The sequence below is a fragment of the Dicentrarchus labrax genome, unplaced genomic scaffold (genome assembly GCF_905237075.1).
Source record: "Dicentrarchus labrax unplaced genomic scaffold, dlabrax2021, whole genome shotgun sequence".
NCBI lineage: Eukaryota > Metazoa > Chordata > Actinopteri > Moronidae > Dicentrarchus > Dicentrarchus labrax.
In genome coordinates, this window is record NW_026136722.1 from 10,510,498 (window position 1) to 10,654,676 (window position 144,179).

Consider the following 144,179-nt stretch of genomic DNA (forward strand, 5'->3'; position numbering starts at 1 on the left):
AAATGAATGACTTTTGTCTTTGCGCAAATAATGGAGCAGTTGTGATGTTAGTAGATGAGTGAATTGGTGACTTTGTTTTTTTTATGTTCTGTTGACACTTGGCAAGTATAAGTATCTATTTTCAGTAAGTGAATGTATAAATGTCAGCTACACAATACCTTATTGTTTGACATCAGCCTGTGGTGCCCCCCCAGCGAGGCTTGTAGCATCAGGCAGTCTCTGTTTCCTCTGCTGCAGAACAGTTATAGAGATGGAGACAGAGCACCTGCCCTCATGCCTGAGCACTGTTCCCAGCAGCTTGCTAATGTCAACCTGCCTGATACGCACAGCGGGGTTGGGGGATCCAAGACAGCAGCAATTTTCCACTGCATGCGAATGAGACTGGAGAGCAATCTGCTGGCCTAAGAGCCTCATAATCAGCACATCATTATCAGGAGGGGGCTGGTGTATGGGGTGGCAGGAGGGGTGAGGCAAGAGGAAATAAAAGGAAGGAGCAATGGATGACACTAAATGAGTCCCTGGTAGAAATGAGACATTGTACGCCATAGGGGGAAAGGGAGAAGTTGGTTATTTGTAGTGCAAAGGACTTGGGGGGGGGGCAGATTCACTGTGGGACTATACAAAGCACAGCATAAAAGAGACCGAGGTGAGTACATCCCACAGGCACAGAGTACCACCTGTGTTTACACTTTGAAAAGCAGCAGCAGGATTTACCTAGCTCACAGCCGCTTGGATGTTCCCTGTTAGTCAATATTACTGCTGGTCCTCAAAAACTCACAAAATCTAATGGCACACACGCAGACGTTTTAAAGGCAGAAATATTGTGACAGCTCTTTGAAGCTTACCTCGCCCTGCATGCATTTTTCAGCGAGTTCAAAAGGAGCAAGGACAACAAAGCCGATATCACAGCCCATATGTACCCTCCTCTGTTTTCAAAAGTGCCCACCATCTCTATGAGCTCAAACTTGCCTTTTTATCCTTTGTTTGGTGATAGAGGAAGCACTCGGATGGGTTGAGCATTCACAGAATGATAACAGCCTGCCTTCCTACTTGATCTCAGACTAATTTCTCAAATGTCATTAAATTGTTCAGGTGTAAGCTATTTGCTATAGTATTCTTCGGTCTACTGGTTTGGCTGTTTTTGCTTTTAACCACAGGCTTTATTGGGACCAATGCAGAATAGAAAAGATTTACCATTTACTTTTAGCTTGTGACCCAGTTAATGCTTAATCCCTGGAAGTAAAGACATCCAAAAACAGCTATTCGGAGAGATTTAGCTGTCATCAGGTAGTTTTGAAACCCAGGCGTTTGGTTTTAATGTGACAACAATCAATCATAGCTGTCCCAATAGATGCCTCCTACCACTTTCTGCCGCATGGTGGCAATAGCGTACAGAGCACTTGTCCTGGCACTGTTTGGCTCAGGTTGTGCGCCCTGCTATAGTCTATGTGCTGGTCTATTCATAAAAAAAAACTGCCCGAGTGTATTCGGTGGCCACCCATAATGACAAATCCACTACACAGTGGAGGTCGTTTTTTGAGCATGAAAGAAATCCCTTTTTAACCTCTAAAGGAAGGTGTATTGAGTATATTCACACTTTCATAAACACACACACACACACACACACACACAGACAACACGCTTGGGAGCCACAGTGCAACCTACTGCCGGCCACTTGGTAATGAAATGTGAGCAGCTGGCTTTGCTGAAGTGCCTTGCTCAAGGACAGTTAAGTGGAAAGGTATTTAGAGAACAAGGAACTGATCTTTGTTTTGAAAAGACTTACATATGACACTAACAGATTGAGGTCTGAGCTCAAGCTGCCATCTACGCATCACATGAACTTGTGTTGGACTGTGTGAAGCCAGCCTTGTTATATTCCTTTTTTTTTAATTATTATTCCTCCACTCTCTCAGTGAAATAGTCAGAGGTTATTCGGAGCAGTAAGAAAATGATGTCAATATTCCGTCTCGCACACTTGACAGCCGAGCAAATTCAATTGGACTGACTCCGCCTTATTCATGCGGGACTTGTCCACAGGCTTTTCATACTACCGGGTGCCTGTCTGCATGCCCGGTGTTCTGTAACGGAGCGAGCTCTCCCCACAATCCCCCAGTCACTCACCCCTCATCACCAGTGTGGAGCAGTCTGACGCGCAGGACCAGCAGCAGCCAGGACTCTTCCCGGGAGTGTGTGGCCACCGAGCAACATGTTCCCAGCGCGGAGACGGGGAAGGCGCACCGGGGGCTCGACGTTGGCGCCGCGGACCATGGTTACAGCTGGACGGGCGGGACAGGTCGGACAGGTGTGGGTCTCATGTTGGATTCTGCTGTCGGCGACTTATATCCTCGGCGCTCATGGTCAAGGTAGGATGCGCAACTCAGATTTTTTTTTTGAATGTTCACATAGTGTGGCCACTGTTGTATTTTTGGAAGCGAGCAGAGGAGCGCACAAGAAAGTCTGTGGCAGAGGTGAATAGGATGAAAAAGATAGGAATAAGAAAATCAAAAACTAATCTAAAATTTTTAGATGTGTGCTTTTAGAGATCTGCTCTTATTGCCAACTTTCGACCGGTCACAGCTATGCCTGACACAGCGTATAAGATTTAATCCGTCTAACAACAACGTGTGTAAACTGTCGTTTTCACCTCCACCACAATCCCCACTATAACCTCAAGGCCAGTTGCATGCCCCAAACGCCCCAGGAGCACAGCCTGCCTCTGCAACACTGGACACTAATATTTAGTGACAAATGTTGGTTGGTTCAAATGCGCATATATGATTTGTCATTGTGACTAACAGTCACTCCATACTCATTATGATTCAGTCTATTACTCTTAAGTGTTCTGTCTCTATGACTTTAAATGGTTTAGATAACATATTCACATTCATGTTAACAGTTTTACTGTTTAGTGTTTTCATTTTTTTTATTTGTAAAGGCTTGTGGTTACTAGGTTTTTTTAAGGGTCCCTGTGATCTGTAAAATGTTCTCAATCTCCAGTGAAATGTTGAGCCATCCCTCCTACCTATATATATAGCCTAGCAGAGCCAGTCATTAACTTATATGAATATGTCTATAGGAGGGCCATTATTTGAAGGCATTATTACGTTTTTCTAAATGTCCACTTTTGCTCTCTTACTCACAGGCTGTGTGAGAATAATATGCATGGTACAGAACAAATTACTCACAACATGTATGTTTCATTCACATCCACCAGAGGTGTGTGGATAAAGGCATGAACGGGATATACACTAATCATACAATTACTTGGTCTGACTTGTCACTCGTCATCTGTCAGTGGATGACCTGTTGACCAGTGAGAAGGTAATGAGCTGTAGAGTGGATGGTAGATAGAGGCAAAAAAGCCAGCGAGAGCGAACCCTTCCTGCCTACATATGTCATAATTGGAAAACCATAACTGCTAGTTGTCACAAGAACTAAAGGTAAGTTGATAAAGGGGAAATTATATTGTGTGGGCTTACTGGGCTGGAAATTTTATCAGCAGTCTGATGTATATTCACATTAAATGGTGTTTAACCTTATGCTTCAGAATTCAACCACAGGGTCGTGCTTTTTATTACACAGGGACATGCAGAACCAAAAAAGAAAGACGTGTGTTTGACATACCAATCCCTGAGGCATTTACTTCAAAAGGTCCCAAAGGAGAAAAAAAAAAAGTTGTGTATTGAATGTTGATCCATATGAGAAGTGGCTTTTCTATGCAATCACAATGCTCAGTACGCCAAAGTGCTAAAAGCAGCATAATCCCTTTGCTTGTTTGTCTTTGAACAGGTCGCATTGCTCCAAAGTGCTCCCAACCTTATCTGAAAAGAGTCTCAGGCGTGTCTTATTATGCAGGGCACAGTTCCTCTAGCTGTTATTACCATCCTTTTCTCGAGCTAACATGCCTGGAGTCTGTAAGGATCTGTTGAGCGCTTCAAGGCTACTTCACAGGGCTTTACCTTTCCTCTCCAAACAGACCTCTTTCTCATCATTGCAGTTGGTATTCAGGCCCCTTGAATGTTCCCGGCTGCGCATTAGCATTGGTGAGAGATTCACTCTTCTGTCTGCCTGCTCTTTCAATTGAGAAGGACCTCCTCTATGTCGCACAATCGCTGCTTTAGGTTCTTTAGTGAAGACGCAGTTGCAGTCTTTACGGGGGGTCCTCTCGCAAGCCAGAGAGGGCTTGTTCTTCTGAAGCAAGAAGCAGATCTCATCCTCATGGGGCATCCATGTTTGCAAATGACTGGCAGTGTAGCTGTGCCTATGCATCAAGTGAAGTGAGATGCTGTAGTCATTCCCTGGGAGCCAAGGACCTCTGAGAATGTCATAAATTAGGCGACATACATGCACAGGAGGCCCCGGCGGAACCGGAGGTGGCATGTACTTGTTTTTCTGCAGGTTCCTACTGAGGCTCCTGCTGTGTTTAATACTGCTGGCTGCTCTAGTGCACAAGAGGATACCTGATAGAGGCCATGGGGGAAACATCTCTACTGCCACAGGCTGCTCTCAGCAGGCCATTTTAAGACTCGTTTAGACCCCCTCATCGAAATACCAAGTAAATAGATGTGAGGTTTAGTGTTTCTTCACCTCTTATTAGTCTCTGTGTCTTCATCTATCTGCGTGTCTTCTGAGTGGGTGTGTTTCTATGTGATCTTGTTGGGTGCGTCTGTGAAAATGTGTGTGCTTGTTGGTGCTTACTGTATGTTCCTCCCTATTGAGCTTTAATCTAGATAGCAGCATTGACATTCTGCCAACCGGCAGCTGCTATAATTTTCTGGACGTACGTTATTATGCAGCTTGACAGCTGTCAGCCATTTCCAAATCTTTAAATCTTATGATAATCCACCATGCTTACAAAAAAGCATTTGTTTAAAACACTCTGAATCCTTGTGTGATTAAAACTCCCTGCTTTAATGCGGGCACCAGATCATAATTCATCTACATTGGTGACACACTAACGCACACGCGCATGCAAACACACCCACAGAAAGATAGAAAAATCAATGTGTACAAGATTACACAACTCCATCAAGAGAAATATAATACAGTTTTAATAGAATCAAAGGCATCTCCTAGTTCCAACAAAGAGTGATGACAAACCCGATCGTATTCGCCCACACATATAACACTACACAAATAATAGAAAGCTTAATCTGTTTTGCATGTAGCTTCACAAAAGTAGACCCACATATTCACATTGATGCCACATTGGCCTCGGGCATCTGATTTTAGACATGATACTGAATCCTGAGCCATATGTGATGAAATCATTGCATTTTGCTAACCTTAAAGCACTTGAATCACATCACAAGTCCCATATGGGGCACAGTGACGTGGGGAGTGGGAGTGCTTCTCAACTACCATACTACACACTGTGCATATTTATGACATATGTATCTCCCCGTTTGGCGAAATATAGTTAATTAAACATGTTTGCTGTTCCAGAGAGCTAACAGATGTCTGCTAAAATTTGGACTAAATGCTTGTTTTCTTCACAATGTGGCTTGTGCCCAGAAAGACCAGCTAGTGGCTTGCACAGCCTCAGGTGAAACGCGGTGGCAGCCTGACTTCCAAATCAGACTCCTTGTGTGTCTTCAGCCTCCCATGTCTGGCTGGTTGGCTGCTTTTTCTCTGGCTGCCAAATGCTGTCTACACATGTTTATTCATGTTGCCACAGGATGCTTTATTCACCAAGATGGAACATGTCACAGCTGAATTAGAAAAAAAAAACAGAACTGGCATCAACATTTGAAATAAATGAATGAAAAAAGCCTAATAGATTTTCAAAAATGGGGGAAAAAATAATGGTAATGCGCCTCAAACCAGTTAAAGGGTGACAAATGATTCTGATCTACTTCAATGTTGAAGAACAATAGGGCCACTGCACTGTCAACGTTTTTTAGCTTCAGGAGGCCTTTAATTGGCTCAGTCGAGCAGCAAAACTGTGTTTATAGTTCATAATGGAAATGTAATCAAATTAACTTGTACCACAGGGTTTTGGCATTCACCCCTTGCCCAGTAATTGCCATTTGCCCAAAGGGCTATGTTAATGGCTATTTGCATGGGGCAAAGAGTCCTATCTCCTACCGTGTGTCTGTCATGCTGCCATATTAGGGTATCTGGCTGAAATAGTTACTTACTATGCTGGAGTTTAGTTTTGCTGTTCTAGTGTTGAGAACGTATTATGTGTTACTATGATGTGAGTTTGTGTTGAATTTTATTGGATAATGTAGGCACACAGTAACCCAAACCTGTGTTTTTAATGAAAGGCTGGAGAATACAATGTATGATGAATCATGTGAAACAGACTGATTGAATTCACCAACATACAGTTCTTCTTTATCTCCCCAAATACTGTTTGGAAAAGGTAGGTTTCTCAGATTGGAGTTTTTAATAGTAGCAGCACTGACTGAGGAGGCAAGTCCTTCTTTTGGGGCTAATTTTAATCACATAGCTTGGAGTGGTTTTGTTTTCATGTCTCCTTGTTTACTGATGAGACTGAGGGGAGAAGCGCTGTAGGGGGAAACAGACGTATTCTTCACATATTAATTCTCCTGGCTAAAAGTCTAATCAATCTGACACAGGACCAGGAGGCACCTCTTCAGCTATCAAGAACAAAAAAGCAATGTCTCAGAACAGGCCCAGAGCTGGGACAGAAATTGAAAGAGGAAATGACCTTGGATACGGAGTGGGAATTGAAGTGGCACTATTTGTTTAATTTAATATAATTTTGACAAGGGAGCAAAGATGTGCATGCTGCTTCATCAAAGCATCATTCTAAGGAGCAATTTGAAAAGTGTTCAAAATGGTGTCATTACTTTCATCCAGGGAAAAGAAGGATTGTAGTGAGGCGGTATTCTTGGACCATACATCTGTCTTCAAGCCCCCAAGCTGTTCCATGTAAACATTTAAACAACACAAAGGCAACTCAAGAAAAACTGTGGTGAGAAACAATGCTTTTTACAGCATAATGTGCGTTCTGAATCTCTGCACTCATTCAACTCGCCCCCCCTGGGGACTGGTGAGTGTATTCTTGTGTTGTGAATAAAATGGCAAAAGAGGCAAAGAAGTAGAGAAATGGAGGAGAAGCTGTGGTTGGGGGGGGGACTCTTGTTTTTTCTCCCTCTCCTAGTAAAAACAACTGGTTGTACCAATCCATTTTTCTTGTACATTCACACGAATGAATTCACATTTGCTCCATTCTTCTACCAAGCCAATCACAACACTTGGCTATGCTGCTCTACCACTAGCAGCAAGTTTCCCTGGAGCAAGTTATGATGTGGAATATACACACCAATATTGATGTTTCACTCAATACAGAAACAAAGAAAAGAAAAGAAAAGAAAAGAATCAGATGAGCAACAAGCTCCATAACATATGGAACTGGAGAAGATAGGAGAAAAAAATGTTTCTTCTGTATCTTCTTCAATGGCTCATTTGACTATCATAGAAGCATTCTCCAGCTGATGAGCTTTCACCTTGCTGTTTGAAGAGAGCATCTTTTGCATAAGCACTTCACATGGAGTTGGGGTCAGGGGTCAGCAGGTTGACGGAGCTGGGTGAGTGCGGAGACTATTTCCGACCATGGCATACTTTCTGTCCATGAGCAGGGTCTCGTCTGGAAAGAAGGAGCCTCCGTGCTCTCCATCTGCAGGGCTGAGTTTGCTGCTCTGCTCAGGCTGTTCTTGGCAGCACGCCTACCAGTCCCACTAGGGGGCCTGGCGAAATGCCTCAAGCTGCATCTCAATGCCTTGTGCTCAGTATTGATTAGGACCGGAGCTGACTCTCACTCCCCATTGTCCTGTTCTTGGCCTAATGGGAATTCCATATCATGTTTGATATCACATTTGTTTCCCAACACCTGCATTCTTCCTCTTCCCCAAGATAAGCAGGGCCCAACATGAGGCCCTCCCCTTTCCTGTCACATTTTGACAGCTCTCCACCTTAACTGTAAACAAATGGCTTGCAACAGAGACACTAGGGGATGTCAGTGTGGATGTTAAAGCACGGATCATGCAAAGGCATCAACTGAGATAAATCTAAAGAAATTCCTACCAACAATCACATCCAGCAGCGCTTTTGTGTTTGCTGATAAGAAATTCCTGTCTGGTATGCATGGCAGAGTAGAGCTGGTTGTCATTGTAGTATGGCAGTGCTTTAATGTACACATATCTTTGATCACTGTCCTTGCCTCTAACATCAGCAGAGTGTCAGTTAAGAATTGTGGTGATGACAGGAGCTGACAGCAGTACGGCAGGCTTCTGCTCTATGGCTCATGTCACATCTGGATTCCCTTTCCTTGGCCCCTCAGCACCTGAAGCGCCATGAAAGCGCTTCAGGTGCAAGACTGAGAGCATATGGCGGGTATCAACTTCGAGTGAAAGCCCAGACAAAGCCTTCGTCCAACACTGCCTGCTGTCCTCTCCTAAGTTTTCATTGTCATTATATGGATAATGTAATGGAACATTACATTTTCATTTATATGCTAAGGAAATAATTGACTTGTACGATTTAAAGTACTTAATCGAAACATACGCAATGAACAAAGGCTCCAGAAAAATATTGGTGATCTGAGAGCTCGAATGCTTGAATGATACAAATTATCTAAATATACAGTACATAAGAAATCAGTACAGCGTTGCAGCTCCTATTGAAATGAGCAAATTGGCAGTATTCTCTCTGCTTCTACATTCTTACAGGATTAATATGTGCAGGGCCATGGAGAGCCGGTGTTTGACAATGAAACATGAATCTGCCAATACACATTTTGAGTCCATCATGTGTTTCTGCCTGGAATGATTTAGGATCAGTTTGGAAGAGCTCCTCCGAGGTTAAGTGGGAATTCTGTGGGGCATTGCACCTCTGAAAGCAACCAATACTGACAAGGACAAAAGAGATCCTGAGCAGATACAGATGCCTATTTATTTTAATTTCAAAGGCAGCTTGAAAGAGGAATCTAATAAAAGTTCCAATTGATCTAATGCATGTTAGCAAATGCACAAACATGCACACAGCAAAAGTGTGCATGTACACTAATACGCAAACACATTTTCTTTCTCTAACACATGCATCTGCACACACGCTCAGATTGTTTCATTACCGCTAAATGGAGCTTTCTCAAAAGACCAAACCAGTATTTGAATCCTGTTTTCGGCACAGCTAATGAAAGTGGGGCACAGCCATGGTGTCTCGTGTGAATAGACAAAATCAGAATCAGCTTTTTCAGTGTGAAGCGTCATGCTCGGATGGTCCTCTGTGCAAAATACTTTCCAATTTAACCTGTCTCTCTGCCATGTCGCAGTCACTGCCAACTGCAGTGAGGTGGTGGAGAAAGGGGAACAGAACGAGAAATGAATATTGCTATGGACATTGTGAGGATGCAATGGGGGGGGGGCACTGGGTGGGGTATTGACGGAGGAAAGAAAGGAGAGCGCTGCATCAGTGGGGTAGAGATTGCTGTGGTGTACAGTAGCACAAATCCTAAATTCTCTGCAGATCCGACGGTAGCTAGGAAACAGCTGACAGTAAAATGGGGGGATCAAAGGGATTAGTGTGCCCAGTTTGAGCCCAAACAGTAACCCTTCCACTTCTCCCACTGCCAGCCTTTTTATACATTCACCCCTGTATTTTGGTGGTATGCTCGGCCTGTTAGACACAACCCATCTCTGGTTATCCTCCCCTGAGTCTAATTTGAAATCACCCTTTTTTATACACTCTTTAGCTCTTACATACTCTCACAGACAGGATATATGTAGAAAAAGGTCACCATTTCAATTTTAGATGTAGGCTGAATGGAGACAGACACCTCGACTCTAACTCACACACAGGCTACACAAAAATACAAATGCCTACACACAAGTCATCTAGACAAAACAAAGGCACTGCATCTGAGGGGAAGAGGATGCACATGTCAGACACAATCAGTGCTGCCTTTTGTGATCTGAGTGAGATTTCCTGTCACTGGGGCTTGAGACGCAGCCTGTTTAATTCTGCAGGGGACTGCCATGTCCCAGATGCTTCGGTCACTGTCTCCTCTTGTCTCCGAGCCAGAGAGACGTACCTAAACAAACAAGCCCAAGAGTCCCCTGTTGGGGACATTGGTACTGTACTGCACCAGGAGGACTTCTGACAATGTGGGCCTCATGCATCTGGAGATGCAGCAGACATGTGAACACACTCAAGGCTGACACAGAGCTTTACCCAAGAGAGTAAAGCCAAATCGGATCTACATCACATGTGACGTACATATGATGGTTCAAAACTGATTTGTGATGCCTGACTTGAGTGAGAGCATTGCGGCAGCAACAAAGACAGGGTGCGCTGTTGTTGTTCCCCGATGTAAGCAGACTCTACATGTGGACACATAATGATGGCTGTGTGCTATTACAGAGGCTGCAGGCTAAATTTCTGTTTCATAGTTGTCAAAGCTTTCACAAATTGCTGGTCAAGCTATTTAATTTGCAAGTGGGGGGCTTTCAAAGAGTAATTTCCTTGTTCTGTAAAAGGAAATGTTTGAGCACATATCTTATTGTAGAAATGCTGGACATATTCATTGCCTGTGGGGACAGCAGAAATGGGAGAGTCAGTGGGATTATATCAGTTTAATGAAGTTGCTCTGACCGATGTTTAATTTCATGAAATTCAATTAAAAAGCTTTATTTCCATTCCACAGTAATCACTCAAGGGGTCACCGTCATTAGATTATAGAGAAGGAATTGTGAGAAGAAATGACCAATCAAAAATGTGTTCTTTGAGTGCATGCCATGCTGATCCGCTATTGTCTTTCAAATGCTTCACAGGGAACATTGTGACTCTGTAAAAGAAGAAAAGCTGCAACAGAAAACTTAACTGCTGTTAGGTAAAAGAAAAGAGTGCACGAAGGACATGACTGGGTTTGTACAATATACAACGATAGAAAGAAGTACGGCTGTTATACCTGGACAATGGACGCAATCACTGTAGCACGGCAACTACCATTCCTCTTTTATCTTCCTCTGTGGGCCCTGCTCTTGATGCTCTGATTTGATTGTTGTAGCTCCTGTTATTGCTATATATGTTAAAAATGGACCCAGCACTTTTCTTGTCCTCTCTGCATTAGTGAGGAACAGTGAAGAAGAGAAAAAGGGACAAGGTAAACGACAGAGAGAACATGTAGCCCACCAACCATCTTACAAACACAGACTGCAGAGCTGACATATGCAAACTCAAAGGGTGGCGGTGTTTAAAAGCTTTAATCACACCACTGCTCAGAGCCCAATGTGGCGTTGCACTCTGCATCATTGAAAGCTTGTTTTATTAATGTTGTCCAGAGTGAAGTACGGTGGGGTAGTGGGGTTGGGGGGGTGGATGCATTGTGCTCTTGATTTAAAGTGGGGTGGAGCAGAAACAATGGCCATGAAAAAAACATGGCATGGCTGTGAAGGCAGCCCACTTCCATTACTTTAGAAGGCACGGTGCCCAAAATGGTGCATGCTAAATTGGCTGAACGGTATACAGAGAAACATGTAAAAATGTACAGTCACATCAGTCTTACTAAAAGGGTGGGTTTCTCCCAGATATCAGTAATAGAGAAAGACTTGACTCTTTTGCACTGGTTGACTCTGTAGAATTAGTTCATCATGTGCTTTGTGTGACACATACAAGCCAATCAAGGCAAAGTGTGCTGTCTTTGAGCGAGCGGGTGAAGTTAAATCTCGTGCGAGTCTGATGCCTAATTGCTCTCATTAGCAGCCGACGTTCACACCAGTTATTCTGCACAATTAACCGGCTGCCACTAAGATGTTATGAGGCAGAATATTGCGGTGGGTCAAAGGAAAAAAGGTTGTAATTAATTCTCACTTAAATTAATGATTTCATATTTCAAAGGCTGGTACAATGGCATTTCTGTTGAGATTCCCCAAGGGGAGACCACTGATGAGTGTTTTTGTGTGTGTCGTGTGGAAATGAGGAAGTGCGCACAGTTGATGGAAATCAGGAGCCATTGTTGTTTGACAGTAGGCACCTTTGCAGTGATTGCCTGTGTTATTAATTTGTGAGATGAGAGGAGGCAGGCTCCTCCAGCCTCTGATGGTTACGCACCGCATTAAAGAACTGCTGCTATGAATGACACTCAGGGCTAATGAATATGAATACATTTATAAAAATAGGCACGGGCTCCCCTCTCAGTGCAGATTGGGAGTGACAGTCACATTGGCTGGGCATGGTTGATGAGAGAGGGAACCGCTGCCCCTGGAGATGGAAGATGTTGCAGGGATCAGACAAACAAACCGCACACACACACGCACACACACACACACACACAATCGCACACAGACATATACCTCCAGCATGATGACATTCAAAAAGGCTCCGGCATTTAAGAGTGTCACCCCTGTCATCTTGTAATACTATGTACTCACTGGACACAGACAATCTGATCTATCAAAGCATGTGTCTACATCCCTGAAATAATAATTATCCCACTATCCATCATAGCTAATTGCTCAATTTGTGTGTGATGTCACAGGGACTAGATCATTTTTTATTATGTGTGAAATTTTGAGCAGGTGGGTGGCTTGAAAGAGAACTTCTCCTACTTTTGAAAATCCACAGGTGTCATATTGTTAGTTAGTGATTTATGCCGCACAAACAACACATTTACATTGCCTGTCAACCAATTTATAGACTGTTTCCCATGGAAACAAAGTGCAGTAATTTATAGTCATTAATGCACAATTCATTACTTTCAGGTTGACTTTGGGGACACAAGGATATGTCAATTTATCTCTCTGTGGTTATAGTTTGGCATTTAAGCACAGCCATTACCTTACATGGCCATTAATAATGAACCAATGTTAAATGAAAGGCATTTGTTCATATTTTATCCAATATACAAAGAGGAATGCTTTTAGTTTACAGTTTGCTTGCTGTTTTAAAGCAGTGGCGGAAATATGCAAACTATTTTGTATTCTTGTCTAGACAAAAAAAGAATCCACTCAGTAATCTATTACTTTCGCAGTCCATCTCACATATGCTTGTTTCTCTAAAGATATATTTCATTGTTCTATTCATCAAACATCATAAGCCGGATCTAAAATAAAACCCACAGTGATCCCAACACACAGCCTTCAGAAAAACTTAGTACCACTGAGTGCGTTCGTTTTTTAACACAGATGAGAGATATGGCAAACAAGAATATGCAAATGTGTTCATCTGTTTTTCTCGGTAGGCGACAATTTTAATTGATTAATTGAAGATGTTTATTTGATTGGTTGCGGCTTAATAATCCAAGATGTTATTTGTCAAGCTGTTCAGTTTAGGTGCAACAGCATGACTGTTTCCCCCTGCTTCCATATTTCCCCCCGAAAGTTAATGTCCTTATTTTTCCAAGTTTGAAGCACAGGCGGGACCAATCCCTCAAAGATTTGTGGATGACTTTGATTGAGATAAGTGGGATACTCATTGGCTCTGACAGACGTAACCTTGGTGAGTGTTCTCTGGCAGCCACTTGAGGAGCACGGCAGACTGTGAGTGTCGGACATTGGGCTTGACTGACACTATGGTGCTAACCTTGAGCCAGGTTCCTGTAGAGCAGCGGCTCAGTATTTAAGGGCCCAGAGAAAACTCATTGAGCATCTGACTTAACTGGGTTAGACTGCACCCATGGATGCAAGCCATCAAACTGAACTAATTAACAGCTGAAACAACCTTGAAAGCTGCAGACAACAGTGTGTTAGCAGCATTTGCCCCCCCACCACTCTCATTCCCCCACCATTTTCTGGTGTCTGTGCTATGCTACTCAATTCATTTATTTTGCACTTGAACAACAGCTACTTTATAATCTTTTTTCTCCAGTTGAAATTAGGCTAGAAGTACCTTCCATCAAACTGTTCTGTTGAAAATTGGAGAGGCATAAAAGACAGATAAAAGCACTACATGCTGCCCCTGAGAAAAAACATGTTGGTTTGTGTGGTTGCAGACAGGAAGAGAGAGAGACAGAGACAGTGGATGCAAGAGCAAGCTCAGAAAAGTGCTCATCTTTCTAGGATGCTCATAAGGATGCTGCGTAAAGCAACTAGAAGGAACATTCATTTTGTGGTGATTTTGGTGGCCAATACTACTACTTACATACCTGTCTAGGAGGAAGGGGGCCAATTCAGAATCAGTTTGAATCCTTTCAAATCTCACAATTCTTTCCATCCGTTGAATGTCGACTCTATCCCTGTCCCTTTTAGCTTCCTTTTGTTCTTCAGTCAATTATTTTCTTTTTTTCTTAATTGATTGATCCTGCTCCAGTATAAGACATAACCACAAAGTAAAACTTCAAAAATTACAATTCCTCCGAGGAAAAATCTCCTGCTTCCTTTTTACTGGCTAACGTACAACTCACTGCTAAATTTTGCCCGGGAAAATGTAAACACAGGTTCTTCCCATCTGTGTGCCGTAAATCGTTTTGCCTGATTTTGTGTAGAATGGGGACCCAGTGACAAGCATTAAGGATAAAAATATAGAAATAGCTTCTCACTGATGTTCTATTTGCTTATGTAGGTCATATAGAGGCAAAGGTGTTTCACAAAGACCAGTTAAAAAGTCCTTGTAGTAACTTTAATGGAATGACTCATTTATTTACTTGCTATCCATTTGATGCCATGTCTAAGTTCATGGTGTTGCCCTAGAAAGTGAATGTCTGCGCCTTTGACTCATGTTCGCATGAATCAAAAACAGCAAAAGGGATTTACTCAAAGGGGAGACTCATCAAATTCTGTCAGATTTGAACTCTCATACCATTGAGCCCCTGGGATTCTGTTTGATTTCCTCCTGAATCAGCAAGGCTGCCATTTTCTTCAGAGGGTAGTTTGCCGTGAGCTGCTGCTGGGGGTCAGGGGCCAATTCAACGTTATTGAATAATAAATAAATAGAAATGTGTTCTGGCTGTAGTTGATCCCTGTTGTTTCTTTTCCTCTCACTTCCCTGGGCAGACACACAGCAGCTGGGGCCTTGTATTTGCTGTAATGGCCTGTATATATGCAGGGTTTCATATTTCAATCACCACCACGGCAGCAGAAATTGGTGGTTTAAGATGAAGTTGAAATTGGAAAGTGGCTATCGTGTCTGCATGAGGAAACACATTTGAATCCCAGCGGAGAAGGTGCTTGGCAGCTGCATCTGGTACGCAGGCTGACAAGTCCTTAGGAGTGGAGTTAAAGTTAGAGCCACAAGTGCTCTAGAGCCTTTCATGCCTTAGCCAAATGATTTTCCAGCGGAGGTCGCATCAGGGACATGAGATTTGAGGAAGTATTTCATAATAGCCCCATAATCAATGATTCATCACCAGAAATATTAATGAGGCATAAATGATGTATTGGACTCTGATGAGGTAGATCTACAATCACATCGTTAAATGTCACAGGGCTGTTCATTCATGGTAATAAGGTATTTGTAATAATTAATGTTTCGTGTTATTTGGCTATAAACTGTATGGAAAATGATATGCAAGTTCACATCCATCCACTTTCTTGTGGTTGTACTGTAAAATGAGTTTAAGAGTTTCACCTTTCATTTCTTGCTGTCACTTATTGCTGTTACTCACACAGTCTCTTCTCTCTGCTACATTAACTGAATATTCATTATGTGGCTAATAGTGGTGCCTTTGAAGAATGATCATATTTAATTTTCTCGCCTGAGAAGGAACAAGTCAGGAGAGGGTGTAGGAGAGGAGTGTATGAGAAAGATAAAGGGGAGGGAGTGAGAGAATTAGATCAAGCGATGAATGGAGCGACAGAGGGGCATGTAGTTTATGGACCAGCAGTGGTGGGGGGGGGGATCGAGTCTCCAGATTACAATATGATTATATCAGTCTATCTGCCTGACAACTCCTCCACCTCTCAACGCCAGTACAGTGTATGAGGGTGCCTTGCCCCCCTCCCCCTCCTGCCCCAAAGAAGAGAGTCTTTCTACTTTTTTTCCCCTTTACTCTTGGCAAGAGGGGATCAGATTATGAGAAAAAAAAAAAAAAAAAAACACTCAACCAGTGGCCACGGCGGTATTTCTTCGCTCCAGCAGCTGCAGTCCCTGGCTGCGTTTATCGCTTTATCGATTACCATCACAAGGCAGTAATTTGCCGGGACTTGCAGGGACATGATTAAAGATCCGCAAGCGATGCATGGTGGCTGAAGTTGGTGCTGGAGTGTCATGTTGATGAACACGCACTGACACACATACACAGACACTAACGTGCTGGTAAGCAGGGAGTGCTCAAGGGAGGAGGGGGGTGAGGGGTGCATTCCTGTCATAGACATCAATGGCTTTAAATCTCCTGAGCTAACCTTTTAATGCTCTCAGATCCTTATGGCTGGCTGGATAATTGATTGTGTTTGGTCTAATGGGATTAAGAGGCAGTAGTGGCCTTGGGCTGGACACAGTGGCGGTGATGGCAGCAGCGGTAGTGGATTGGAAGATGGAGAGGTTGATATAGAAGCATAGAGTGAATGAAGTGTGGACTGAATCGAGACGGAGGTGTGTGTGTGTGTGTGTGTGTGTGTGTGTGTGTGTGTGTGTGTGTGTGTGTGTGTGTGTGTGTATAAGAGTGAGAAGGAAAGAGAAAGAGTGACAGAGACAGAGAGGCATGGCAGAGACAGAGAAACGCAGCAAATTTGAAAAAGACTGAGAGGAGAGAGGATAAAAACAGGGTGGATAGATAGCTGCAGGTCTGCTTCTCAGTCCATCCCTAATTAGTTCTATGAGAAAACCGGGGAGCTGATGGTATCCCCAAGTGAAAAGCTTGTTAGCGTAAGAGATGCTATCTGCCGGCTATTGGTTTTGGTCATGTTTTGCTCACTGGGTGAGTCACTGGGTCTGCGGTGTGCAGCGAGATGAAAGCAGTGGGAAAATGAGAGTCAAGGTGGTAAGGCCCATCCCCCTCCTATCACCCGGGATAAAGCCTGTCCCATTCTAACTTATCAACAACTGCTGTGCTTTGGCTTCATCCCTTACACCAGAGCTTGTTTGAATGTGTCAGTCTAGCCCCCCTTTCTTCTCTGAATTATTTTTAACTTCCCTCCACACTTGGGATGAGATAAAAGCAGAAGTTTGTGTGGGAGAGTAGTGAGGGATGAGGCTGCGGTTAGTAAATTTTTGCTGGAGTTTTCACTGACTGCTTGTCGCCCTGTATATTGCAGCCGTGTGTCTGCAATCCCTGGTCTCTTTATGTGGCACATGGCTCTATCATGAGTGCACACGCAGCACAGAGCTGTCATTAGCAGTGCCAATTTTTAGTTTTTATGTCTACCCCCCTCTGTAGTACTACACACCAGCACCTCCCTCTCCATCTATGTTGTATACAACAAGCATCCCTCATAGAATAAGGGTTAACAGGGTCTATCATTGCTGGATTGCTGGCTCTATTCATAAGTCCAGCCAGCCAGATCATACCACAGATCCAGGTTTTGTCTCTAGTGAATAGAGAGGCTGCTGCAGCCCACCGGCCCTTTATGCTGGGCCACGTTTTCACTTGGGCTCAGAATATGCCAGGTCAGGATAACCGTTGCCATTTTGGTGGGCGGCGGAAGGCATTTTGCCAGCTTCCCGCAGTGAGAGTAGTGAAGCTAAAACGTATTATTGTGCGTATGTGTCTGTGTGTGCAGCAGTGACAGTGAGAGTGTTGGTGAATGAGAAGCAAACAGAGAAGACAGAGCACAGCAAAGAATAGAGAGAGGATATGAAAAAAGGTGGATGATAAATCTGATGTGTATAGAGGATTCTTATGCTCAGGTGGGAGTAGGAGAGAGTATGGGGGACTGCGCGGCACATGAAAAATCATCCTGTGTGTTTGCGAGTTAGAGAAAATGTGTCACTCTGACCTGGCTGTCTGCCTATTCTTGTCGAGGAGACGACAGGTGAGGGGTTGCCATGGTTACCCGGAGTAGGGGTAGGGTTGGAATGAGTGGTTTTGTGTGGTGGCCTCGCAATTTCACAGTTAGAACTTTTTTACGCCTCACATGTTCTAGTTTTGTTTAGGTGATGGGTGATATTGTAACGCCATATGGGTGCAGCAGGTGTTACTAGTAGCCGAGTGCCAGTCTGTGCACATAGTGGGTGTTAGAAAGAGCTATCAGTCAGCCCCTTTCTCGCTCCGTAGAGATTTCCCAGAGAGCTGTGTTGTCCCTACAAGGGCCAGATGCTGCCTTGGTTTGCTCTGCTGCCCTCTTTCCTCTCTTCCCTCGTTCCCAGGCCCACATCAAACACGCGCAGCCCATTTCCCCCCACAGCTCTAAATCTCTTTAATTCCATCATCTGTTGCCCATTGAGGGCAGCAATTTAGTCTTAACGCAGCATTTTAGTGTGCCATTAAAAATTCTGTGAGGTTGGTGGCCAGGCCCTGTAGCGGAGAGGTGGCCAGTCTTCAATCTGTGTCTCTGTGTCTAACCCCTGCATTGCTCTCTCCCGGGACACATCCACCATTAAGATAGTGTTTGAACAGCCTGGCCCGGACACATAGAAAATACATTACATACCCCCTACACGCCAAGCTCAGCCACTCCATCAAGATGACTGTCTACATCATCCATATATTGTGATAACCACTGAGGCCACACTATGGTGTAGTAAAAGGCTGCCTGAGTAGTTATCAGGTAGTTTCTTTTCTTTCTGCAGTTAACTGTCTTATGCATGTAGATGTTAGTCACTGTTGAGTATCTGGCAACTGTATGAGGCCTGACCTCAACCAACATCTGGATTGGGAGGTTATAAGTTCTGCTGCTTTGGTTTTATAGACAATAGTTTTATGTAATTTCCAGCAATTTCACCATTACTTTTACAGTGATTGGAAACTGTGTTCAGTTAATGACTTCCCTATCTCCCAGATGGAGTGCAACACCCACTCTCAAAACAATGACAGTACAATGACTTGCAAAATTATTCTGTCTCGCAGAATTATACCAGTATGAATTGTTTACATCATTACAGCAACAGCACTCCAGACTAACCTGAAACTCCTCGAGTAGGTGGTTTTGCCCTGTTTTGAGTCAGGGGTCTCCTGAGGTTTGGTTTCTCTGATTCACTCCTACAAATAAGGCTGAACCAGTGTTAGCCCTCTGCCACTCTGGCCAGCTACTTTCCTCCTCTAAGGTGAGATAAAGGCTATGTCCTTATCAGACCTGACATTGACACTAAGAGCGATTGGCCTGTCCTAATCAGTGGAGTACCTTGCAGCAGCAGGGAGTCCCAATGCTTGGTGCAGACTTGACCTGTCCAACTGCTCTGCTGTCCAGCTCACCTTCTGGCACCTATCGAGTTAGAGGAGGAAGATGTTTACTGTTTTTTTCTTACCAAGGTCTTTTAAATAAACTTTGAACTACTAGAAATACCAAAACCGACAAATATGATAAAACATATTTTTTTCTCTTAAAGATTTAATACAGGAAGGATATTTTATTCCCCCAAATGATTCTTTATTTGCTGATGTCAGTTCAGAAACCGTAAAAAGGCCACTGAAAAGGCACAGTCTTCTAGTAGGGTAACAATGACCAAGTGTCCTTGGAAAGAGCAGCACAACCTAGAAACGCTCACAACACAGTGAGTTGCACCATCATTAAAGATAAAATGAATCACTGTTTTATCTGTAGCACTGTATGAATCTCTTGGTCTATGTGAACATTGAAAAAAAAAAATTCTTACATGTTTATCATGCTGCATTTAGGATACATGCAGATGGTGTTTTATCCCATCCCAATCAGTATAACACAACAAAGAAGATGTTTATTGTTTAGAAAATAGATCATTCATCTGTTTGATAGGATTATTATCAGTAAATATTTCCTGTCTACCTATTTACTCTGGTATGTCATTGGCAGCCGCATGTTCCCATCTGGGAGTGTTTTTCAGCCGGTATCACACAGAGAAAGATAAACACTGGTGTTGTTTGCTGGTGAGCCGATGTCAACACCAGTGATGTCACGGATACCCATTGTAACAAACAAAACCACGAAACAATGATACAGGATTAGCTGCCCGCCGATCAGGGACAGCCCAAGGGTAGTGGAGAGATACGGGCCTGCATAGCGCTTTGGTTTAGCACATCTTGCTGACAGCTGTCTGTCCACATGTCAGCCAGTGCAACACACCTAATCCAAGGCTGCTTGTCACCTCCAACATACAGCGATGCTGACAGTAAGGAGAGCAACAACATGTGCCCCCCTTCCTTTCACCGTAGAAATGCTAGGTTCTGGATTATTTGTGGTGTGGCAGATCATCCGCAGCCCTCTCACCCACCCACTCAGCCTCAGAGGTGGATTAGAGACCTGGTAATCTGACTGTGTGTGGTGACACATGTCAACCATCAGGATATCAAGAGAGAGGAGTCTGGGTGAATTAGAAATGGCGGGGTAATCCAGGGTATTCAGACCCAGAGTCTTTCCCTTAATTCCCATACCAACCCCCAGTCCCACAGACACACATACATGTGTGTAGGCACATACATGTGTGTAAGCACATATTACACACATACGCAGACATTCCTGTACATGGGCCTGTGGGCTTCCTTGACATTACCCCCCTTGCATTACCTCCTCAGCACAAGCCCAGCCTGGGATTCCTGTCACATCTTTCCATGGGCAAGACTCACATTTTCATTACAGTGGAGCCAGTGGCGCTGCACAACCTTTTTCTCCTCTCTTCCTCTCTTCTTCTCCTCTTCATCACCGTGTCAATCATCACAATGCTGTCACTCTGGATCTGTCTCTGAACTAAGCTGTCTCTGAGCTAAGATCCAGACACACTTGAGAGACAGAGGCAGACTACTCACCCCGACGCTTCTCTCTTGAAGTTGTACCAGAATTTCACTCCTTTTTGCCTCTTGACACTTCCCAAAGTTTTTTTTTTCTTTTTCCCAGATTTTTTTTTCCTTTTTCTTTTTTTACTGATCTAATTTGCAATATTTCCACATATTAGATGAAGTCTGTACATGCGGAACAGAGTACACATGGCCAGGGAATTGAGAAGTGCAAATAATTCCCTCATGTGGAAAGGCTGCAATTAACTGGGGATGTCAGCCTTTGTAAAATATAATTGAGTTCAGGACGAAATGAACGTCTCTAATCCGGCCGACAGAGCACTGTCAATCAGCGTTCCTCGCATCCCCAAAACCAACTGTCATGCTTGTTTATGTCGGTCTCTCAACTGAATTTTTGGACACTAATGTTCTGGCAGCTGCCTCTCTTTAATGCGTGGGTGACTGGGTGACTTTGTGCATCCCCTGTGGGAATGGAAAGCTGCACTATAGGGAGAGACTGGACATCTGTTTTCTCTGGTCGAGTTGGAGATAATATTGTGAGCTCAGGCATGGTGTCAAACACCTGTGTGACTGAAGAAGCATTTTCTCCGTTACTGAGCATAAATCACCTCTTGCAACGTGCAGGATGATATCAATGGGGGATGTAGCTATTAGCATAGGTTGACTTCACCTCAATTCTAAGGGTCAAATAACAGTCAGCTGTCTCTTCACTCAATAGGCCTCTTCCTCTCCCATAGATACTGTATGTGAATTACCTTTCCCCTCATTGCCGTGCTGTGCAAGGAATCTTCAAGACATCCTCCTGAAAATGTCAACCGTTTACAGTGCTCAAATATTGCCTGTCATAGCAAAAAGACAAGTGATGACCTTAAAGTGCCTGGATAAATGAGTCCACTTAGAGAACAATCATCTTTTTTTGTCCTCTTTAATTCCTTTCCACCTGACTCTCCGACTGCGGCGGCTGCTTCGGGCTCTGATCTATGGCCTCTCTCTAATCAACCCTCTTATTGAGAGGTAAAGGGTTGGGAACACATCAGATACCTCGATGTCACTCAAAACAGGCCTCTGTGTCTTTGTCTTGTGTGTGTCACACAGTTCAGTTTTGTGTGTCTAATGATTGTCTTTCAAGGGCCTCCTCAGTGATCCCCAAAGAGTCCCAACAGGCTCCCATGGAAATGGATTAATTACAAGGCGCCTGACAAATGGCTGCCCACAGTTGCGACGGCTTTGTAAACTCTCATGGCTAATCAGCTGAAGACACAGCCTGGTCACTCAGCACGACCTCATCACCAGTCTGACACTGTAGCTGTGGCTGAAGGGCCTCTAGTCAGAGATTAATTGTGTTGAACTCTCACTGCTGTTCATCGCTAACTGGTGCTGTCATCTCAGTCCTGTCAGTAAAAGCAGTGGTTCTTCACCCCAGACACCTGTGGACCCGTTGTGATTGAGAAAAATCTCTCTGGTCCTCTTCAAACCCCTCATCTCTAAGAGTTTTGATCTCTTAGTGAAATAGATTTAGGATTGGTCGTCTGTGCGTTCACTATGAATTTCTGTATGTGTTGTGTGTGTGTGCTGTATTTTGTGCTCTGTGTTTTTTCTAGGATTGTTGAGCAGGTGAATGTTTGTTTTGCTCTCTCTGAGTGATCAAGATAAAATTTAAGTAGATGCTGTTCTCATTGTAGCCCTCTGAAGTATTGTGCCAAATGCATATGTTGTACAGCAGATACTAAAATGCGTTAACACAAACAAGTGATGTGCAAATATCCAACATGATTTCAGTAAAAGTTTTAATAACAAAAATTCTTTGTGTTCATTCCTGAAACCCACTCTAAAGTACTTTTCAATCTGTAACCTGTTTTCTCAGCAGCTTACCTACCATATGTTGGTTTTGAAACTAGTTTCTTATCCACCGCTTCAAAATTAGATACTCGTGTCGGAATATTCATTTAATATATTCAGTCGGCATTTTCTGAAATACAGAGAAATGCCTGCAGCATTGTTTATGAATTTGAATAACCCCTAAAATCAAAGAATACAGAAGGAATACAGAGCAATGCCCCGGTGTACCTCTAAGAACACCTTTGTAAGGGAGTAAATATGTATGTGTAGAGGGAAGGGGAAGTGGATCAGAGAGGGTTGGTGGGTTGTTGGGCATGCGTGATCCCCTTGACTTGGATCCAGATCCACAGGCGGAGGGCCCTGAGCCCTCAGCCAGCACATCACATAAAAGCACCAGGCTTTGCAGGATTGTAAACTGAGAGTTTATTTTTTCCTCATTTGTTTTCCTTCCTCTCAATGAGGACAGGTTTTCTACTCTTGTGAGGAGTACACAAAAGGGTCTACCATTATCACAGCCGTAATCGACCATTACAGTTTCGCTCCCATCAGAGTGCTCGTTAACGGCAGGACAAAAAGCCTCCAAAACAGCCAGCATGTCCTGGTGCAAACAACAGGGTAGTTCATCGTGCCAGCTTAAACCAACAGCTTGTAAATTGAATCCTGTGGCATACAGTCAAGTTTACAGTGTTCAGTGCAGCTTTGCCTCTACATAACCAGCCAACAGAGCCCCAAAACTGACCCTGAGGCTCAACAACACCTGGCTCTTCCCTTGTTAATCATGGGCAAAGGGCCAATCTAAACAAAAGTGTCTGTGCTTCTGCATTTCATGTCAGATGTGAAACATGCTCATACATCACAGTATTCTTGTGCCTCAAAAACTGTCCTTTTGCTTAATTTCTACAGGTTTATAGTTTATGTCAGCTGTGGTGCATTGCGCCTTTTTTTTAAGAGTTAGTCTAATTCACTGTGCTTCTCACCGTGCCTGCATCCATTTGCCGGTTTTTGTTCCCTTTGTCAAAGCATATTATTGAAGCTAATGGGCTTAGATGCCATACATGATTGGAACTGTCGGCATCTGGATAGAAATAAAGGCCAGTGGAAGATGGAGTATGTGTTTTCAAGCGTGTTTCTGTATGTATGCATTTGGGCACATTACCTGTGCGTATGTGTGCATGCGACTTTACCTACGCTTCAGGTGGCTCACTCTGGAGGCGCACTTGCGACAAATATCCAGTGGCATCAGAGAAATTATGTGCGACAGCAATCACTTTGCATTCCCAGAACTGAGCAGATGGAGCGTGCTATACAGTCAAATAAACACAATGAACGTAGCACTGGTAAAATCAAGCCAGCTATGGGGGGAAGGGGTGGAAAAATAGGAGAAAACAACATTTGGCAGGGCTTTGTTCAGGGTTGCCCACTGGGTGATGGACTTAAGGTAGAGAATTAATCTGTCGATTGAAGTAACATTTGTCCTTAACACCATGTCATCCGTTTATTTCAAACACATCTTTCCATCCCTCAATCTGCCCTTTGCTCTTCAGATATCTTCTACTTTAAGTGTGGTGTGGTCAAATGGGATTACGAGGGACTGGACCACATATGGCCTGTGCTGGTCCCCATCCCTGTTGGGGGATGTAATCCTACCACCCACCCCCTTCTGTCCTGCCTCATTATCAGATGTCCAGCATGTGTAGCAGTATTATGCCACATACCAGCACTATCAGCAACACTGTCTTGAAGAAAACTAAGTACTACTCCTAAAGTTGTTCTTTTCAGTTAACAGTCTTATTTGTCTCCCCCAAATTGTGGGTGACCGGGATGTTTGATATTCTATATTTGGTGGAATGGGGGGACAGAATGGACCTGCGAAGAGATTACATTGAGGGAAGTAGAACAACAACAATGTACGGATTACAGGCAGGATTTGTGTGAGGAACACATGATATCCTCTCTCATCCCTTTATCAGATTGGCTGTGATGGAAAGGCAGCCGTGGTCGGGGCCAGAAAGGAGTAGGTTTGGATTCATTAGGACAGAGACAGATCAGGACAGAGAGTGATGATAGCGGCTCATAATTCAATAGAAAATCATCTCACAGTCAGACGACGTGGCTGCCTGTAAAGTCCATTTTGAGAAGTGATGTTAGAATCAGCATTTTTGTAAAACAAGAGAATAAATTTGCCAGTTGGATTGGATAATTGCAGCAATCTACTATTCAACTTGACTTCATGGATTTCTATAATTAAGTCACATTACTGTATTTTAGAACAAGTGCAGTGATTTCATTGACAATAAAACTCTTTTTAAAGCACCAAGAAAGTATTTTTTAGAAGACTGTCCTCCCCTCACCTGCACCAGGTGGTTTGTTACAAAGAACCATCTGGGAAGTCTTAGTTGGAAACTGTTCGGAAAAGGACAGAAACTTTTAAAACGCAGGTGATTGCATGAACCGTCTCTCCATATAATGTTGTCAAACATACCGAAATCAGTTGGGAGAAGAGCAAAAACATATTTTCCACTGAGAAAAGCCTTCAGTGCCCGTCTTTGTTGTTCTTTCAATGAATACTCACCAGTTCTGACACAACGGATGCTAGCAGCATCTATACTAACCACCATTGTTCTTAAATAAATAGTCTTGTCTTGTTGCATTACACCTAGCACCCACCCCCATAGTTGCCACCGCAGTCAAATAGTTATTATTGTAACTAGTGCTGGGCGGTATGACCAAGTAATTTATTTTAATAGTATTCTTGGTCTGCTCCGAGTCCAAGCTGTCTCATTCATTTCAACACAAAACTAGCCATTGTAAGCCCTGCACATAGGGTTAACAGCTTATCAGCCTATTATTTACAACTGAGTTATCAGATTATGATTGTTTCTGTGGCTTTCACAGTTACACTTTTAATCTGCTCTTACCAAGGAAGTAACACATTGTGAATCATAGCTGACCTGAAAACAGCCAGTAAGTGGAGCTCCAGTGCTACAAGCTACTAATTCGGTCAGTGACAATGATGAAAGTCAGTTCACTTTGAAGATTTTGTTAATAAAGATTTGTTCATACATGTACTGGACATCTGTACCACTTGTCATTTTGGTGGTAAGTTACAAACAACATATTTTGTCATTCAAGTTGGAGAACTGGTTGCATACTGTATTTAACATTGCTATCGATTTCTTATCTTCCAGTCAGACATTGGTTTCCTTTCAGTTTTTGAGTCACACATCAACGCACTGTATTAAAAATGTCCTGTATTGAACACATTTAGTAAAACACACTCAAGGAAACTCTTGTCTACAAGGTTTGTAAGTGGGTAAAAACAGCATTAATGTAAAGCCTGGTTTATTTGTAGTTAATAAACTAAAATCCAAACACAAGAAAAAAACAACATGGTCAAAGAGAACACAAGATGGGCATTTTTCTGCAGTTAATGGAAGCCTCTGGAATCTCAGCAGTGAGGGAATTATAAGTTAACCTACACAGACAGAAAATCTATAATTTTCCACCCATGAAGCTGTACACAAACACAGAACAATCAACAATATGCCCTTTACCTATAGTTATCTGTACTGACTGAGGGGAAAATGAATAAACAGTTCACTGCCATATTTATGGTCAGTGTTCTGGAGAACCCAACTCTGACAGCATCAAACAGACAAGGCTGGGTCCATCACTAGTCAAGCTGAAACACCTTCTCTCAGTGCTGTCCTCCCACGTCTCTCTCTCCGCTCCCTCCACTTGTCTCCTCTAAATAGCCACAGTGCAGGCTCGCTCTGCATGCAATCACTGGAGAAGACAAAACTCGCTAAGGTTGACTTTATGCAGTGTAGTTCCATCCCAATGCCAGACGGAGGGAGTCGGGAAAGTGATAGACAAATGAAAGAGCAAAGAAATGAAATAGCTAGAGAAAGTGTGTGTTGGAGAGAGAGAGAGAGAGAGAGAGAGAGAGAGAAGAAAGGCAAAGAGCTGAAGGAAGAATAGAGTGAGAGGAATGGGGAAGGAAACAGATCGAACAAGAGGATGCCATGACAATTATAGGCAACAGAGCCCCTAACGTCAAAGTGGAACCCTATTTCTGGGAGCTGTCTATTCTTCCGAATGTGAGACAGTAAATACCTTGTTTCTATCTTCCCCAGACGTCATTGTGACCACCAGTGCCACAATGGAAACCCTGATGAGGAGCACATGCAATTGCTCTCTCTTAATAAAATCTCACAGTTCCCATTACACCCCGGCACAATGGGCCTCTCGCCTGGCCGCTGATTGAGTTCCTACTCTCCGGGAGCTATAATAGCAGCCAAGCCACTCCCTCTCAGCACCCTCACCCATTTTACCCTGCTTCCATCCTCTGCCTTCAGCAGCCCTCATCCACCTCCTTGCTTACTCAATGTTCACATCACCTTTTCCTCTCCTCTCATTTTTTCTCTCCATCTCTTTTTTTATTTCCCCATTTTGCTTTCCTGCCCTTGCTACATTTCCTCTCACACAGAGGAAAGAGTGATAGACATATCTCTGGCTGCTATTGGTCTGATCGATAAGTGGATATTTTAGTAGTGTTACCCCACCTTATTGATGTGAGGCACACCTTTACCAGGGCCGTTGAGACAGAGTGTGTCAAGGAGCAGTGCTGATTATGAGGGATTTTAAGGAGGTTTACTGAAAGAGTCACAAGGTGGGTTGGATTCCTTTGATGGGGGTAAAAGGGCGAGATTGTTCTCAGTAGAGGGTAAGGTTGTGGGAAAGGGGATTTATTTGGTGTAATTACGCTTTCTTCTCGAGCAGTACTTTGGCCTTAAGCATAAATACACCTTGGGGGAGAATCCACCCCAGAGCAGAAACAAAACTAATGTAGCAGTGAATGTGGAAACACCCCAACTATTCTCTGATTTAATTTTAATATTTAGTAGTTGAATGACAGGTCAGTTAATTTGATTAAAATCAATAATACTTATACAAAGTACTCAAACTCTTACAGTACAGTGTGTTTAATGCCATAAATACGAAGTTGGTGCCCCATAATGAAAGAATAGCATTAAATCTGCCTTAAGATGCACTTTCAATGTAACAGAGGAATTTAGTGAGTGGTGACCAGACCATGACCTCATCTGACTTATTTTTAAGGTGTGGTTTTAGTGTTGAAATGCAACAGTGGTTGGAACGGTTGTGTGGTTACTACAAATTAAAGGATGAGCATGAAACTCGGATTTGATTTATTAAATTCCAGTGACTCACACCCACTTTGAGGGCCTTTGCAGCACAGGCCACATCCACTTTGTAGTTGGTCAAAGTGGTAATTTCCTTTTCCTTGTTGGGCTTGTAATGATATAATCAAAACATCATATGAGCATATGTACACCAAAAACACACACATCCACACATACGGACCCAGTATACATAAATACATACACCTCAGTAAATAGACAAACACACTCACACACACACACACACACACACACACACACACACAAAGCTCCTCACAGGTGGTAACCCATTAGAGACCTTTTGATTAGCTGTTTTCAAGATGTGAGTCAGGTAAACTGAGGCACTCCCTGCTGCTGTGTGATGCTAGTAAAGGTCAGCAGCTGGTGGCTTCGCTCCTGTCTACACCACACTTACTCCCTAAGCAGAAGTCAGACACCCTGGGAGTGAAGGGAATTTTTTTTAAAAAAAGCTTGTATTCACTAGATAGCTTCATGTATGCTCCGGAGAAGACATTCAGAATTTTAAAAAGAAACCACAAATCGGATGTGCAATTTTGTGCTTTATACCACTTTTTTAGATAAGAGCATGGCTTCAGATGCCACTTTTTTTCTTGCAGGGGTGATTTCAAACTTCTTAACTTGGCAGAGTGTGTGAAAGCGAGGAGGAGAGATAGAGAAAATGAGAGATGTTCATTCTAGCACTGTCCAGACTACTGTTTAACTTCAGCGAAGCTGTTTCATGTAGGTCAGAGCTTTCTATACAGGCTTTTTCTCACTCTGATACTCCCCAGGCCTGGCATCAGCTGCTTATGTCATATTAATTTCATATGGACTAGTAGATGGGCAGCCTTTGATATACTTTATATTGATTTATATTTATCTTTTTTGTGTGTTACTTATATTTGATCCAGTTGACTGACTTGTCTATGTATGAAGGGACTGATACCATGAAGATAAGGGTGTCAGATCAGTCGGGTGCCATGCTTTATTTCCCCCTCGACAAATCCGCCGAAGTTTTCACATCTCATCCCCGCACCACGGTGACAGCCCGACAGGAGGGGTCCGGCCCGACACACTGCAACGATAGACAGCTCATGCTGACAATAATGCCACCGTTGCTCATGCTGACAAGAGCCCATCCCTTCTCTCATTTCATTGAGAAGGGATGGATGGGGGGGTGGGGGTGGGGGGCAGAGGGGAGAGAGATAGAGATGGAGGAAGGGAGAGTGGAGAGGTGGGAAAAACAGGGAAGCTGACTGGCATCCAGTCAAGGAAAAAAGAGCAATTTTTGAGCTCCAGACAGTCTGCCACCGCGATGGTAATCCTTCAGTAACACCCCTCTTCTGCTGTGTAGGTAAACTGTCAGACCGATAAACACATGCACACACACAAACACAGATTATATAAACCAGGCCTTGTACACATACGTAAGCAACTTGTGTATGTGGTAACACATTGCCCCATCATTTTGACATAGAGATCACTGTCTCTCTTTTACCAATAAAAATACAGTTACCGATATAAATTAGTCTGCACTTGTTATCATATGTCTAATTTAAGTTGAATCCAAAATCTGTCTCACCTCACATGACATAGAGGCATTGTTAACACTGATCAACTGAGGAGCTAAAAACTTGACTATACATTCATTTATTTATATGTATGCTATCCTTTCTGCAAACTTGTTGCTCACCAGTCTCTGGGATAATAATACCCATCAACTATCAAAATGCAATTTACATCAGCAAATATTGGTCTGAAATTTTGTTTTCAATTTGAACACTGACTCTGACCTCATATGGGAACAATTATTTGTGTTTAAAGAGCCTGCACATCTCATTTACACTTGTATATATGCACAGTAATGATGCCGCAGTCAGCAACATAACCTTAGATGTCGTGAAAAGCCTTAACATTGGTCAGTGTAGAGTGTGTAAGTGAAAGTAGGTTGTTTTCACCCATGTTATAAAATCCAATCCAAAAGACATATGCTTTCTTTTCCTGCACAGTGTGTGCAGAAAATATGTCAAACTCCCTCTGGTGAAAAACCTGCCAAAATCAGGAGTGATTTCATACAACGCTGAAAAGGAACCAGCCATTTGTTGTGTTAAAATGTGGGTGTGTGGCTCTTTGAGAGTAATGTGATTAAGTGCTGCACAAATAAGTTCGACTTGACTTGTCTTATTAGGGGTTGGACCTGTTAATCCAATTTTAGATGTGAGCTTACATCTGCGATTGTGGCACCAATAACTATGATTACTTTAAGCCAGAGTATGAGCCTATTTTTACAAATTGAAATGCCAGAGTCTCTCTAAGATAAGTCTAAATGTTCTCTTTGCTTTTGCTTTAGTTGTACTCAAGAACTATAAGTAAATATAAAACTGTAAATATAAAATGCATATTTTTATCCTCGACCAGCAACCTGTCCAGCCTGCCTTACACTGCTGGGAATTAATAGTCAACTTGTTAAGAGAAGAAGCAATTGTGCAAGCTTTAATTTTGTGGATGTACAAAAGGAACCAAGGAATAAGCAAGGAAAGGATTAATATAATACATAGGAATTAAAATTCAAAATGCACAAAAGAGCAGAGAGTAAGAAGTATTATTTTTACGAGGAATATTGGCGGTGTTAAACACACGTAGGACAGCACAGCAAGGCAGAACCCGAGTACTCAATATATAAACATGACATTCCCTGGTTGATATGCATTGGATTAGATCAGGGTGGATTAGAGGGATGTGGAGGCAGTTTGGTGAGAACAGATCACCTAGATTGAAGGGGAATTTCTAACACTTCTAAATGAGATATGGGCACGCATTCAGAGATAAGAAGCTGCATATGAAAATGGGTCAATTGTTCTGCAGGTTTAGCTTGTGATTAAGAAGATTACGTTCCACCAGTGAACAACAATGGCAAAGTCAGACAGCAGCCCAGTTGTACTTAGCCACTCTGTCAGCCTGGCTGATCCCTATTCTGTCCTTTCACCAGCATCCAGACTTTCATGTTTTGAGCGATGGGACTTAAGTACTGAGGCACTGCTTGTCAGGCACCAGATTTTCTGCTGGAACAGAACATAACAAAGCACAGTATAATTTGACTCATTCCCAGACCAAAGACTGTTTTGATGAAAGTTTGTGCGGGTGTGTTTCTGGTCCCACCACCTTAACGTCCATTTTTCAGAGGAGAGTGATTAGAGCCGGAGCACTTAGGCCAGAGCTAGTAGACTGCTATTGATTGATCAAACCTGGCCGTTCAGTCCTGGAGAAGAGGGAGGGTTTCCACACAATCTTCTATTCCTCCCTAATGAAAGGGAGGCAAAGCTGGCTGCCTCCTTTGATCCAGCAGGGATTAAAATACTGTTGCTTATGGAAGTTGAAAGATCGGGGCTTTCTGTCTGTCTGACGCACTACTGGGAAAGATACAGCCCTGTGACGGGGAGTCTGAGGCTGGGTCAGTTCATGCTGGGGCCAGGAGGTCTGATTCACATAGTGGCCAACAAAAGATAACTGCTCTACGATGCTTTGATCACCAGAATCATCATCTTATATATTTTCAACTTCTGTTGTCTCTCTTCTGTGGATTTTGTGAGATATGTGTTGTGCCTTTATCTGTTGTTTCTCTCTTTGTTTCTAATCTCCTTTCAGAATCATATCTGTGTTTGCTGCTATTACATGTTTCCTGTGTTTCTACAAACAGTTGTCTTTGTAATGCATCACAAGCCTTCCATTGAAGGCAACAAATATGAGGTTTTTGACAGTCTGTCTGTTTGCAACAGGGAAAGCAGGTTAGAATCAATATAAATCATTTTGATATGCACAACGATGCCTTGGACAGCTATTTGAAGGAAGTCCCGAAAACACTAATAAACTTGAAGCCACGCTCTCAATAATTAAAGCTGATTTTCTCTGAGAGAAAATATTTTTGAGGGAGCTGGTGAGGTGGAAGGCTTTGATACAGCCTAGAAGCCTTCATAAAAGTTTTAGATGCAGAGAGAGTAATTGACATTTTTCGCAAGTTGGCAGTCAGAACCACATTCGCTTTGCCAAGTGGGCCCTCAAGTTTGTGCGGTCAGTCTCTCTTCTTCCTCTCTTCTTTTCTTTCTTTCTCTCTTGTACACACATTCACACACACACACACACACACACACACACACACACACACACACACACACACTTTGTGTCCGGTGCATTTTCAGTTTGATCTGTTTCATGGATTTCTCTCACAGCTCAGTTGAAAAATTCAATTAATTGAGCCCTGCTGTGAAATATCTCTCAGGTCAGGATACAGTCGTTTTTCAGAGTGTGGACCATGCAGTATTCATATCTGTATGATGCATAGAGTGCAAAACATAAACCATCGTGGAAAAGTTGATTTATGTGTATATCTGCCTGATTTATCTGTACTGTTGCGCGCACACACACACACACATTGAGGCAGGCACTTTAGGTGATGAAGCAGTCGACCCGGTACTTTAGGTTTTCGAGCCCTGGGGCAGTGGAATGCACTGTGATATGTACAGTGACATGTGGCTCCGCTATTAGCAGTACACTTGTTGTATGCCCTTGTGAAGCCACTGTTCGTAAATCCCCCAAGCTGTTCAGAATGGTCTGTTTATGCTAAAGCTGGCTACCAAAGGGTTTTTGCGTGGCAATTTAACACACACACACACACACACACACACACACACACACACACACACACACACACACACAGTTTTTCCCCACATGTATGTTACCACAAAGGGAAGGTGGAGTTGTTAAAAGAGACGCTGATAGCCGCTGGCAGAAGCTGTAGCTCCGTCTGATTGTTCTCTCTAGGAGCGTTGTGCATGAGAGAGCGAAAACACAGCAAGTGGCATCATAGAGAGAGAGGGAGAGAGCGTCTTTCTGCTCCGTTCATCCTCTCCTTCCAACTACCTGCTCATTAGGCTGGAGACCGGGGAGCTGCGTGAGGCCTGGTAACGGCGCATATACCAGAGAAAAACTTGACATTATCGCCTATTTATCAGAAGTTGCTGAACTCGTCAATGCACTACCAAGCATCAATGCATCAATAAATCAGCAATCACTCTGGGCGGTCTTGACTTCTATAGCTTCCTGCCGCCCTGACACACTTTTATACACTCCGTTTTATTCACTTTTTATGTGCCGGGTTGATGTATTTTATCGAGCTAGTTACTACAGAACATAAACTAGGGATTACAACCTTGTGCATAAAAAAAATCTGCCCCCAGAGAGAAATGGAAGCAATCTGTTTTTAATATACCCTACTTCTCATTCTCTGCACTGCTTTCTCGCTTCACTTTCCGTCACTCAACCTGCCTTCCTTGTTGCCTGCGAATGTATGCAGAGACTGAGATACATTGTTTTTATATCCTATTATCCAGACTATTTGCCTGGCCCTTTCACCCACCCCCCACCCGCCACCCCCCGCCCTCCCCCACTTTACCTTTCTACCTGTTAAGACTTCCAGAAGCAGATGCTGTTATCTCCCAGGCTTTCAACAGCCTGTCACATCCACTAGCTTCTTCCTTCTTCAAAAGCTGTCTCCCACTACTTTTTTGCATGCACTCCCTGCGGTTCCCGATACCTGCTGGGAGGCGCAGCCAGCGATGTCAAACTTGAGGGGAAAAAAAAAAAGGAGGAACCAACACAAGGGTCAGAATGATGGAAGGAAGGAGAAAGCGTATGAGTGAAAGACGGAGGGGTGCCGCCGCAATAAGGTTGTTATTTATTTTTTTCCTTCTGTTTCCAAAGCTGACTTTATTGATTTTTCTAACCTGAAACACAGCCACAGTAGAACCTTCCATCGTCCTATAGATTGGAATTGATTGCCTTGAGGCTCTCTTGTCCTGTAAATATTTGCAAGGCTTTATTGATTCCATTAGTGGCTGGCTGCTATTTGTGACAATGGTATGGATGGTTGCTGTTGGTAAGACTAAACGAATGCTGGGAGGCCAGTGCTTTTTTCATAGCACATTAAGGTCTTGTTTCACATGTGTATTGTTGTATACAACCTGTCCTTGTAGCCATTATGAGCCAAATGGTCACCTCCTTGATTTGTGTGCCATTTTTGAAAGCAGGCTATTCAGTTGGATGATATACTAGCTCACAGCCATTTGCATTATTCCCTTTATTCATCTTCAAAGAAGGCATCGATATTTTTATTTACTGCCAGATGTCTCCGTGTATAAAGCCATACACAGAGGATGACAGAGCGGTGTTTTGTTGTAAGGTGTTAAAGGGCCTGACCCTGGATGTGAACCTCACTAGCCCAAGCTGATCTTGGCATGATGGAAAGAAAGGGAGGAGGCTGCTGCTTTAAAAGAGCTGTAGTTCCATGCTCGTAAAGTGAACTTAATGCTCATATAGGGGCTAATGATGTACAGTGTATATATACTGTGGGTGTTTCATATAATCTGAGGAAGCGAGGGGCCGGGAGAGTGCTCCTTAAGAGCACAGGGGAGAGTGAGGTGGCCCACGCACTGCTGCTCTGTTAACCCGCATCTCCTCAATCCCGCCTCCTGCATATTCTACTGTTGTCTCAGGAACACAAAGACTATTTTCAGGCGGCCAATCCACAGAAGAGTTGAGAAACTGCAGCCCTGCATGCCCCTAAAAGCCTTCATGACTTTTTAATCGGTGGCTCAGGGCTCTGCGTCCAGCGGTTAGAGAGTGGACCCCACCGCCAGAGCTCTACTCCACGGAGGGATCAAATCCCCCCCGCTTGAATCTCGGGCCTGTCAAAGCAGTCAGGCATGGAGGCAGCGGATGGGTGGCATCTGAAGGTGAGAGAGGGAAGGAAAGAGACAGAGTTGGCAGTGGAAAAGAGCAGTTTGCGGTTGAGAAGGGTTGGTTGAAGGGAGCCAGGAGGGAATGTTTGTAAAGGGAGGAAGAATTTATGTGAAACTGCTGAGAGAAGGAATAGCCCTGCACCAAAATAGCAATTTCTGAGGTGAGAAAGAGTTTGTTCAGTGGAGTTGTAAGAGAAAAGTAATGTGTGTGTGTGTGTATCTGTGCATTTGTGTGTGCATGGTGCGTTTGGGTAGCACAGCATTTGGAAGTGATGGATTGTTACAGCATACCAAACAGAGTAGGAAAGGTGGGTGGTGGATTTTATTGGAGAGCGGGAAAGGTTTTGTGATGAATAATAGTCATGAGTGAATTGGTCATTGTCAGAACCCTCCAGAGCCTATTGAATCAGCAAGGCTAGGTTTTACAATGAGCTTCAGCCATGAAGATCAGCCTGTTGGGTCGTAATAGATGGAAAGTGAGTTGATGGAGGCAGGAGGTACAATAGATGAGGCTAGCTCTCACTGCTGGAGCGGCATTTGTCTGTGGGGAAATGGGCCACAGGAGAGACCTCTGTTCCTCCCACACACTGTGCAGAGATCAGAGAGTAATATGGATGCATTTGATGATCCCGGTACAGGCACGTGCACCCACACACATGCACAGGTACATGCTCACACACATAAGACGAGACTCAGAGTAGGGTAAACATGCTGCAAGGGTAGCATGCTGGCTAATGATGCCCTGTTGACCCATCGCTAATGATCCCCCTCAACTCAGCGAGGAACATGATGGTCTTTGATCTGTATGTCATTAAGGGACTGTGGAGTGCATGCACGTACCTCTAATCTGATGAAGAATTCAAATATACATGGATGAACTCACTGGAGATACACACACACACACACACACACACACACACACACACACACACACACACACACACTTTCACAAGCCTGTATTCATATATGAACCGACACATGTAAACACCTACTGTACACTCACAATCAACTGCAGTGACTGTATAAAAAGGTCAACAAGTATGCAGACAGTTGCAGTGATACATTTTATACACACACGCACACACACACATGCACACATCCATACACACACATGCAGAAAAGCACCAAAAACCCTTGAATCCATGACAGAGATTAAACATGTCATTTGCTTGCTATGGCAAAGGAGCAGTAATAAATAAAACAGATGATTTATTAATATCCAGAGTTGTAATCCACTGCATTATATGTGTATTAAAGCACATTACTTACCACGGCATGGTGAGCGTTAAAGTGCTTCTAATAAAATTCTTAAGTGCCTACAGGCATTTCAAAGCAGCAGCCGATCTCTGAGCAGTATCTCCTCGGTGTCTCACTAATGGGACTGATGTAAATATGTTCATTTGTGAATCTTCCCTCCAATTTAGTGCTGCTCATATTGTAGATGAAGATTATCCAGGGATTATAAGCCTTGAAAAAAACGCTATTTGATGTGTATTTATGCACGGCTTATAGATGTAGTAATATGGAATTAGGTCCCATCATGGGTGGAAAATACAAACGTAAAAAAAAGTGCCACTCTTACCTCCCCCCCATCTGGCTCCCTGTCAGGTTGTCATTTAGTGATATTCATTTCCAAAAGTGGAAATTTAACAGACGTTTATGATGCAAATCACAGGCTATAACTCTATGTGGTGTGGAGAGCCGCATTAAGCCTTCAAATCACTCATGGTGTTGCTTGGGCGCCTGTAACGTTATGCCATATCTGCTTCATCGTTCGCACATATTTTAATGTGTGAGTGCAGCCAACAACAGTCAATGCCTCCGCTTTGTAGGTCCTTTGAGGCACAGAAAGTTCAGAGAATTACCAACATCATTTTTTTTTTACATTGGTGTGTTAAGAGCAGTGGTGGGAACATTTCAATAACACAGTGGGGGAAAAAATGCTCTCTGAATACATTAACCTGATGGAAGATGGTGTTCCTATTTAAATTTATGTAATTTCTAATGATAACCTCCAGGATATATGTGACATTGTGTGAAGACTAAAATTGCTGTGGTTGTAATTCCTTCTTTTTTATATATATAAAGAGCTCTTGCATATGTATAAGACCGTGTCAAAAAATAGAGCTAACCTTGGTTTTTACTTTCACAAATTCAAAACTTCTTTACAGCTTTCCATACTTCACATTGTCTGGCATATAAATAGGGACGTTTTGGGGTGCAGACAGTTGAAGGTTTGAATCCTGGAATTTCCATTTAACAAGTATCTTAATCTTTGCCTTCGAACCAAAAGGAAGAAAGCGACCTTGCCAGCATCACTGCAGCAACGCTGGGAGCACGTCTTGAGTGCAAGCTTTAGAATATAATTAGAAAAACATCATCAACCTCATGTATTAGATAGCATTGTTGGCACAGGGCTCCAAGCTGTAGTTTGTGCCAGTGTTATGATCAGTATCAAGGGGTATGGTTTGGTTTTCTTGTGGGCTTTTAAATTTATCATTAGGTGAACAGATGGCATTTTTAGAAGAAGATGGGAGATTAAATACACTGAGTTTGTTTATATGCATATAACAAATATATAATCAGGTTAAGAGGACAGATCGTCCACTTAGTGGTCTTTAGTTGTGTACTCAAATATTGAAGAGAAATATACATATCTTTAATATGTCGTTCTGATGTGGTCTGTCAGAATCAGCATCTAATTATTAATTAATTTCATTCTCAAGCGTGCATAATTTAATAGTATTCACATAGGATGTTATTATGCACACCCGATTTCAGCAAGTCGTGTTTCTCGCACTAAATCATCCTAAAGGATCATGTGGAGAGAGCACAACAATTAGTATCTCTGACTAAGAATTTTCCCTGCTTTGTTCAAGTTGCACGCTTCTCACTCAGCACCCGTTACTGTATCTGATAATTGAGATGAGCAATGTGGTGTGAAGTCATGTAAGAACCAGCCAAACGCCTCCATTAGCATAATGTCAGGGCGTTCAGATCTTTGTCTGCCTGCTGGCAGAGTGCTGGCTGTCTTCACACAATGCCACAGAGCTGTGTTCCTCCTCTGTCTTTCCTCCTGCTCTGGGGGGCCTGTGCACTTTACAAAAAGGGACAGGCAAAGGAGACTCCTCTGTCTGTGTGGATGCCTCAGAGGTCAGAGATGTGGCCTGGTGGGATGTTGGGGAGGAAGCGGGTGACTTTGAGGTTCCATCTGAAGGAAGTGATTTGGGGTGTATAGGGGTAGCTATGACACAATCACAGAGCAGGACTTGGTGCTCTAGCATGGATGATGGGAGAAAATAGTGGTCACAGGGCCTCCCTGTAATGTGGTGGAGAGAGGCAGTGATGTGACAAGCTCCATTCTGTCAGCTCTCACACTCCAGAGGTCTCAATTAGGAACAGGGACTCTGTGTTCCCACAGGCTGCCCTGCTCACAAAGGTGACGATCCTGCTACACATCAACCCAGACCTCCACCAAAATTAGAAAAAAACATCCATTCTGTCCTCCATACACGCTTCAACCCAACTCATCTATCATATCTAACTCTTTCCTGCCAAAGACCTGTTGTTGCTCACGTGTAATTGAATCTGTGTGACGTCAGTTTGAGAAACTCCTGAGATCCCAATCCTTTAGCGGATGATGCATTGACACGAAAGGAGGTGTTTGTCTTCCGCAAAACAGGTAAATAAAGCATTGGCAGCACTGATTGCTGCTCACGCCCGCGCCCAGAGGAAGGAAGTGAGACAGACAGGCAGGCCGTGTAAATGTAATGAAGGGAGATAATAATTCTTTTCTCTGTCAGCTGCTCTCTGCCATTAGCATTTACTGCCAGCCCCTGCCACTCACTGCTTGGCGCCCATGCACTCTGCCACACTGATAAGAATCACAATCACCAGCCATTCCACACGCATATATTACAATGGCAGGCGCCCCGATACCTCGCACCTAGCAAAACACTATTAGAATGCCAGTGGTATCGCTCCAATTCAGAGATTCAAAGGGATCGGCTGGGGAGAAAAGCACGGATGGGACATGGCAGTTTGAATCCATGCATTTTGTCTGATAATATTCTGGTGTCTGTATCTTAGACACACAGTCACAAACACACAAGGATGAGCGCATGCTGTCATGCACATGCATACACACACACACACACACACACACACACACACACACACACACACACACGCACACACACATACGCATACAGTCAGAGGGATAAAGGAGAACAAGGAGCAGACAGGTTTTCATAATGTCAAGAGCAAAGATGAAAAAAGTACAGCTCTATCTATATGTTAATGGTGGGAAAGATCCAAATTCTGTCTGATGCATCAAGCAATTAAATCAAGACTTGTCTGATAGCTACATCTATATGGAGCTACACACAGAGGTCCCAGGATGGACAGGCAGCACAGCATTGCAGGTGCATCTAAACATCTCCATCTCAATGCGTGTGAAATAATGTTTCCCCACCATACCATCCACTAATTAGGATCTAATTATCCAGGCATAGTGTAAACAATCACAGCAGATGGCATAGCGCGCAGTATTAACTCTAATGACCCGGGGCCCTGTGGAATTCACATTTCAGCGCGTTTGTTTATTTTCCTCCATTAGTCTTTGCCCTACTTTCTAAATTCACTTAGGCCTATTTCCAACCTTCTCATGCCTTGAGAAAAGCTGCCCGCCTCCTATTCCCAATGCTGCTCTCGTTGTTTTGTTTTTTTATTTGCTATTTCTTCCACTTACTGTCGTTTACCCATTTTATGTTGCAGTCTCTTGTTTTGGGTGTTTTTTTTTGTTTTTTCTTTGGTGTTTCTTTTTTTCAAACAATGTCAATTAGCTCTCACAAAGATCAAGTGAAAATTTGTACCTCTTTTCTCCCCCACCTACTTCCATCTCCCTTCTCCCCAGTGAAAAGAAAAGAGAGGAAAGTCAGAGAGAGACGTGTATGTGATCTGGCACACAAAAACCTTACTTCTTCTTCCAAATCGTAGAAGCTGTCTGTCACACCTGGGAAATAATACTGTGATGTCAGTCACAAACGCACTACAACGGGTGGGAAGTCTGGATCATTTCCCATTGTGTTCCACTCGTAAGCGCTCTCCAAACCTCACTTCCGTAAGAGAGAAAAACAATTTCACATATCTTGTCCTTAGAAAGTAAGATATTGCGTATTGTCTGGCTTACATTTCTAAGTTGATACATTGATCTGTTGGCAAGAATATGCTCACAGCTTTTTGCAAGACATAAACCTTATTTGAGTGCCACAAAGTCAGACGAGTATCCTTGCTTTATCGTTTACAAAAGTTTGACTATTCCTTGGTGATTAAAGACATAACTTTCTTACATATAACTGTGGTTGCTCCACTGTTGATCGGACAAGGCTGAGCTGACGAGAGACCTGATGCTGCAGAGGGCGTGTAATGGTGGCTGTGGGTGTGTGAGGTCTCATTAATTGACGCCGGGCCTTGTGCCTGTGCTCCTCTGCGTGCCGTGTTCCCTGCCAGGAGCTGGACTTGCTAATTAGGCTCCTGGATATCACAGACACGTCCCATGGTGCACCATACAATATACTGCTAGTGACTCAGAAACAGAGTGCTAAAGAGAAGGAAAGAGCGGGGCGAGAGGATGGAAGAAGACAGGCAATAAGGAGCGAATTCCGAGAAACAGAATAAGATGGAGAGACATCTGGAGTGAGAGCTAGAAGGAAGGGGGTTCGGAGAGAAAGCGTGTAGGAGAGATGACAACTGAGAGGGCATGGAGGGAGAGAGAGTATGAAAACTACTGTATTGGGAGAGATCAAGCTAGGCCGCCAAGAAAGACAGACTGCCACAACACACACAGAGGAAACTGTTATTGTGGCGGGTAAAAGAGAAAAGAGAAGAGAAACTTAAGATGGGTAGAGAAAAAAAAATAGGAGAGAATCAAAAAGAAAAAGATAGTTTGAGACAGGCAGAGCATAGCGAGAGAGGCAGAGGAAGACACTCAGAGGAGCAGCGAGGCAAACAGGGAAGAATTCCAAACAGAAAAGGGTGTGTGTTTGAGTGTGTGACTGTGAATTTGTCTGCGCTGCCCGCTGGAGTGTGTATCCAGATAATTCAATCTGCTGCCCATTGACTGGCCTCCTGCTCCGTCTTCACTCCTAATTAAATCTCCATTTGTTGGCTGGATGCTATTGCTTCTAATTGTGTTGCCGTAGCATCAGATAGACACACAGGTACACCCAAACACACACATACACACATGCACAAACACACAGGCCCCACAGCAAGTGGGATCCCAGACGCGTCACCGCGGTACATTACACCTCAATTAATCACATCAATTACACATCAATTAACCCGTGGCGATCCACTAAACACAGCTGGGATGCAGGCAGTTTTTCATCTGCAGTGACCTGGGGACTTTTTCTGCAACATCAAAGCAGACTCATCATCAAAAAGAAAAACATTTTAGACAGCTTAACATGAAAATCTATATTTCTACTCCATCTCTTCCTGTGAGCAGTGAGCATGACTATATGAGCTTTTAAAAGCATGTTACTTGGGCCATGAAGTCTATATTGCCACAGCATAGATACCAAGGGATCTCATACACTTCGTGCTCCTACTGGAAGCTCCACAAAGATGTTCTAGGGGCTATAAATACAGGGGCTGGGTGGTGGGGGAACATTCGAGCTGTGATGGACTGGCAGTCACATGCACCATGCAGATGCTGATCCATGGGCCATTTCTCTAAATGAATAGGGATAGGTGGAGGCTCTCCATCTCCCCTCCCTGTCTTCCAGGCCTGGCCTGCTTGTTTGGCTTCGGCTGTAATGGGTCGCTTCACCTTGCTGCCTAGTGTTGGAGGACACCACCCTCTCTCTTTTCACTTCTCTTTCTTGCCCTCCCAGTACCTCACCTCAACCTGCCCCCACATCACTTCTCAATCTCTCTTTGTTTTTATCATTAAGCCCAGCCTTTCTCCCACCATCTGTTTCACCGTTACTCTGTCTTCCTCCCCTCTGCCTTCTCTTGTACACTCTCTTTGTTAATTCCTCCCTTCGTGTCTGCCTGCTTTCTGACTCACCTAAGTGATGGAGTATAAATCGGTGGGGTGCCTGTTGTCACGGTGACAGCAGCTTGTGACAGAGTGACAGATCAGCCTGACCTTCAGGCATGGCCGTGTTTTTACGTAGGTGTTGGTGTGTGTATTTATGTGTTTGTTAAAAGAGCTTTATGTCCTTTTATGCTGTGACTGTTCTCATCTCAATTTGTGAAGCAACAAATAGACAACCCAGTATGCATGTATATGTGTGTGTGTGTGTGTGTGTGTGTGTGTGTGTGTGTGTGTGTGTGTGTGTGCCTGTGTGTGTTTGTGTTCGCTTGTTGTGCATGTGTGTGAATCCATAAGGAAGGTGTTTCATCAACTTTTAAGATGCTTTAACCCTCCTCCACCAACCCCACAACACACACCCTTTTACCAACCCATTACTAGGCCAAGGTCACTACCATGACTGTTGCATAACCCCCATCAGAGAGACTAACCATGACCCATCTCGCATGTTAAAGTCCAATTGGAGAGACTAAATGATAGCTCTAAATTTTCCTGGTTGACATGATGCACCGTGAGCTGCAGTGGAGGTGGTCGATGGAGCAGGGAAGTTATGTACATACTCTATGTACGTGTGTGTGTTGAGGAAGAGAAAGAGAGGGGGGGAAAGAGCTGGTGAGGTGGAATGAGTGAGAAATGGAGAAAGAGTGAGCGGATAACAAGAGAGAAGACCTCCACATGTTTCAACAAGCTGGGGCTCCACTTTATCGCTGCATCTCTCAGTGATACAGTTCTGCCGAGTGCCAGCTAGGATGTGGTTACATAGGCTCAAACACAGGTGCCAGAGGATTAAACAGAGGGCAAAAAGAGCTTCCTGATGCTGGAGTGGAGCAGGGGTAAGGAGGTGAGGCACAAAATAGGCAAGGAAAAGAATAGAAGACAAAAGTCGAATGTGAACACCGTTTGTGTGATTGCATGCCAGCATGGCGCAATGGGGAGCACAATGGGTCTTGGTTTATAAAGCTGCCCCGTTGCCTGTGGTCTTTGTCTCACAGCCATTAAAATTCTGTGTATGCAGCAGGGGACCCGGCTGGAGCCATGCCACCATTCAACCTCAGCTGTCAGGTTAGAATACGGTGTTTTTATATCTGCAGTGAATGGGTTGTGGATGTGCAGCTTGACCGTTGGGGGCAGCTGCTCTGCACAGCAGCCACATTAAAGCCCTCCCGGTTCTCCTATGCCAGTTTTGGGTCTTCCCTAGATCTGTCGACCCATTTTTGGGTTTTATTTGTGCTCATAGTGCTGCAGGAATTCCTGGTCCAGAAGGACTGCCCTCTACCTTTCCATCTGGATTTCAAGCCTGCAGCAGGTGCTGCTATGCACCTGCCAAACCCACCACTGTCCCTTTGTTCATCACAGGAATAGAGAAAAGGGGACAGTTCTTGTTGGCCACTGCTCTCCCATTCCTCCCTCCATGCCTGTCTTTTCCAGAAAAGACATTAGCTTTACCTTGACACAGTGCAGCCTTTCAGTCGCTGTCAGATGAACACATCTTCCAGTCAATAACTTGTGTTTGTATCTACAGGCATGTGTGTCTGTAAACATATACTGCATGTTTTTCATGTACAGTACGACGAGATGAGACCTGACACAAATTATGGATCAGATCAGAGTGGGGGGAAACACATTGAGCTGACACATTAGTGACAGGAGCATACTCATCTACAGGGAGCCGTCTCTGCTGTACATACCGTTTCTATTAACAGGGCTTTGTACTAATGTATATGCATACATGTGAAAGTTCATATCTGCACAAACAAAAATAGACACAGATGTTCCCACATGGACGTGTACAAACAGACATGTTGCATGTACAGTATTAATCTGCAGTGGCTTACTCATACTCAAAGAAAACAGAAGAAACAGAGAAACCACACTTACAGTGTCTACCATAGCCACAAACATGTATCAGTGGTGCTTGACCTCCGCAGTTCACTGTGAAGATCAAAAGCACAGTGATGGAGAGGAAGGGGAGAATGAGGGTCAGACAAGAGGTTCTCTGTTGGAAACTCATTAGATCCTAGAGCCCAGTGTGCAGAGGAATTGGTCCTATTTTCCTTCAGCAGTAAAAACTGTTAGCGGTCAGTGGTCATTTAAGTTCTGACTGAGTCTCGAAGAGAAGATCACTTCAGTTGTGTGTTACAAGGAGAGCAATTCAGTAACAATCTTGGGTTTAGCAGCATGGATGCGGATGTCGATTCTGCACTTTATGTGATGTTAAACAATGACCTTTCTCTCTCCCTAGCTGGCTTTGTTCTTGAAAATATACACTTTGCTCTAAATGTAAAATTGGTCACAAGTGCCACAAATAGCCAGTGTTCAGGTATTCATAATGAGGCCTCCACCGAATGGACGGAAATTAATATGAACACATGAAAAGCACTAAAACAGGTAACCACTGTGGTGATTACTGTGCACTCAATTCCCTGTTCCACAATTTCACATGGGTAACTTTGTATTATGCATAATCCTTGCCTCAGACGATCAATGTGTGAGTCTGGGTTTGGCATGTGCAGGTCTCTAATGGTGGCTTGTTGATGGAGCCGCATTGCTAAGTGCACGTTGCCACCAGGCCCCTGAACCAGCTGGAAGTGGTTGGGTGTTGGCTGTGTGCGTTTGTTCAGGCATAAGTGAATGTTTTGGGATTCTGTGTGTGTGTGTGTGTGTGTCAAGTACGAATGCATTTACTAGTGGATGGAATTACAGCAAAGCCACCTCTCCTGCGGCTAGTGCCGGGGGGAAAACAGGGATGGCTTCTCCATTTGGGCTCAGGCAGGGATCAGTTTCGAGGGCCTGTTTGGTTTGACATTGTTTGTTTTGGAGAAGTTCATGCAACGGTGGTAGAAAGAACAGATTAGCTAGGTAGTGGAGTATTGTTGTTGCCAAACGGCAAAAATGCAAGGACTGGTTTTAGAAACAGAAAGCGATGAGATGGCTGCTGTTTGTTTGCCTTCTTTTATGAGTGGTGTGTTTGTGGGTTATAGATAGGGGAGTAAGCTGCAGCTTTCCGAAGGGTATTGTGTGTGCTGCTGTGTACGTGTGTGTCCTGTTATCTGAGTGTGTGTCTGTGTACGCAGTGCGCACATGAACGCTTGTGTGAAACACAGGGGTGCACAGTCATTCTTTTATTTACAGTTTCAATCAGGTTCAATTTTCTGTATCCCCTTCCCTGCTCGGCGAGGCTGCCCTTACAGTCACCCAGTTCCACCACACCATCCTCTGCATTTGCCACCATAAATCTCGGGTGTGAACTTGTGTATGTGGAGAGAGAGAAAGAGAGGCTCCAGTAATCAGCCATGAGAGTGAGTCAGCTAGTGTGGTAGACCTAGAACCAGGCGTGCTCCAGGCCTTGGCGGCTTACTGCAACTATTAATACAGACTTTAATTAGCTCGCCACAAACACTGGCACAATCGGCTCAGTGTCGCCTGTGGCTGGTGAAGCAGACAGATCAATAGGTCTGATCATGCCTTTTTCATCAGCTCAAATGAAAGCACTTTGTCTCCAAGCTCAGTCCTGGACCTTGCGTATCACCTTAAAGGCTTTCTGGGGCTGCACTGGCTGTGTGCAGTGTTGCGGATGGGACCTGTATAATCTGGCTGCATTAGGGAACTATAAAGATAAATGAAGGGAGGCACAGAGCATAACTCATCCTGTCAGAGAAGGGGGTTTAAGGCTGGGAAACTTTGTGTTTTCTAAAGCAGCCCCCCCTCCCCACCTCTTATGGCTTCCTAGTTTCACACTCTCTCTTCCCCCTACTTGCTTGCGTTCTCTTTTTTTTTGGTGTGTGTGTGTGTACAATCTCTGCTGTATTTTTCTCCATCTGCTTTCTGTCTATTCCCTCTTCCCTCCTCTCTCCATCTCCTTCTCCCTCGCTGTCTCTCTCCCCATCCTCTTTTACTGATCTAGAGGTATGGAAGTGTTCATTTACACTTCCTCTGCTGCACAAATTGCTCTTCTACCTCTTTGCCAGTGCATTTCAAATGAAATAAAAGTGTAAGCTGCTTTTGCAGTAACAACTTATTCTATGTGCTTTTTGGCAGGCTTCTCTGTTGACCTTCAAGTTCCCAATCAGTGCCGAAGAAAAATGGAAATAGCTTGTTCTGAGTCCTCATTTCCTGTGAATTGCTGGAATTGAGTTGTGTGTCTGCTCACAGGGGTTACTGAATCACTGCCTTTTTTACCAACTACCCCCTCTCGCTACTTCACTTTCTTCCTTTACCTATCTTTTCCTGTCTTTCACTCTTACATTTCCCCTGTCTTCTCCCTCTCTTCCCATTAGATGATGTCCCACCTTACTTTAAGATGGAGCCTCCTCAGACCCAGGTTCACCTGGAGGGGAACCGCCTGGTCCTAACTTGCATGGCGGAGGGCAGCTGGCCACTGGAATTCAAATGGATCTACAATGGAACCGAGCTCACACGTTTCTCCTTGGAATACAGGTGAGAAATGCAACCTTACCTACCAGAACTGATTCCATTATCTTTTTTTATTATTATTCATCAACCATAATTGGCTTAGTACATGAGGACGTAATTTAATTGTATCTAATAGCTCAATTGCTCATTTTTATTCATATTCGAGACTAATTTCTATGGATTTATTCAGGACTGATTTAGCTGCATGTCTCCCTTGAGACATAACATGTTGCATTCAGGGGATTGTCAGATTTATTCCGATTTGTATCTCACATCGAATTCAACATCCAAAGACGGTGTTAGCAGATATCTCTTCCTTTCTCTCTTGCTGTTTGTTGAAACTATCATTGCTGCAACAAAGTCACACAATGCATATTTTTCATCAGATTGTATAGTGTGGGTGGGCTACTTTGCTATGTCAGCAGTAAGATGGTGTTTCACTGACCGTGGAGCTCCGACCGGGCATTTTTTATTACATACTTCTGCCTCTAACCATAATGCTGAACAATTCAACTAAAGGCACCGAGTGTGGCAAGAGAAAGCTTCAGCCTGTGCTAACAAGGTCTCTCTGTGTGTATGTGCTTATGCATCAGTGTGCCCATTAGTACATAGTACGTAGTGTATGCTTGTGTGCTAGTGTGCATGCATGTTCACAGTTTGCAGTCCACAGTGAAAGTCAGTTTCTATCTCATTCTAGCCCTGTTTTCTGGACTCTCTACTCACAGTCTGACTAGTCTTCTAGACATGGACAGACTCTCTCAGGTGGCATTGTCTGATTGCTATCACTGGCTACCCCCTCCCCTTACACACACCTTCCCTTCCCTGTCTGTCTTTTTCCCTCTCTCACATCCTCTCTCCCCCCCTTATCCCCTTCTTCTTCTTTCCCTGTCTTTCCTCAGCATTTGGCTGTGCTCTCACGTGGCTTAGTCTCTGGGTCTGCTTTGCAGGCCAGCCCTCTGCTTGTTATTCTTCACCAGCCCTGATCAAAGAGGAGAACTGGAATCCATTTAATCAGACCCCCTTACCTCCCCACCACCCCTCCACCCCCCACCCCTACCCCGAATTGCAGTGCAGGGGGAACATGGTAGGGGCAGACTTCACACTCCTAAGTGGCTGTAGCAAACCAATTAAAGGGGACTCGGCTCTGAGGTTATCTATAGCATTTCACACATGCCATTTAACATGAATGCACATCAGGGAAGAGAAGGAGCAATGGCTTCCCAGGACTAACATGTGAGAAGGTGCTGTATGATGTTATTGAACTTACTGAGGATAGAGGATAACAATGGGGTTTTGTGAGTCTTGCCAATCAGGAAAGTCTTTGTTGTTCATTCCACAGTTGGCCTTAAAATAGCATTCCTCTTTCTTTAGTTTACTATCTACTGTCAAGAACTGCATCAGCACCAAATCACACTTCAGGGCCCTTGTGTTGGCTAGTCTAAGTGGAATTCCATTTAAACTGTGTTTCAGGTGCCCAGTGAAACATCTCGATTAATTTAGCATCTTGAGTGTCGGGGATAAAAGCGTCAAGATGACAAATGCCGCTGTCTGTCATGCTGATGATGACTAATGGCACTTTGTGTTGTGTGTGCCCATTAGGTACCTGATCCCCTCGCTGGACCGAGCGCACGCTGGTCACTACCGCTGCATTGTGAGAAATCGAGTGGGTGCTATAATGCAGTGCAGTACAGAGGTGCAGGTTGCCTGTAAGTGTCGATTTCTTTCCATACATCCCCAATTCTGACAGGGGGGGAGGAAACTGTTTGTTTGTTAAAGGTTTGTCATGCACAGTATGTGGATGAGTCACTCTGAGTAAAGGAGCTTAGGTTTTGAAAAAGGTATTTGACTTGGTAATAATGACTTTTTTTTCAGCTTTGTTGCTGGCATGTATTTCCAACATGTTGGCAACATTATCCAGTATTCCTGTATTCGTATTTAATCTACCTTGTTTTCCCTTCTCACATACTTCTCTTTATTTCTGCTAGATATGGGCGGTTTTGTGGAGGGTGAAAGGTCTCAAACTGTATCCCAGGGTGAGGGTGCTCTCATCTACTCACCACGGATACACAGCTTCCCCAGGCCACAGATCACCTGGTTCAGAGACGGCCGTAAGATTCCCTCCAGCAGCCGTATGTAAGTCTACTTTCTGCTCAGCTTGGTTTGTTTGGTGCGAGGAGAATGCGTGTGAACTTGGCTCATGTATTTCTGCGTGTGTCTGAGCAAGTGCTCTCATATGTGAGTTGTTGGTGAACGCTGAGCTTCTGAAGTAGAATATCTTTCACTTCGGAGAACTCTAAGAAGTTCAATACCGCTCACAGATTTTCTCCAATCCCCTACACACCATGCTCAAGTTGAGCAGACTAGTTGATGAACGAATTTTGGTCCAGGCCCTGTGTTCATCATTGAATCACTTCTCTGTGATAAAGCGGGTTATTATATCACCCCTATTGACTTTGCAGGCAGAATGATTGAAGGCTAGAGATAGAGCAGGCAGCAGGGGAACCAATTAGACAAAATTGGACAAAAGGCCTCAATTGATGATATGTTTGACTGACAGCACTCACCCCTGGGTGGATTTGTGTGTGGGAGGGTGTGTGTGTGCATATGTGCATGTGGTAAGAATCTGTATAAGGCCATATGGGCACAGTGGGAGTTCTGGTAACGGCATATGTATGGGCTATGTTGTGTGAGTGTTTTCATGTGTATGTATGGGCTTGTGTGTGTGTGTGTGTGTGTGTGTGTGTGTGTGTGTGTGTGTGTGTGTGTGTTAGCTTGTCTGTTGGATTCATGTCTGTTCAGACATGCAATTTTCCTGAAGAGATACTCCGAAGGTAATCACCTGAGATTAATTCTGCCATCCAGACAAATAGAGGAAGGCAGTCCACAACGCCTCAGAAACCACCTCCTCATCTATTATTCAGCAGCAAGCTCTACCATGTTGTAGCTTACATGAAGACTTTTACCCTGTGTTGCATGCTCTTGCTTGAAGAGCGGATCGGTGTGTGTATCCTCTGCCTGTAGGGCTTCAAAAACGCAGTACAAGCAGAGGAAAATTGTAAGAAAAAATCTCAACCCCTTCCATGAACGCTTCGACCAATTCCAGAGCCGGTTACCATGCCGCTGACTCTTATCGGAAGTGAAGCGGTGAAGCTTTGCGCTGTGACAATGAGAGGCACTGACAGGACACTCTGCATTTACCGCTTGTTTGCTCGCTTTGTGTCAGGCCACATTGATATTCACAGGCGTATGTGTGTATTGGTGTTTGTGTGTTTGTGTAAGTGTCTGTTGACTCGGTGGGAGCCACAGCTCCTAATTGTCCAGGAGTGTGTCTGTTTATCCTGCACCGATCAGGCAGACGCTGGCAGATACGGAGAGCCTAATCTGGCCGCGTGCTTAGCGTCAGCTCTCATTTAATGGGCCCTCTCAAACGTTTGAGACCATCAGCCTAAACAACATTTAGCCATTCTCGAAGCTTCTGGGACACGACACTCACAAATATGATTTTATCCGTCCGTTTTCTCGTAGTCTGTGTAGTTTGACATAATTACTGTCGCTGCAATTAATGTGGGTGAAATGAAAAATATTAAAATAAAAACAGTACTACAGTATTTCACAATTTACGCTGGGTATATACAGCTAACACAACCATAGTGAACTTTGAAATAATACCTAGTACTAAATAACAAGAAAACATTCTGAACTATTCCTTTAAGACACTGTGATGCCTTGTAGATGGAAGTGCTCATAAAAAATGTTTTGTGTGCTTCTTTTCAGACATAATTTATGTGTGTGTCAGTTTACCCTTAGGATTTATTGACTGTGAGAAACAACTACTCACTAGTTTTAATGACATGAACATCTCTGTGCGCTTGTTAGTGTGTGTGCACCGTTGTCTGTGTTGGGGGACACATTTTGAAATGCACACCAGTTGACTCGGGATGTTTGATTAATTGGGAGCCAAATTGGTGACCCCAATTTGACTTAACTACATTCAACACTGCCTAAAGCTGTGTCTGTATTAGAGTAAGGTTGAGGTTAAGTGAACGTCATGGGAATGAAGCCAATGCAGTGTCCTTAAAAGGATGCTAAACTAATGTGTGTGTGTGTGTGTGTGTGTGTGTGTGTGTGTGGTATGCATGAATATTTACTCAGTGCCATCACCCTGGACAACACACTGGTCATCTTGTCCACTGTGGCACCTGATGCGGGACGCTACTACGCCCAGGCGGTCAATGACAAGAACGGGGAGAACAAAACCAGTCAGCCCATCACACTCACAGTGGAGAGTAAGTACACATGAAAACACACACTTTTAAGCAACAGGCTTGCTTGCCCACTCAGGGAAAGACACACCTCACGAGCAGATTGTTTGTGTCATCAGCAGATTGCATTAACAGGCTGTTGCAGATGAAAATGTAGTTTGAAAAAAATATATTCAGCTCAAAACTTAAACATACACATGCATTCAGCAGCAGCTATAACAGGTGGCAAAGACAATAGAAACAGAGATAGCACCCTCTACTGGTGCGCCTTTTCATCATATCACCCCCTTCCGCCATTTCTTCTTCTGTCTGTCCAACAGACGTAATCACACCCATTACCTTCACCACAAAGCTGTCCTCTTGCTCTGCAGTCCTCCTCTAACCTCTGGCTCGAGCAGTGAATTACGCTCTTAAGGTGTGTTTTTAGGCAGAGCTCCAGCAGAACCTCTCTGACTGGCTGGGTGTACGGGCCCATAAAGTGAACCTTCAGTTTAATCGCTCCCTCACAAAAAGCAGATTTATGAAAATGACACTGAGCAAGCGGGGAATGATTAAACATACAAACACCCACGCACACAGAGTAGAAGGTCGGCCTCACTTACAAACAGAACATGTTCACAACTTCAAATGAGGTTTGGCATTTTTCATGCAAGCGTGCTTACGAGTCAAATCATTAGTGTTTAGCTGAACCTGTCCCCCACCTACTGTTACTTACTTTCATCTAAACAAAATCCATTTGTTTTTTTGCTTACTACTACCAGCCAATTAAAGGAGACACAATATATGTATAACTGGCTCTGAAGATAACATATGCCACATATAATACGACCTTTGCTAAATGATGAAACACACATACGATTTCTATTATTTATCTGATTTTGACTCTCGTATGAGGTGATTTTAACTTGTTACGTGGAGCTGCAAACTTTCAATATCAGCTTCTTGCTCGCTCCTGCATCTGCTCATCATATAATTAACACACTGTTTGTAATTCAGTGCTCAATACGCATGACACAGCAGTCTGTGGAGATCTGATATCACCAAATATCGCTGCAACTGGCCTTGTGGATCACACTGCCGTATTTTGCATCTGAAAGTCAATAAGGTTTTTACAGCTGCATTTGTTCATTTTACCAAGTCTGTGGAGAAAAGACAGAAAAATATGCAGTAGAGGGAGAGTGTTGTTCCAAAGGGAGCATACAAATGAGACAGAGCTGAGCCTAATAGTAAAAAGCAAACTGACATTGGCTAATACTCCAAGTGGGCAGACATTTTTCTTTTGGTTTTATTCCTCGGAGTGTGAAATTCACTACAGTTGCCCTAAGTTTACAATTGTCTTTGGACAGATGTAAACAATATGGTGACATTAGTAGCAAGAATTTGCTATGCAGGTCACCAGCTTGTTTACTTTCCCCATTTAATTAGAAGATTACACACTTGAGGTATTCTCAACACTGAGAGTTTATGAACTGCAATACGTTAATTAGTGTCTGCCAAGGAACCAATTGTGTCTTCTAGAAAATAAAATGAGTTATTTGACAAGTCAAACGGATTCCCAGTTTTTATTGGCAAACATACACAACATTCTCCGCCAAATATTATGGTATTTAACTTGATTTAACAAATGTCTTCAGTTTGTATGTTTACACAAATCTGTAAAACATTCCATTAACCTTAAAAAGATATTAATTGCATTATCAGCACTCTGTTTAAAGGGTGAAGACTTAGCCAGTACTTCATCTCTCGCTCTTCTCACTTACGTAGAATTCCGCTTACCTCTCCATCAATCACTTCTCCTTCTCCTCCTCCTCCTCTCTCTACATCTGCGTCTTCTCCACTCAATGTATCGGGAGCTCAGAGACCATAAGACCCACACCAATCAAACTTTCCACGTAATCTCACCCGTTAATTAGGCAACAAAAATTACATAGATCAGCCAAATGGCTGTAATCTTACATTTTAGCCAATAACTGATCCAAGTGATTTAGATTTTTCCTCATAAATCCCTTGAACCTTGGCACATAATTGCAGCCTGTTTGATTTCATCTTTTTCAATTTTTAGCCTCTTCTCATGTCTTGACAGCAAGCTGTTCTACATGGATTGATTGGTCTTCACTGTGCCAACTAATAATGTCAATAACACCCTCAAGATGATGCTTGTACCACTTTGATGAAATTGATCAATCAGGAGCTCTTGTAGAATTCTAAAACCACTCAGCTGCAGTATGGCAGAAATGTCTATTTATTTGTCAATCAATGGCTAACTCATCACTTTTGTTTAGATAAAACACATCACAGCTCTATAAAACAACACATTTTATTGTTCTTCTCCTGCCTGTTTAGATAAGCTCCAAGGTTAACTCAGTGTTGTTATTTTAAAATGTTAGATGAATTTTTTTTTTTGCACCAGCAAATTGTCAGCAGCAGCCAAATGTGCCTTTGTTCTAGAAGCTGTACGATCATAGTTACAAGTATCTGTATCAGCTAAAATCTCTATTCTTAAATACAGTTATCATTGTCTACTACTGAACAGTTTTTGTTCAAGGCTGTGCTTTTCATTGATTTTAAAACTTATACCTCAGCCTTATGTAACACACAACGTAAACAAGAATGTATGCTATGGGGGCTCCGCAAAAAAAAACAAATTTCATAAGGTACGTTTTTTTTAGCAACTTATCCAATAGTCTGTATTAAACTGGGTTTGTAAAATTGGGAAATCATGATTTTAAACTCTATAGCTGAAGAGCTGGAGACTTGAATGAAGCAATCAAATGGGAAGCAGAACCGAATAGCAATAACCCATCAGGAGGGCTGCTCCCACATTCAGGCAGTGTTTGTAGAGGGAGCTTTTTCAGTACACTGCTGAGACTCCATGGAAATGTGTGTGATTTACAATGACATGACACAAAATAACAATAATAATAATAAAAACTTGATTAGGCACCCTATTAACCTGGGGTAGCCTTGAAAAAACTTGCACCATCACAAACACACATGCATACAGTAGACCATAAACGCGCAATCGCTCAAACACATACAAGTGCACTAGGCCCATACCGTACTCTGGGGAGGTGGGAGAAAATGAGATCAGATTCAGAGAGAGATCACTGATTGAGGGCAGTGAATCGATGGTTGGCTGGAGGCTCCGTGAAACCCGTGAGTGATGGTGCTGCATTTAATCGCCTTTTGTGTTTGTCTCAATTATGCTACATAATGGCTTCTAACACCTGGGCTAACACCGTACTCGGGAAACGCTGTGTGCACTAGAAAAAGGATCTAAAGTAAAGACAGGTGTGTTAATAGTTGAGGTGATAGCATGCTGGCTACCTGCTGGTGGTAGTGACAGATTGTCAGTCTCTGTGTAAGGATGTAGTCATGCTCAATTGGCTGTATCAGGCAGATGCACAGGCTTAATCTTAGGTCTGCATATAGTTTATAGATTTTTTTCACAATTTTCTATCTGCCTCTCTGTGTTCCTGTGTGTGATAGATGTGGGAGGACCTGCAGACCCCATTGCCCCGTCTATCATCATCTCCCCCAAGAACACCAGTGTAACCATGGGGAGAAACGAGGCTGTCATGGAGTGCGTCGCCAATGCAAGGTACATTTTGAATACAGACACACAGTCATGAGGAAAAGAACAAGTGCTAATACACACATTAGCAAAACACCTCCACCTTCGCTCACCTCCACATCTGATATATTTTTGATTTGAATGAATCTTGAAATCTTTTGTTTGAACATGTTAGAAAAGTATTTTGTTCGTCTCTCATTTTGTTCCTCTCCTCCATTCTTCCCTTTGATTCAAGGCTTCACTCTGTTCTCCCTGTCTTGCGCAGTCCCAGTCCTGAATTCTGACTATTATCTCCAATTCAAAGACTTAATCAGAATGACAGATGTATTCCATTGCTCCCTCAATGCTCCGTAACCTTGAAACAGCATACGAATCTGTATTAAAAACCATGCTCCCTATCTCTTGCTCTCTTTTTCTCCTTTTCTCCTTTTCATCTTTTTCTCCTGCAGACCTCTCGTCAAAATGAGTATTACTTGGAAGAAAGATGGGGTAGTGGTCAATACGGGGATCCGAGATTTTGGCCGTAGATTGGTCATCAGTTTGCCTGCAGTCACTGATAGCGGCTACTACGAGTGTGAGGCGTCGCTCCGCAGCAGCAGCGTCCCCTCTGTCACTGCTGGGGCCTTCCTGCACGTTCTCGGTAAATAAACCACAGCTCATATTTTAACATCGCACAGAGACGCTGAGCTTAAATTATCCAAATATTGCATCAGGATGCTAAGCCCCATGTTGAGAGAACATTTTGTTGCCATTTTATACTTCAGTAATAGAGTTGATGTTGTTATCTAGACGGGCAGAGATAAAAACACACAGATGATTTGTGAGTTGTTTTTAAAGGCTTTAATGGGGCAATTTTTTATGCTTTTTTCCTATTTGAAAACAGAGTATCCTCTGTTTGTCAAAGAGCCACCAAGTCACATCAGTGCAGAGATGGAGAAGGTGGTGGATATCCCCTGTCAGGCACGAGGTGAGTGCTGTTTGTTTTTCTGTGTGCTGTTTCATGTGTGAAAGAGCCAAAAGAATGAAAAGAACAAAAGGGTCACAGTGACAAGAGGTAAAAAAAATTAATCCTCTCCTTCCTCTGCAGGCACACCACAGCCAGACATAGTGTGGTATAAAGATGCCGTGCCCATCAGCCCGGTAAAGATCCCCAGGTACAGGGTGTTGGTGGGAGGCAGTCTACAGATCAACGGTCTCCTGCCAGATGACACCGGGATGTTTCAGTGCTTTGCTCGCAATCTTGCAGGAGAGATCCAGACAAACACCTACCTAGCTGTTACAAGTATGTCCCCTTGAAACATTTTCAAAGCTATCTGCTTGTCTGCTGCTTAATTCTGCTCATCTTCCCGTCTCTGTTCCCTCCCTTTTTTATTCTTAAATCCGCTCCACTGTTCTCGTTTTTAATCCTCTTTTCTCCCTCTCTCTGTCTTGCCTCCTACACCCATCTATCTGTATATCTCTTCGCATTGACAGATTTGTCACCTTGGATGCTCGGGCAATTATTGGCTATTTTTGAATCAGAGAATGTGCAGGAGAAGCAGAGAGACAGATGGAGACTTGCCTTGTCAGATTCTCAGAGCTGCCCCTGAAAATGAGACCTGACAGCCGCCCCTTTTTGTCAAGTCTATTAGGCTCTCAGCTGCTGTCTGCTTTATTAGGGAGAAAGCTGTTTATTATCACCTCTGTCTCACCTGATTTTGTTTGCATGTGTTTCTGTGTGTGTGTGTGTGTGTGTGTGTGTGTGTGTGTGTGTGTGTGTGTGTGTGGCTGACCCCTCCCCTCTCAGGTATTGCTCCCAACATCACTGCTGGCCCTTCTGACAGCGCCGTGATTGACGGGATGTCAGTCATTTTGCATTGTGAGACCTCAGGAGCCCCACGGCCAGCCATCACCTGGCAGAAAGGTGCGTGGGTTAACAGCACAAGGTTCTGAGTGGGGGTTCATTACGCTGCATTAGGGCTTGTCAGAGTTAGACGAGAGCTATGGAATGGGTTCAGAATATGCAATTTTCTCTAAACAAGCTTTACTTTTGCTGCACTGCTTTCCCTCCTGTTTGTTTTCCCTGACATTTCTCCAATACCCTAATTTCTCTTTCTCCTTGCTCCCACCCTTTTTCCCCCTCCATCCCATACCATCAATCACTTCCGCCCTTCCCTTCAGGTGAACGTGTCTTGGCCAGTGGCTCAGTGCAGCTGCCCAGGTTCACCCTGCTGGAGTCAGGCAGCTTGCTAATCAGTCCCTCCCACCTGTCTGATGCTGGTACCTACACCTGCATGGCCAGTAACTCGAGGGGCATTGACGAAGCATCAGCTGACCTAGTGGTCTGGGGTAAGCATAACAGAAACTGGATAGTCTCTGCACATCATTCATATTGCTTGCGCCGTCTGCGAATCCCTGTGTCTTCATTTTCTACCTCAACCAGCACATGTAGAAATCTGCAAACCATGAGTCGCAGTTAAAGCTAAACCTTGGGAAATTATAAAAAAAGAAAATAAAAATAAATCCATGACATGCTTACTTGAAAATGAAAGTACCTGGTTCCTGGAGGTCATTGTCAAGATATTCTGACTATAGTCTAATGACTCATGCATGTACTCATTTTCTGTGCATAAATTCTCATGACCAGTCCTTGAAATCCTTGCAAAATACTCCATCCAGCGGGAACACTGTATGATTCACCTCGTTTCAGGAAGACATAGAGTGAAAGATCATCTAAGCTCTGTTAAATCCACTGTTCAAACACAGTCCCTGAATAACAACATCTGTGTGTGTTTGTAGCACGTACCCGGATCACTAAACCGCCACAAGACCAGAGTGTCATCAAAGGGACCAAGGCTGTTATGGCCTGTGGTGTGACTCACGACCCCAGTGTTACTGTCAGGTAATGATTACATTCACTTGTAATATATGTTGGAGTTTTCTCAAATCTTTAATGCAATTCTAATAAATGTCAGATATCACAAATATTTCTTGATGGAAGCCCGGTCTAGAAAACAAGCTTGGTTATCAATGTCATACTTAATTAGTTTATGGAATCTGTGAGATATCTTATAGTGTTTATCCACCCTTCGACGACCTCCTATGGGAAGATTTTGAAACTCTTAGAGGCTGATTGAGGAATTAGTCCATTGCTTTCCCTCACTCTTCAGACAATCTTGAGCATGATCGAGTGTGTGTACACGCATCTGTCTCAGAGGGAGTGAAATGATGTCTGTGGAGCCCAGTGATTAGAGTGCCTGTCACCTGTGGGCCCACGGCATTGATCAGATCGCGGGGTAAACAGATGAATATGTAAACAGAGTAATAACTTCAGACAGCGCCTTTAATTAAACGCAACACAGAGGAGATTAGCTAGAAAGCCTGAACAGTTGCAATTAATCACAGGAGCTCCTAGTGTGTGCATGCGTATGAGGGTGGGGTAGGGTGAGGGGGGGCATCCATATGTGCGCTTGGGTATGTGACAAGGAGAGAAATGCATGGAGGAGAGGTGCAGTACTGTATGTGCGACAGAGAAAGATGGTTTTCAGATTCAAATCACTTTGCCATCAGCCTCACAAGACTTTTCATCGGTGTCAGCGCCTTCTGTGTTTTGCTGTATGAACTGACACAAAGCAAACAGATTTACTGTCATAACACTCCGAGAGAGTGTTAAAGTGTGTGTCCTACTCCCATGTACATATTACCTCCAGGTATGTGTGGGAGAAGAGCGGCTCGGTGATTGACGTGAGCACGTCGCCCCGCCTGCGGCAGGATCCCGACGGGACCCTGCATATCTCCCAGACGTGGTCGGGTGACATCGGAACATACACCTGCAGGGTGACCTCAGTGGGTGGCAATGACTCCCGTAATGCCCACCTCCGAGTCAGGTCTGCATACTTGCCTCCCCTGCTTTATCTTGCTGTCTTCTCTTATTTACGTCAGACCGGGACATGATGGATGGATGTTTTCTCCAATGTTGTGGTTTATCACTGCTCTCCTCTCTAATCCATCAAACCCTCTAATATTTACAATGCAAGGCTCTGGCTTTGGCTGTTTAATTCTGTTATTTGCTGCCTCTCTTGTCTGATTCTATTTCTTTTTATCACTTTGTCCCTTTCTCTCTCTATCACACACACACACACACACACACACACACACACACACACACACACCCACACACCCACACACACAAATGTACATACAGGCAACTGCCTCATGCTCCAGAAAACCCAATAGCGGTTCTGAGTGCCACAGAGAAGAGGGCCATCAACCTCACATGGGCCCAGGCCTTTGATGGCAACAGCCCCCTGATCCGATACATCCTGGAGGTCTCAGAAAACAGTGAGTGGTTCAGTGCCTCCATCACTAAGGCACCAGTGTCACCATCACTACATGTTGTTCAGAAAACTGATGCATTCATTGTTCCTTGTTAGTCATTTAAAAGGCAATATTGATACTTTATACTCCCTGGAAGCACTCATTTGCTACACCACTTATTATATTACATTTCCATTGTGTCCCCAGAATTGGCAGTTGCGTCGCCTCTTACCTTCTGCAATCAGTATAACTCAATTGACTCACCTGCACACTTCCTTGCGAATGATCAGGGGAACCAAATTGTGTTGATGCCCATTGCTCTTATTTTCCGTTCACTTGATGAAATCAAAGAAGTGGGAATGCTTTCACCCATAGAGAGTAAATCATTCAGCCATTCCTCATTGTAGCTCAGGCTAACTGAGAAGATGACAACTCATTAAGAGGAAAATGAATCCGACGATACAGATGGGATCTGGTTTTTGGATAATTGAATTTCAATCTGATATTTAGTGAGTGTATACGAAAATAAATGACTTGTTTTTTTTATCAGTTGCTGCAATATTATTACTGAAAATGAAACAATGGTGTGCAATAATAGTAAGGAATAACATTGAATTTAAATTTGAATTTGCCAGTGCTGAATAGATTTTCTTCTCAAGAATGTGAATTATCTCACAAAGTAATTTACCGTTCACTTGCTATTCACTCACATTTCTTTCTGCATGTGCATCTATTCTGCGTCTTAGATGCCCCTTGGACAGTGCTGTTGGCCAATATCGAACCAGAGTCTACTGGGGTTACCGTTGGTGGCCTCATTCCTGCGCGCTCGTACCAGTTCCGCCTGTGTGCCGTCAACGACGTGGGCAGGGGCCAGTTCAGCAAAGAGACTGACCGGTGGGTGCTGCACTTTACTGTTCTGCATCTACTGAATATTAAAAATGTTACTGGGAGTCTGTGTAACTTAATGTGCACGAAGTGCGTTGCACTTCAGGGGCTTTCACGGCTCTGGAACAACTCGTCCTTCCCCCTCGTCTTGGCAGTTCAATAGAAAATCCCGTGATTATTTCTTGTAAGTCTACTTTTTTAGTCTGCACTCCTGTGGGAGTGAGTGAGAGATGAGCCAGCTTCTTGGACGGGCCTTTTTTAAGATAAAACTGTGAATGAGCTGAAATTGCGCTTTGTGAAGACTTGATGGGTGCGCTGACCCAGCTTCATCTCTCTCCCTCCTATTAACTGTCTTTGCCGTACTTCATGAGTAAAATACAGAGGGGATTGAAAGAGGCAGAGCTTCGCACTCAAATCTCAAGTAAATTCTCTTGACTAGCAAGATGAATTGGTGATAATTATACATGCACACACACATTTGTAGCTCATCACGATTTACCTGTAGACACTATTGTCTGACCATGTCCAGATCAACATAACCCATTTCCTGCTATACTTGCAGCAAGGAACTCCTGCAAACTGAAAGCCATCACTACCCATCATGCACTTTTCTTGCACCACACATTCATTCACAGAGCTGAATTCCTGTGTGAATGTGCCCAGACAAGAGTGCACTGCAGGAGGGTGACTGAGCGAGTGCAGGGCTTTTCTGAGGCATCTCTCAGGCACACCTCTTTGATCCTAAACACTCTGCCTCATCTCCTCCAGAGCAGTGCTCCGGTGCACTGGGAAGAAATCAAGATGTCATCTTAAATTGACTTAAGGGAAAAGTCTGCCTGGATCTCTCTTTCTTGTTCTTTTATATCTTTCTCTCACTCGCACTGTCTCTCTTTTGTGCTGCTCCATTTTCACCAAGGCCTCTTTGATCCTTGTCATGCCACAGCAAGATGTCCCTCTGCGGACAGTATTATAGAGAATGTGTCTTGGACAAAGACACCACCACACTCATCTCAACTTTCCTTTATGGTGTTATAAAATACAAAAAGGGGGCTTTATTATGATTTGATGTCTATGATGAAATGGGATAGAAATATGCAGAAACCCGCGATAATTAATGCATGGTTTCACTCTTTGTCTATTCTTTTACCTCTCTTTTCCTTTTTCTTTCCTTGCTGCTGCAGACTAACTCTCCCTGAAGAGCCTCCCAGTGCCCCCCCTCAGACAGTCATTGCAAGTGGTCGCACCAATCAGTCCATCATGATCCAGTGGCAGCCACCCCCGGAGAGCCATCAGAATGGTCCGCTCCAGGGCTACATCATCAGGTAAGAAGACCATGACAACCTGCCTAATTTCTTCCCAGGGATAGGTGCCTGTCTGGGCCAATGCCATTCAGAAGTGATAATAACTGTTATGTCAGCTCCTTTTCTTCCTCTCCATTTCGCTTCATTCTCGCTCACCGCTGCAATAGAATAATTGGTGCCAATTAAATACCTTCCTCTCCATTCATCTGTTGTCACCTCTCTTTTTGTAACCATTTTATAACTGTTCTGCATGACTTCTCTCCCATTACTGCTATCCTTCCCTCTCCTTCTAATATATTTATACTTATGTCTGTCTGTGTGGTCTGTCTGTCCATCTCTCCCTGCCGCTGTCTATCGATTACTGCCTCTGCTGCCAGGTACTGTCTGTCGGGGCTTCCGGTTGATTGTCAGATGAAAAACATCACCAACCCAGACCAGACTAGTCTGCTCCTGGAGGACCTCATCATTTGGACCAACTATGAGATCGAGGTTGCTGCCTACAATGGAGCAGGCCGGGGCACCTACAGCCACAAAGTCACTGAATGGACGCTGCAAGGAGGTGAGGGCAATACACAGGGCTTTATATCATATACTGTTCATTCCAGAGGAAGTCTACCAGCAATCCAGGCAGCCATGCTCAAGTTAAGGAATGTCTGCAAGCGTCAGGGTATGAACAAAATATTTCCTGCCGCTTAGTTGCTGTAGGTACAAGATGGCTTTATTTGGCTCTAGAAATTCCATTCATTACCTGCAGCCTCGTCATGTTTAGCCCGCAGCACAAAACTTGACTTAACTGATCATCCTATCATCTGTCTTTAACAATCAAATTAAGAGTTGTACAGCCATGTTCTGTCCACACTGTGCTTTTTTAATCATCTCCTAACTTTGAAGAGATGATTCACACATGTTGTTAAGAAAATGACTTACTCTTGTCTCAGTCAGATCAGCATCTAGACTGCAGACTGCAGCAACAAGGCTTTTAAAGGAATTTAAGATGGCTATGTAAGTGCTATTTCCCTCTCAGCACTTCCTATTTGTTATTGTCAGGTTTAATGTAGTTAATTCCTCAATAAGTGCTGCAGTACTGTATAACAAATTGCGTGCAGGCATGAGAATATAGCTTCATCAGAGCCTTTTTTTTTTTAAATTCCATTCAAGCTTTTACTTTGTTTTTTTTGTTTAGATTGACTTGATATCGACCACCTGGAGACGTCAGTCGGCATCTCTGAGCACATATTTAATTGATTCTGCACATAAATTACCAGGTGATGATGTGCGTCAGACATACCTTTGGATGTTGCCAAAGAAAGCTGCCTCGGTTGACTTCTTTTCTCATTGTACATGCTGAGTAGTATAATTAGAACACACATTGTGAACTTTCCCCGGTGTCAAATGGCTACGTATTTCTGTCACGGCCAGCGATTCCAACACCTTATGTTCCATGCCTTCCCGTCTATTCAAAATCTTCAGAGGATGAAAGTCACATTTGTTACTGTGAAATTATACACTATTATACCAAGCCAAATCTAAGATTATTTTTGGCAGGAAATACAAAGAGAATGTGCACAGATTTTGAATCTGTCTCTACAGAACAAAACGAAATAAAAAGCCAAAGTGTGATTTTACAGTGCGACTCCTTAAACTTCACATTAACATACTGACTTTTTGTCCATAAATATAACCAAAGTAGGGTATAGCTAACGCACCAGCATGATGAAAAGTTAATCCATGTTTTTATAACAAGAATATTGAATAATGCTCCCTTTACTGGCTTTCCTAAAAAGTCAATTCATAGATTACCTGGAGTTCAGATTGCTCCTGCTAGACTTTAACAAACACAAGAAAGAGGATATCACTGCTGGTTTAGATATGCTGCGCTGGCTTCCAGTTTCATTTTAAATTCCTTTAACTTGTATATAAAGCTTTGAAAGGCTTAACACACTCACATATCTCTGAATCCCTGTCATGTTAAATCCACTCCATGAACAGAGATCCTCTACACCGGGCTCACTAAATATTCTCAAGAGCACTCATAAGAAAATTGGGAGTGTTTCCATTTCCTATTCTGTTCCACTCCCTGCTCCAATATATTTATTATAGAGGGTGAATCAGCAGATATGTTGATTTCATTAGGCTTTACAGGTTGTATATCAGTATGTTACACTGGTTTTGAAGTTTAAATTAATTTATTTATGGAACTTTTTGTAATGAGAAAGTCTGAAGTACTTTTCAGAGACAGAAAAAAAGAGAAAAAAAATACGAACATGTTGGGTAGCAAAAGTGTTTCTTATCCTTACTTGAACCAGGCTTTTAGTCTAACACAGTTGTATGCATTCCTCTGTATAGAGGTATTTAGTGTTTTCTCCAGTTAACTTGTATTACGATTGCTGAGCAGGTGTGTGTGTGTGTGTGTGTGTGTGTGTGTGTGTGTGTGTGTGTGTGTGTGTAAAAAGATGGCTTCTGTTTGGCTTGATAATTACTAAGTACTACAAACGCTTCAAAAATTATGCATTCTACCTGGCACACATTACCGTTAAAACCTTGGAAACTTAGCATACTTTGTGTGATGCCTGATCAATCAATCAATTAATGAGCTGGTTTAAATCAGAGACTCATGCATCTGCAGAAAAAGAACAAATGTACTGCATTCGTAAAAAAAACACAAGATAGTGTTTAATTAGCAAAAACTTTGAAACCTGGAAGGTATGGCAAACATCACCACTTTTTTTCAACGTCACTTCCCCGCGAAAAAATAAATAATAATTTCATCATCCAAGTCACTGTCAGGGTATAGCAGCAGCGAACGAGGCATTCATGTTGTTTAGCTCAGCTCCCAATAATTGGATGTCTCCGTCACTCACTCCATTAACGGCACAAGAACAGAATCATGATGTGCATTTAAATACATTCAGAAGAATCGAGGATAGCACAGCCGATATGTGGACCAATACTGGCCAATCAGCTTCATTAATGTGTGCCACCCTAGCGTTACATCAGAATAGCATGCTCACTTCAAACGAACTGCTGCAGGCTTCACCTGGAAGCTGCCTGAGGCAAGCGCTCTCACACCCGGTTTGATTGGCATGTCCTTACCTCCCCAAATGAGCCTAAATAAAAAAAAGTTTCAGCCTGATTCTGACGCTGTAACAAGGCTGGTCGGAAGGTGCCTGTTGTACTTACATATGTACAAGTTTCTTCCTACCCTATCTCATAACTACTTTCTCATTTTCTCCCTCCCTCTGCCTGTCCCTCCCCTCTCTCCCTCTTTCTCTCTGTCTCTGTTTTTTTTCTCCTACCTCTGGATCAGTGCCCACTGTGCCACCAGGAAATGTACAAGCTGAGTCTGTCAACTCCACCACGGTGCGTTTTACCTGGAGTGCCCCGAGCCCTCAGTTTATCAATGGAATCAACCAGGGATACAAGGTGAGCAGCCCCTTTCTGTCAACTGGTGCACTCTAGTGGTCAGAGGTAGACAAACACTCATTACGATGTCAGATTAATTGCAATGAAAGCATAATTTCCTCAGTGGATCATCAACTTAAAAAAATTGTGCACTTTTGTATTTAGACTTAGATTTGAAATCTTGATACTACTAGTTGTGTGCCTTAAATGCACACATTAACTCCCTGTCCCTTATCACATCATTTCCAGCTGTTGGCATGGGAACTCAGTCGTCCAAATGAGGTCACTGTGGTTACGGTGCGTCCCAACTTCCAGGACAGTGTTCATGTTGGTTACATCTCTGGACTGAAAAGGTTCACAGAATATTACACATCGGTACTGTGCTTCACTACCCCCGGAGACGGCCCACGCAGCCCGCCTCAGCGGTTACGCACCCATGAGGATAGTAAGTTTTCCAATTCAGGATATTATATAGCATTTGCAGATAATTACCCGTCAGGCTGTTGTTCTGTTCATTTACTACCTATTTTTTATTATTTTTTTTATAGCCCCTGGTGCTGTAGGACACCTTAGCTTCACTGACATTTTGGACACCTCACTAAAAGTCAGCTGGAAGGAGCCACAGGAGAAAAACGGTGTTCTCACAGGTAACCATTAAAGATAACTACGTAACGTTAATGTGTCTTCTCTCAATTTATGAGTCACCAAGATGTGTTTTCTGTGAACACTTCTTTACACTTTGAAATTTGCCTCTTCCTCCAGGATATCGTATCTCCTGGGAGGAGTTTAACAGAACCAATACTCGGGTGACCCATTATTTGCCCAACTTAACTCAGGAGTACAAGGTGACAGGGCTCACTGCCCTCACCACTTACACCATCCAGGTAGCAGCCATGACCGCCAAGGGTCAGGGACTGCTCTCCGCCTCCACTATTTCCTCCGGTGTACCACCAGGTCAGATGCACTATTTGACTTTAAGTTGAGAATTTAGAAGTGCTTGGAAGTATGTACTGAAAGGGCTACAACCAGATTTTAAAATTAGTCATTCCACTTACTGTGAGTCAACAGATGTACTACTCAGCTATTTATAAAAGCAGTGATAATTTCAGAGATTTCATTTTAATCTGTCTTTCCTTCATCCTCTTCCACAGAGTTGCCCGGTCCTCCAACCAATTTAGCCATCTCAAACATTGGCCCTCGCTCTGTAGCTCTGCAGTTTAAACCTGGCTATGATGGCAAGACCTCCATTTCCCGTTGGCTGGTTGAAGCTCAGGTGAGACGCTTCGTATCTATTTCAACATAATGAAAACACTCTGGGGTTCTTTTTTTCTTCAATGTCTTAGCATCAGTGCATGTGTTTTATGATCAGACCAGTTCATTTGTTTAATTTGTCTAACTACTGATATCACCCCATTCTCTCTGTGCCTTTTAGATTGGTATAATAGGAGAGAATGAAGAGTGGCTGATGGTTCATCAGCTGTCTAATGAACCTGATGCCAGATCATTGGAGGTCCTGGACCTGAACCCCTACACATTCTACAGGTGAGCACACACACACGCACACTTATACAGGTGCTGTATATGAAATAAAGACAAAATCTTGCATGTATATTTTATAAAAAGTACATTTTAAAATCTGATCACCTAAACATTTGTCACTCATTATTGATTAAACGCTATCAATTATTCTTTATCTTGATCATTTCTATCACTGTTCTATCAATTTACTGTAATACAGATTTATTTTCTGTAGTTCTCTATTCATAAATAGATCCTCTTCTCTCCAACTACAATGACCTAGTTTCCTTTAAGGCATCATTAAAGTTTCATCTAATCTAATCTAAAGGAATCTAATCTAATCCTTTCCCGTATCATCATGATTAAACGCCTACCTTTCGAAAATGTATCCACCATCAGCTGGTTTCCTTTGCCCCAGGTTCCGAATGCGTCAGGTAAACATAGTGGGCACCAGTCCTCCCAGTCAGCCCTCCAGGAAGATTGAGACCCTGCAGGCCCCTCCAGACATTTCCCCCGCCAATGTCACCCTGCGCACAGCCAGTGAGACCAGCCTGTGGCTTCGCTGGGTGGTAAGTTGGGAGTTTTAGAAGATTATGAGGACATGTTGAGCTGTAGATTTAGGCACTGTATGCCTTTGCATGAATATAAGCTATTTGAAATTGCTGTCTCTTTTTTGTCCTTCCCGTTGGTATGGTACAAAATCCCGTTGGGACTGAATTGGCAGAAGCCCTTGGGATATTAATTGGATACAACATTTATAAGATAAGCTTTGTAAAATCTGATGTAGGCAATTTCATTTTTCCCATCAAAATCACAAAAATCCAGTTTTTCATATATTCAAGTGTTTGACATTAAATGATGACTTTCTCTGTGACAGTTGCCTTCAACTGATCTGACTCACAATCATCGCTCTTGTCACAAAACGTCAGCTAATTTCATTATGCCTTCATTGTCTACTTATTTTATATTTCTCCATGAAATGTTGCCTTTCTCTTCTTCAGTAAAACTGTTCTTGTATTCTTGGAGCTTGTTATATGATGAATACAGGAGATGATAATGTTTGGATAGCTGGACGCACTCTGTCCTTGATTATTGCTGCTCCCTGCGTCAGTGTTTGGCCAGTGTATTCTTTGCTACATCTGTCCATTATCCTGACTGTGCCAATGCCTGAGCAGTGCCAGGCAGTGAAAGGCCAGGGCAAGATACTCCTACAGCTCCTGCAGGATTATAAAGAGTGCATGATACCTGGATTTAACCGCAGAGGGGTGTCAGCTGTGTGATATGGTTCTACAAATTAATGACATAGCTCAATGATTGCAGTCCTTTGCAAAAGCTGGACATTAAACTGTAGTAAAATTTTGTGGTCCACTTCATGGCTGTGGCAGTGAAGTCTGAATCAAGCCCACATTAATTTGAAGACTAGCACTTTCTTAGAAATAAGCCCAGTACATAAGTATGCTCGCTTACCATGCTCAATTATGTCCATGTGTTAGTGTATATGATTTACTGCATAGAAAGCAGATTCCTACTGGCTGAGTGATTTTAACAGTGATTGCATACGACCTCAAAACACACTTAATTTCAATACTAATGTAAGGTAAAATCACTCAAACCTTTACTTATGCATTCCATAGCAACCATGTTTTAAATTGCCCTTCAAGAACTCTATTTCCTGCAAAAATATAGAATATTTACATATTTGGATTATATTATTGTTGATTTAACATTTTTCTTGAATGTGCTATTATTTTAAGACAATGGCATATCACCACATTTTATTAAAACCACTCAGTGCAACGCTAAGTGCTGAGAGGGTTCAGCCTCTCATCACTCCTGACAATGCCTCTTAGCTGTTGTAAAATCACTGGAAAGTATGGTCTCTCATGGCTTACTGCTTCATTATGCACCCAGTTATGATGTCATTTATATTGATCTTGCTTGAACTGAGGGAATAAAAACCAAAAAGAAAAATCCTTTTAGCCTCTTCCAGAGTGGGAGTACAATGGGAATCCAGATCTCGTTGGCTATCGGGTCCAGTACTCTAAAGCTGGGTCTAAAGGTGGAGTTCTTTCCCATGTCATAATGGACCGGCTGGAGAGGGAGTTCACTATTGAGGACCTAGAGGAGTGGACGGAGTATGAGGTCAGAGTTCAGGCCATCAATGGAATTGGCTCTGGGCCCTGGAGCCAGCCAGTCCACGGCAGGACCAGGGAGTCTGGTAAGGATGAAACTATGTGCATACACATACCAAACACATACTTAATCCTGCAGGTGTGCTTGAAGTGTGCTAAGCTCCATGCTCTTACTGTAGTGCCCTCCAGCGGTCCCACCAACGTGTCAGCTTTCGCCACTACCTCCAGCAGCATCCTGGTGCGTTGGGGGGAAGTCCCAGAGACTGATCGCAATGGACTCATCCTGGGTTACAAGGTCAGCAGTCAGCTGTCATGCTCCAGTGTACACCATTCATCTGAAAATGATCTCTATTTCAGTATAACAATAATGTGTCCTAAGATCAGCAACACTCCCTGTGTATTTCAGGTAGTGTATAAGGAGAAGGACTCAGACACAGCTCCCAACTTCTGGGCAGTGGAGGGCAACACCAGCCACAGTGTCCAGCTGAGTGGTCTGGGCAAGTACGTCCTGTATGAGATCCAGGTTCTGGCCTTCACACGTATAGGAGACGGAAGGAGTAGCTCGCCATCCATTTTGGAGAGGACCCTGGATGATGGTAAACATATGCATCTTACCAGCCTCTTTAATACTGATATCTTTGAAATTGAGATCATTTCACTAGTTGCTAATTATATGTATCAAGAGTTAAAAATAAAAATAATTTAACTGTTCTGCCTTTATTTCTCCTTGTATAAAGAAACATTGAGAGTTTCTGTTTTTTCTTTCTTATTTTATCCGACTTAAATTTAATCATTATTGAACCGCATTTTAAGATGGATATATTTTCTTGATCCAGTTTTTATCCCTGGAGTTATGTAACATGTAACACTTTTGCCTGTCATTTTTATGTGTGATAGTACCAGGCCCTCCAGTCGGCATCCTCTTCCCAGAAGTCAGAACCACATCAGTCAGGCTCATATGGCAACCTCCTGCACAGCCCAATGGCATTATTCTAGGTGAGCTTACAATACACAGACTTTTATCTCTGACCTTAGATATTATCATGAGACAAGGTATTTTGCTTGTGTCCCTCAAATGTCTCCATATACTGTCGTTTGATTTTGTAGTGCCGCTGAATTGTTCTCTTTGCTCTCTCTCTCTTTTATGCATGGCTGTATACTGATATGAGTTTGCCTTGTTAGCCTATCAGATCACATACAGACGAAACTCTTCAAACAGCAACGCCGCCACCGTAGACGTGCTGAGCCCCAGCGCGCGACAGTACACAGCGACCGGCCTGAAACCAGAGCTGGTTTATGTGTTTCGTCTCACTGCTCAAACACGAAAGGGTTGGGGGGAGGCTGCAGAGGCTTTGGTGGTCACAACAGAAAAGAGAGGTAGGTGTAAAATGCTCCAGCTAAAATGCATTATTTAAATGATTCACCTCTAAGTGTGAGACTGACCCGTGTGTGTGTGCCCCTCAGCCCGACCCCAACCCACGAGCCGTCCCATAGTGCCTCAAGAGGAAGTCCAGGCTCGCAGAGTGCTGTTGTCATGGGAACCAGGCAGCGATGGCCTGTCCCCAGTTCGTTACTACACAGTCCAGTACAGAGAGCTGCCAGACAGCAACTGGACTGTCCACTCTGCATCAGTCAGTCATGAGACAAACTCCTACATCGTGGACAGGTAAATGTGAATGTGCCCTTGCATCAGCAGTATTTCTTGTTCATGGAGAAACTGTGTAGTGAAGAACATGCTGTACTTGTACACATTGCACTCTTTTTTTTCTCTTTTGAAAGGTTAAAGCCTTTCACTTCTTACCAGTTCCGTATAAAAGCCACCAATGACATTGGAGACAGCGAATACAGCCAGGAGAGCGAGGCCATCACTACACTGCAAGATGGTAAGAACTTTGGACTGCTGTAATTAGACATGGGCCAAACATGTCACCCTGCAGCACTGAGTCATAATCCGTTGGTTTTCTGTTGAGTTGTACGAGAGCACTTTTCGAACTGTGCGAACACGCCTCTACATCAATGTTTTAACTTTGGATTTTCGCAGTGAATACTTTACGTCAACAGTGTGTGTGTTTACTCTCAAGCTGTTCCCTACCAGACTGAATTATATATCACTCTCCTCAGCTGTGTTGGTTTGCTAAAAAGATTTTTTTTCTGTCCTAGCCCCAGACAAAGCCCCAACAATTCTGTCTGTTACACCTCACACCACCACATCTGTACTGGTCCGTTGGCAGGTACGCTGTTACATTACTTGTTTAGTGAATGGAATAATGAATAATGAAAGCGACATTTGCTGGTTAGAACTAATAATGATCGGATTGTATGTCTGTTAAATATTGTAGCCTCCCGCTGAGGATCACATCAATGGAGTCCTGTTGGGGTTCAGGGTCAGGTATAGGGAGTTACACTATGACCGGCTACGTAGCTTCACTGTCCGCACAGTTAACAGTGCCTCTGCAAACTGGGCTGATCTCACTGGTGAGTTTACCTTTTCAATGCTTACCCTTCAACTATATGCAGAAAGTCGTGCTACCTGGAGTCATAAGTGAAGTTATTTTTATTATTGCTGTGATTCTATCAGTAAGGCCTGCAGTGATTTGCTAAGTAATAATATTCCCAACCCTGCCCATCCTCTATCCAATCTCCAGCTCCTTACAGCATCAGGAACTTGAGTGAATCCTCGCTCACCCAATACGAACTGGATAGTAAGTCTTACATCTCCCTTTCTTCCGTCACTCTCCCATCTGTTTGCATGTCAACTGTTGTATTGTTTTTCCACAAAATATTCCATTTGTATGATGATTTAAAGCAAGTGCACGTTGCTCCATCCTCCCACTCAGCTGTATCCGCTGAGGAGCTGCTGCTGATTCTTATGATCTGTGTATGACTTTAATCTCTCCAAGCTGCCCCGTCATTATTTCAGTGTGTTTTCTTTCTGTTTAATCACTGACAAATCTTCCCTGTGTCCCCACAACAACCCCATGTTTTCCTCAGTTTCCCTTATAATTCCATCCCTCCATCTTTTTGTTCAATTTGTGATGCTGTCTTGCCACGGGCGTCACTGTGACTGTGTGGTCTCTCCGGAGTAACTTCTTTTTGCTCTTTTATCTTAACTGTTCTATTATAATGCTGCTATGGGTTCTCTCCTTGCAGATTTGAGTAAACACAAACGCTACGAGATCCGTCTCAGTGTGTATAATGCTGTGGGGGAGGGTCCCAGCAGCGCTCCACAGGAAGTGTTTGTTGGAGAGGCTGGTATGTTTCTTCTCTCACTGTGCAGCATGTGTTCAGTCTGCTTACCTTCAATATTGTTAAGTAATATTAATATGAAACACTAAAAGTGACTATTAATATTTACGCTCTGCCCATTCTAGTCCCAACATCCCCTCCCCAGAATGTGGTGGTGCAGTCCTCAACAGCCACACAGCTGGATGTCACATGGGACCCTCCTCCTCTGGATGCTCAGAATGGGGACATACAGGGTTACAAGGTATCGATAATGTGTCTGTTTTTCTGTGTTACTGCATATCGACCAAACTTACCTCATGCCTTTCTTATTTTTTATATTTCCATTGAAAAACATGTGAATTATGTACTCTGAACTATTTTATTCTGTTTATAGATCTATTTCTGGGAGTTTCAACTCCAGAATGAGACAGAGCGCCTGCGTACACTTTTCCTGCCGGAGCTCGGGGTGAAGCTGAAAAACCTGACAGGCTACACCACCTACATGATGAGTGTGGCAGCCTTCAATGCTGCAGGGGATGGGCCCCGATCCCTGCCCACTAGAGGGCGCACTCAGCAAGCAGGTGAGTTACAGTTAATCCAGATGTGTTTGAGGAGATTACAGAGATGTTCAAAAGACCAGTGGCATTAACTTGCAGCTAAGACCTCCTGCCAACACCATGTTGCATTTCATAGTCTTAAATCCTGCATTCCTTTATCTTTGAAACACAGAGAGGCGTCTGTCCCCTATCGGTCTCCTTCTGTCATCTGCACAGTTCTGCTCAATATGTAACATTATTGCCTGTGGTTCTCAAGTGCTTGGGTTGAGAAGTATCTCAAGGTTCATCTTCTCTTCAGTCACAAAAGATCTCTAAAAAATAACACTGCAAACTGAAGCAGTGCAGCATTAAGACATATAATGCAAGACCCGCTCCTCCTATTCACCAAGAACTATGAACATTTTCACTAAAGAGTTTAGTTTCGTCCTGCGGGATGTAGCATAAGAGATCAGAGTCTTCTTGGCACCTCCTCCAGGAAGAGTCATGGGGGTGGAAGCCTAATGACAGCGGCAGAGCAATGAATACAGAGTGCGGGGGACACATGTAGATTAGTTTTTTGGCCGCTGCTGCACAAAGACGTCTGTGTTTACCAGCTAGCAAGAGTCCCTCCTCTGCGGTTTCAGCACAAAAATGGTTTACAGTATAAATTTCTCTTGTCTTTTCCGCCCCCTTGAAGGCTGTGACATTGGCGAGGGGTACAAAGTGCTGAGAACTTAAAAACACAGGCAGGAATTTTGGCTCTCTGCACCGCAGGGTACCGGGAAGTGAGCCAACACAAGCTTTTGTGAATTTTATGCAGAATTGTGGCAAAATCCTGACACTTAGCTGGATCTGGGCTGGGTCAGCAGGCAGAATTCTCTCAGCTCTTGTTCAAGGTCACAGAATGATTTTGCACTCTCTTATGTCGACTTTGCTTTTTAGTGACTCATTTGTTTAACCTGTTCACCAGGGTACCTGTTTCTACATGCACAAAACATTTTTTTGTTCATGCTCTGATAATGAACAATGAAGCCGCTTTCATTTTCAATCTCCTAGTATTTCTGTTTAATGCCATCTAGCATAACATGATTTTTTTCTTTCATGAATACATCAAATTGCCTGCTGCAGACTATGAGTTCTGCCTTTAGATTTCCCTCTGTCGCACTGGTCCAGTCCTGCTTTTGTTGCCAATTTACCCAAATGGCTTGAGAGTTTGCAGCAAATGGGGAAAGTAGCAGCAACACAAGCAACTTAACTAGTTGAGAATGTGCCAAATTACTATTCCGACTTATGAAAACTCAGATGTCTACTGGAGGGAACGTCAAGAATGAAGTATTATGAATAAATAATGAGTTTTTTTCTATTTATGCGTGTCCCAGTTTGTGCCTTTATTAGACCATTCGAACAATTTCGCTGAGAATTTACAAATGTTTTCATGCATATGTAGGCATATCCAGATCACCGCATTGCAGTTTTGCAGCAGTATGTAGTGTGTTGTCTCAGTACTGAGTGGAACTTTCATCACATCTTTTCTCTTCGCACCTTTCTTCACCAAAAGCGCCGAGTGCTCCCAGCTTCATCCACTTCAGCGAGTTGACCACTACTTCGGTCAACGTGTCCTGGGGGGAGCCCAAGCAGGCCAATGGCATCATTGAGGGTTACCGCCTGGTTTATGAGCCCTGCACTCCTGTAGATGGTGAGAAACTCTGCCTGGAGCCTAATAACTCTGCTATGTCTTGACATTCCTCAGCTGGCTTTCACAGACAGTGATTTACAACCTCTTGCCTAGTTACCATATTCTTTTTAACTCACGCTGCTTAAGCTCATGCTCTAATCTGTTAAAGATGAGTATAGGCCCTGCAGTAACATATATGGAATTGCTGATAAAAAAATATGTTGGAATGCTCTGGTGAGAATTCACAGCTTTGTCTCTCACTGAGAGAAAGGATGGTTAATAGTTGGCTAAAGTGTGGTTGCCTGGACCAGATTGTCAAGTAATTGGGAGCAGAGGTGGAATGCTGAGCTGAGGCTGCTGTGGTCCCTTGGCTTTCCACTAATCGACCAAGAGCAAAGCTGAACAGAGCAGTAAAGACGGGGAATATCAGTCGGTCTATTATTAAAAGGTCCTTGTGTCTTCCTATCTGGATATCTAGAAGGCTGCAGGAATAGACCTTTTCTGCTATATATGCAAAGCTGTGTGTGTCAATGATAGTCTGTGAGTCTTCTAACTTGTGAATTTGTCTATGTGACTCTGTGTGTCCATTCATATGCTCAAAGCTTGGCTATGTGTCGCTTGTAGAAAACAGCATCTAGAGTCTTAGTGTTTTCTGTACAGACTCCTCTCCTCGCACTCCAGGTGTCAGTAAGATAGTGACAGTAGATGTGAAGGGCAGTGCTCCCCTGTGGATGAAGATCAAAGACCTTGCTGATGGCGTCACCTACAACTTCCGCATCCGCGCCAAAACACTTACTTATGGGCCCGAGGTGGAGGCCAACATCACTACTGGGCCTGGAGAAGGTGAGAGTCTTGTTCTGATTTTCATGTCAATATGAATCTTTTAGAGTGCCTTCTGTACTCATAGGGCGGCATTTTTTTTCTATCTGCCATTTTTGTCTTCCCAAGGAGCCCCAGGCCCTCCTGGAGAACCATTTATTTCTCGGTATGGCACTGCCCTCACACTGCACTGGACCAGCGGTGATCAAGGCCGTGCACCCATCACACGATACGTCATCGAGGCCAGACCTTCAGGTGAGCCACACGCATACCTGGACTGGTGTTTCCTACATGATGACTAAAGCTTTGATTGCCACTATATTCACATATTTTCTCATCTTGCCTTTAGATGAAGGATTGTGGGATATCCTTATCAAAGACATTCCTAAAGAAGTGACATCCTACACGCTTAACCTGGACATGCTACGAGAAGGGGTGACTTATGACTTCCGAGTAATTGCAGTCAACGACTATGGCTATGGGTCACCCAGCTCCCCTTCACCATCTATATCAGGTACTAATAATGCCACAATGTGATAACATAACAATGCTTGTTTTGTTTTTTTTGTTTTTTTGTTTATTAATGTCTGTTATATTGTCATGTGTTCAGCCCAGAAAGTGTCTCCATTCTATGAGGAGTGGTGGTTCCTGGTTGTGATCGCTCTGGTGGGCCTCATCTTCATCCTCCTCCTGGTTTTCATCCTCATCATCCGAGGCCAGAGTAAAAAATACACCAAAAAAGCAGATTCAGGTAGGAAACGCGACTGTCTGCTAAACTTGCTGCGAACGTCTCCGTTTTTCTGTCTGTTGCTGCAACCTAAGGCATTGACTTAAGTCTGTCTTCCTCGTGGAGAGCTCTGCTGAGAATTATCTTTTAATGATTGCACATTCAAAGTCTATTTTAGAAAATGGCAGTGTGAAGGCTCACACAATTAGACAAATTACCTGCAACATTGTTGGGCTGACAGGGGAAAGATGAGAGTAAAGGTTACCGGTGACACAGCTGAAATAGGCAGGTGAATAAACATTATTGTTCATGTTTAACTGCAGTGAGGATCAATAGTGGGATAAATGGCTTGTGCAGTGGTTTAATGCTCAGGTCATTAGTCAGACTGAGAGTAATTATATAACTACAACACTGTAGCAAGAAGTCAATTTTCATGATGGTGAATTATCCCAAGTGACATTGCTCTTCCTAGAAACTCTTTATCAGAGTTTCTATCTTGAAACTCCAAAACATGAGGTAGTGGAAGTTAATCGATGTTAGTAGACTTACTGTTAATACTTCACATTATGGTTGGCAAGTAATCACAGTGAGGGCATCTGGGGCGAATGTTTTTAGACTTGCAGCATGGAGGAAAATGTAGAGGAGAGAAAGAGGTTGGAGATTTTGGGGAGGGAAAAGTGAAGGGTCAGGTCAAGCCTTCCTACAGCCTCGTACTGGTGATTTTTTAGCACGGTCAGCATTTAGCATGAGGTTACCGGGGTCAGTAAACATGGCTTGGCGAGACCAGTTCAGACAAGGACTGTGTTTGTGTGTTCACACAAAGAGGGCTTCTTAGGCCCTTTTAACCCCTCCTCAATTTTCTCAGCCATGAAGCAGATCTGTCCTGCTGTTTGTTTTACTAGAGGCCAGGACTGGACAGTGGGCCTGACTGACAGACTGATGATGCTCTACCGATGTAGTAAAAAAGCAGCATTTTTTACTTGTATTGTACATAACACAATATACTATAAAGTATAAAGACATACATACAGATAGTCTGCTTGGAACAACAATGTGTCTGATATGATTTCTTTGCAAACAAAGTATAATTTCCACATTAAATTCCTTAAAAAGGCATCTACTCCTTCAACCTCATTAAAAATTCCAGAATCTATGAATATGTGAATGTTCCTGCTGGACACAAGATGTCTCCTACATCACAGTCACAGCAGATGATTGTGAATACATCCTTCTAGTGTCAAACCCTGCACATACATCATTCTGCACAGTGAAGCTTAAACATCCAATTGTAGGAACAAGAAGAAATATTTTTGAGTGGAGGGGGAATTTAATTTGATTCTAGATTTGACTGAGAATCACAAATCACTTGTTTCATTCCACAACCCACACAGTGTCGTCCTCATACCCCTGTTCAGGAAACCACTCCAACTGCACAGCTCTGCCTCTGACCCATGGAGAGATGGTGCGCCTGGACGAGGGACGCTTTCCAGCCCTCGAGCTTAACAACAGACGCCTCTCTGTGAAAAACTCCTTCTGCCGCAAGAACGGCATCTACACACGGTCAGTCACACTCCCCGCACACTTGTCATCAGTCATACAGTAACTAACCGTGGTGTTCAGCTAACCATTGCATTCATTTCCTGCATGCAAATCTTCCACCTCTCAAACATATTGTTAACTCAGAGTTTCCTCTTGCTATTCAGCGTGTTGCTTATGATACTGACAGGAATTAATAATGTAGTGTTGTGTGTTCCCCCTCTCCCTTACAATAATCTGTCAGTCTTGAGAGAACAAACCAAGCCTCTAGGAGCCCAGCTGCTGATTTGAGCCTCCTTCCGCTCCCCTAGTTGATATTCGGTGTTTGTGTGCAGCAACAATTTATAGAAAGGGGCAGCACAATACCAGCTAATTAGCATTCATGAGCTTCTGCATGTGCTCTTTGTCTGTCCATCACCGCTTTAGACAAAGGGTGCTTATGGGTCAGAGCCCGCCATTTTCTTCTGGCCTTCAGCCCAGAGTTTCTCTCGAGTGCAGTGCTGTGAGAGCTATCTCAACATAAAGTACAACACCGTGGGTGTGAGGACACGTCCTTCTACCCGTCAGCAGGACTTTGGCAGACTGGCTCTTTGCTAATGTTTAGGTAAACATTAGATAAGAGGGATTTCACAAACTGTGCAGCATGAGAAGCAAAGGTAATATGTCAGTGTAGAGACATAGATCCGTTACACATTTGGTGACTGGATAGACGGGCATGTGGTTGTGTTGGGGGATGGGAGTACTGCTTCCTGTCACAGCAAAAAAAAAGATGTTGCTTTTTGCACATTATGGTGGAATGTGCTAGAAGGGGTGCGTGTAGGGTAGGAGAATCTGTGCTGTTTTCTCCTTGACCAAGGAGGCCAAGAAGGGGATCAAAGGGTTGAGTTGCTCTCTCCCTTTGAAGAGGTCCAATCTGGTAACGTACTCTTTGCTAATGATCTGTGGACTAAGGAGGCAGAGTGGGAGGCCTCCCTACGGGATATTTGAAAGGGTGAGGGAAGAAGGGTTGAATAAGACAGATAAGGCAAGGGGAAAAATACAGTTCTCCTAAATAATTCAAAGCTCACTGGCATAATTTTGGAGTCTGATCGGTAGCAGGATCCATCGCCCCTCCCCTACTCATGTCGACCCATCCTTTTAATGTCTGACTCAACCTTGTCTGAATTCTAAGTAGAGGTATTTTTTTCACAGACCGCCCCCTCACGTCATCCCCTTTAACCCAGAGGAGAAGTCCCTTTGTTGTGTCAACCCTTTCATGGCCGTTGTCATGTTGTGTCTTCTAAGCTTCCTGTTCTTGGCATTTCCAATGATTTAGCTCCCGCATATATCTCAGTACATATTAATTTTTCTTTGAGAGGTCGTCAAGGTTGTCTTCTTTATGCCTTAATATTACACTTGACAGCGTTTTATGCTTGTCTGTTCTTCCCCCACATACAACGTTTTCCATTTCAGATCATTTAAACATTTACTTTCATGCCATTCCTAGTTTATATAAAAACCAACTGAGCAAACTCTTCTCTTAATGCTGTGTTAGCCCGAGTTACATACCGAGCCCATTGATGTAGCTCGGTGATCTGAGGGTAGTGGTCCAATTTTGGCCCTGTTGGCCATCCCATTCGGTCTCAGCAGACCTTGAACACAGCAGAAGTCATTACTGCACAAGAAGAAAAATAATTGTCTGCACAGATGTTTTTCTCTGCTTCACTTTATAGACTTAATGACTGGAGCCAAAGAGAATCTAGGGGTCTTCTTACTTGATCTGCACTCATAAAAGAACTTCATAATATTTGCTGTGCTCAGGGCCATGCTTAGTTACGCTGTTTTTCTGCAGGAGGTCTAAATCTCTGACTCTCAAACTGTAAAGTCATTCAGTTCTAATCACCACAAAGAATCCTTTCATCAAAATGCTTATATGTTTTTTATGCAGGATTCTATTTGTGCATCTCATGACAGTTGAGGTGAGCTGAACTCATGTAGAACTTGCCCCCTGCCCCCCTCCCTAACTGACATTTCGTTCAGATCCAAAAGGAACAGCAAAGGAATCAAACTAATTATAATCTCTTCTCTTATATAAGTGGCTTTCAGGAATAGCCCATCGAGTGCTCACTGAATATGTGCGTGTTGATCCCACTGACACCCCTCTGGGATGTGAAGCTTCTTCGTTTTCACAATTATTTTGCAGCCTTTCATTACTCATCTGAGTGGTGTCCGTCACAGGACTGATCAAACATCTTAATGTTTACTCAAATGTGTTCTCAAAGAAGAGAGAGCTCTAGAAAATGAGTTAGAGTTTCCCAAAGGGAAATACAATGATGATGATCAAATTAAACTTTTATTTTTCTTATGTAACCATTTGCTCCCACTCAGTTTCTGTCTTTTGCTTTCTATCTCTCACTCTTTCTCTGCCTCCTTTTCTCCATCCGTCCAGGTCTCCACCAAGACCCAGTCCCGGAAGTCTGCACTACTCGGATGAGGATGTCAGCACTAAGTACAATGACCTGATCCCAGCAGAGAGCAGCAGTCTCACCGAGAAACCCTCTGAGATATCTGACTCTCAGGTAAGCAGATATCCTGGCTTGCAGCCCATGTCCACTCTGAGCCTGGAATAGGCAATGAACTGAAATTAAAAAGTAAAATTCAACTGTTTGAATTTCTTAAAGTGAGAAAGTCCTCCAGGGTGAAGTCATAACCTTTACAAACTCAAAAATGCTTCTTTTATTCCACTTTCTTTTACTTTTGCCACATCCACTGTCTGTCTCCTTGAAAAGCTCCATTCTTTTTTTGTCATAATCACTACGTTGCCAGATGCAAAAACCGGATAGCTGCCAAATTATGAAACCAAATGTCTGAGGATAAATTAATGACAGTTAGCAAGACAATCTGCCTCAAGTGGATCACCTAGAAATTAAATATCCTCTGTTAGCGTAGGCCAGTCATGGCTGACATCTCTGGTTCAGAGTTTTTAATACTGATTTCTCCCATGGGAAGGAAGCACAAGGCTGATTCTCATGTCTCATGTGTCTTGAAATGTCTTCACAACTAATTAATTTTCCTCAAACAGGAAATGTTGCGTTAATCTGGATGGCTGGGTCTTGTCATGTGATGCACAGCTTAGTGTGAGTGTGAATGTGTGTGTGTGTGTGTGTGTGTGTGTGTGTGTGTGTGTGTGTGTGTGTGTGTGTGTGTGTGTGAGATAAAGAAGTCCAATGAAGAGACAAGGAGGTTAGAAGTGATGAGGGATGATGGATACAAAGGGCTGAGAGGATGATTGTAGCAGATCGTGAACATCTGTCTTCCCACACTCGCACAGGGTCTCACTGGCCAATTTATCTGGTACCTGCACAGTCAAAACATTGTTCAACCCGGTTTGAACAAACACTGCTCTCGTGGGAGACACAAACTGGTGTTATTCTTTTCCTCTGCGCAGCCTCCCACTGTTTACCTGCCACTTGTGCAAATAAGTGGTGCTTCAACATCTGTTAAGCTGTAGTGTCTCAATAGAGCAGTAGATGGGCAGGCACTTGTCAGGCACACAAATGTGCCAAATGTGTTATGTTTTCTGTGAGAGTAATTTGCTTTCTTTTTTTTTTTTTTTTTTTTTTTTTACTGTTTGTGTTTCTCAGCCAATTCTGTCTGGAAAGGCGACAGGATTCACCCACACAGACATTTTACAAGCACCTTACAAGACTGATGGCTTAATATTACAACAAAAGCAAATTCATCCTGTAAACATTGTCTCTGTCCAATTCTAGGACACTCTTCTGTACACTTATCACATCTGTTCTCCACAGAGCTATGGGTGAGCTCCTATGTGTGAAAGATGTGCAATAGAAGTTATTATCTGCCCCATAGAATTGCACATGGATTAATAGATTTCCAGTTGTCTCTCAGTAGATATGTCCTGCTGTGTTATGATTCTGTGTGCTATGACTATTGTGCAGTTTGACAGTAAGCATACTGCATTAGAGTTAGTGGTCATTATTCTCTGTAGTTAACATCCTACACATGTCTGTTTGACAAAGTGTCTTCTAACTCTTCCTCCTGATTGACTCACAGGGCAGCGACAGCGAATATGAGATGGATCAGAGCCGGCAGAAGACCCACTCTTTTGTCAACCACTACATCAGCGACCCCACCTACTACAACTCCTGGCGGCGGCAGCAGAAGGGCGTCTCTCGCCCGCCAGCGTACGGCTACTCCCAGCCTGAGCCCCTGGTGGAGCAAGAGTCACGGCAGCACCCACCACCCGTGCCCCCTCTGCCACCGCTCCTCCCCCAGAGCGCCCCGTCCCCACAGCCCCAGGGGCAGGGCACTCTGTTCAGGTCTAAGGGAAGCCGGACTCCCACCCCCTCCCTGTTGTCCTCGGAACCACCCAGCCAACACAGCACCCTCTACCGGCCCCCCAGCAGCCTGGGCTGCGCCGCTCAGGCCCCTACCGCTGGCTTCTCCTCTTTTGTTTGACACACAGCTCTCCTTCCAATAACAACAGGACCCTGAGGACGAGTCTTTGATTTTGTTGTTGTTGGTTTATTTGTATTTTGCTCCTTTTTTTTTTATCTTTTTTTTCTGTCTAACTGACAGAGTTGTTGCTCAATATTAAGCATTGCAGGCATCTTGAATAGCGTTTTCTCCTCTGTGAAGAGTGTGTGTGTATGACTGTGTGTAGCACGTATGATTGGTTAATCCATGTGATATGTATTTTATGAAAAGACAATCATTTGGAAGTTTTTATGCGTTGCTTAAGTAAATTTATTTGAAGGTACAACCATATAAACAAGGGAGAACAGAACCCGAGGTTCTGAAAAAACAAAACCTTGTTTTAAAAACACTGTAATATTGTTTAAAATGAGAGCTTTATGGAAAAACAACCACCTTAGAACCATATAGAGTATGGACCACTTGGCTTGCTGAGACTGTACAATGGGAAAAAAACGCTCTGATGGAATAATGCGATGTTTGGACAAAGGACAAAACTGATGATGAGAAATGAACTCTGACTTTGAGAGAGGCACCAGCGGTCACTGTGGCCCTCGGCTGCCTTTGAGTTTCTCACTCTGCCTAATCATTGTTGGAACTGCATTATGTGTTTACTATATGTACTTGTCTCATATTGTTTACCAGATATTTATATCAATCAGCTTCAAGCGAAACATTTTCAGAACATCGCTAGTGACAATGTTATGAATCACATTAAAGCATTGTGGCACCTTTATAGTAGTCTGGGGAATGTGTTGATGTGTGCTGGTACTCATGTCAGTAGATATACAAGCTAAGACAGCTTTCCTACATGTGCATCTGTTTGCTTTTATGTTTTTCACAGAATATGGCTGAGGGCCGAAAGCACAAATCTTCTAGGTTCAAATTATAGTATGCCATCAAAGCCACATCACAACATTATGCTATTAATAGCTGTCAAAAAAGTACAAGAGTAGCTGCCTTGGAGACATAAAAGAACATTTGTAAAAGGTGTGAGTTAGCAAAGTAGGTTTACTACAGGTTTACCAATGTAAGAGTCTAAACTGTCGTTTTATTTTTCCCAACAGAGACCAAACTGAGAGCTAAAATTTTTTTAAGAATGTGTTTTCTTGACAACACTACAAAAACACAACACAAAATTGGTCACTTACAGACACTAAGAATTCAAAATAAGAAAGCTGATATTATGTATTTAACAATCTCTGTTAAAGAGGCTGGAGAAGAGGAAGAATGAATTGTGCATCTATGTTTATTTAAGAAGCTTTATTTAATGATGAACCACAGGACACAGGTATTGTACATGAAATGCGACACCAAGGATTTGAGATTATTTGTGTTCAGCATGTTACAGAGTAACATGGCATTGATAGGATGACTGGAAATGTGTTTTATGCTTACAGTACATATGGATACATTATGTTATGATGTTTTCTACAACACTTTTGAATATGCTGGATCTTTACTTTAAAAGTTGAATGGGACATTGCTGTGCTGGAGGTGGATTTAGTGTATAAACTTAGACAGTTGGTCTAAAGTATCATCTGTCAAATTTCCAATGTGAACATCACTGTATACATCATGAAGGAAACATTATGGACCTATCCATGGTAGCTCTCTAAAATAAACTATTCTATTTTGTAATGGCTTTTTTCATGGCTCATTTGAATATTTTAGAATATTATACAGATAAATATATAAAGGAAAATAAGGCAAGTGGCTTATAAATAGGGCATAAGAGAGATTGTGTAAAAGTTTTAAAACAGCGATATGAACAAAGGGCTTTAAAGAAAATAGAAACCAAATCAGAGCCAGCACACAGCTATTTTACACAGTCAGACCTATTTGCATGGTCTGGAAGACAAAATGATTATAGGTGACACTTGATCCTACAGTGCAGAAATGACCTGATTCTCTCAGCCACAACAGAGACATAATTGGGATGCATAAGAGCATGAGTTACACAGAAGAATTTGAAGAAGAACCTGATCCGGTGCAAGCATGCTGAAAAGCTGGGGGAGGGTGGGAGAGTGTGTCTGGGTAATCTCCTTATTTCAGGCCGGAAATCATTGATCTTGAGCAAAGTGGGGGGGGGGTCCAGACTGGAAGCTTTAAAGGAAAAGTAGAAAGTCATGTCAAGGGTACAGATAGTTGGGGTTGGAACATATTTATTTGCCATCATCACAATCTCTGACAGAAAAGAAGAAGTGAAAGGAGAATCACACAAATTGCAAAAGCGGATCGATCATCGATTGATCATTATGCAAATGAGAATACTTTTGGGTTATTAACCTTACCTTACTATCACTATCAAACTGAAAGGTTTTCTTAAAAGTATTCCCCAGCATAGTCTGGAATCACATCTCAGGTATATTTCATAGCCCAACTTGTTTCTCCAACAAAACTAAAGCTGAGTTTTAAAAACTAAATGTGACATATTGCTTTGTAACATTTTAAATAATTCTATTTTGTAACTAAAAATTATGGTAATTCTTCACACTTGACGATACCACGACTATTGTTCACATTCTGAAAATTCACTGCGAAGAGGCACACACAGTAATCTTGTGTTCACACACACAGACGCACAGACATGGCTTCACATCAACAAATCTGTTACATTTTTTTTGCATTTTACTTCAGTAGCTCCTCATGGGACAGACTTATACAGAATGCGTCCTAATTCTGACTCTGCTTGTTGGAGTGCATCAGAGCACATTTGCAGCACAGCTAACTCATCTTGACTGGTGACTCCAAAATTAGGACAAAATCCAGATGTATGACACACAAGAAAATTGGATGCTACAGCTTTTTAAAAACTTTTGATGAACAAAGGGTTTTGTCAAAAAGTACAAGTCCTCTGTTTGATGTCACATACACAGCGTCAGATATCCATCCTTGTGCAGTCAGTTCAAGCTTCTTCATAACAGTCAATGAAATGAAGGTTGTGCATCATAATAATAGTTTTGTGAGCAATTCAAAACCAATCAAGGCTGCCTAGACATGTTGCCATGGTGTCTTTTTAGTAGAAGAAGAAGAAGATATACTTTATTAAATGTAAATAAAAGTAAATGCCCACCAATCCACAAAGTGACAGGCAACAAAGCTAAAACGGTAAAGGGCACACTTCTCTTTCTTTTATGGTTTATATAGGCGTAGCTGTGAGGCCTGTTCTCCTCCAATCCTTTCCAGGATCCCTCTGCACTGAAGATAGAAATCATTACGTCACACAGCTTCTCATCTGATCTGTTGGCATCACAACACCCATGCGGTGGAGATACACAGCAGTACTGAAAAGGGGTCCCACGTACAACCCTCAACATAAACCTCAACATCTGACTGTTTGAGTATCACTGCAAGCAGATGCTGAAAGTAGGAAAATAAGCCAGACAGCAATTTCGAATGTCACAATAGAGAATTAACTTTTTGAAAGTTGGCGTGTATAGAAAGGCTGAGACACCACTGTACAAACTGATGAAGTGAACTGTTATGCAAGCTGTTAAAGCTGCCAATGCAATATGCACCTGGCAGCACCTAGAATAGAGGAAATAATGTGCTAACTTGGATTTTACATGATTCATCCACACTTTATTAAAGTGATTTTGTTCCTTGAAATCCCTGACACTGATCATTGAGACATTCACCTTTCCTCCATTGAATGTATTTTCAACTTTCTCACCTTAAAGAACTTCATGAACACTAAATGCATGAAATGTTTGTGTTCACTCAGTATGACAGGATCAGGGCCAGGAGAAAAAGACTGCTTACTGACCAACTGCACATGACAGCAGGTCTTACATTAATCAAGTTATTGCAGTTTTTTGGAAGAGCATTCTCTCCAATTTCCTGTCTTAACCAAATTTAAATATCTGTCTTTGGAGAGCAAGAGAGAGAGTCAAACATCCAGTAAACACACACATTTTCATTTTAAGTGTAGCCTATGTCAGGGGAGAGTGATAAAATTGATACTTTTTGGGGCATGGGTATGTCAAAAAAGTTACTCTTGAAATGTGAACACAGCTTGATGCTGGACAAAAGGCCACTGCAGTCAAATTCTCATCATAAAGATCCCTGTTCTCCCATCAGCTGGTGGGACAGATCATACTGGGAACATAGCCAAAGGCAGGAAATAACTTCTGAATGTGTGTGATGGACACTCTCCATGCAGCTCACTACATTATGGGAAGAACAGAGATTTATAAGAAGGGCATGGATAGATAAGGCTTACACTATCAAACAGCTGTGGAAGACAAAAGTGAATAGTCATTCTATCCAGGTAGTAGAGGAGAGTGACTTTTGCCCTTTGATAATTATCAACCATTCACACATTCCTTTCTCTTGAGCTCAGAGTGAACATGCATAGCCTTGGGGTGTACCGTGTCTGCTTCCTTCTCATTTCCATTGCAAAAGGCTACTAATGAGCAGTCACTGACAGAGGGCAGCTGATCACCCTGGAATACACAAGGTTAAAAAAAGGTTCACTCACTCTAAAAAGTCGAAGAATGTGAGAAATCTGTGACAGCCTTTGAACATCTTACCTCAAAGTGTGAATAATGTGTAGGGGACATTTTTGTAGGTTGTGACAGGAGTGCTATTTTTAAAACCTCACACTTTTGCTTTAATCTATCTGACTTCCCCTGCATGTGACATCCTGATGTGCATTGTCCTATTTGTGCCATTGTCACTGGGTCCTGTTAGCCTTGTTAGCTTGTGTTTTCTATTTCTCCATCTAAATTTATTGAGCTGTCTCCCTATAATAAACTCAATGCACCTCTAACAATGACTATGCATATTTCCCACTCAGTGCCCAGGAGTCTAAACGGTCTAAGCACAGTACTTTGGTAGAGAGATGACATTGCTATTTACAATATAAATACAGCCTTAACTGCTCAACATTGCAAATATGGGTTAAAAACAAACCATTTTATATTGTTTCACTTTCAGTCTGTTAATATCTATTAGACTGAAACAACATGAAGTGGTTGGTATTAAAGCTTTTTATTATGACTTATTTTCTAATTTCTTTTCTTCATATTAGAGTTCATGACACAGACCTCTTCTTTAGAGGGTGAAGGAAATGAGCACGGGCCTGTGTGAGCGGCCCCCATGCTGGCAGCCTGTGTCTTTAAGGAGCCATGTAAAGAGGGCGTGTTCAAGCACACTACTGAGGCAGGAGGGTTGTAGTGAGTTATTGCGCTTCAGAGCAGCCGCACCGCTTCTGAGGATGCCGTGACAGCAACAGAAACATATATTTGAAAAAAACAGAGACGTCTGCGTCTAATATATTTATTTGGATTCCCGAGAGTTGAATTGAGCGGGGTTTTTTTTTCACGTCTCCTTTCGTTTGATGAACGCATCCCCCCCCCCTATTGTCAACCTGCTGGGGGCCTAAAAGTGAGGCAGCACCCGGCTTTATGAATGGGATGCTCGGTAAGTGCGTGGGCTTCAATGTGTGTACTTGCACTTCAAACTTCCACGACATGAAATGTATCTTTTTTTTTTTTCCTCGCAGCTCAGATGTGTGTTTAACAGAGCGGCTTTATTCAGCGAGTCAGCAGAGACGCACAGTGCGCACAAGGCAGCTGACTCTTTTGTGGTCAGCTACTTATTGTTCTCCTGCCATTGACCCACCCAGAATCAGAGCTTTATTGTTATGGAATCGAATCACTGCACAGTGATACATGCAAGAGTCGATTGAGTGCTGTCAAATGGACACTTGAACGTATTTTTGTACTCTCTGAAGCGTTTCTTTGTTAAGGTATATAAGTGGTCTCGCTAGAATCGAGCTTATTTGTTTGCAGCCCCTCAGTAACATTTTTGATATCTTCTTGATATTAGCTCATTTGGGAATGCTTTGAAGCTGGAAATGATGCATTGATTTATGTCCTTTTTTTTCTTTTTTACTTTCACTTTTCACCAAAGGAACATTCTATAGGAGAGCAGATGTTCAGCTTCAAAATATTCTAAATTAGGCCAAACATGTGGTTGGATGACATTTTGATTTGCAGTGCATATTGAGTGAATGTGATGTACCTGTACAAATGCATGTTTTTTTCTCAATACTAATACATTTAAACTTAATCAGTGAGTGAAATGTGTTTTCTTGGTAGTAGAGGATCCTGAATTGGCACCGATGACAAAAAAAAAAATCATACATCGCACACTTTGTTTCCCAGAATGCAATGCACGCCTGTCCTGTTTGTCCAGTTCATTACCCACGTATCTCAGTGCTGGTCAACTTGCCAGTCCTGTTTGCTTGGGAGGGGTGTCACAATGGCATCTGATGGTGCTCATTGACTGGGATAATAAGGTGATGGGCCTTATGTTTGTAGGCCATCACTCCATCACCGTCATGCTGATAAGAGCTCCTCAGCAATTGTTTGAGGAGATAATATTGTCAGAGGTCTCCGCTTGTGAGGCAAATTGGGTGGCTTTCTTTTGTTTTCACAGGCTTAAATATGACTTTTGACCAGTCTTATCCGAAACACGCAGAGGGCTTTTTTTGTGTGAGATGTCAACTCGTTCTGCCCGGGACACTGATGGATTTAGGTTGACGACACAGCAAACAAGCATCACCAAGATTTATGTGTCATAGGCTTAGCTTGTTTACTTTCCCCCCCTAGAAGTGCCTCTGAAATGGCTTTCAGAACAGGCGACACATTTTTAACTCGCCCGCACAGGTTCTGCTTGCACTACTTTCTTCTGTTTCTTAAATTACAAAGCATCTAATTGCCTGCAGGAGACATGTGTTTAGTGCCTGAAGGTGAAAGTAATCCTTCCTCCGTGTGGTGTTGGACACTTTGCCAATGCCAAGCACTCTGTTATTGGGCACAACACAGTGTTGTAGACAGTGTTTGCTGGCTCGTAGCCCAGAGAACACAACCTGCTCAGAATTTAGTTGACTAAAGTGAGCGAGTTTGTGCAGCTTACTTTCATTTTTTTCCCCCTTCTGTGGTAATGCTAAAGTGTAACTTTAGTGTGTCATTTGTGGTCGGTGAGTGTAAAGTCCTGCATCCATGTTTGAACGTGTCTGCAGCTTGTGTGCTCATTTGAGGCAATGTGTGTGTCCCGTCCAGCCCCTTCACATTCCAGGAAATACCAATATAAACTGTTTTTTTTTTTCCTGGAATGCCTCTGAGGATGGTGATAGTGAACTTTTGGATTATTATAGAGGACGCGAGGGGTCTTTTTGAAGGATGTGTAGCGTAAATAACATGTTTGGTTGTTATTATTGCTCTTAGTTATTACCACATAAATCCCATCTTGGTGGGAAATGTATCAGTTGTAGAAAACTTGGATGATGTTTGACTTGTGACATAAAGCAACAGTTCAATAGTACAATGACACCTACTTTTTTTTTTCTAACCTTGTCCCAACATGAAATTCTAGGGGCGTCTCATATGTCAGTGTATTCATGCTGTGTTTGTTCCTGAGTCTTTTGTTTGGTGGCATTGTTTTCTGGTCTTATCCAGCTTGCTGCATTGTGACCTGGTGGGCTCGGGTTGGTGTTATGAGGCGGAGGAAATGTTTATTCTTTCTCTGCCATCCTGTTTCCTTGTCACTATAGTTGTAAATATTGGATGCAGTTGATATTGTCGTAGCAGCAGACAATGACAGGGGCTTATCGTTTTAAAACTGCGCAAAAGCTATGATGGCAGACCGGAAGACTAGTGTTTTTTGACAAGTAAGTCAATTTTGGTCTCAGTTTGAACATTTGGCTATTTGATTTGATTTATATTAATCAATTAATTGAAGATTAAATTCCGAAAGAGAACCCATGAACAGTCCACTTATTATCCAGTTAGTGCGTCTGCTGCTATGTACGCAGTTGTGTCTTGTATTTTTCTTGTAAGAGAAAAAAATAAACCCTCCCCTGTTGGATAGCTGCTTCTTTGGCTTCCATCCAGCCTGTTTATTTTGTTGCTTTTCTGCTGTTCTGACCCTATAATTATGGCACTCTCACACTTTAAAGCAAGTTTCTCTGGATCCCATAATCTTCCCGCATTCTTTCCATTGAGAAGCAGCACCGGTTTCCACTCGAGAGTTTCAAAATATACAATAACCTTGCTCGTGTTCTGCAGCTCTAAAGAGATACCTGGCCTGGTCTGTCAGTCTGCCCTGGGCAATGATACGGACACCTGGGCCCGAGACCGGAGCTGTCATCAGCGGTGATTCAGAAGATCCGGTTGTGTTCGGCTTCTACAATAATTAAATATCGCTGAACCTGAGGCGCTTCATGTACTGATACATGTTTCATTCAGGCCTGTTGTTAAACACACAGTCCCAGCACTGTCCAACAACACTGTAGATTATTAAAACTGTGTGTTGATGGAGATATGAGCTGTGTTTGTTTGGTTAGCCCATCAGTAATACAGTACGATGGAGGACAGCCATGTTTACATTATGAGTGGTCAGGAAGGGCAGGCTGAGTAGATTTCCGCAGAGATGGGAAGGTTTACTGCCTTATTTTCTCCCTGCCCTTCCTGTGGATGTACCCCTTAACACGCCAATGCATTTCTCCATAAAACACTTACAACTATGTCTGTGTAATCAGGGATTTTGAGAAGCAGTGGGCTAATTGCTGAAGTAATACGTTGGCATTCTGTACTCGGATGTCTCTGAGGAGACAAGGGGGGCAGTTAATGATGACCTGGAGCTGGCCGTTGATCCTGCAGGTCCAGCTGGATAAGATTTTCGGGGAGATTTTAGCCATCTCTCTAAACACAAAATAATGTTAAGTGGTTATTTCTGGCATGCGTTTGTGTTGATATTGCCAGTGTCGTGCTCTCTGCACAGTCTCTCTGATATGTTGAGACACTCTAAATGCCTGAGTGGTGCCAATTTCTGCCGTCACCCCACCACCACCCTCTTTTGTATTTAGATACCATGCCCAGCACACAGATGACGTTGATGTTGAGCCATGCTGGCTGACATTTCAGTTGCATGTCTGTAACTTTTATTCAAATCAGAGACGATAGCACAGAGCAGGGATAGACAATACTGTTTGTGTATAAATAAAGGGCATTGTAGATACAGGAAAATGATGTTTATAAGTCTTGTTTAGCCCAGAGAATACTCTTCATTCTTGAGCGTGTCAGAATGGAGTACAGCATTCTTGTCTGCCATCCGCTGTTTGTGTCTGTAATAAAAGCTGTCAGTTTCATCAAAGTGGAGGACGGAGAGGAGAGATGGAGTGTCGTGTCTGGAGGCTGTGTTGGCTGTAAATGTAAAAGAGACAAGTCATCTCCTCTCGGGTATCAGAGGTCAGCTGGTACACATCGAGCTGACTCGCTGCAGGCCTGTTCTCTGCCAAGAACCCTTTCATTGGCTGTCGGGGCTCTTTTGAATGCTGCTCTAGTCCTGGTCATCATCCATCCATCACTTTTCCCTCCTTCTCGCTCGCTTGTCTGATCTGTTCGTGCTCTTTTATAGTTGGCATATTGATGATTATAATGACGCTTTCAAGGTTGAAGTGTTGCTCCTTTTTTTTCATGCAGCTACTGTTTCACACTAATTATAAGGAATTAACAGTCTGTTCAGTTGAGTAATCATTTCTCAAAAATGTTATTTTTAAACACGGTTACGGTTCTTTTGAGTTTGTTCTTCCAGCCCAAGCTGCTCACCTCAAATATTCCACTCCTCGATCTAAGGATAGCTACAGATTTAGCACTCACTGATATGAATGCCAATTCAAAAAAAAACCTTACAGGCCCTTTTATTAGCAGGAAAGCTCTAACAATCTGTTGTGCTTTGATCCTTACCAAGCAGAATGTCCTGCTGGGTGAGGTGTGACATTAGCATAACAGACCGTCTCACTCTAACTCGCCAGGTATGAGTGGGGATGGAAAAAACACAGTTTTTTTTGCTGTCTGTAATTCACACAGACAAGATTTCTATCGACTCCTTCCTGTTCTCAGAGGCATCGCTTTGGTTTTTAGAGAAGCCATATAAGTATTGTGTTTTATTTATATCCCTATGGTTAAGCAGATAGAAAATAGTTGTGTATCTATGTAGGCAATTTCCTGTCTATCTAGGTATGATGATTTATCTTGTCTGTGAAATGTCAAACAATGAAAGGTTTCGATCACAGCTCCCCAGAGTCTAAAGTGACTCCTACTGATTAATGATTATCAAAATGGTGGTCTATGAACTAATCGTTTCATCTCTATATCTCTCAAAGTGTGATTAAAAACAGGTTGGTCACAAACAAAAGAAGCAGGCTTGCTCTGGCCAAGATTGGTGTGAACAGGACCTGGTCAGTCAAAGTCTGTTACCTTGCTTGGCCATTTCCTCATCATCAATTCCAGCATTTCACAGCACCACATTTTGAATTGGCCTTGCTCTTTAGACCACAAAGGATTTACACTTTGATCAAAATGAGCCCTTGGCTTTCTTGCAGTATTGGAACTTCACGGTGGAGAATGCCATGGAAAATGGGTTTGTAGGGCAAGGAGGGCACTCAAGATACCCTTTGGGTCAACAACTTGATCTGAATCCACAACCCCGCAAGCAAATGGCATGCTGCTTAGTGACCTACATGGGCTAATTAAGCAACAGCTAAATCTGGCTTTTATGTAAGTAGGAGGGCTTTATTTGTAAATTTTCATTAGAGCCCTATTTTCTCATTGCTGTATTTATCTCAAAGGGCAGAATTAGCTGGATGTCTGTTGTTCCCTGTCTGTGTGATTGAGAGATAATGTGATTTCCACTGTTTGTCCTTGGGCTGCTCTTCCTAAATGAGATATTCAGCCCAGCTAACTGAGTTGCATCGCAGATACCTATCTTTTAGGGGCCATTTGTCTGCTTAATTACTGGAGCATGTGTGCTATTACTGAGCAACTGTATACTTCTTCCTGGTGGTGCACTTTAAACATATGGGAATGAATGAGAATTTTCACTAGCAAATGGGATGTTTGCAAATGGTATGATCGTCGGGGTGATTTCCGGGCAGAGCAGTTTGTCAAAAGGAAACCAGCAATTTCAGTCCCTGTCTGTCCACACAGATTTTGGGTGCATGTGGCCTCCCACCCCCTAATGTCATTTCACCCTCGGGTCATGCGGTTGTCCATCCAGGTCAGTGCCTTCAAATGAGGCAGACAGAAAGCCCCCCCACCACCACCACTACCACCTTTTACCCACTGCAGCAGCTACCCTCTCTCAGACACTAGAATACACACTGGATGAAATAAGTACCAAGAAGACACATCAATACTCAATTAAGGAAATGGCCCATTAGTCATGTTTGAGAGAGAGTGTGTGTGTGTGTGTGTGTGTGTGTGTGTGTGTGTGTGTGTGTGTGTGTGTCTGTGTCTGTGTGTGTGTGTGTGTGTGTCTGTGTCTGTGTCTGTGTCTGTGTCTGTGTCTGTAAGTGATCTCTTGTGTATTTGTGTTAACCGGCCTTGTGTGAGAGATGTGAAAAGTAATGTTGGTCTTAAGCACAAATTATCCAGGATGTCAATATTTCTTTCTCATGTTGAACAAGAGTCTTTGTCACGAATGTAAATTCAGTCTTCTGATGTTTTTTTTTCTATGGGAGTGTTTTTTGAATCCTACACATGCTTTAGCTATGACTCAAAAAACACTTCCTCTTGTGTAGCATCCTCTCTACAGAGTTAAGAAATGGCTGCAGCATTTCCTTTGAGATTCAAAATTCTCCCTCACGAATATACTCAGGTTGCTGTCTGATTTAGTGCTCCCTTTTTCGTGCCTTTTGAGTAAAAGAACCCACTTCTATTTACCTCCTTCCTAAGTTATTTCTGTGCCTTTCCCTCAGAATTGGGTGTGTATATTCTTCCCACAAATTAGTGGCTATAACCATATGATATTTAAGCAGTTTTGGAACCCTCCTTGGACCCTGGCTTGGTATTTATATTGATAATTGAGTTATATGATCTATAAACAGAACTACCATTACATTCCCATGACATAAATACATTTGGGTAAATGGGTTGGAATATCATTTACGCAAGCAGATGTGAAAAGATGAGAGAAGTGAAGCAGCATTGGCGGCAGTTTGGAAACCTTCCCAGTGTGCTCAAGTTTATCACAGTGTGTTTACATGCATGCACTGCTCCTTTTTACTCTGGTAGTTGAGACATACCACATCATGACTGGTCCGTCATCTTTAAAATTGCCAGAGCTAAAGGTCTTTAGGTCAGTATGCAGTGTGTGTGTTAGTTTTCTGAGAAGCTTGTGGACAGTTTATGATTTTGCTGTCAAAAAGAAATGATGCAGATGTGCTTTGTTAGCTCGTCCTGTCTGTTTCTGTCCCACATTCTGTGTCTCCACTGGGGCTCTGCTGCAGCCAGACCCTGAGTGTTGTGAAAGTCTGTTTATAAAGTCAACCCCCCCGTCTGTGACCCCGTAGTTCCCACGCTAACTGCTGCCTTCTCGGACCTTTTTCCCCTTTTTCATTCACGTGTAAACCCACACAAAGTCACACAAAGCTATAAATATAGGAGGCCACCGTATCAGTTTTGATGTAAACGGTGAAGGTTTGTGCTTCTGCATGCAGAGCTACTGGATCAGATTTAGATTAAGATGATGAAGAACCTGTGTCCTGGCAATGGGCACATTGAGCTGTTGAGAATGATCCTGGTCTAGTGGAGGACAGAGGAGTAGGAGGCAGGCTTTCACCATCTCCCCTTGTTTCATCCGCTGGATGCTTTCCCTCGTCTGTTTATGCCACCCAGAAGCAACTAGTCAGTTGTTTTTTTGGCTGGGTGTGAATTATTTCCCCTCATTATATCACCCCCAAAAAATCTGAACATGCAGCTTCAATAATAAATATGTTTCTGCAAAAAAAGTTGCCTTGTTTGTGTGTTTTGGCACAAAACCATTTGCAGTTCATGGAAAGTTTTCACATTGTGTCTAAGCCTCAGTCAGATATTCTGCAATCATATTTCTTTCTCTTAATACCTGCCTCTATTTCCTTACAGTGCTGGAACATTTGTGTATTTTTATTAATTTCCATTTTTACCAATATAAACACACATAACTTAGATGAGGTGAATGTGTATAAATATGTATGTAAAACATGGCAGACATCAGGTTAAAAGGGTGTTTTGTCTGAGCTCTAGGTTGACACAGAACGAGGCCATGTGTTGCATGCTTGTATGAAGCCTGAAGCCTCCTGCAGCCCCAGACAGGAAATGCTGTTGCTTGCTTGCAGGAGGGTGTTTCCATGGAAACCAAAGCAGGTGAGGGCATTAACAGGAAGAGGAGTAGAGGCTCAGCTGGCAGAAGAAGGGGGGGGGTGGAGACAGAAGAACGAGGTCAATGCACTAAAAAGCCTGTAACATGAAACAGCTGAAATCTCCCAGTGGCACTTCTACTTAGAACAACTCTGACTTAAATATCTTTTGAAGGCTTGCCTGTAAGAAATCCAAAGTCAAGGTGAAGTTGCTGACAGTTTTTAATGATCTTCCTGCGTTAGTGCATCTTTCTTTCTTTACTCACACTATGTGCAAGCCAGAGAGGTGCACACTTAAGATGGCAAGGTAAGCATTTTCTTCTTCAGGCCAGCTTACATGTAACGATAGAGATTTTCCACCCGCAAGACAGTGTTTTTAGATGTCCGTCTGTTGAAATTGCTCGCACTTTACAGACCACCGTGGCAGTGCTTTTTTTATGTGTATTTTATATGTTTTGGGTGTGTTGCTAATGACAGTGTAGCCCCTGAGGAAGCACCCGTGGCTAGCTGACAGCCTGCGGTGAGGTTTCCTCTGTCTGGGCTGCATGTTTTCAATAATGCAGAAACACGTTTTCTATCAACTGTCAGTTACAAGCGTCTGGGAGCCTCAGTGTTGTCTCAGAAAAAGAGGAAGGAGGTGGATAGGGAATATTATCATTTCTCTGATCACAATTTCATATACATTTGTCAAAACTATGCTTCTGTGACTGATGAATAGCATGCTCAGTTGAGTGGGGTGTTATTGTTCTCTGATGCTGGTATAATTGAATTTTTTTTCTGTGACTAGAAGATTAGTTTTTGGTCATATACCGTTTGCGGTGCAGTCAAAGTTGAGCTTCGCACTAGAAAATCCCTGGCAGCACTCAGCTATCCTTCTCCGATTTATATTGGTCTGTGGTTGGTGTTTTGCTCTCAGTTATAATGCAGCTTTAAAGCAAAATGCTGTGGTGTGTTTTTTTTTCCCGTTTTTTTTCAGTGCATTTCAGAGGTCATCTCTGTGATTTGTAGCATGTTGCTTATCATTATGGACTTGTATAATTGATAGCTTCAGCTCTTAGTAATTAGTGGAACCTTTGAAATTCCTAGAAATGTTTTTATTTACATGATGGGATTAAACAGCCAAACGTGAATATTCTACACGCACTATTACGTGGAAGTTGTGCAGTAAATTGTTGTCTTTTAGGTTACCCTTGATTGATTTTATGTTTTGTTGTTGGTATGTGGTTGGCATTGAGATGCTATAGTGCATGCTCTCTGTTTTAGTAATTGGGGTCTTATTTGGTTTCTTTTTTTTTTCTTGTGGTACTTTTTGTATTACATTTTGACCAATGTATTCACTTAAAAGGTCATTTTTATTTATATGGAAAGATACATTTATCAGCAAAGTTCAATTTAAATAAATTCTGTGTGATTTATTCTATTCTTTTTTTTTTTCCTATTTCAGGTTCCCATGCTGACTGCAATTGAAGAGCATAAATATTCATACTAAGATCTCTAACAAGGATTATATTCAAGATTTGGAAGCTCTTTTCGTCACCTTGACTACCTCTTTGTGAAAAACTAAACAGCTAATCAGCAACCATGCCGATCCTAAAGCAACTAGTGTCTGGCTCCCAGACCAAGCGCCGCTCACGCATGGACCTGACCAGGGAGATGATCAGTGCTCCACTGGGCGACTTCCGTCACACCATGCATGTAGGCCGCAGTGGTGATGCGTTTGGAGACACCTCCTTCCTCAGCACCCGCTCGGGGGAACCTCCCCCAGAGACCACATCTTATCCCAGCTCTCCCCGTCCTGGCCTCCTGTCTCGCACCTTCAGGAGCAGCAAACGCTCCCAGTCGGTGACCAGAGTGGACCAGCAGAGAGACAACACTCTGATGGTCTCTGGTGGGTCACCCACTTATGTGAAGAATGCCATGTCTCTGCCCTTCCTCAATGACGAAGACAGAGGGGACATTATGGTGGCAAAAAGTCTGTCCTCAAGTCCTTTCAAGCAGCAGGGGGAGGTGGATGGGAGAGGTGCAACCGCAGCTACTCACTTCCTGGAGCTGGAGGAGCGAAGCTTCGGTGAGCTGACTGAGCTTCCGGAGAGCTCCCGCCACTTCGGAGCAGGCATGAAGCACGCCGAGTCGGTGATGTCTTTCCACGTCGACCTGGGACCCTCCATGCTGGGTGACATCCTGGGGGTGATGGAAAAGGAGGAAGACGATCTTGGCTACGAGGAGGGCAAGAGCAGCGAGGGCCACGCCTCACCACCTCTGAGCACCCACGGCGAGGAAGAGGATAGCATGGAGAGAGAAAAAGATGAGGATGTGGAGGAGCAGATGGAGGCAGAAGAAGAAGAAGAGGAAGAAGCAGCAGAACTTCTGCAGCAGAAGAATCCAGGCAGTTCTATCGATCTGGGACCTGAGAATGGAGGGCCCTACACCCCAGAGTACACTCCCGAGACTCGGCCCAAACACTTGCAGCATCTTGACAGCTGCTCCATGTCCAGCTCTGGCTCTGCTGCAATGGATGAGAAACCAAGCAGCCAGATGTATGCAGGAGATACAGACAGCGCCACCTTCAGTGCCCCACCAGAGGAGGAGAGCAACTTCTCCTCTTTCTTGGAGGATGAAGACGATGAGATCCGTGTATGAGAAGAAGCCTTTTTGAAAGGGGAAAAAAAGGACAAAGATCTGGACGGGGTTTGTGTGAAAATGGCAAGTCCTTTGACGGTGTGGATTTGCACTTGAACGGAAATAAGTCGCTGTTGTCAGAAATTGTGGGAATGGAACAGTGAAGAAGACTGAGGTCTCCTGCAAGGAGAGAGTGACTGCTCTTTTAGAACGAGCCCCAGCTCTATCTGTCAGAGAGCCTCACCCTCCACTCTCTGTTTGTCTGTCAATCTGTTTTTCCCTTTTGAACACTGAGGGAACTGACATGGAAGAGCAACCACTTTTTAAATATGGAACATTCCAGAAGTAAGGAGGGAGGACTGGTTAGAAAGAAACTTTTGTAGGAAAAACACTTTCCATAACTAAAGTGCAGTTCACGCTTTCTCTCTCTCTCTCTCTCTCTCTCTCTCTCCCCTCTCTCACTTGACGTGTCACATGTGCTTTTTTCATTTGATTCGCCTCTATTCTTGTTGTGCTTTCTCTCTCTGGCTGTGGGACATCAAGAGGCCTAAGCTGAAGAAGAGGCCTCTGTCACCACAGGATCACTGGTAGGTATCTTGTCACAATAAAGGGGGCTGTGTTTGGCACTGGAGTGTGAAGCCCTGCCTTGAGACCCTTTCATCTAAAACTATTATAGTGAAGTGCCATGGATCTGTCAGTTTTTTCCCTTATGTAACTCAGGGTCCTTGTGACGCCGCTCAAAGGCTGCCATTTCCTGCTGTAAAGCTGGACCACAAAGCCCAAAACCAAAATTCTCTTCTGTTTTTAATTCACTGTGAGCGCCACACAGGCTTAATCACAGTGTAAATTTGAGAAAAGCAGGGTTGTAAAGCTAATGGAGATACATTGGCCTGAATTAAGTATAGAGCATGGTGTTACTACAGGAAACCAGAGGTGTAAACCGTGGTGTGGGTGGCACACTGGAGAGGGACTGTAACTGTGTTTGTTGTCTCTTTTCCAATGATAAGATGCTTCTTTTTTTTCACCCTGAAGCCATAATGATGACGATTTTACAGATTTACGTGAACTGACATGAAACGGCTATCTTCCTCTGACTAATCTGTCATTTCAAGTTGACTCTGAAAAGCGCCTGATAACCACTTCCTTCCTTGTTTTCATACATCCGAGCAGCTGCAGTGGTGCAACAAGATGTTGATCCTCATTAGTCCAGGGGCTGCCTTAATATATAACACAGATTCCACTACTACTCACAAGGAGGAGGGCTTTAGGGTATGTATTGTTGGAAAATCAGTGCACCAACAGGCACAATTAAACCAGACACTAGTAGTATTTGGTGTTTAATACCTGTTGTTTTTTTATCTTAGAAAAAAAAGTGCTATATTTGTGTAACGTCTGAAGAGTGGATGAAAAAGAAAGACACAGGCAGCAATAGATGCAAGACCATTAAGAAAAGATTGCTATTTTTATGCAAGTTGCACAGTCATTGCAGCTTCACTCTATCTCTTGCATCATTAAGCCATGGCCAGAAGTATTGAGGCTCAGTTGCGCTGATTGATTTCACTGCCTTAACTGAAACTGACAGATGTGCCAAATTCTAATTTTCTAGCCAAAAAATAATTTTAGTTGTGAAGCTCACTTTTGGGAGAGCCCCTCAAGTCTGTCTGTCACTTCCTTCTCTGTGTGGGTAATCAATGTTGAATTTAAGTTCAGACTGAGTTTCAGCTCCTATGTTAATAAAATAAAAATAGTGTTCTATGGTGTGACATCATGCTTGAGAAATGGAGAAAAAAAAAAAAGGATGAATGAATTTGCATAACTGGATATTTATATTTCCAATCACTGAAACACTACATAATATATATTCAGGTAATTTCTTGGGTTAACAATTTTGTGAGAATGGGAAGTTGTCTGTGTTCCCCTTTCTGTATAATGTATATTATGCCTTACTGTTGTCATCTTTACTGTATATTTACAGCCTTTTTTTCTGTATTATCCAAAATAACCTATATTTTTCAATAAAAGAAATCTTCAACATCTTTACTGCTGCATATTTCATTGCTGGTTGCGTCAGAAGATAATGCAGTAGAAGTGCTACTCAATCAGCAGCCTTAACAAAGGAATTCCTTGAGTGCCTTCTCTGTTTCCTGTCACTATTCTTTGGCTCTCCCAAAAGAGGAAGGAAGGAAGCAATCGAGACCTAGTTGGACATGTCTCTTAAGTATTCGCTATACAAGCTGAGAATGATGTGATGAGTCATGAGTGTGTGTGCTTGTGTGTTTGTGTGTGTGAGGGAGGGAGGGAGGGAGAGAGAGAGATAAAAGAGTGTATGCACCCTTGGGGCAGCTATATTCTCATCATGCTGGAGAGAGAGATGAACGATGATGGAGGAAAGAAAAGTTTATCATTATGGAGAACTACATTCATAAACAGTGATGACAGGTAATTCTTCTCGCCCTGCTGATTGGACAATGGATGAGTCTGGCAGCCACATAAGACTGGGGACCTGCTCATCATTATGGGCCCTGAACTGTTTTGTCACTTTTGATTTCACAGACCGTGCTTTGGCTTTTCACACCCTGGTGAACCCCCTCCCTGCCCTTTCAAAGTTCAGTGCCCTCTGTGTGGTTAACACTGGGCACAGATGGTTCAAGGTCTCATCCTGCATTCTTCTAAACATTAAAGCTGCATGCTGAAAACACCACTCCATTCTACTTTGGTGTCCTCCCCCCCCCAATTCAATTTTTCATCTCCACTTCAGGGGATGTTTAATCTGCTTCCACTTTCACTTTTTCACAGTCACATTATACCAACGTCCAATCTGCCAGAGGGCTAGAAAAAGTCATTATTCTTACACTTGTGGTAAAAACAGGCCATTTATATTGATTGTTGTGGTCAATACAAACCAGCAGGGTTATTGATCCTACTTTTCTCTCTGTATAAAGTCATTATTCTTTTTCAAGATTGTTGGGTTTTTCTTGTGAAAGACTAAATCTTCACTAGTCACCACGTTTGTTTCGAAAATTCTTGTTCTTTTTAACTGAATTATATATACTGTATCTCTTGTGCTGCTGGTCTAGCCAAGGAGCATCTCACTTTGTCTAAATCTTGTTATCTACTGCCATCTAGTGGTGGTCTGAGGCTCACATCTGGTGATGGGTGTGTCAGTGAAATGGCTGATTTGACTTTAGGGATGTAAATGGAGCTTTTTTTAATATCTTTGTATCATCTTGCACCACATAACTTAATATTAATGAGTTTTATTTTATCATTACAGTGTCTACCGAAAAACAGAAGACAAAAGATAATTTCTAACTCATCACCTAGACTGTCAAATTAGATTATTTGGTTGATTTGTAGAAGGAGGCAGGATGTGAACACAACTCTTCACGTTGTCCTGCACATTTGAACTTGATACCGGAGACAGCAGATTTGTTCAGGAGGCTCAGCTCACCTCCCTCCCCCATAGAAACCCATTGTAATTTGAGTCTGCCTTGCAGCTGTTTCTCCCTCTCACACACCCTGGATGTAGTTTCTCATCTGCTTCAGAGGCTGTCAAATGTCATTTCCCTTTGGTTTTCAGCTCTCTTTGAAAATAGTATTTTCTTACTCAGCCGCCGACGGGAGGCGCTCATTGCCTTTAGGTTTATTATGTCAGGAGCCCCAGCCTGGACCCGCAACCTTTTCCGCCAAATTCCATCAGCAGACTTGCCGCTCTTCCAGGAGGCCGACGGCATGCTGAAATCTGGAAAGTATTAAACAACCTGCTGGTGGAGGGGACTGGGGAGGGGGAGGTTGGGGGTGCAGATGAAGCAGGGAAGTAAAAAGTGGGGGATGGGGGAGAAAAGAAACAGAATGCAAAATTGTTCATATACCGCCCTTTGCCTGGCTCTGCTCCCTTTCCCCTCCCACACACACACACACACACACACACACACACACACACACACACACACGCATTAGCGTGTGAGCTACCACCCCCCCCCCCAAAAAAATAAAAAATCCAGACCACTCCCCAAGCAGCTCCAGCATTTTTCTTTTATGTTTGCAGCAGTATTTTGCAAGTCCTTTTTTTTTAATGGGTCATAAACAAACAGCCGGTTCTGCTGTGTAGTTCTGGGGGGAGAGGTAGGGGGAGTGTGTGTGGGTGTGGTATGCATATGAGAGTGTGTGTGTGTTTGTGTGGGGGAGTGTGTGTGGAGTTGTTTGCTGGCACAGAACTGGAAGGCGAGTGTGATGGTCGAAAAAAGCCCCAACTGTGTGTTTGTGGCTGGAAGCGAGAATGAAAAAACTGGATGCCATCCAGACATCCTTTCCCATGCCTTGATACACACATATCTCTGACCAAATGTATGCACAGCATCTGGGAGGGCACACTATACCCAGCGAGAAGACCTGCCCATGAGAAAACGTATAGAATCTGAACTGTGCCAAGTTTTAAGCGAGCAAGAAAGAAATTAATCTTCCAGGGAGTAACATCTGTCTTTACTGTTCCATTTTCCTTCACTCTGCTGAGATAAAGTTTGACCGTATTTCAAATGTTATTGTCATTGATGATCCTCTTGTATATTTGTTAGTCAATCTGTAAAGACATCTCTTCTTGGCTGTCTGTTTACTGATTCAGTCTCAACACTTATTGTCAAAGTCATTTATCTTTGCCTTTACAACATCTGCCTTTAGTTCAGTCTGCCAAACAAAATGTAAGACATTCAAACTAACAAACGCTATCATTAAGAGAAAAAAAAAAATCCCTTTGTGTCCTCAAAGATAGGCAGAGGTATTCCTCCAGCAGTGCACAGCGCAGCACTACGGATATTGGTGTTAACAGGAGCAGCGAACATAAACATTCCAGTACCCAGAGTTGACCTCTTGACCCCTAAACCCTGGAACTGCAAGAGACCACACACACATGGTGGGAGGAGGAGCGGGAAGAACGTGAGACTACTCCAGTGTCCTTGCCTTAAAGAGCTTCAGATGCCTGTGCTGAAGACTGAAAAATTAGCCCATCCTTTAAACATCAGTGCAGTCTTCCCGCTTGGGAATCGTTGCAGGTATGTCAGAATGTGGGTATGGCTTTCTCAGACGGAAAAGTTATTCCAAGGGAAACACGGCTCCCGTCTCTCTCTCCCCCTCCCCACAACTTCTTGTGCAATAAGCAGTTCCTTTAATGAATCTGGAGATTGTGTCATAACTTCTTGTGTTAGACTCAAAATCTTGTGTGGTAAAATGTGTTTTTCCGTCTTGCAGAACCACAATTGCTAAATGCGCCTTAAACTCAGCAGACTGAAACAATGTATTTAACAAACTTTTATTGTCCTTCTTGCTATGAATGAACAAACAAACTGCTGGAACAATATATGTAAGTATTGATGTGTTTTTCAATCATAAAATCAAATTCCACCATGATTCCTCAGATGTTCCGTCCCATTTTCTGCATGTAGGACGTGGAGGAGTCATTTTGCCATAAGCGCAGAAACAATGATTCATCCCTTCACTTTCCATTCTTCCCTTCTGTCTGTGCGGTTCTGTGCTAACCCTGTCTTTCTCCGCTGAAGAGAAGAGCGGTTCCTGCAGCCATGTGTGTCCCCAGGAGGTCTGGACTGGCCTGCACTCAGCCATGACCACATAAGATGGGGCTGGGGGCTCTGCTGCTCTAAACCCCCCTCTTCTCGGCCAGGGGCTGCTTCCCTTCCAAGGCCTGTCCACGGCTGGCTGACACTGGAGGAAGGAGAGCACACACATGCTACCCTCCCTTGTACACCCACACCTTTAGGTCGCTGTGAAATGTAAACTTCCACACACACAAATCTTTTCGTCAGTTATTGATAAAATAAATCTTTTATTCTAAAGTTAATGTATTTCCAAAAAAGCAACTTATTGTCCTTCATCTGTGAATGTAGCTCATTGGTAGGAATTTATCAGTGAACCCAGGATTGATAAAAACTGGCTTCAGATGTTGATCATACAGCGAGGCTACATCCTTGCCAACATAGACTTGGCGCCAGTCCAACAGAGGCCGTATGTCCATACAATACCCTCCTTGTTTAGTAGACACTGCATGCCCACTGTGGAGCGAAATACTCTAAAAGCTGACCAGGAAGTAAGGGATCAAAAGGGTCACTTCCCAAAGGCCAGCTTTAAACTTTGACCTTCTAGTCCTTCTCCAGCTTAATCTTCCCACTCTACTGACATAATGAGTAATACCAGTGCCACTCATTCACTGCAGGGGCACAGTGCACTGAAGGGCAGTCTCAGAGATTGATTCCTGGCGATAATGTGGAAATAAGTGGCTCCTTTTGTGCAACACATTTCTTTCATTCAGCACCTCTTTTATTCAGCAATCTATAGTTATTTTAAAAATACATTAGCCTTGCATGTTGAAAGCACATTTCTCCGGTTTCTGCAGACTAATTTCAGCTCTGCACATTCTCAAAAGTATTTTACATTAAAGGAAATTTTAAGTTTATTGCACTTATAAGCAAGTGTCAAAAACGATACCAAGATATGCAACTCAAAATACTTTTTATATCAGCTCACAGCTATGTTAAAGAGTATTTAAACTTTTCCTCATTTACTTCTTACTTCAGACTTGGCCGGGTGAGGCCTCTGAACATTCCTCCGTTAACTTTATAAAACACAGTGTCCACTGTTCACATGGGCTAAACCTCAGTGATTTCATAGTGCGCCCCGCTAATATCACTTTCCATTACAGTCTATCACCTTCCTGTTTTCATGCACCCTCCACCAGTGGAAACACTGTAGCAGCTTAAAGTCTCATTGACTCTCCTCAAATCTCAACAGCATCATAAATCAGGGCGTGTCTAGAGATAGAAAACAACACTGGAGTGAAGAATCCCAGAGCTCCATTTGGTGAGATGACTTTAAAACACACTGGGTACTGGGTGTTGGTCCTCCTTTTAACAACTCCGTCATCCAGTTTATGCACCCCTCCCTCTAGCCATGGTTCCCTCAGGGCTGAGCTGGAGAGGAGAGGGGGAAAAGTCTGGCCGATGCTGGCTCTCTTCATCATCCTACCGGCCAGGCTCTGACTCTCCTCCTCCTCCTCCTCCTCCTCCGCTGAGATTACGCAGCCAATCAGAGCTGGCAGACCGTAAACAGATGTTTCGTGTGTGTCTGTGTGACTGTTGGGGTTGGGTTGAGTTGTGTTTATTTTTTTTTCTCTGATTTGACTTTAATAAAATAATTAAACACTTCATTTAATGATTAAAAAACAGACTAAATATGCTGGCTGGAGAAAAGGATGATGTGCAAAGTGACATAAGAGTGAAAATTTAGCATAGACAGTATTGTAGCGATGGCCCTCATTTCCCATAATGCATTGTGCTGGACTGGGTAGTGTGTTATGTTTGCTGTTTTATGTTGCAAAATGCAAGTGTTACTTTTTTATATTTTTCTGCTCTATATTAAATAACAGAAATCATTAAAGAAGACAGTGGTAATCCCTTATTCATGCAGCCACTCTCCTACAGGCATGCATGCTATAAAGGCAAATGATCACTCAAATGTTGGATTAAAACTAGTGTCAGAAACAGCAAAGCACACTTATTTGATCTCTTAAACAACCTTAACATTCTCATATCTGTCACGAAATATTTTTTCTTTCTGGGTGGATTAATTTCAATCCACATTTAAAGCTAAATTTAAATCTATCTGCAGTATTTATTTTAAACCTAAACACTCAATGTTATGCTCTGCATATGATGTAGAGGGGCGTCTGGCTCTGAGCTTGGAAGGCGCAGCTGAGCATGAGGCCATCCCCTGGCTTTTCCTGTATCAGACAATTGCCTTTTGGCGTTGTACCTAGCGTGGTAAAGCCTGGTTAAAGCCCTCTCCGCCCCTTCCCATCTGTAGCTGTTTACTTTGACTGACAGCTCACTCAAAGAGGCAAAGAAAGTCATAGCAGATTCATCTCAGGCAAAGCACTGCCTCATTCACACCACAGTCTCCAGCAAAACGTCATGTTGACAGCGAAAACCTCAAACTTTGTGGGAGTTGGGTGTGTGTATATGTGTGTGTGTGTGTGTGTGTGTGTGTGTGTGTGTGTGTGTGTGTGTGCTCAGGAATGCAAGTCTGCTTATGTGGGTGTTTGACCGACTTGGTGAGCAAGAGCGAGGTTGGACAAAAAGTGAATCAGAGCAGGAAGGAACGAATAGAGAATGAATGGTTAAGTAATCTTCCAAATAACTTTTCTTTTCTTTTTTTTTTTTCTTGCTATTCTCCTGCTGCATGCTCCAGCTGTGCCGCTGCTTTGGGCCAGCCAGGAAGTGTTGGAGGGGGGAGTGTTTAGGGTGGAGGCAGGGTGAGGTCACTGTGCTGTTGGCCCCTGGGATGGGAGGAGAGACACTTGGCCCACTGTCACAGCTCTATCTATTCATTCCTAATCGTATTGTTAACCGAGCCCTTCACCAGTAACATATGGTGTACACACAGTCTACATCTGGAACCCCGCACAGTGCTGCCATTTTGTACGCTATCAAACACTGACCCCCTCTTTCACATATGTTCCCATGCACACACAGACGTGCATAGTGAGTGAGAGTCACCCACAGAGCCGTAGGCATATTTAGAGACCACTGTGTAAGTGCCTGGCACTGCGTGCTTGGGATGCCTTGGGTGTGACCAGGGTGGCCTACAGTGTGTGTGTGTGTGTGTGTGTGTGTGTGTGTGTGTGTGTGTGTGTGTGTTATGGTCGATCCAGCTGCCTGTCGTCTGTAGCCTGTCCCATCACTTCTCACTGAGGGAAGAGAGCCAGCCAGACAGCGACTCAAGCAGACACCACACACCACACACACACACACACACACACACACACACACACACACACACACACACACACACACACACACACACACACACACACACACACACACACACACACACACACAGAGGGAGGAAAGGCTACTCAATGGAAAGAACTGCTGATAGAATTAGGAATTTCCTGGTCACTAGCAGTTTCATCGAGAATTACGCACTGGTCATTTTCAGGCCTTTACGGTGCCGCTGAAAATCCCACACCGCTCATTATAATTCTACAGGTGAGCAACAAAAAGTCAAATTTAATAATGAAACTGAGTTGGCATTCAGCTTACTGATAATTAAATCCAAAGCTAAGAGGTGAAAAAGTATTATCGTCACCACAGAGTTTCCACTTTTCCATGAAGTTTCCAGTCATCCATTGTGCAACAATTACACTGTAGTTAGTCTGGTGATTCTCAGGAATTGGCCAGTACAGCCTACTCCCTCCTCCCACAACCATGTGTGTAGTTTTCACAGACAGGGCGATCTACAAACCCAACCATGACCTCAGAGAATTAAATATTCTCCTCGGAAAACCCCCACATCCCCAAAGTGGTAGTTTAGGATGTCAGCTGCATTGTGATTGTATGTGTAGTTTCTGTGTAAGAGAGAGATTTTGTTTGTGGCTTCAAATATGTGACGGTTTTTCCATGAGCATGCATCTCCAGCTTGTGCTTGCTTTTGTGCATTTAACACGTGTCTGTACTTGTGGTATTTATACTATACGTTAGTTATTAAGCCCAAAAGACGGACATTAGGGCTCGCAGGAGCCCAGCTTTTTTTAACAAGGTTGAAGCTGAACTGTAGTCCCACTGTAATGAGAGCCCAGGTAATTGTTTTGAAAGGGTAACTTTATAATGGAAAAATATAAAAACAACCCCTGTTTTCAATTAAGTCTTTCCATCCCATCCCCCCCACAACTCTGAAAAAGTTCAATCCAAGCTGCCATGCTATATTTTCTTCTCTGAGTTCACCACTTGCCTACACCATATGGCCAAGAAAAGAATTTAATGTAATTTTTCCGCTTGCACATTCTAAACCTCAGTTTTTGGCCTTGGAAGTTGATTGAGGTAGTTTTTATAAACATTTAAAAGGCTGAAAATTTATAGATATAGTTGCACTGCATGTTGTTCTTGACCACGCCCAAATTTTGTCACGAGAGGTTGAAATTCATATATTCATTACAAAAAGGAACTTAGGAGAACACATGTTTTGAAACACTCATAGGGGTGGGGGAACAGGCTAAGGTCTCATCTGGAATGCATAAAGCATAACAATGTGTCCCAACATCTCTCATCACTCTGGATCAAGAGCGAGGTTAGACGGGGGTGGGAGTGGGTGGGATCTGCTATGTCTTAAATCCTGCTGGAGTAGTGTAGGATAATTCTATAGTCTGTATACATCAAGCTGTTCTTCCTGTGCTCTCTGAATACATGTGAAACATTTTTACTTTTTGGGGGGAGGACACTTTTAAGTTTGTCTTGCACTTAGGTCAAAGTGATAATCTGCTAGATCTGTGTTTTATGGGGATTTTGGACACATCTTTCATGATAAGCGGTGACTGTTGGTTTTTTTAGGCTCCACATTTTAGAAGATACCATCCCACAATCAAACAATGTGGGCTTGAATGTGATACATTTTTCCTTTGATTTTCCTTTAAGGACATTTCAGTTTCTGTGGCAACAAGCTTTCCTGTTATGGCAGTTATCACTGTTTGTGGTAACTAAACAAGAGGTTATTATAATTTAATTGTTTGTTCTTATTTCGTACTGCGCAGAAATGATTTCTTTCTTGGAAAAACTTAACAAAACATACTTAGCTTTTATAAGCCTATGAACTTATCACTGTGATATTGTACAAATCATGAAAAGGGAGTAACAACACCACAAGTCTACAGCTGAGATGGTGGCTTTGTGAGACTGTAGGCACAGTGGTGCTTTGAGCTAAATATTAATGTCAACATGTTAAAAAAATCTTAGTTTATCTAACATTTGCTAAGTACAGCTGAGGCTGATGGGAATAGCATTAGGTTTACAGGTATTTGTTTAAGAAAAATAACAAGAATTGGAGAAATATAAATTTTGACCTGATGGTAGCCTTAGATGAAGAGATAAGTGATCACCAAAGTTATTACAATTCGTTCTGAGGGAGGGATGAATATGTTTACCAAATTGTATAGTAGCGCATTCAATAGTTGTCCAGACATTTCTCTAAAAACCAAAAATGTTAAGCTGCTGGTGGTGGAAGGGGGAAAGCCAAGGGATCACCAAAGTCATTAGGATTAATTCTCTATGGACAACGAAGACCTATATTTTTTCTGGCATTTCATCAAATATATTTCAGTCTGGCCCAAAGTGGAAGAGCAACAGGCTGAGTGACCAGCCAAATTTAGCATCCCTAGAGTCATCCTGCTTGCAAACAAAACAAAACAAATACATTGTAATCCTATCCTATTGCTTTAAAGCCAGGGAGAGACGTTTCACAGACAGTGCTTGGGTTGATCTTGGAGTTAGAGAAGGGTTATTAGAGCAATAATATTTGTGCATTTGTGGATGTTTTCAAGTGTGTGCATTATGTTTGTGTGGATTTGTAGCACGTGCTGGTGCATCTGTTCATCTGCCAGGAATTATCAGTCCGTCCTCACCTCCTCCTTCACTCTACCACTGAGAGGAGCTGCCAGTGGGTTCAGAGCAGATCCCGTGCGAGTGGCTGGTCTGGGCTGCAGTCCAGACCGATGCCGACAGATGAGCACACACAACACAGATTCTCTGCTCCAAGCCAGGCTTTACGGCACGGCCGCAGCTTCCTTTGGCCAGGCCATGGTACAGTCATTAGGCTAGCCATCACATATGTATATCACCACATTTCCCAAAGGCAAACCAAAGTTTGACCAGCCATCTTCTTCTACAAACACAGACAGGAAACCAAAACACCATGAGTATTATGGATTCCATTATCAAGTTTGGCTTCATGTATCAGCAGCTGCATGACTCATAACGTAAGCAGTGAGCCTGATCTAGACAGAGATAAAGCTTGTTTAGCAGCATGCTTACGGATGATCTTATTCGTGCCTTCTTTTACACAAGACAACAGCTAGCCCTTTGTTAGACGTCCCAAAGCTAATAGTCCACTTCTCAGCTGTTTTACACAAACATAATAATATCCACCGTGTTACACTTCGTATAAAAATCTCCCAATGGCCTCAGAGTACAAGAGCTACACTCACTAGTGCTAATCATGTAAACATGTCTTACCTCAGAGAGTAAATGAGCTCAATGCTTGGTGTTTTCACTGGCCTTTCATGACCTTTGACCCCAGTACCAGATCTGTATATCATTTCTAAAATAAATAAATGCCTTCGATAATGCACCAATAGCCAGTTAGAATCTACTCCTCATCCTTAAGGTAGACCAGATTTACTAAATCTAAGTACTGGCAAACACTTTAGGAAAGAAAAAATTCCCTGGCACACACCTTTCTTTAAATCTGACTTGGCAGATTGTAAAGGAAGTGCTGCACTGTTAGCTGTCAGAGGAGCACAGATACTCTGCTGGAAAAAGATAGCACATCAGCAGGAATGAGGAAATCACTGATAACAAGTAGGCAATAATAATTTTCTTCTCTGGGAGTTAAAGGGGATTTTAGCTGCAGATCCCAAAGCAAATGAATCATATGACCAGGAGTGTTTATTCAGACACATTTGCTTGTAATTAAAAACAACGAGCATAGAGTGTGTCTGATGCATCTTAGATATTTATCCGTAGATAACGGAGCTGTGAGATTTGTGCAGAAATAAGCGCAAGGCGATTCAAATTGTATTCTTTCATAGCTTTTATTGCTTCATTCCAAACCCCTGAGGCCAGTATCACTCTGATTCGAAGCAACAGTTTGTATGCTGGTCTTCTTGCCTGTTGGGATATGTGTGCCGATGACATCGACTCCAACAGGAAGCCAGAGGCTAATGATTAGCACATGTTTAGGATCACTAGGGTGCCACAATCTGGAGTTCGTCATGCCGTATGTCTCTGATTTATTTGGTTGTTGTTGCTTCACGGGGAGGGGCAGGCCCATTTCTAAAGGGAAAGAAACCAAGCCCCTCTCCCCTCCATAACATCTTGGCCCGCTTTATCTGATTTAACTCCCAGCCAATGGAGATCTTCAGCTCGGTCATGGTCTGTTTTGGAGCTTCAGAGTGTAAAATGAAAGAGGTGAGACGGGGCATGCACGGCACAGATGCTTTAATGTGATCCTACTTTACACTTGCGCACAGACCTGCATATTATGTAGCTTTTCACACACAGCAGAGAGTTTTGATAGCGCAACCTCTCAAAGATAAGATGCAAACATGGACGCCTGCTCATATTTTGAGGTGAAAGAATGAGTGAGCTCGGCTTTTTGTGAGTGTGTTTTGTGCATACTCATGGCCCGTGTCAACACGCAGTCTAGTATCAGTGTCATTGTGTGTGAGCGGTGTAACACGGCCTTGCTAAGTGTGCTATCTTTTAACGTAGGTCTGAGTCTGAATGGCTCTTCCTGCGTGGTCTGTGGGATGTTATCTGATAGTCACTAAGTGGCGAAACACAAACACTAAGAGCAGCACAGTGAGGCCAGTTTGGGCCTGATGATCGGGCAACACAAGGAAAGCACCATAGACATCCTGGAAAGCAGAAATGGCACCGTAGAGAGGAATGTTGCTGTCTACGGTTTCAAAGTAAATGGAGGGATGCGATTTGACTAAACCACACCACAACACAAACCCACCCAGGCTTTAACAAGTGTGAAGTTCTGAGAGCAGCTGGAGTGAACTCCAAGGTGTTCCAGCTGTGATAAGCTGGAAATATATCCAATGTTTTTTTTGGGGACAGGCGTTGTCAGCTATTCCTGATGACATTTGACCAGACTGACTTCAGAGCTTTAGTGTTTCCTCTTGTTTTGGCAGGGGTTTCCATAGGTGAAGGAGGACTGAGGCGTTCCACCATTCCTCCATATTCCCACAAGTAAAATATGCCTTTCCAGCTGTCCCACTAAGACGTCCTCCAGGCAGTCATGTCCAAAACCAAAACCACCTAATCCCTAATTGTCTCACTCTTCTCTCAGTCCCATGTTTGCTATTGGAGCTGGAGCAGTCCAAAAGAGTCATATTGGCCACTCCTGCAGGTGGAGCCCAGTGTTGTATACCAGGGCTGGGCTTAAACTGAGGCTGACTCACTCTGTCACAAAACAGCACACTGTTCCAGTAATGCACCTTGACTGTAACACCAGTCTTGACTTGACTTTCAATGTGATATAAACACAAACCTGAGATCATTTGCACTGATGCCAGAAAGAAAACTGAAAGTTAGCACTGACCTTGACTCACAGCCTTTAACACTGAAGACTTATCCAGATATATTCACTTAAGTATAGATTCAGATCTATATTTTAACAACCATGTCAAGGAAATTACAAAATCAACATATATTATTGTAAGAATATTAGACGTTTTAGAGAATTCATGTCCAAATTAAAGTTATCCACACCACAGATGTATTCTCTTGGGGACTGGTATTATTTCCTATTAACAACATCAATTTTTCCAACAAAGCCACAGCCCAATATTTCATGGCATTACAATCTGTCCTTTCATTAAATGACAGTGAAATCACCATGACGCCTCTGTGGTTTTGTTTTAGGTCAGCTGCCTTGCTTGGGATACTACTTAAACAGCACTGAAGCACATTTGCACAAATCCGTGAGGTTGATTTAGGGAAACTTAAAAATACTCCTGTTATTATCCACAAACTTTGGTAAGGCAACTTTCTAAAACAGCTCACCTGTGTCCTGATGCTCTCAGTGAAACAGGGTGTGTCGGTTTCAAATTTCAGCCGCAGCCTAGCCACAATGGCTGTGACTGTGCCTGTTTGCTTTGTAATCCTTCACTTTCCAAAGACGAGGAGCTGTCGTGTTTTCATTTAATGGGGGTAAAAGGTTTTGGATGGTTTCCAGTGCTATCAGCCATGTAAGAAAGATCATAACTCTGCAGGGCTATGGCTGAGCTATCACTGACAGCACAAAGTAGCTAATCACTCAGAGAGGTTGGCACTAATAAGAATGCAGGCTAAAGTGTGAGAAAGCCTTCACATGTCTTTCACAGTGTCCTCACATTAACTGGATGTGTTTCACACGGCATTAATTATCACAAAACCTCAAACAATAACTGTATTAAAGATTCATTAAGAAGGTTACATGTGCATGTTTTTATAGAAATTATGAAACATCCAACCACTAATGATATGATGGGCGCAATCTCACAGTTTATTGAATTAAAGTTAATAAAAGCTGTAATAAAGAAAGGGTGGGACTCTTGTAGCTGCAGCTCACTGCAAGTGAAGCTTCATTTGCTGAGGAATGTATCACAGATGCTGTATGAGAGTTTACAACAACAACAACAACAATAGCAGACAACAGAATTGCCTTATAACTTTAAGTTATTGTTGTTATTATTTATATAGATGTTTTAAACTCCAACAGAACAAAATAGATCCAACCCTTTACTCCTCAGTTTGTGTGTAGCAGCGGCTGCGTGTGAATCCTTTTCTGTTTCTGTTTTCTGGAGAGTTAGACCACTTTGACATTTATAGTCTCCACACACACCTGCTCCAGCTAGGCAGCCAGGTCTGACTTCTCACCCTGCCGCCCCTGCTGCTGCTGCTGGCACTGCCCTCCACCTGACCACTGCACCAATTACATCTTCATAAACAGCAGCACGTCCAGCTGAGTGGCCGGGCTGATTGTCAAAGAGCCCCCTCTCTCTCTCACTCTCTCTCTTTCTCCTTGGCTCCTCACGGGCACTGCCTCGCCCCGGCATCCCACGGTGAGCCTGGGCAGCAGCTCGTAGTTCCTCCCCTCTCGTGTTTACAAACACAGACCACAGGAATTCACCTGAAGAGCCAAAAAGCTGCACAGCAGAGGAGAGAGAGGGCGTTCAAGCTGTGTTCTCTGACTGCAGCAGCTGATCACAATCACGTTTGGACTGGGAGGGTTTTCAAAATAGCAAATCGTGTGTGCTTGTTCTTTTGTCACTGTTGTCGTTTGCGTGCTGGTTTGGTTTTGACAACTTTGTCACTTTGTGAGGAAATGGCCCGAGACCACAGCGTAATGAGGGTTGCAGAACCACGGCGGGATCTTTGTCACTCATCCTTGAATCGTTTGTGTGCGTGGAGCTCCAAGCCGTTCCATCAATTTAACATGACCGAAACATTGCACCGTGTTAACTCCCTTCGGCACTGGACAAACTCGCCCTCCTGTCTGCAGAAGCAGGAGTAAACATGAGGCACACACACACACACACACACACACACACACACACACACACACACACACACACACACACACACACACAGAGGCATTCTGGGCATACCACGGGGCCTCCAGAGGGCTGGTCTGTCCACATGCATGCAAACACACACACACACACACACACACACACACACACACTATCTGGATAAAACTGCTGGACATGTGTGGTTTATGGAGCTCAGTTTGCATATTTTGAGTTCACCCAGTGGCGGGGACAGTCCTCTTGACTGTCCTGACAGCTAGAGCTCAAATTGTTTGTATTTCAGGTGTGGCTAAATAAAAACAAACATCAAGTGGCATGCATGGTGCAGTATGCAGAGAGTGAACACCTTGATGCAGCATCGTGCCTTTTATAGGGACCATAAAGACACCACAGCTATAAAATGCACCAATAACACATGAATCACAAAATGACAGAGCAACATGCCATCGCTGGAATTTAACTGGATGTGTTATAGGTGTGCAATAATGGATGTTTTTAAAAGGCATAACACTACATTTTTAGGGCTTTGCGGTTTGAAAAATAATACCATGTGATACTCCATACAATCCTGTGGACTTTAGTACAATCCAGATGATAGGCTACCACGACAAGAGGAGGATAAAAAAAGCAGAAGAAAAAAAAAAAAGAAAAGCTTTTGGAGCGGGCCTCTGGTGACGTGCAGGGCCTGCAGGGCGGTGTTCTCAGAGGCAGAAAGAGTCTGACTGGGGTGTGTGAGCCACATCTGGAATAGTAGCTACAGAGAAAGAGTCGAGAGGAGCAGAACACCGCTGATTCTTTCCCCAACTCTTCACTTCAGCACTCCCTTTCCACGGACACAAACCTCTCGCTTTGCCTTTCTTTTTTTGTAAGTTGGACTAATGTGTTGGGGCGTTTTGTTCTAGCTGGTTTCTTTGGGTTGTTTTTTTTTTTTCCCCCACTCATACAAACAGGACTTCACCACTGGACTTTAAATCGACTTTGGATTTACTTATATAACGCGAAAACGCACGTATCTGTTGTATGTCGGCTGGCTGACTCGTCCGTCAGCAGTTTAGATATGAGGCTCTATAAGCTGTAGTTTATATTCTCACACCAGAGAATAAAACGGCTGAGGCGCACGCATGGCGGCAATACGCTGGAATGTTTTTCATGGAGATGGGGTCGAGTTTGTCTCCAGCAGCATGCATCGATTAGTTGAGAATCGGTCTTTATGCTGCCTACTCTGGTTTACGCCAACCTTTTCTTTTGCTTTTTCTTTTTTTTTTTTAACTTACCTACTATACAAACATGCGTCAGTTAAATTAATGAGTTGTAATTAAATCATTCGGACTTGTAAATGGATCCAAAGTTCAATCTAGTGAAATCAACTTGTGCATCGAGTTCCACAGCCTGACTTTAAAGTTAACATTGAGCTTTTTTTAGCCCCATCAGGAAGGAATTAAAGTTCCTTCCTTCTTTCTTTTCTTTTTACGTGTGTAAGGGGATACTTTCACATTGAGGTAAACATTGCGGTTGGTGCACAAGTGAGGATGTAGCGCCATCTCGCGTCGGGATGAGCTGATGTGGAGCTGCACACATAACAAGGGGTTGTAGTGCGGGTGTAACTTCATGTGGATTTACTTTTTTTGTCTCATGTTTCCCTCTAGATCTACTTGAAAAAATGCTGCTCATCCTGCTTGGAGTGCTCATCTTGCACCTTATCATCCTCATTCTTCTTATTGTGTCAACAGCAGTCAGTGTAAGTTACACTTTGTTCAATCCAAATTGTGAAAAAGGCAGAATGTAACAGGGACATGGTGTGAATAAACTATCACAGAGTCCAGCTGCTTTATGGTGTAATCATTAAATATTGGTGCTTTGGCTCATACTTGTACTGTGGATGCTGCAATGTATTTTAATGCTTCTGTGTTGCTCTTGTTTACCAGACCTGGTCTGTAGTTACGGATGGAAGCACAAATCTATGGTACAATTGCATGGTAACTAATGGAGGCTACCACTGCAAGCCAGCAGGCAATGAAGGTTTGTCAGAATTCCTGAAAAACAAACTAAAATGACAACTTCTTTGTTTTTGAAGTTGTGAATGTGTTTTTATTCACGATCTCCATCATTTCTGTCTGTCTTCTAGACTGGATCCAGGCAGTTCAGGCCCTGATGATACTGTCAATACTCTTCTGCTTCTTCTCCCTCATTGCCTTTTTGTATCAGCTGTTCAGACTGGTCAAGGGCGGACGCTTCTTCTTCACTGCCATCTTCCAGATCTTGGCAAGTGAGTATGACTTTATCACACGCTGACTGCTCACACCCCCGAGCACGTGCTGGGTGGAGTTGTGAGATCATCAACATTCGCTTCAGATTTGCCTCACCTCTCCTTTCGCCTCTTTCCCTAGGTGTGTTCGTGATGTGCGGAGCGATTATCTACACAGTGATGAGTCCGGATGATAGATCCGATGCACAGTTCGGCTACGCCTACGTGCTGGCCTGGGTGGCGTTCCCTCTCTGTCTCATCAGCGGCCTCATTTATATCGTCCTGAGGAAGAAAGAATGAGAGATGGAGCAGAGGAGAAAAGAGGAGGGGTAGTTAGGATTCCCCCTTTTACAACAACATCGCACTGTGCCTACTGCCCACAGACCATAGACTGACATCCCAACAATACAACAAAAGTGCATGTGTCACTAACAATTGTAAATACTGACATTTATCACTGCTGGGGATCTTTTTTAGCTGTATTTCAGTCTATTATGTTCCGATCACATGCTGAAAAATATCACACCTATTTGCTTTGTGAATTTTAACAAAGGCTGAGTGTCACCACACATTATCCTGTGGTGATTTCAAAATGTGTGTATAAATGTTGTTGGTGACATATTGACTTTTGTTGCATGCTGGCACCCAACTTCCACAAATCCATCATGCGTGATAACAAAGACGAGTAATCCTTCAGTACAAAGATGTACATAATGTCTGTGGTTTTTAGACATATTTATAACATTTTTACATACATGTTGTACATAGTGTTGTCAAGTTAACATTTGTCATGCTCATTTACGTGATAGAGTTCGTGTCTCTCACAAATCATGCAGCTGTGCCAAAGAGATGTCGCTTCAACTGCCAGAGTATCAAGCTTTTTTTAAAATTTTTTTTTTTTTTTTTTAATGTGTCAAATGCTTTGAACCACGTGCCTTACTCAGAATATCTGTGTTCTTCTTGAAGGAAATGAGAACATCCTCAGAAACTAAAAAAATAACATTAAGAAGTGTTAATAAACTCATGAAGTTTTTTGTTTTTTTCTCCTGAATTATCATTGTACTTGATATGCCAAATAAAAATATATTTTGCATTTTGTAATCTAGTTTTGAAAATGGTGCTTTATATCTACTATTCTTGAAATGTATACTTTGTGTTGCAAGTGTGTCATGTCCTGTGATTAATTTGCTTTGTGCAAACCAAAGTTTGCATTTTTGTCAGTATTCTTCTAAATAAACCTTTTGAAATTAATTCTACTTACTGTTGCAAAGTCCCGCTATATGCACAAATCACAGACTTTGGTTGTGTGCAAATTGAGTGTACATTAAGTGTCCACACAGTTAAACTTTTATCTGATATTTCTGAATCACTGATTTTACTCTGAAACTCATACTATCTGATATATTAATTGTGTAATACACTGGGACCAGCAAATGACCTGAGCGTTAAACACTAACCTTCAGTTGCACATGGCTCCATGTAGTAGCTCAGTTGTACCACATGGGGGAGCTGTGACAATACACTCCCAGGACCCATTCATCTGTTGGTGGAATATTTGGGCACCACATAATCATATTTTAAGATAAATACTTTCAGTTTAATTACAGAATGGCATCTTGGTGAATGAAAAAGTACAGTTCAAACAGTAAAGTACAATCAAAGCTTTTGAAAAGTTAAAAATCACTATTTTGCACACAGTGACTCCTAATAAAATAATTTCTCAGTAAAAGTGCTTTTTATGTACCTTTGATTCATACAATTGATTCCTCACCATCCACACTGTAAACAGACACACTTTGGAAAAGCAAACAGCACCACCTGGCTACAGTTTAAGGACATGCTTATCAACTGCTGGAAACTTGGCAGCGTGTGCAGACATTATTTCAGCAAAACAGCATAAATCAAAGAATAGAGTTAAATGTGGTTCAGGAAAACTGCCTCAACAGCATCTCTGTGAGGAAAAATAAATAACATTTCTTAAAGTAGGAAACTATATTTGGTTCATTAGCCGCTACACAGTAATGTGAAGCTTCTCATAAAAGACACAGATCTTTACAAGTTTGTTTCATCTCCCAGATGTTGACTACATAGATCATCGCATCCATGTGCCTCTGTATTATATGTTGTTGTAAAATAATTGGAGACTGAAGTTACAGCACTGAGGTGCGAGAATCACTATTAAAAGATGCATTCATGTGTACAAGTATTTGTTTCAGTGGTGGAAGAAGTATTCTGATCTTTTTACTTAATAATACCATATCACAGTGCAGAAATCCTGCATTTAAGATATTACTTCAGTAAGAGTACTTGAGTATTAGCATAAAAATGTACTTAAAGTAAAGGTACTCATTATGCAGAATGGCCCTTTGCAGAATAATACATATTATATTGAATTTCTTTTCTTTTTTTTGTGATGTTGCATGTTTGATCTGAATCAAAGCAGACATTAAAAAACAAGTAAATACTAAATAAAGTGTAGAAAGAGTAAAAAGTACAATATTGTCTCAAAACTGTAGTGTAGAAATGGAAATACTCAATACTCTTTTTGTACTTAATTACAGAACTTGAGTAAATGTACTTAGTTACATTCCACCACTGGTTTTATTCTGCAGGTCTAAGAGTCTTTATCTGTATACTTATACAGACTTAGACTTAGACACTGCTGTTCAGCTGCTTTATGTGGGTTTAAAACCCACATAAAGCAGCTCAACAGTGAGCAGAAGAAGAAGAAGAAGAAGAAACAGAAAAAGAAGAAGCAGAACTATTTTGTGGATCACATTGCTTATAAGTCCACTAGGTGGTGACTGTAACACACTTTTCCTGTCATTCATTTTCCCCAGTGCCCTTTTCTAAAGTTTTAAATATTAGAAAAAATAATCAATCCCTCTGTAACTTGTCGTTGGAGTCATATGATTTAAAATATATTGCTCCCATATTGAAGAAGATACATTTTCTCGCTCTGGTGTTTAAAGCCTATACTAGGGGTAACGTGACACTAATCTTCTCTAGTTCTCCCTCTCAGAAGTTGGCACCACAGTGGATTATTGAAATAGGATTCTGCCTTTGATCAAAAGCAGTTTATAGACGTCTCGTACTTAATATCAGAAACAAAGTTTATGGCTGCCAGCTCTCAAATCTGCAAAACTACAGTGTGCATATGAGGTTGAACTACAAAACGACTGCTAAATATTTCAACAGCCATTTTACCCTCATCAGATATGCTCAGTCTCTGCGGTGTGGCTATATTTTTATTATTATTAGCACTGAGGAAGTGAAATTTCAACAAATATTGTTCTATATGTCTAATACAGTAAATCAGTTAGAACAAAAAGGCCCTGATGTCTGCGTAAGGGCAGAGCTTGACACGATTACTACTTATAGTGCTTGAAAATATATCTTATGTGTATATTATATCATGCATCACAACCAAAGAAATTGGTGTTTGAAATTGATATTTTTTTTACTACCTTTGGACACCGAGATGGTGAACTGTAAATGTAGAATTATTATTGCTTTTCTACAATACTTATGCTCTTAAAATGTAGAATAATTGTTGTGTTACTATAATACTGATGTTCTTGAAGTTTTACATCATGTTACTTCTACATGACAAGAATCAGAGCATCTTCAGACTGCAGATAACACCAGCAGGCAGCCATGAAAGATAAACACCAACCTTTTTTTAGCTGCCTACCAGACGCCAAGGTGCAATTACCATTAGTTCACATACTACCCCACGCCATCTGTGCGCACACTTGTATCCTCATGTGCATGCCTGCAGTACGATATGCCGGAAAACAGAATTCACCACACACAACCAAACGTGTCATATCCTAAATAACCAGTTTGCATATACAACAATTAATTACGGCTGCTGAACATGCAAAAAGAGGATTCAGATCTCATCCTCAGAGTTGTTGTTTAAAATAGCTCCCCCAAACTTCATCAGTCCTGACACAAAAGAGAGGCCAGTTAATGCTGCTCTGGTAAAAGTCCCAGGACATATAGATAACATATTGGGGATGTCAAGAAAACTCCGGAGGCCTATAATGGCCTCACAGCTCCATTTCAAACGTGGTTAACCTTAAGGGTTATTTATCACTGGGAGGGTCACAGGGGGGCACTTCGTATTTACTGCAGGACATGCAGGATGGGGGAGAGGGGATGGAGAGGAAGCCACCCTCATCACCTGGGTACTTACTTTGGTGGCTGTATACATACATCAACACTGTTTAACTACTTGATAAAGACTAGGATATTTCCTACATGTCTGACTCTCCTTAGTGGTAAACTGCTGCAGAAAACAACAGCCAAGGACATTTTCAAGTTAGCAGCCAAGTGCTTTCTCAGTATCCCAGGAACACATGAGGATCATTTCCATAAGTCTATGGTTGGGAATTTCTCTGCTGAGGCAGTAATGGTCGTGAAGCTGCACATACAATGGGCTGCTGCCAGCTGATGGGTCCCTGAATGGGACATGTGAGGACTTCAGAGGAAGCTGCTGCCCTCCTCTCTTCTTTCTCTTTAGATTTGTTGCCTTTTTATCCAGGGTGTCTGTCTCCCGGAACAAACCCAAGAGCCTTCAGATGTGGCTAAATGATAGAGAAAATGGGCAATCCCAGTTCATTCAAAGCTGATTTCATCACGCCCATAAATCTCTGAGAAATCAAAGCCCATCTTATGCCCGCCCCTCTCCTCTCCCTTTGTCTTGCTAATACACATTAGAGTGCGGCTGGCTGCCCACTTTGACGGCAGTCAGACAGGATCTGGGCAAAGTTGCAAATGTGGAACCTGGAGGCACCTTTGACCCATGACCCCTGCCGTTAAAACTTGCCACTAGCATCCGCCTTAGACCCCCACTATGCAAAGGAATCTCCCAGCTCCATTCCCTGCCTAAAACTGCCTAAAAATTCACATGGAGACATGAATATATATTGGAATATGACAAGGGGATGAGACAAGAATAGATGTTTGTCCTCTTCAAATAAAACAGTTTTCCGACATGCTCATGAACACAAATGCACATATCTGAACATGTGCATACGCACATTTACAAACATGCCCCGACCATCATAAAACCATTCAATCTAAATTATGAGTGAATAAAATCCCACAAACACTTAATCATCCATCCATCATGGTCTTTAAAGCATGGGCACAGAAGTGAAACATTTTCCTAGAGCATTCAACTGTCAGAAGCAAGTACTGAATGCAGAACTTCCACACTTGCATATGGACTGAATAAAAGGAGAATATATTTTCAGTGAAGTTGAAAAAACAGGGCCACAATGTGTGTTCACTCATCCCAAGTGAGCTGTATAATATTTGATTCTAAACATTGTTCCCGTAACTTGAGACTTAATTTAAACAGTGTGCTGTTAATAATTTAGTGCCAGCAGCAAGATTCAACCAGTCATAATCATTGAGTAAGAAGTGAGGTGGTTGCATGATCAGAAAAAGGAGGGAAAAAATCAATTATTCACAAGTATTTTTACGCACAATAAATCTGGTTCTATAAGTATCAGGGATGGATATGAAAAGCAATGCTAACATTTGGTGCTTCAGTATGGTGTCTCCCCTTATATTTATATCTGTATGTCCTTCTGTCACACACACAGGACACACTCAAAAGCTGTGTGGCCACTAGCCAGCAACAAAGACCTTCTAATCTTACATTGGTGGCTAACAAGGGCTCCTATACTGGTGTGACGAGGCTACTGAGGCAAACATTTCTCCTTTAATTATACAACAGTGAGCCGGAGAGTGTCTTGCTGCTCTTTGGAGTTTCAGGCCTGAGCAGAGCTCCTCCAAATTAGAGAGCAGTGTGACAGTGCCGAGATGCATCACTGTGGGGAAACATGGAGCAGCGGTTACACTGCTGCTGATCCATTTATGGGCTTCAAATACGCGTTTCCCACATTTGAGCTGGAGATGAAAATATGCAGATAATTTGAGAGAGCTTGTGAGAGCTTGCACATACAGGCACATGAAGATAATTACAATCAAAGATGGGACAAAAATGAAAACATGATACAGTTAAGAGCAAAGACATTCTCTTCTGGGGCTATCACCCCAAAACTAATATATTAAATATATTTGATAATTTTGTCTATGGAAATGTGTCTTTATTATGACATCAAGTCTCTTATTAAGTGTCAGGAGACTGCTTGCAAAGCCAGAGGGTGACAGTACAGAAAGAAATCCCTCTAAATGCAGTATTAGTATCAGTATGAGAATTAGTGTCTTCACGTATTTGACTGCTGCACATAAATCATTCCGTGTAAATTCAACCAAATCGATTTAAGCTAACTTTATCTTGGCACATTTAATTTACAAAATAAGAGTCTAAATATGTTTTTGCAGCATTATTGGATTTACATACATACCAATCACAGGCACTCAACTATCAGTGGGCTAAATAAGCCTGAGTGGCGGATGTGATATCTGCTGGCAGATCAAATGAAGGATAGCGGCCGTGTCCTAAATGAGGGGTCAAACTGAAGTAGCTGTGTTATTTCAACCTCACTGACCCTGCCCAGTGGCCCCAGCCTCCAGAGTGGACGAGGAGTCGAGACGATCCCAGCTGTAGGTGTTTGGACTGGGTGTCTTTGTTTGTCTTCCCAGCCTTGAAACCCTTCTCTAGTGACTGATGATTCAGAGTCCTGATGGCTGCTGAAGTCTGGAAGAAGGGAAACTAGAATTACACCTTTAGCAAACACTTCACTACCCAAAGTTCAGAAAAGGGTGGATGAGATTGTTTCTTACACCAGGTAAAAGCTTCATATCCTTCAGAAGACTCTGTCTGCTCAAACAGATAGCCAGAGTCCATGCCAGGATACCTTTTTAATTTATCTGACTCGTCAGCAGTAAAATCCCATGGATCACTTGTATCCTCTGATTGGATGTAATAGCCTGTTTCCTTCCTCTTCCTCTTCATCTCCAGATCACCAGGTTAAGTTTACACCAATGCATCCTCATTTGTCATCATTTGAAAAAAATGGCTAAGGCTAAATGTCTCAAAAGAGAAAAAAAGCAGGTCTGCTGTTACTATGCTGCAGCTGAAAATTTGTTAATGGCCAGGTCCACTTTCGGCATTAAGAACACCCCACAATCTACAAGCTTTGTTATTGTCTGCTTCAAAAATCACAAAAAAGGAGAGTATAATCACTAAAAGGGCATTTTAATAATGTTTAGATGGTATAAACACTATTTTATCCTCAATTGGACCTAAATGTGCCTTTATTTTGATGAGATTTAAAATAGCAAAGATCAGGTTTAAAAATGTATGAGTAAGAATTCCCAAGTAGGGCTTTAAAGAGTGTTGATGTGATAGAGACTGCACAATGTAAGCAGCATGAAGGCCAGAAAACCCTTTTAAAGCTGCTGGCATAAACCTGTAAACACCAAAGAAGCCCAGCTGTAAGCAGCCAGTCTAAATCGTGTTGTACCATAGTTAACCCTGTCAGTGACAATGTTCAGAAACCTAAACATGAAGACAGAGAAAGGGAAAGACGAGAACGGAGAGAAATATCTGCTCAAAGTACAGACTCCTAGGTTCAGATGGGGTTAATAGGTTCCCCTAAACATCTGCGTGTAGTGCAAATATTGACAGTGACTCCATCGTCTCATCTAATGACCTGGTCCATGTCTGATCTCACAGACTATAGAGCCCAAACAGCTGCTCCGTGATCGCTTCACTTCTTGTCTTGAGCAAATCCAAACCAATCGAACTGTACTAAGATCCACATCACTAATGATTACACAGACAGCCCACAGCAGAGATGGGAGATTTAGGGGTATGTATTACAAAGGTAAAGCGGCAGAGGGATGGATGCGCATCCTATTTGTTCATCATTCATCACTTGAGAACAATATGATTTTAATGAGAAGTGTGTAACAATATCTTCTCCTATTACATTACAAGAGATAATGATATTACTATGTCTGGGGAGGGAAATTATTTAATTATCTGAATAATGTAATCTCAGTTCAACCACTATGTTATTGGGTAACACATCTAATTTTAAACATTAGATAGAAGATAACATGAAATATAAGATCAAGACAATGATACGTTGTGGCTGTTGTGTAACTCAATCAGTTCCACATTTCACATAACAATTAGAATCTGTTATTGAAGTGATTAAAAGTTAAGTAAGTTTATGATCCGCCATTCGTTCTGAGCGTTCAGAGAAATGATTTGTTGAAAACCACTGCTTTGCCCCGGAGAAGCGTCTTTGGAAAACAACACATATTCTAGTATTCTGCTTGTGTCAAAATAACAGTTAATTGAGACAAGCCAGGTTAATTCAAACAGAGCCTCTTATTCAATTCCTCATTGATGGTATCAGGCAGGGAGACTGCCCCAGGCCCACACAAGGCTGTGAACCCTATAAATGTGTTTTGGAAAAGTCTGAACTGGTGAGTAAAATTGTGGTTAAGCAAGAAAACACTTAAAATCTGCCTCTCCACAAAACAGGCGCACCCTCTGCACAGCTGGCATAAACCTCTCTCTGGCTACTGGAATGTGGCTCATAAAAGGATTTTTTTTTACATCTATAAGCATCTGTTATTTATAAAAGAATCAATATACAACTAGAAATGGACATAATTATATGAATGAAATGCATAATGATCAAAAATATTACCCTGCAAACAAAACTGTGATTGATTGCTCATTTTTCAAGAATGTCAGACTTCAAAAGGAATTTGCATTCTTTGGATATTTACAAAGGCTCAAGTGGCAATGGCAAACAACGGTGATCATTAGCCATATCAAGAAGAGCATCGACTAATGAGCCAGTTAACCTTTCAACCTGCAGACACAGGGCTCCTGATTGGCCAATGAAGTCAAGCATGAAGCCTTGTGTCACCTCCATCAAACCAGGGTAGCAGTGTTCTGTGGGCAATAATTTGCCTTCTTCGATCCTGCTTTCTTTTTAAAAAAAAAAGACAAGCAGCACATGCTTTCACAGAACTTTTTGTTGCATGGAACAATCATACACCATCCCAAATAAAAACATATCTTTGCAGTTAATATTTTATGTTGTGTTTTAATAGTGCTTATTTATTTCATGTTTTATATAGCTTTATTGCATATTTATATATTTAATGCATGTTTTCAAATTGTGTTTTCATGCTCAATTTTATATATTTTATTTTTTAATTAACTAATCATTTGCTACTTTATAAAATCTGAATATGAGTTACTCATTAATTGATAGTTCCCTAGCTCCTCTTTCATTCCTCATTTGTTCCTTAGTAACCACTGAAAATGTTGTGGTCTAATAGTGAGTAGTGTGATGGAAAGAAGAGGTCGTTTTGTATTGTCTGATAGCTCAACCATGGACAGACCTCCAGTTCTAAAATCCGTTTCTTTGAGCCATTACTAGTCCCTACTCTCAACATGTTTTTCAGATGTCTGTAAACTTGGCTGGAGATAAACTTTGTAATTGTTTCTTCCTCAGCTACTAGCAGAAATTGATGGTTGTCAGAGCCTTGACCCTTTTGCTACCTCCGTTTGAAAAAAGCATAACCTGCATACCATCCACCGATTCATCCAAGAAAAATAAGTCTCCTTCTCTGTGATCTCTGCACAGTGCAGCTATATGACTCAGACAGTACGTCTATAGCGTTGACATCTTCCATCAACCATTGTTAAAACCTCTATGCATTCATCTATTTGCTGACAGAACTTAATGAAGAAACTAAATAAGTCAAACATTATGCAGAAATAACTCTTTATATCTTACTGTCTTTGACAGGAGTAGCAAGTGTTTTTACAGCTCCATTGGCACCTCAAGCGTGCATATGGAGTGTCGAGAAGCCTTTTGACAGCTCCGAAGTTCACACCATGTTCGAGTTCACGCCCCCTCTGACATATGACCAGTGCAGGAGAAAACATCAACACTTAACGTCTGGGTCATAAAAAGCAGGATTCATGGGAGGAAGCTCTGGGTTAGCCAGGGGTAAGATGAGGATTTGTTCCCTGCAAAGCCTGAGGTAGAGCCCAGCGTTCAAGTCCCGACTTGATATAGCCTCAAAAGCTGTACATCATCCCAGTGAAGCACAACAACAACTAGTAAGCAGTTAATAAGGCATCATGGGTCATGTTACGCACTTCACTTTGTTCAAAATCTTTTAAACGTATTTGTCAGCAGAAGAAATCTTCTTATAGGATGCACTTGAAAATATAATTTGACAGGAAAACTGACCACAGCAACAGCAGAACAAAATCTTTTCCGGGTGCCACCTTAATCAGAAAGACCCATCGATTCTCAGTGTGTGATAGGAGGACTATGCAAGGACAGGACTGTATGTCCCACATTCCTACCTCTGCCCTCTATTTCCCATGGGCATAACAAGCATCATAAATCTGCTCTGGCCATAAAACTACAATCTTGAGGTAAACACAGTCACTAACACATTCCCTTGCACTCAGAGTGGTTAATACTTCATATTTATCATGGCTATTATGAATATGAACTTAACATGGACTCATAAAACGTCATAAACGTTTACCATAATCTTCCAATTAAAATCAAACAGAGCATATGCGTTAGCTGTACCTTAACCTTACATGTTACAAATACACCAAGCCAGTGGGCTCCTTTATCGTCCAGTGTGTGTGTGTGGCTGGATATTGCGCAGCCAGATGTCTTTACCACAGCGGCCTTATGGTAAGCCTGTCAGGGTTAATAGGTCTTATTCAAGAAGACGAGTGGTGAGTGGAGCTGTGGCTCACCAAAGTCTACTGATCTTGCTGCAGCCTGCTGAAAACACTGTAAAGGCAGGATGTTGCAGGATGTCTGTTGTGGGCAACATGAAGTTAATTCACTGACATGTTTATACCATGGTGCACCAAGGTTCTTTCCTGTTGGCACATTAAAATCCCAATAATTTTGGAAATGTGTTATCAGTCAAAACAATGTGTAATTCCTGCAGAGAGTTGTTTGTTTTTAAATAAACTTGAGAAAATAACTTACTTATTCCCACTCAAAAGTGTGAGAATGGACTGCAGTGAAGTAGGTAACTGTGTCCGGTTGTTAAACTTCTGAAATGTACAACATTTTGCTTAATCATGGTTTCTGGATTTTTCAATAAGGAAGAAGGAGTAGATATAATTTTGAGTATTCTTAACACAATAATTGGCAGTTGTAAAACTATATCCAACACAAAGTATTATTCCAAGGGGAGTATTCTAGTTTATTATTTTGGGTATGTAACCATAGACTCTTAACCCCCCTTAAACGAAGAAGCTATTGAAAATCAAGCTTTTGAATAAAATGTGCCTTTCATTCACATAGGAAATTATATAAAAATATGTTCGTTCTGCAAAATCATGATAACATATTGCACAAATTCCAAATTCATGCTCCATGAAATATCTGCCTTGATGTACTATATGAACCCCGGGCTATTGCTGAACTTTGACATGGATTTGTGTTATGTTCTGCGATAACCAGTGTGTAGCAAAAATGAGGACGAGGGCAGTGCAGCCATGTCAGCTATTATACTGCCTTCAATTTAAATTAAGAAATTGGTGGTGTGCACTTGCTTCCTGTCTTAAGAAGCTTTTCGAAAGATTAATTGCTTCAGACCAGACTCTTACAATGTAGGTCAGATATTGAGCTTTATTTCAGACTGTTCATTATTTGCAGGAGGGGGAGAGAGAGAGAGAGAGAGAGAGAGAGAGAGAGAGAGAGAGAGAGAGAGCGCACAGAGGAAAGGAGAGAAAGGAGTAAGAAAGCCCTTTGAAAGAAGCCAAGTGCCTCGGAACCTTCTGAGCTGTAGTCATGCTGTCTCTGGGTGAGTTCTTGATGAGCTAAAAGCGATTTTTCAAACTTTGTAGGGCATGAAGCCATCTTTAAAGCTGACAGGTCTTTGATCCAGCGGTTTGCCATGATTTGTTTCTGATTAATGTGGAATTTGGTCCCTTCATTCATGTGGGTACTACTCTTGTTAACACACACACACATATGCGCACACTCTTCCTCAGCCCTAACACTGCTTCAGCACAGTCACACAGCGCTGACAGACCGAATGCAAGATACGCCAACACACAGTTGACTCCAAAAAACTGCATCTCGACGCTGCAGGGAACACAGTCTGTTTTCTTCTGGTTGGAGAACAAGGAAAGAAAAATGTCACCCTGAGGAGCAAATGTAAGAGAATAAAAAACAGAGGGAAAGAATTTGCAAAATAATGGATTAGTAACTATCATACTACTGGAAAGTGGTTTCACTGAGAATTCACTGCTCGGTGTATAATACATTGCAGTTAAAGCCAGCCACAGTAAACAGAGGATGTTCCAGGTGAAATAACAGAATATTATCTTTCATTTTATTTGCCTGTAGACATAAAATACATGCGTACAGAGCCAGGAGAAAATAGAAAATGTCAACACTTTTGTTAACTTCTTATGTCTCTATAACCACAGCAGACTTGCCCTGTCTGTCTCGAATGCATGGAAGTGGAACCCTATTTTAATACAGCATTCCTGAATCTGAAGTGGCATCCATGATTGTATCCATTTTCAGGCTTGTCCTGGTCTGTGTTATGGTGGCAAAAAAAAAAGCAAGAAGAGCAACAGTTTCTTTATTCCTGGAGGATCCTCAAGTCCTTTCAGGCCAGCTGGAAGATTTAAGTTGGATTTTTACTTGGCATGTATGTGAAAAAAAACCTAAAAAACAGTAAGCAATCATGTAAGATACGTCGCATATGCCTTCAAAATATAATCATCTGTCTCCACTCAGGCCATTTACAAAAGGAAGTGTCCACATGTCCATACCACCTCCTTTCAGTGTGGAGGAAAAGAGGGACAAGGTTTTTCCTGAATGTCTGAGCTTCTCATCTGTGGCATAAGGTGAAATCCATCCCTCATGAAACACCTTGAGATACAGCACTTTTCACATGGGGACAGCTTTTATCCCTCGTAGTCCACCAGACTTGGAGGGTGTGGTCGTCATTATGAAGTGTCAGTATCCAATTAAACCAAAAAGACATCCTCTACAAGTAGCAAAGATGTCACTAGCGATACCAAACCAGATCCTGACCCCCTCTGCTTCATGTGATCCTCTCCATTATGTAATCTCACAAACCTGTTTGTGACAAGGCACTGCCTCATTGGAAAATGTGTTTCAAAGTAACAGTGGAAGCTAATATTTGAATTGTAAAGGATATCTTCTCTTGGGAGTCCTTATAAAACCTCTTTAATGAGTAAATTAGAGAAAATGTGTGTCAAAGTTAACTTACAATCATGAAACATAATTATTTTGAGTAATGAGTCAGACAAAATAGCCACATGCAGCCTATTTTCTGAATATAATATAGTCATTATAATGATAATAGCAACTGTAATACTGCAGAAATAATTGAATTAGTCTGCCTTGTCTCTCCTAATATAGAAAAACTCCCAGTCTTCTGAGCCATGGGTCACTGGTTGGTGAAAATGCTTCACCAAGTGACCAGAGAGGAACGCTAACTGTTTGACTGTGTGAAGTTAATAAGTGGATGTAGCAGGGATAATGTCCCTGTACTGTAAATGTGGGATGACATCCACTAGAAAATGTGTATGTGTGTGTGCATGTGTGTGTGTGTGTGTGTGTGTGTGTGTGTGTGTGTGTGTGTGTGTGTGTGTGTGTGTGTGTGTGCTTAAGCAATGAGGACACGAGTTACAAAGCCGAACCATCCACCCACCCACCCACATTAATATATCCCTCCCACCCTTTCCTCTCTGTGTGCTGCTGAAGGTTACAGCAATGGCCAAGTCAGGAGAGCTGGAGCTGGGCAGGGAGCAGCCTCGAGTGGGTGGTCGTCTGCAAGCCCACTCTATAAAACATCTCTGTACATGAGGTTAGGAAATATCCTTGGCCTTGTGTTAAATAGGTTTCTGTTAAATCCCAGTTTTTATTATTTTTCTATTCTATTTTCTTCTTCTATCCTTGAGGTGAGATGCTGTAATCCTTTTTTTAATATTTCCACTGTAACAATGCAACACAAACTATGGCCTTGTCTGTCAGTAGCCCTAATGATTACTAATGTTTGAGTTTTACTTCCTGGAGCTCTGAATTAAGTGTTAATTTCAGGGAAGGGATGGGAATGAAGTCACATTAAACTACAGAAATGCATGTCAGTGTCCAGCTAGTTGTTCCAGGAATCCTCACCTTACAATGCACGTCCAATGCCTGCATTATAGGTATATAGGTGTGGAGGTCTGGTGGTAGATGGGCACACAGCAAGTCTGACTTTCATATAGGACCCTAGAGTCATGTCCTATCAAACACTTGTAGTCAATGCATATCAACTGCAACTACAATCTTTCCCCTTAACCTAACTAAAGTAGCTTGGTTGTCTAACGTTAACCATACATTAACTCTATATTTGCCATTGCCACAAACCTTCCCCAACTTTAATATAGTTTATATGCACAGGCAAAGTAGCAAGTCAGAATGAGAAAAAAATATTGGCAGTGGTGATAAAAAAAGGTTGGCATTGAACGTAATCCAAGGTTTTGCAGAGTTGTTGGAGGATAACAACCTCTTCAACAGAAGCCTAGTTTTCAATGTATTCCTGTGTAATGCATATAGTCATAACATGCCTGAAGCAGGTACGTCATTATGTGTTATTTTTAGATATGTTGGCTACTCAGAAATGCCATCATTTTGCCTGTGAGCAGCCCTTTACATGTTCTAGGATACATGTAGTTTGTGTCCTGTAGGTTAAGCAGATAAAAGTTAACCAGGATATAGACTCAACACAATGACAAACTAAGTGCCACTGCCAACGATAACCCTAAATTGCTCTCCTTGATGGGTTACTTTCGTTTTAATCTTGACAGGTGAGAAGAGATTTTTAAGTGAGTGTATAAAAGATCACTGTTTGGAGGATTGGAGGTATTTGATTGAAACGAACCATGATGGCTCTGGAACCTCACCTTCCCAAACTAGCACAGCGGCACTCTGAGCACCCTCAGCACCGCTGCTGACACAAATGTAACACTCACTCAATGAGAAGTGAAATAGAAGGTGACATGTGAAGGAAAACAACAGAACAAAGACAGTTCTGCCCTATAGATGGGATGAATGACCCAGATAAAGATCTCTCTTGTGGTAAAGACTGAAATTAATTCCATACTACGATAAGCTTCTTGTCCCAGTCGTCAGCCATTGGCTGAAACGTAGGCAGCGAGAATGGGAGCATCTTGATTGTGCACCTCGTTACTCCAAAGACTGCAGGTACCGAAGATGTTAATAACACTGAGAAAACATCCAGCAGCTCCCACGTTTGACATTATACAGAGTTTCTATATGCCGTGTGCCAGTGGTTGTGTTGTAAAGCTATAGCAGAGCAGCTTCATTGTGCCGCGAGGAAGGAAAGAGAGAAAATGAGAGGAGGCTCTCTAATAGTTCCTCCACATAACTTCGACCAGCTGGTGTACACCCACAGAATGGAAAAACTGGGCTTTGGGGTTCAGCCTGTTGTCTCAAAATTTGACTTAATGGAAGTCATCAAAGGGAAAAGCAGCGGAGAGTAAGGTTTTGAATGAATTACAGGATAATTGCTGAGGCCTTTAGATGTGGTGTGATGCAGCGCAGGCATGGATATGGAGGGAAAGAGGAAGAAGAGTGGGAGGATACCGGGGCAGATTCCTGGTAGTTCGGTGCATCCTTGTGTGTGAGGGAAAGCTTAACTTGGGATACACTTAGATCCATGTTGTTTGGCTAAATAAATGATTAGAGTTTGCTTGGTGGTAGGGTGCAGATGAACCATCGGCATCTGTGTTTCTCTCATATCATCTGACAAGTTTTGCTTTGAGTTGGAGCAACAACTTCTTGTCTCAAAAGAGAAAATATAGGAACGGAAAAAGAAATGAGAGCTTGTCATCTCAGTGACAATGAGTGACAGCACTCCCCTGATACCATGGCAACACAAGGAATTCTTCTCAATAGAGCCCATGACGAATCAGGACCTTGATGTTCACTGCTTTCCAACTGAGGACAGCAGGGGGAGGGAGATCAAGGACACAACTCATTCAGATCAGGAGTGGTTCATAAGCTTTATATAAGAAATGAAATCTGATACCAAGAGTGGATTCTTATTGGGAATCAATTTGAGGCTCGCTATTATGAATCATTACCACAATTTAGCAGTTGAAAGTGTCAAGAATGCAACAAGGGCCAGAAAATTGGCATTTGTATGATTTCCTTGAACCCTTTTTAGCATTTAATGTGTTGGGTTGAGCCACTCATTGTTTGCAGTGTATTGGCCCCTTTTCAGACCATAAATATTGTAGCACTGCGTTGGTGTTTCTACAGGTACTGAAAGGGAAAAATCCAATATGCTACAACAAGTTGGTCCAAATAGTTATTCAATTATTCAATTCAATCAAGAAAATGGAAAACGCAACAAAATACATCAAGTTTTCATTTGCAGTGCTTAGACTACCATAGCTAATAATTCAGGATCCTTCTGGTGAGACTAATAATGTGAATAACATATAGGATGCCGGCTGTCTTTTAGTGAACCTGTTGTGAAGGTTAATGAATGTTGTTAACAGTAATTTATCTAAGAAATTATAGTTTAATTTAATATTAATTTATCATTTATTATAGTATCCAGTTTAAGATGAAATGCCCACAAAAAAATGAAAAACATTTTGACTCTTTTCTGTTCTCCATGATTAACTGAAAGAATTGAATAAATGCATGATACAAGGAACACACTCCAGTGTGAAGGCTTATCCGATGCCAAGACACTGTTGAATTGTTTATTGTCCTTATATTTTACAATTTAGGGCAGCAAAAATGTTGTTGTATTTTTCTGTATTCTGTTCTTGTGAGATTGTTGAGTGATATATTCATTAGGAGTTTTCCTACTGTGACACCCATAATAATCTGTAATATATTATTATAATATAATTATATAATTTATAAAATATTATTTTTTTTACACAATGTTCATGGCACAAACTTGAGGCCTATAGACAACAAGCACCAGAAATACAAAATACTCAAGGAGAGATGAGTGATGCGTTTGTATGGATGAGAGATAAACAGAGTCTGGTGCTGGTGGCCGTCTTGGGAAATTCCCTGCTCCATTCTGGCATTGCTTTAATTTTCGTTTAATCCCAGGAGCAGAAGTTTAATGAACCAATTAATTGCAAAATCAGATTAAATCACTGAAAGCCTCGAAATGATCTCTGTGTGAAGTGTTTCTCTGATGCTCAAGGCACACATATTATTGTCCCTAGTTAATTTTTATTGTAAGATCTCTGTTAGAAGCCAACAAGTTCTTGAGTTACGAACTCCCACTATCCGCCCATTTTATCCTTGTTCACGGTCATAATGAAATATGTTCCCCATCATAACTTTATTAGATATAAAGCCATGTGGGCTTGTATCTGCCATGTCCAGGAGGAGCTGTCCTGTAGAAGCACTATTTTAAAAATATCCTTATCTATGACACATATACGTATGAACAGATACATGTAACTGTCTGGTCCTGAGCCCAGGCAGTACTGTGACTTCCATTCCAGATTAGCACCAGCTAAAGGGCAAGGATCCTCCTGCTCGGCCTTACTGGAAGTTGCAGACAGACGACAGACCATGCAACAGACAGTCAAGTCATTAATCCCACTGAGGGTCCCACATATCCCTCGCCCTTCAAAGTCCAAATCTTGGATTATGAAGGTGACATTGGTCCATAGAGCGTAGGGGGTTATACACACCTCATTACAGAGAAAGCAGGATAAGAACGGAAAAGCACTGAGATGTCTGAGCTTGGTTGGGTCACAGGTGGTAGAGCTTGAGAAACTAATGCTGATTACTGAATGATGTAATTTAAAGGAAATAAGAGCATGGAATACTTTAAAACAATGTGTCTAATCTTATAAGCCAAGCAGGCTACTTTAGTGCTTTGACAATGTGCATTGACAATACAGATATTGAGTTTTGTGCCAAAGCTGAAATGGTTTTGTGATCGGGGACTCAATGAGTGCATGCGGAGGTAGAGTGATAAAGTCATTACAATGGCATGCCACTGGGATTTGGAGAGGACTGGTCTGGCCTAATGGAGAGTCCAAAGTGGTACCAGGCAGGCGGGCGACTGCAACAAATAGTGCTGGGAGACCACAGAGTGAACATTAACGACAGAACTGCCTGTGTTGGTTAGAGGGCACTTCTACACTCATCCCTGTCCTACCTCCAGGGAATCTCTGGTTACAACATGTGGATTTCACTGGTGGTGATGCAACTTCCAGTCTTCACTACATCACGCTATCTGTTTATCCTCTGAACAATGTGGACTAATAAGCTCTTATGTTAACATGAGAGAATCTGATCAAAATTAAGTATATAAGAATATGTTTTACGATTAGAACAGTGATGAAAACAAAAATCTGAGCAACTTCAAAGCTCAAATTAACAGCCATGTTGAGTGCCATATGTGAAGTCTAATAATCTCATTGGACAAAGCCTGAAGCCCCGGCCCTTGAGAGTACCGGGGGAATCAGCTGTTTTGCATAAGGTTAATGGTTTAAAGACAAAAGAACAAACATTTTTTTCTTCTGGACAATTGAACTGCTACAGAAACCAGGGAAAACAGAATTCCTCATAGGTTACAAGATAAGAATATTTTCCAGTGACATTATAATACCAACAGAAGTAAAGCTATGCTAATGCTTTAAGGCTAATTAGAGTCAAAGCAATTACTAAATCAAAAATGTGATTAAAAAGAATCTGACGACTCTTTACCCATTTGTTTCAGGCCGTGGTGAGCTAAAAATAAGCGCAGAACATCGTGAACATGAGCAACATGAACACAAGTTACAGAGCCTTGATTGCATTCACAGCTTTGATGTAAAGTATGTTAAAGGACAAATGTTGAACTATAATGGCATAAATGTGAAAGTGAAACTCAAAATCAAGCAAATGTTATGTGTTATGTTATTAGTCCTATTTTATTTTAGCTTTTATGTTCAAGTATAATGAGTGCACACAAAGTACTATAACCTATACGGCTACAGTATGTAACAGTAAGTACTTTGATGGTGTTATCAAGGGGGAATTACTGCTCCGTCTTATCTCGTTCAAATTCACAGAGATTGAATAAACATTTACACAAATTATGAAAATTCTTTCTTTTACAATTAATTGCAATTTTTATATACCTAGAAGCAATGATGGCCGCAAGAGAATATGAAACATTTTATTAAATTATACTAACCAACATTTGGATGTGAAAAGCTTGGTTGCATTTGAACACATCTGAGAAAAAAAAAGCCTTGTTATGTGAGGGACAACGTGTTGAGAAATGTTTAGTTATGCTATGTGTTATGACAAGTTGTTTTCAGATTCAATCAAGCATTCTCAGCCCTAAATCCTGCCAATGAGGATTTGATGTATGCTAGCAGCATATCAGAATCCGACAGCAGTAAATTCAACACTTAGATCTGACCTGACAAGCCCAGAGTGTAGGTGTGTTGTGTACACATCAGTAATTTAGTATTTAGAGTATCATCTGCCCAGTTTTTTAATGTAAATATTCCCCCATGTTGTATTTGAAGTTACATAAATCAAGTTGGTCACACACGACACTGAGAAGCCCTTTTGAAAGAGGGATTAGATTTGGATTAGCTATGTCAGCACATATATGTCAACTCCAAGTCTACTGTCTCAGATTGCCCTTCCTATCGGATTAGGATTAGGGTTTTAACAATGCAGAAAAAAAGATTAAGGGACAGAGAAGAAGGCAATTGTCTTATTAACCTCTGAGCAAAGTTTACCTAAGAATCCTCCCTGGTCTTTTGATTCTGATTTGGTTGCTCAAGAGATGTTAATTCTGTCCAAAAGATCAGGCTTCACGGTGCTTGAACATGAATACCTCCAGTATTTAAAGAAGCTTCAGCTGCATTGGAACGGTATTTCCTGTTGATGACTCAACCGAATCAACAGTGTTGAACATTTGCTGTTCTTCAACATTTTTCAACTTTCACGACCCCCGTTCGATTCTTACAGAGTATATTGTGATGGTAGGTTGTGATAAAAAATTATTTCTTCACAATTTTCAAAACAAACTCAAAACTAAAAATACAAACCCTTTCTTCAAAATAGACTTTACATCCTGTTTGGCTGTCATGCACTGCCTAACTTTGTACAAGAGCTTACTCAATTCATGAGAGAGTGAAAAAAGGTCAGCAATCCAAATGTGGAAAAAAAGTAACAAAAGCTGATTTAATCCCTGCAAGGTGCAGCAAGAGAAACATGACTGATGTCATATTCTCTGCAGGACTCAAAACATTTCATCTTTCAGCCAGCAGGATTGTCTAAACCATGTCTATTCTGGTCCGAAACAGTACTTTAAACCCAGATATATGATAGTAGCATCTGACCCCTTTATTTCTCGTTTTGTTGACTAGATTGTGAAGCATTTCACCTCCATATGCATACACCATATGATACAAATATTTTTGGTTTAGTGTCAATCTGGCACCTCCGCTCATGTCAGCCCCCTTCATTCACAGCATCTAATGTCAAATGAGACTAAAATGATTTTGGAGAACATAACTCAATTCTTTAATCACTGATTTAACAAGAGTGACTCAGCCCACAATTGAGTAAAACACAGAGTGGATGAATGATTTGCAATCATTTCTGCAGACACAGACCGAACATGTTTGACTCACTTCCTGCATGACTGACATTTTGGCAAAATGGGAAGCTTTTTCATTGACATCATAATGAAGCTACAGTTCATCCTGCTGCCAGCACCCAAACTCCAAATTTCTGTACATTTGTTCTCTAAACCAAACAGTCTGCTGTTGTATGATGTTTTATTTTGTTTCACTTTTATTCAGAAGCTCTGATTCTATTCCCCGGTGGTAGCTGCCAAGTGGATGTGTGAAGTCGCTTGATGCTCTGGGCTGCCAGGTGTCTATTTTCCTTGTCTTCCCAACCTTCAAACAACAGCAGCCTCCCTTACAACAGCCTGGAGGGATGTGTGCTAACAGCAATTCCCCAGTTGGGAGCCTAGCAATTACAGCACCCCTCCTCTATCCCTGTAATTGCAAAGGGAGCTGCTTCCTGAGTGATCAGACTTCTAGCCTGCCACCAGGGAGACTGGCTTCATCACCCTATGGCAGCCCCAGGTAAATGAGGGTGTTTTGCTGGAGAGTTAAATAAAGGTTGTTCATTAATAGAGCGGGGCGATTCATATCTGGCCATAACCTTTTGCTCTGTGGTTAGCTGTGTTGCATGATGGATGGGACAGGTTGCCCCGGGCAAGTGCATCGACACTTTGTGGTGCATCCATAAAATATGACGGAACATATTGACAGACTACTGTTTCTGGAATAAAAACAAATATGCAAAACAGGCTGCTATTCTGTGACTGAATGTCGTATCAGCAGCAGCATAATCAGCTCTACAAAGATGACTTCTGCTTCAGGTCATTGCTCAAACTCAGGAACAGGAAAAAGTACCTCCTGTTTACATCCACATAAACATATTTAAACAGTTGCTTGAAACCCGACCTTACTTCATATTGAGGAGTGTTAAGTGTCACCCAGGGACATAAAGGAATGCCAATGTTTTTCACATGTCACTTCTCTCCAGATGAGAAACCTGACACTTTGTTATGTGTTTGTGGGTGTCATGGCAACAAAACCCTCTCATTGGTGGCAGCGGGGGTGCTGAGATAGCTAACAGTAGTTTAATGGTGCTGTGCTAATTAGCCCGTTAGCACAATACTATGCAAGATGGTAAATTAGACAAAGCAGTGAACGTTTGCCTGCAGGGATCCAGAGATCTGTACAGGTGAGGTTTGGGGTAATGCATCAAAGACGAACACAAGCATTTTAAAATAATGACATTAATCAGTGAGGGTTATGTAATACAGTAAATATGGTGAAAGAAATATAGTAAAGTCAAAGAGAGACCGTTAATGATTTTTGGTAAAACATTTATTTCTTACTTCATAAAAATGACATGACTGCACCTTTTAATCAACTCAGTCAAACCTGCTTCATTTCCATGTTTGTAAAGTAAAGCAATGCATACAGCAAAATAGTGCCTCTATAACAGCGGGGTTGCAGTACATCATTGTGGAATGAAGTCTGATAAAATGCTGACAAATGTATAAAGGTTGACTAAAACTCAACCATCCATAAATCTTAAATGAGACATTTTGGCCCACAATAGGTTTATTTTAATTCTTTCCAGCTATCACTGAAAGTAAGCTACAAAGATTTAGAGAAATGCTTATTTCTGTCAGTTGATGTATCATGGATAAGGGCATCATTAACACATCTAGTATCACCTTTAATAAAAATTAAAAAAAGCTGTACAGGATGATCAATGGGAGCCATTTCAGTACAGATCAATGAATGTGATTGAGCCATATGAATCATTTTCCTTTTGGAAAGAGCAATAAATGATTAGGCATTATGAAGCCCATGTAACAGGTTTTTGGAAAACGGATAAAACATCCCAGAAGTATTGAGACAGGACCTTCTATTGGATCCTAATCAACATTCCTCTGGAGAAACGGTACACATAGTGGTTAAGTCAAAATATTGCAGTGGAAATTCATATTATTATATTAACTTGAAGTTGGCTCAAGGGTCAACCATAAACTTGCTACCATTAATGGATCCATGTGTTATTACTGCTCGGGAGATCAAGGCAGTGCCATCACTCAGGTCTAATTGACATGATGAGGAGCTATTACTGTATTGATCCACCTGGCAAGTGGCACTGGATCAGCTGAGGCCCGTATCGACCTGACTAAGTGGGTCCACAGACCTCTGAGGGTCAGGCAAATGTTAACGGGATATTAACAGTTGTTTGTAAAGTTGGATCTCATTCAGCTTAAAAGGTGAAGCAAGAGCAGCATTTGGAAAAGTAAAAGAAGAAGAAGTGGCTATCCACATTAAGCCAAAAAAATGTCCTGGCAAAAAAAAAAATGATACTGACCCTGTTCATAATACCCGTAAACATTGTGCTTCCAGAAAAATTTTCCTGTTTTAGAATTAAAACTGTGTGTGGAGGATCATGAATATACCTGGTTAGGCAGCTTAGTGAGTTAATATCATAACAATAAATTATCATAAAATAGACTTTTGAACTTTTTACACATCCACCAAATACTGTACATACACTGTATAACAATATCTCCAGAGTGATAACATTATAAAAAACACATACAAGGGACCAGCATGAGTTTGTCATCATAGTTTCCTGTCAGTCCCAGCTAAAGTCATGACCAGTCATCTGGTAAAACTTGTTATTAAAGGGTTTATAAAAGTCCCTTAGCCTCTGCACCACCTCTGGGTCAATATTAGGATGGGTCCTGCCTTTGGTTTTGCCCAGGCAGTGTGGCTTGCTGTTCCCCTCAGGTCTCTTAAGGCAGGGGAAGCCCTTTGCCGGGTTAAAGTGGAAATGCTTCTCCGTGACCACCCTCCTTAGTCCAAGAAAGTCCTGGACGCGAGCCATCTCACCTGCAGGGTCGCTAATCAAATGCTCTCCACTAACAAACAGCAGCTGCTCCATGGGGAAGTACTGGAGCCAGCGCTCAAGGTGCTTAGCATACATGCCAATTTGAACGGCACTCCATGTGGTGTCAATCAGACCTGCTGACATGTTCTTAAAGGTCAGGCTCTCGAAAGAGGGGATGTCCGGCTTCTTGGAACGAGTCTGAGTGTAGTCTGAGATGGCTCGGGTGACAGGATCCCGGACGACCACAATCAGCTTTGTGTCTTTAGACATGGTGTAGATTCGAGCAGGGACCTCCTTTGTGACATAGTAGCTGGGGGTCTTCTCCATGGTCAATTGGCCCTCTGATGACTTGGGCATCAATTCCCTGCAAAGCACACAAACACACTGATTATCATTTGCACTATAAGCACTCTATGGCATGAAAAACAACTCTGTGCCATTTAATACTCTATTCAACTCTCAAACTTTCAAAAGTTCCCATTCAGAAAGATGAGATTAACACTGACACCGTAGCTCCATGGCAGGTTTAAAGTACTGTCAGGCAGGAGCAAGTCAATCACCATCAAGAAGACAATTGTAGACATCATGAGCAACATTAACAGAGCTTGTGAGTGTGCCTAAAGTGACAGGACGTGTTAGGTAGAGCAGGGGTCCTATCAATCATCCGTGATTGCATGTGAACACAATACACAGTTCATGACATGTTCTAAATACAAACCCTAAAGGTCGACATTCATCTCCTGCTGCTGCATTTAATCTACTTTAAGACCTCAATCCTTTCAAACCTCACAATCCTCATACTGAAATATTCCACACCTTCATTACATTATACAAAGGCAGGTTTAACTGTGAATAGGCAGTATTATATTCATAATGTCATGCCAAGGCAGATGACTATGACTGCACACTATTATTCATATTTATCAGTAATTTGTAAAAAATGTGACAATTTGGAAAAGTCTTGCATTCCTTAGGAGAAAATGCAAAGCATGGGAGCTTTCTGTTCCCATAACTGCATATTCTTCTCGACCCTGGATGGCTCTGGTTGATCATAATATAGCCTGTTAACTGCAGCCCTGACTGGATAATGGCTAAAGTGAGCCAAGGGGGATTAGGACTAAGCCAAACATGCTAGAGCATTAGAGGCTGGTCGACTGCCTTGTTGGCTGGCTGGGTGGCTGGTTTGTCTCTGCAGACAGAGGGGGGAGAGAGATACGTGGCTACAGCGATGAGAGTCACTGGTAAGTAGTTAATCCATGAAGAAATACAAGTGATGGACACAATAACACAAACTCCTGCACGGTTGAGTGCAACCCAGTGTAGTCACATTCTGTGAGACTGCAGCAGAATGGCGATCACTGAACGCAATATGCAATATTTTATGGGTGTAGTTTGAGGTTATTTTGCATTAAACTTGTGGTGAAATTGTTCCAAAAATGAACAATGTAATCCAATTCAACAACACCACAGACTACAGAATCAAGAGTAACAGAAGTTGAATCAACTCTACTTGTCAAGTTCACCGTTTTAAATAAATGTTGCATGTATTACAGGGATGTGTATCTGCATTTTTTATTGATACAATGTCTGTTGTGTGTTCACCTATTAAAACCTAGGTAAATAAAATTATAAACTCTTCACAGAGGAGCTCAACATCTTCTTAAACTGATGCATGTTAGCACAACATCAATGTTTTCTAGCTTCAGTGTAGCAGAAAATAGGTTATTTATATTACTAATGTATAGTATAAAATGTAGTATTTATTATGGAAATAAATATAAGCCATGATGTGATGTCTTAAGTGTTGACAAGCATCAGCCTCCAACATACCTCATGTTAGTTTTAGTTAGTCTAAATGTAACTCTTTAATTGTTACAGTGTTTGGTAATATTTTCATGTTTTGATTGTGAGCGGCTGATTTCAATCGAACAACAGGGAAGCAGAAGAGCCATGTCATTAAAGTGATTACAATAATTTCCAACCATCTGTTGGTACACGCACAAGGAGCTTCAATATTCCTCTCCAAACCCAGCAGCTTTCATCTTAGAAATTTATGTGGTGGAAACAAGCAGAAAATGGTCTGCAGTATCTGAATGTGCAGAGCACTGTGAAAAAGCTGTTGTGTTTATGGGAAAAGTAGACATCACCCATACCTCATTAGTGCCATGTAAACACACACAGGGTTCTCTTTCTTATACAATTTCATCACCTAATGTCACCTGCTCTTTCCTTCCTTCCTACAGAGTCCCTAGGTCTTACGCATTTATTCCATTTTCCCTCCCTGAGAGCCTAAGCCACCATTGTATGTGGTGAAAAAAACACAAACCTAATCAAGGTAATAGGTATGAGAGACACAAACAATGCTATCAGAACCCCCTGCAATTATCTTCCGCATCTCTTGGATACACACAAGCGGTGCGCCGTAGGCCTTCCTTGGGGCCTCGAGGGACACAAAAACTTACTACCAATCAAACTTTCCACTTAGTCCCAGAGCAAAACAATCTGTGTCAGAAGCACATGCATTATTCATCTTAGTGGATATAGAGCAGGGGAGAACATCTCTGACTGAACGAGGAGTGAGAAAGTTGCCTTAGGGGGGCAGATGTAGCAAGCTTTCACAATTTGTTCTGCTTAATAAACAATGTCGCCGGGAACCAATAGGTTTCAGTGCTTCCTCATCTATCAATCAGCCATGCAAAGGCGTCATCATTTGGCATCATTCAGAGGGGGGACAAAATAGTCCTCTCTCTAGAATTGAGCCACAGTGTGCTGACTTTTGCCCCTTCATGAATTTTGCATGATTCTATTTGACTTCATAAAGCTAAAAACACTGCTTTACTCTAAAACTGTAACATCTAAGTGGGCTTATATTTTCAAAGTTGTAAAGCAAAGAGTCTAACCTTTGAAGGGTTTTCTTCCTATAATTGGTGCACTAAAAATATATCTATATAGATGCTTGTGCATATATATAAACATCCTCTGCCCTCTAACCTGTCCTTTAAACTCACAGGAGAAAAGCACGACTGAGAAGATACCGAGGGGAGGCAGGGAGGAAGACTGTTAAGAGAAGGCATAAAAAAGTTAAGGGAGGAAGGAGTGGAAGGAATAAAGGAGGATTAGATGGGATCAGGTGCACTGTTGGACGATGAAGACGGCATAGGTCAACCCCACTGACCCAGAAGCCTAAGTCTAAAATCACTGACCACTTCTTCAGATGCTGTGGCTGCATTTTCCTTCAGCGGTAGCACAAGATGCATCTAACCCTTGACAGATAGTAATCCAGCAGAGGTGTATTGCGTAAGTTGCCTGTTTTGTCTCCCGGGCAGTCAGGTGTGTCCATTAAACTGGCTGCCGAGGAGGCCGTTTGAAAGCTGGTGCCTTGTTTACATTCACTGCTATCAGGAAGCCGGTTCAAAGGTAGGAATTTACAACATTGCTGCACAGATGATGCCCTCAGAAATGAGTTCACCAAAGTATAGAACAAGTACGGTGCAGAAAACTCCGATAAGGCTCTCACTTTTGTATCCTGCGGTATTCTGCTTGACTGACTCTAATTGGCATCTATATTTCAACTTTTCAGACCACGGTGACAAGGGGCTGCTCGAGAAAAAAAAAAACTCAGCATTATCTAATGTCATTTTGGGTTCTAATCTTACACTGAGGCTGAGAGGGGTTGAGCGACTGTGGGAATTGTTCCTGTTCTCAAAGACAGGATGAGAGGTGGTGGTATGCAGCCACTTATAATAATCAGACCAATATACTGTGAGATGAGTTCCAGACAGAAATCAAAGAGGAAAGCATCTTTAGGGAAGGTGCTCTCATTGCAGCCCATCTTATCATCCGTGTGAAAGTCATCGTCATCAAGCTTTACACTCAGGACATTCATTATCTCAACAGCATTCCTGAACAACAATGATAGTGCAGAGAATGCCTTTTTCCCATCCTCCATTATTACTGTCAGTATGCAGAACTCAAGGCCACCTGGCTGTCTGATGGAGACAGGCCCAGTTTGAAGAGAAGGAGGAGGAGGAGGAGGAGGAGGAGGAACAGTGTGTGAGCCATTCTGGCTTCCCTCACACAACTGTCAGCCTTGCATTAACACATAACAATTCTGACAGTCAGTTGTTTATAGAATCAGCGAGCACTTTTTATTAAGGTGGTGCGGCTGGAAAAGCGTATAACAACAATGCTGGACCAATCACACCGGATGACATTACACTCTTTGTGGAAGTGATTGAACATCAGAATTATCAGAATCGGTAATGCATGATAAAAATCAATATCAGTATGTATGGATGTATGGTTTGTAGCTAATGCTTTGACTGCTGTGTTAATAAATACCTATATTCTAAGGGAGATTTTTGGCCAGATAGAGCCAAGAGCAATGTGCAATGTGTTCCGCTGTCAACAGGTTGTTTTTGTCAGATTCTGTTTAGGGCAGAAGCTCAGAGGGACTAATCAACAGGTGTGGTTCTGACTTTAAAGATAAAATAAAAGAAACATGAATGTTTGTTATTTATATGAGCCAGAATATGTTACCCTGACCAGGAACTCACAGGGAGATCATGTAGCAGCATTAAAAACACAAGCCAACAGTGAACCTCTAATTTAAAGGGGATCTCCCCTGACATTACACATACGTGTTACATGAGTCAACATTAGTTTGATGTTTATTAAGAAATTAAGAAAGAAAGTGAGCTTGCCAGACCTCTGTAGCCCGCTTGAGGCTAGCAGCATGAGACAATATTAGCCACTACTGGGGTAACACACCCGAATCTCTGACCAAACTGTCATTTTTGGGTAAGGTATAGTCCACATTTTGACAAGGAAGAAGAGTAAAAAGGACAATATCAGTAGTCTGGCTGCATCCATTTAACAGTTTTATAGAAGTGCAATGGTAAATCAGTACTAGCAGAAGCACTATTTACTAGAACCCGAAAAAATTACCCATCCATCAAGAAAAAGGGAATTCTGAATGGGCATGAAAGTGCCTTCAGAGAAAAGCAAAAAGTGCAATTACTGTACACAGACTTGGTCAAACAAGGCCAACAACAAAACACAACACAAGGTCAACTTATATAATCAAGTGAGCTTCAGTACAGTTTCTTACATAAATAAAGTGGTGGGGGAATTCTGAATGAGTAAAGAAACAAAAACTGCTGCCACAGAAAAAGAGGCAGAAACAGCCAAGTTAATCACGAGAGCAGGTGACTAAAGGTTATGTGTTCATGTAACCAAGTAGTTGTAGTTCTATACAGCAAAACAAAATTGTTTACCCATAAAATTTGATTGTTAAAAGAAACCCCATCCTTTCAATGTAATGCATGTAACGTATATAGTGGTTGGTACAATTAGATAATGCCTCGCAGATGCATGCTGGTCTGAAAAGGATCAGCAAAAGCAAACAAGACTTCAAAGACGTAAATCAAAGATGGCTGAGGCAGATTGGTGCTTTCTAAAGTCGCTCTGACTTGCTGTCAGGGAGTCTCTGCAGTGGAGAGAAAGATAGAAGCAGGAAACAGCGCATTTTCACTGAAGATACTACAAAAAAGAGAGATGAGGAAGTCAACAACTCAAGGGGATATAATGGAGTGAACTTGTTTTGTTTCAGTGTTTCCAAAGTGCTGTAATAAGTGCTGTGGTTTGACAAATTGCCTCAAGCAAAAGCCCAGGGGGTTGTTGCAGCAAATTAAATCTTCAATCTCCTGGAGAGGGAGGGGAGGTGAACATTACCAGTATTGACAATTTAGTGGACTTATTCTAGGAATGCTAGCATTATTTTAGTCTATCAGAAGCAATGATCTGATAGAGTCTGGACTGCTTCTTGCATTGACATTTTCATGGTTTTATGATTTGTGGAAAATCTTAGGAATGTTTGAAACAACAGCTAGCATCTGTGAATTGTTTCTCTGAAGCATCTCATTATCTACGCGCTTTTCCCTTCTTTTCCTGTCAGTGTGCTGACACATTAGTTTAAGCTGGGGGATACCTATATTGAGAGCTCTCTAACTTACAC

The 144,179-nt window shown here is 42.4% G+C and overlaps 4 protein-coding genes across 10 annotated transcripts in view; 3 read left to right on the forward strand and 1 right to left on the reverse strand.

Annotated features, from left to right (window-relative positions):
• Positions 1-1,932: 1,932 nt before the first annotated feature.
• sdk2a (sidekick cell adhesion molecule 2a) lies at positions 1,933-82,124 on the forward strand. Of its 5 annotated transcripts, none has more exons than XM_051388473.1 (45): positions 1,933-2,366; positions 45,984-46,143; positions 47,719-47,825; positions 48,105-48,252; positions 50,272-50,405; positions 53,871-53,982; positions 54,405-54,595; positions 54,839-54,922; positions 55,043-55,237; positions 55,742-55,858; positions 56,116-56,283; positions 56,734-56,836; positions 57,645-57,821; positions 58,139-58,275; positions 58,998-59,145; positions 60,318-60,458; positions 60,815-60,996; positions 63,745-63,860; positions 64,089-64,284; positions 64,388-64,486; positions 64,602-64,793; positions 64,991-65,112; positions 65,272-65,381; positions 65,776-65,926; positions 67,338-67,575; positions 67,669-67,784; positions 67,896-68,085; positions 68,387-68,485; positions 68,672-68,866; positions 68,954-69,155; positions 69,269-69,372; positions 69,650-69,720; positions 69,829-69,964; positions 70,135-70,191; positions 70,640-70,741; positions 70,861-70,976; positions 71,109-71,295; positions 72,809-72,946; positions 73,586-73,768; positions 73,874-73,999; positions 74,094-74,258; positions 74,355-74,495; positions 75,863-76,031; positions 78,436-78,565; positions 80,064-82,124. In XM_051388473.1, exons 1-45 carry the CDS (start codon positions 2,210-2,212, stop codon positions 80,466-80,468), a joined length of 6,717 nt encoding a protein of 2,238 aa, XP_051244433.1. In that variant the 5' UTR covers positions 1,933-2,209; the 3' UTR covers positions 80,469-82,124. The 5 variants fall into 5 exon arrangements, with proteins under 5 accessions (XP_051244433.1, XP_051244434.1, XP_051244436.1 ...); XM_051388474.1 differs by having other exon boundaries at positions 1,934-2,366; positions 73,607-73,768; XM_051388476.1 differs by having other exon boundaries at positions 1,935-2,366; positions 75,887-76,031.
• A 3,532-nt stretch (positions 82,125-85,656) lies between these two features.
• cdc42ep4a (CDC42 effector protein (Rho GTPase binding) 4a) lies at positions 85,657-98,327 on the forward strand. 3 transcript variants are annotated; one of them, XM_051388442.1, is made up of 2 exons: positions 85,657-85,910; positions 95,117-98,327. In XM_051388442.1, the coding sequence occupies exon 2, from the start codon at positions 95,254-95,256 to the stop codon at positions 96,310-96,312; it is 1,059 nt and encodes a 352-aa protein (XP_051244402.1). In that variant the 5' UTR covers positions 85,657-85,910; positions 95,117-95,253; the 3' UTR covers positions 96,313-98,327. The 3 variants fall into 3 exon arrangements, with proteins under 3 accessions (XP_051244402.1, XP_051244405.1, XP_051244403.1); XM_051388445.1 differs by lacking the exon at positions 85,657-85,910 and adding an exon at positions 93,783-93,875; XM_051388443.1 differs by lacking the exon at positions 85,657-85,910 and adding an exon at positions 93,822-93,979.
• A 14,796-nt stretch (positions 98,328-113,123) lies between these two features.
• On the forward strand, positions 113,124-115,927 carry pmp22a (peripheral myelin protein 22a). Its single transcript, XM_051388790.1, has 5 exons — positions 113,124-113,291; positions 114,073-114,164; positions 114,352-114,445; positions 114,552-114,692; positions 114,814-115,927. Exons 2-5 carry the CDS (start codon positions 114,087-114,089, stop codon positions 114,969-114,971), a joined length of 471 nt encoding a protein of 156 aa, XP_051244750.1. The 5' UTR covers positions 113,124-113,291; positions 114,073-114,086; the 3' UTR covers positions 114,972-115,927.
• Positions 115,928-136,611: 20,684 nt separating this feature from the next.
• Positions 136,612-144,179, reverse strand: part of hs3st3b1a (heparan sulfate (glucosamine) 3-O-sulfotransferase 3B1a) — an 11,876-nt gene continuing 4,308 nt past the window's right edge. Inside the window, exon 2 of the mRNA XM_051388698.1 lies at positions 136,612-138,527. Coding sequence (XP_051244658.1) covers positions 137,909-138,527 — 619 coding nt within the window. The 3' untranslated portion in view covers positions 136,612-137,908. The remainder of the gene's footprint in view (positions 138,528-144,179) is intronic.

Coding starts and splice junctions, on each gene's coding strand:
- sdk2a (XM_051388473.1), top strand. CDS start 2,210: ATGTTCCCAGCGCGGAGACGGGGAAGGCGCACCGGGGGCTCGACGTTG. Junction 67,785..67,895: donor GACTCATCCTGGGTTACAAG/GTCAGCAGTCAG, acceptor TGTGTATTTCAG/GTAGTGTATAAGGAGAAGGA. Junction 69,156..69,268: donor AACTCCTACATCGTGGACAG/GTAAATGTGAAT, acceptor CTCTTTTGAAAG/GTTAAAGCCTTTCACTTCTT.
- cdc42ep4a (XM_051388442.1), top strand. CDS start 95,254: ATGCCGATCCTAAAGCAACTAGTGTCTGGCTCCCAGACCAAGCGCCGC.
- pmp22a (XM_051388790.1), top strand. CDS start 114,087: ATGCTGCTCATCCTGCTTGGAGTGCTCATCTTGCACCTTATCATCCTC. Junction 114,446..114,551: donor CAAGCCAGCAGGCAATGAAG/GTTTGTCAGAAT, acceptor TCTGTCTTCTAG/ACTGGATCCAGGCAGTTCAG. Junction 114,693..114,813: donor CATCTTCCAGATCTTGGCAA/GTGAGTATGACT, acceptor CTCTTTCCCTAG/GTGTGTTCGTGATGTGCGGA.